The sequence below is a fragment of the Peromyscus eremicus genome, chromosome 12 (genome assembly GCF_949786415.1).
Source record: "Peromyscus eremicus chromosome 12, PerEre_H2_v1, whole genome shotgun sequence".
NCBI lineage: Eukaryota > Metazoa > Chordata > Mammalia > Rodentia > Cricetidae > Peromyscus > Peromyscus eremicus.
The window spans coordinates 56,553,233-56,697,411 of record NC_081428.1 but is presented as its reverse complement, the minus strand read 5'-3'; the positions used below and the strand labels follow the sequence as shown (position 1 = coordinate 56,697,411).

General features: G+C 44.2%; 2 protein-coding genes and 1 non-coding gene across 4 annotated transcripts; all 3 read left to right on the top strand.

Annotated features, from left to right (window-relative positions):
- The first annotated feature begins 4,105 nt into the window (after positions 1-4,105).
- Positions 4,106-22,850, top strand: Lrrc58 (leucine rich repeat containing 58). Of its 2 annotated transcripts, none has more exons than XM_059277859.1 (4): positions 4,106-4,626; positions 17,271-17,399; positions 18,304-18,581; positions 19,543-19,902. In XM_059277859.1, exons 1-4 carry the CDS (start codon positions 4,142-4,144, stop codon positions 19,686-19,688), a joined length of 1,038 nt encoding a protein of 345 aa, XP_059133842.1. In that variant the 5' UTR covers positions 4,106-4,141; the 3' UTR covers positions 19,689-19,902. The 2 variants fall into 2 exon arrangements, with proteins under 2 accessions (XP_059133842.1, XP_059133841.1); XM_059277858.1 differs by lacking the exon at positions 19,543-19,902 and adding an exon at positions 21,145-22,850 and having other exon boundaries at positions 4,114-4,626.
- A 57,938-nt stretch (positions 22,851-80,788) lies between these two features.
- On the top strand, positions 80,789-143,755 carry Gpr156 (G protein-coupled receptor 156). Its single transcript, XM_059277492.1, has 9 exons — positions 80,789-81,016; positions 81,381-81,517; positions 116,247-116,376; positions 116,593-116,703; positions 123,499-123,624; positions 124,575-124,670; positions 127,400-127,636; positions 134,941-135,099; positions 140,689-143,755. The coding sequence occupies exons 1-9, from the start codon at positions 80,921-80,923 to the stop codon at positions 142,000-142,002; spliced, it is 2,406 nt and encodes an 801-aa protein (XP_059133475.1). The 5' UTR covers positions 80,789-80,920; the 3' UTR covers positions 142,003-143,755.
- Positions 117,567-117,728, top strand: LOC131922993 (U1 spliceosomal RNA). The gene has a single exon (XR_009382456.1). It is a non-coding gene; the product is annotated as a U1 spliceosomal RNA (small nuclear RNA).
- Positions 143,756-144,179: the final 424 nt, after the last annotated feature.

Below are 144,179 nucleotides of genomic sequence, written 5' to 3'. Positions count from 1 at the left end.
TGATTTTTTTTTTAAGACTTGAACCACAGTGAGAGGAAGATGAAAGAACTTTAATCCATCCTGGGGGTATGTAGATAAGTCGAAGTGAAAAAGATTCTGCTGTGGAAATAGTTCAAAACCCCGTGTGCCCATCTGAGCATTTGACCTTCATCCGACAGGCAACAATAACCCTAGAACTCAGCAAGTCTTTGCACATACACACAGCTACACACTTCTGATTCTCTTCACTGGGGCACTGCTGTACAAATGACAAGTTTCCAGGCAGTCTACAGATGGGCTTGTCTGGCTCAGCACCCACCAGGCCTGTGGTCCTGAAGTATGGGCACATAGCAAAAGCACATCACCTTAAATTTTGTTTTTAGCTAAGTCGTCCACTCTGGCTATGTGCTTGACACCCACAAAATCTCCACCCTCACCAAATGCCCTATAACTCTAATAATCACAATATTTTTTGAAATGACACAAATGGGTAGATATCTTTTGAAATCCTGTCTACTCACTGTTTGAACAACCTTATCATTCTGAATAGGAAAAAAGCGCACACTAGACTAGGTTCAATGATTCAGTGTCGTAATTTAAAGGTCACGGACTTTGGAGTCACACAGACGTAATGCTAAATTTCAACTATGCTTGTCACTGTCTATGTCATAGAAGGCATTTACTCTTTATTTCTCAGTTTACATTTCATCCCCTTTAAAGTGAGGACAAAAGTTCCTTTTAATAAATTACATCAAACTTCCAAGTTGTTTGACATATAATTTATCTGATGTGGAAAATCAAATTAAATGTCAAGTTCTTGATAAGTGCAGATTTTTAGTAAATGTCAGTACTCTTTCAACTAAAAATATTTATAAATATACCGCTACTCAAAAGCTTAGGCACTGTGGGGGTTGGAGAGAGATTCATAAATGAAGACGTTCCTCTCAGGGACCTTTCAATCGAACCTAATCATTAAAAAAGAATCAACCGGGTAAGTCAGACACTAGTCCAATCAGTGAAAATTGTCTGAAAGAAATTACACCTGGGGGATGGAGAGATAACTCAGCGGTTTAGAGCTTTGGTTGCTCTTCCAAGGGACCCAGGTTCAGTTCCCAGCACCCACATGGCAGCTCACAACTGTCTGTGACTCCAGTTCCAAGTAACACCCTCACACGGACATTCATGCAAGTAAAACACCAATGAACACAAAATAAAAAAAAAGGTTTTAAAAAAATTACACCTGTAAAAATGGGTAGCCTAGCCAGGAATAGTGACAAACACCTTTAATCCCGGCATTTAGGAGGCAGAGGCAGGCAGATCTCTGTGAGTTCCAGGATAGCCAGGAGTGTTACACACAGGAACCCTAGACATCAAAACCCTGTCTTGAAAAAAAAAATACAAAACCCACAAAACAACAACAACAACAACCAAAGCAGGGAAGACTGGAGAGCATCGTGTAAAAGGAAATAAACCAGACTCAGAAAGACAAACATCCCATGTTTCCTCTCATACATGAATCTGTATTTTAAAATCAATCTCTCTATATATGTAGATAAGATACATATACAGATAAATGTGTGTGTGTGTGTGTGTGTGTGTGTGTGTGTGTGTGTCTTTGTGTGTATGGACAAGAGACTGAGTGGAGGGGAAGGGGAAGAGACATATTGCACACCCTCATATGCAGAACACGTGCATACATAACATGAAAGCAGAGGGATAGTTTGGAGGGAAGAAAGGGTTGGGGGGGGCAAGGGAAGGTGATGGTGGATTGAAGGAGCAAAATACAATGATATACAAGTATGAAAAGGTCGTGAAGAAACCCGTTACATAGCACATCTACATAAAAATTAATCATAAAAGAAATCATACTTGCAATGGAAGGGAGTTGAATACAGGAGGGTGCACACAAAAGAAATAAAGAGCTTTTCTCCGTGTGGGAGCCTGTTCTGATTGAAGAGCTATACCGTTTCCACTAAGATTTATAGTTTGCCTGGTATAGCTTCAAAAACACCATGTTCAACTTTTAGAAGATAGTTTCTGGCCAATGATGTTTACATTCATCCTAAATCCAACAAATAGAGCAATAGTCAAATATTTATTAAAATGGGTCATACCTCAGTTCTGCAAGCAGTATCCTTAAAATTTTGTCAGTTTGCACATTTCTTTGCTAAAGCTCCATTTTCTACCCTCTGTCCTCCACTGTTTATTTAAAAGAATTTAGTTTCTGTCCCATTCAAAACTTTCTACGTAGCTTCAACTTCTACTGTTGAGGTCATCTTTCCCCCATTACCTCATGTGTAATCTTAGCTCTTTTCCTGAATCACATTTTTTTTACATTTTACATTATTGCTGTTTGTTTGTTTTTTCAAGGATACACATTTTTAAAGCATGAAATTGCATTAAGTATTTTTGACGATTACAGTAGAGTTCCTTCTAGAATGTTAGTTTGACCTGAAATAAGGTCCATTTTAAAAAAGAAACTTTCACATCAGATGCTTGCAAGACACTTGGAGATTTTGTTTTCATTTTTTCAAGACAGAGTTTCTCTGTGTAGCCTTGGCTGTCCTGGAACTCACTCTGTAGACCAGGCTGTTCTTAGCGATCTGCCTGCCTCTGCTTCCTGAGTGCTGGGATTAAAGACGTGGCACAAAATTTATTTTTTAATACAGTCTCTCCATGTTATCCTGGCAGTTCTGAAAGTATGTAGACCAGGCTGGCCTCATACTCAGAGAGATCCTCCTGCCTCCTAATGCCCAGCACAGACTTTAAAAAAAAAAAAAAAAAAAAAAAAAAAAAAAATCCACCCATAGATTGTTAAACTGACAAACTATATCCTACGACAACTCAATCATAAAAGCTTCACTGTGAAGAAGCATGAAGTCTCTCACCTACATGACTGATGACAAGCTCTTTTTTTTTCTTTTTAGGAGGAAAGCAATTTAATGCCATTGGTTTTTCTTGTATTTAAGCTCAGTAAGAAACAAAACTAAGTATTTTTCTTATTTCCATTAAAATTACAAAGTGTAATTTCAGAAAAGATTGAAATTGGGATAAGGATGAAAAATGCATGATCCGGAATTACTAAATCGGAGCCTGAGTCAAGAGTTTCCCAGTTAAATTCTGGTTCTCACTTGCAGTGGACTCTGAGTGCTTTCTCAGAGAGCTCAATGTAAACTAGCTCGAATCAAGAGACCACCTCAATCCAGTTCCCAGACTCATTCCCAGCCACAAGAACAGACCAAAGCCCACGCGAGAGATTCTGTAATTGAAGTGGGTAAAGATCTTATTCGACACGTATTTCTTTTACAATGCTGGTTTAAAAGGCAAAAAAAACAAAAACAAAAAACAAAAACGAAAAAATTCCTGAAGGGCAAGTAGGGAAGGTCTGAAGCATGTTTTCCAGATGGGGCAATTGCAATCAAGCTAATTTCTGATTTGGGCCTTAGCTTCGAAGAGGGCTGGCTTTTGTTCCCTGGCTGGCCTGGGACTCGCTATGCAGGACGGGCTGGCCTCGAACTCAATACACCCGAGTTATACATTTCAGTCTAGGGACCAGAGGCGTGCGCCACCAGGCCGGTTCTCCCGCAGACGTTAAATTCTTGGGTTCCGTCCCTGTCATGGCTGCGTTCTCCCGATCCGGCCGATGTGGGGGCCTGGTCTCTAGCGAGAACAAAGGAGGCGGCGCCCCGTGACGCACAGGCCCTCCTAGGGCGGGCCCGTCAGGCCCCGGAGCTGTTTACTCAGGCGGCCAAGGCCGCGGGGCCGCCCGACTATAAAGGACGCGCAGCGCGCACGCTCCAGAGCGCAACGGGCTTCCGCTCGCCCGGCATCCGGAGCTCCACGAGGCCGAGCCCGTCCCGGGAGCCAGGACGGCTCCCTCCGACGGGAGCCGGGAAGGCTCGGAAGACCTCGGCTCGCTCCCAGCGGACGCCGCGCCGCACCGCACGCCACGTGAGCCGGAGCCCGCCCCCCCGAGCGGCGCGCGCACCCGGCTCTGGGCATCGCGTGACTCGGGGCCCGGCGCGCGGGGCGGGGTGAGCGGCCGGCCGCCCCCGGGCCGCGCGCCACTTCCGACGCCGCGCTCGCTTGGAGGTTCCGGGGCGCGCCGCGGCGTCCGCTGGCGGAGGCGGCGGCGGCGGCGGCGGCCTGGGATTCGGGCGGGATGGAGGAGGCCGCCATCGGAGATGCCGAACTCAACTGGTCCCGCCTCAGCGTGTCGGCCGAGGCGCTGGAGTCGGAACTGGAGGCGCGCGCGGAGGAGCGGCGGGGCTCGCGGGAGGCGCTGCTGCGCCTGCTGCTGCCTTACAACCGGCTGACGTCGCTGCCGCGGGCGCTGGGCAGCGGCTTCCCGCACCTCCAGCTCCTGGACGTCAGCGGGAACGCGCTCACGGCGCTGGGGCCCGAGCTGCTGACGCTGAGCGGCCTGCGCACGCTGCTGGCCAGGAACAACCGACTCGGCGGCCCGGGCTCGCTGCCCAAGGGCCTGGCCCAGTCGCCGCTCTGCCGCAGCCTCCAGGTGCTCAACCTCAGCGGCAACTGCTTCCAGGAGGTGCCCCCCTCGCTGCTGGAGCTGCGAGCGCTGCAGACCCTCAGCCTGGGCGGCAACCAGCTGCAGAGCATCCCCGCCGAGATCGAGAACTTGCAGAGGTGAGAGGCTGCGGGACGGGGTGGGGTGAGGGGGAGAGCAGGGCGGTGGCCGGAGCTCCGTGGCACCAAAGGACTGCACGACCATCGCCAGTGGTTAGCGTACGACTAAGGTGGAGTGGATCATGGCGTTTGCATTGGGTTTGGCCTGCGCAGATTTTCGAAGCAGTTTCGCTGCATTCTTTTTGTCGTGTCGTGTCCCGTCCCCCCCCCCCCCACACACACACACACCACAGTGAGCTCTGAAATTCATGGTGTAGATCAGGCTGGCCTCGAACTCACAGAGATCTCTACCTGCCTCTACCCCCCAAGTTCTGAGATTAAAGGTGTGCGCCTCGAAATCCGGCTTCGCCTTATTTCTTGAGTCTAGAGAAGCGAAGTGGACACCCATTAACGGAGGTGGTCCATTTCTTACTGGAAAGCCTTCCATGACATTCCATGCCTTTGCATCAAAGTGGGCCCTTTAACGTGACGTGGGAAGTGCTCTGACCTACTCCCTTGTTTTTCTATTTCCAGCTCCCTCTTCTCTCCTGCGTTACTCGGAGTACCATTTGTGGAGTTAATGAGCTTTTGCACTTCCCCCACCGTGTAGAAAAGGCAGCTTGTCACTCGCTAAATATGGATCGGATTGGGTGGGCGCAAAGCCTCTTCACAGGGGAAGACCCTGGGGAACTTATTCACACTTCAAAATCTTATCTTGGGAGTTGGGTCTGTGATTTCCCCCTCCCCCTCTTTCTTTCTTTTTCTTGGTTTTTCGAGACAGAGTTTCACTGTGTAGCCCTGGCTGTCCTGGAACTCGCTCTAGACCAGGCTGGCCTCGAACTCAGAGATCTCCCTGCCTCTGCCTGCGATTAAAACATGGGCCGCCACCACCTAGCTTGTGACCCCTTTCTTTACTGTCCCCTGGACAATTAACAGCCAAACGACTTTCTCTCTGTCTCACTCACACCATTGTATTTCTTTTATTGACTAATTTCTTCTTTACAGGGATTGTCTATCTCACCTAGTAGGTTATTCAACAATGTAGAATTATGTAGTAAGGAGCTACAGAAAAGGTATTGAAAGTTCCCTAGGGTGCCCTTCAGGGGAGTTGGAAGTAAAACAGCAACTACGAAGAATCTTCCATTTGTTAATTTGTTAAATATTTTCAGCACTTTTATTGGATAAGTCAGGATAAAAGAATGTGGAGCAGGAAAGAACCTTTGAGTTAACAGGGAAAACATTGACCTGGGAATAAAAATTAACATCTCAGCCTTAGGCAGGCCACCCACTGTGTCCCTTCATTTGCTCCTTGATAGATGTTTACAGTGTGTCCATTTCTTAGGTTCTGGGGAGACTTGGTAAGCATGTCCTGCCTGCGTGGATCTAACAAATTATATTGGCAAAGGGTAAAGATGCTAAAGATTTATAGATTTCCTTATTAAATTACAGTGCGTAGAAATAAATCCTGGGATGTGAGAGCACCTTGAGGCAGAATAACAGGGATTTGACCTAGTTTGGTCCTGGAATAAGTGCTATTTGAGTCAGGCTTTGGAAGGAAGTAACAGTGAAGATTAATTAGTGTGAGCCATCGGGATTAATCCAAGTAAAGAGTGCATGCATGTGAAAGCCAGAAGCAAGGAGGAGAGTAATTGCCAACTGCTGAACGATGAGCATTGTACTAGAAAGGGACAGATAAAAACTGGGGCCACTCAGGCTGCATTACAGCTTGAAGGCTTCCCCAGAGTGTGAGTTGCATTCTGAGTGCACACGTGTCTTGTCCCTGTGGAGTGGGGAGAGGCTGAAGAGATGAGGGAATTTTGAGGCTGCTGAGGAGGTCATTGTGGTAGAACAGAAATGATGGTAGTCTACAACAGGAGTCCTAGGGAAAGATAGGGTGTAGGGCAGTTAAGGAGAGACTTAGGTTAATTTGACAGGCTTTAATTGTGATATTATGTAATTCAGGCTTTTCATTTCAATTCCAGCCTATTAAGAGGAACCCAGGGAGAGTATTATCTCCACATGGAAAAAGAAGTAGGCAAAATTCCATGTATGGAAAACTTCAAACTATGCAGTGCCGTGGGTGGGCCCTGTCATAGGCCCTCTAACGTTCTGTGAGTCTAAGATGAGGTTCTCTGTTTTCAGAGGAAGAAGCAAAGGCTCAGAGAGGCCAAGTCTTAAGATCACAAACCGTGAAGTAGTGGAACTGGGTTGGACTCCTGAGGTCTCTGATAGCGAATCCATAGGTTTCCCACAGTGGCTGGCCAGCCAGCCCTGAGTCTCTAGCTTCCGTTGTGTTGGCATGTGTGATCCAGAGGACTGGTTCAGGTCACTCACACCTGGTTGACCTGATCTTCTGGCCTGCCAGCTGCTACTCAAGGTGGTCAGTTAGTCATTAGGGCTTTGACTTGATAAATTGTGGGATTTTTGTTGTTCAGTCTTGTGCTCTATTTCTCTACTGATAGGAATCAGCAGAGGTTTAGAGAATGCATTCTAGTTGGATGTGGGCCAAAGGGTCATGCAGAATTGTTCTCCTAGAGAAAGAAAGAAGCAGCTTTGACCATGACCTAGTTCAGTTCCTTCTTTTCATGGATGAGGAAGCCGAGATTTCATGTGAATGAGTTGCTTGGAGCGAAATCCTGGCCACAGTGAGAGCTCAGTGGTTCAGTTCTCAGGACAGCTAACTATTCTGAAAGGCTGCAAAATGGAGTGGTGGTGTTACAGTCCCTTGAACCTGCGGGAGCTCTTGATGTTCCTCAGATCTGTCAGTTCTCTCCGTGGTAAATCTGGTGTGTCCTGTGTGCTGTGGTATGCAGCCCTGCTCCTCTCCTCCCTTCTGGTGCTGAGGGGAGACCACATGACCCTCCGCATGCTGGGCAAGAGACGCTTCTTGAGCCAAGTCGAATATTTTGGCACATGAAGAAGATTCTGTCCTTTTAAAGAACAGTTAAGAAGAATAATTTTTAAAAATTACACAGAGCATGTGATCCACAACCCCCCCCCCCTTTCTCTACCTGTCACCATTCCAGGAAGGAGTAACAGATCTTGGCTTACGTGCCATCGGCCTCTCAGGTTTTCCTGGGTCTTAAATGTGTCTTCATTCTGCTTCTTGGTTTCTCCCTTAGTGACAAAATTTTGAAACTTAAAAAAAAAGTTTCTGTAAGATGACTTTAAAAAGCAAGTAAATGGGTGCTGGAAGTCTTGTTTGTTTATTTTATGACTGACTTCATTCCCCTGGAATATATCAGGCCATTATAAGAATACAAATTCTGTTCGTTAAAGATGAGCTTCTTCAGAAAACAAGTGTAAGGTTTTGGCGTTGGGTAGGTGGGCTCGTTTTCATTTACAGTGCTGAAAAGGTGGGAGTGGTTCACACTTGGACGGTCCTTCTTCTAATGAACTTCGGCTTCATTCCTCTCGAGCTTGAGTTCTTACTCCCTGAGCACCGAACTGAGTACATGGTTTGTATGGCATCCTGGATGCTATTTGGAGACTGAGCCAAGGGAGTTTCGTGGGTCCCTTTCCCATCTTTTTAAAAAAGCAGTGTCCTCTTTTTTAGTGACCTTTTCTTGGTGTCTGTTTAATGTGGTTTTCAAAGATAAAGATATGAGGATTGTGACAGAAGAAAAGCTAAAAATAACCCCTGGAATGTTAAAGCAGTGGTTATCCTAGGAATGAGGTAACTCGCCAAGTAGGAAAATGTGCTAAAATTGAAGCAAAACACTTTCCCCAGTTAAAACCTTACACTGAATTTGTGGGTGTCAGATTCCCTGTGCTGATCTCCTTTAATTTCATACCATGTATTTTGATGATAGACACACACACACAAACACACACACACACACACACACACACACACACACACACACACCCCTAGGTTCAATACTACCTACCCACCCAATTTCAAGTTTCTCTCTCTTTTTGTTTTGTTTTTTGATGGTTTTGTTTTGTTTTGTTTTGTTTTTCATTTAAACCCAAGTTCCCTGTTCATGTTACCCTGCTACTCTAGGTTGTGGGGCCTGTCCTGGAGTGTAGTTGGCCTACTGGAGGTTACACCATTAAAGAAAACTGACCCTTTCCCTCCCAGCGGCCATCGAATGTCTAAGTAATTCCTCAGCTACCGGTGGGTGTGGTGATATTTTATTTGTATGTTAATAAATAAAGTTTGCCTGGAGATCAGAGGACATAGCCAGCCATAAACAAAAGTCAGGCAGTGGTAGCACACGCCCTTAATCCAATCACATGGCAGGCAGCTGTCTCTGTCATTTTTGGAAGTTGCTTACAATGCTCTTCCTGTTTACTTAGGTAATATTGTATCTTTCTGAGGTCTTTGATGTAGTTGAAGACTAGAGAGTTACAATTTTCCTTGGTTATGATAAAAGATAAATTAGATATGAAACGTTAGACTCACAAATATAGGATAGATAAAATATTTTCTTTAATTTTACAAAATACAAATAGACTAGATATTATAACTGTAATTCTTGCTTGATAACTTTTTTGTTATATGTAATTTTAATAGGTTAAAGTTAAAACCTTCCTGTTGTTTAGACAGAAAGGGGAAGTGATGGGGGAATGTCTTTCTGTACACTGTGAATATGTATTTCTCTGATTGGTTGATAAATAAAGCCATTTGGCCTATGGCAAGGCAGCTTAGAGGCAGATGGGAAATTCAAAGGGAGAGACAGAAGGAAGGCTGGAAGAGACGCCAGCAAGCCACCCAAGGAGCAACATGTAATGGGACACAGGTAAAGCCACGGAACATGTGGTGATACATAGATGAATAGTTATGGGCTAATTTAAGATAAAAGAGCTAGCTAGCAAAAAGTTTGAGCCATGGCCATGCAGTTATAATTAATATAAGCCTCTGTGTGTTTACTTGGGGGACGTGAGTGGGAGAGATTTGTCCCGATTGCTGGCAGCCCGGAAAACTCCAGCTACAGGTGGGACTTTGTATCCGCATCCTCCACTCCATGCTGGGATTTGCATGCTGCCACAATTGCTGTGAGTTAGTATTTGCAACAGTCCTCTTGTGTCTAGAAAATACTGCTTCCTTGAAGTTATCCACCACTTCCGGCACTTAGAGCCTTTCCACCCCCTTTAAAGATCCCTGAGCCTTGGGGCTGTGGATGTGAAATGGATGTCCCATTTAGGGCTGAGCACTCCTCAGTCTCTGATTCTCTGCATGTTGACCAGTTGTGGGTCTCTTATTAGTTGCTGTCTACTTCAAGAAGAAGCGTCTCTGATGATGATTGAGAGATGCACTTTTCTGTGTATAGCAGTAAGTCATTAGGAGTTGTTATAATTGTTCTGTCCATTTAATAGAGTAGTAATAGTTGGTTCTGCCCTAGGGCCTATGACATACCTAACCATGGGGTTTTTTGCCCCATTAACAACCAGATATGGGTTCCATTTTATAGAAGAGTCCTTCCAGCCAGTCAGAAAGTGGTTGGCTGCTCCTGTAACGTTCATGCCACTACTGCACCAGTGGGCATGTCTCCCCAGGCCAGTTACTGTAGCTTGCAGGGGTCACAGCTGGGTGAGGTTGATGATTACTTTTCTCCTCTGGTATCGAACATAACACCTTCCAGCCAGCCAGTAGAGATGAAGCTCTGAGGTCAGTACCCATTTGATTTCTGCATGTTTTATGGTTCAGATATATACTGTCCTCAGCAATATGGTCTTACCATCAAGATCTGGAGGACAGTCAAAAGCAATGACAATAGCCTGTAATATTTAGGGGTCTCTAAGACACCATTGACCACAACTCAAAAAGAAGAAAACCATTCATGAGCACCTATTTCCCAGTATGTTCCAGTTGGGGTATTCTGGCTAGTTTTATGTCAACTTGATACAAGCTAGAATCATTTGGGAAGAGTGAATCTCAATTGAGAGAATACTCCCACAAGATTGCATTTTCTTAATTGATGATTGATGTAGGAGGGCCCAGCTCCCTGGGTAATGCCACTCCTGGGATAGTAATTCTGGATGAAAAGAAAAGAAAGCAAGCAGACTAAATTGGGTTCTTTGCTGTTTCTACTAACCCATAGCATTATTTTAATAAATGTTTTAATACCAGCCTACTAAAAAGAAAGAAAGAGGCCAGGTGGTGGTGCATGCCTTTAATCCCAGCACTCAGAAGGCAGAGGCAGGTAGATCTCTGAGTTCAAGGCCAGCTTGGTCTAAAGATGATTTCTAAGACAGCCAGGGCTACACAGAAAAACCCTGTCTTAAAAAGCCTAAAGAAAAGAAGGAAAGGAAGAAAAAGAAAAGAAAAGAGAAAGCAGGTGGAGCCAGCCATGAAGAGCAAGCCAGTGAGCAGCATCCCTCCATGGCTCTGCTTCAGTTCTTGTCTCCAAGTTCTTGCCCTGACTTGCTCAGTGATGGACTGTTACTTCTCTAAGTTACTTTTGATTATGTTTATCACAGCCATAGACACCCTACTTCAGATGGAAATTGGTGCCAGGATCATGGGTATTGCTGTGACAGACCTGACTTTGGTTTTTGGAGAATTGTGGAAGGACTTTGGGACTTTGAACTAGAAAACCCGTTGAATATTCAGGGCTTAGTGAGCTGTTTTAGAAACTAGGAAGATAAACCCGAGAGCAGTGCAGACAAGAGAGGCCTGGCTTGTGAAGTTGCAGAGGGAAGTTTGAGAGTCCCTTAAAAACTACATCAGAGCAATTGGATATTTTGAGTTGAAGGCCACTAAAGTGAAGCGTTTGCTGTGTTGGGACAATCAGTGCTGGTCAGCTGGAGTGAGAAATGAGTGACTAGGAAGAGATCATCTTCCTACGGTGTCACTGTGTGATGGTCCCCCTCCCTTTCTGTAGCTACTTTTGTATCTACTTGTTGAAGGTGATAGCATTTGAAGATCTATGACAACACAGGGATGTGACTGCAAGAAGCCTGGGTTGTTGTTGGTTTTGTTTTGTTTTGTTTTGTTTTTAATGTATGAATCTCGTTGTGTGTGTTTCTCTTTGTTTTCTAACTCTGTACATTTCTTTTTCACTTCAATTCAGTTTTTCTTTAACCAGCCATACAATATGGAGCTAATATATATCTCTAATTATATTTAGTGTATCTTTATTTTACTGAAGAAGCAAAAAGCATTTCCTATATATAACTGGCTAAAGGGACAGTAGGCACGGGGGTGCCCAGTGTGTTTTTCCAGTGAGTCATTCACTCTCATCAGAGAAAAGATACCTACTTCACTATCCCTAATAATTGAAAAGATGATAAACCATTCAGGGACAAACTCAGGGTTGGTATATTAGTATTCAACAAAAAGAAAGAAAGAAGGAAGGAAGGAAGGAGAAAGAATGAAAGAAAGAAAGAAAAGAAAGAAAAATTCATTCCATAAGTTTGTTGCCTTGTTTTCCTGTTTTCTGCATATGTCAACATGGGAAGTTGTTCTAATGGAATAGGTCAAGGCTGACAGATGTAAAAGCTTTTATATATATATATATATATATATATATATATATATATATAACTTATTTACTTTATGTGCATTGGTGTTTTGCCTACATGTATGTCTTTGTGAAGGTGTCGGGTCCCCGGAACTAGAGTTATAGATAGTCGTGAGTTGTTCTTTGGGTGTTGGCAATTGAACCCAGGTCCTCTGGAAGAGCAGCCAGTGCTCTTAACTGCTGAGCCATCTCTTCAGCCCCCAAGAACTTTTAAACACTACAATTGGCTTTAAATTCAGCAGTTGCCTTTCTAACTACAGAAAAGCATGTTTGGAACAGTTGTTTCCTTAGAAGCTTAGTTCTCATAAACCATTAAAAGATTGAAACTTTGGAGATTATATGAGTTTGAAAGTGAGAAATAATTCTGACAGTGTAAGTTTTGTATTCTGATCATGACCTGATTAGTGATATCTATGAGTTGCAAAAGAGAATTGATGAGTACATCATTTCAGAATCATGGGTCTGGTTATGTATTAGAATTTCAGATCCTTCTCTGGCAAAGTCATAGTAGCCACTGGTGGATGGCATCTATTTTGTGTGCATCAGTCCCCAGCCTACATGTAATCGCCAGAAACAGCCACCTCCTAATGACACCACTTAAGGATTAGGGTTTCAAACCTGGGAAGACAGCATTCAGTTCCTAACACTGCCCTAAGTAAATAGGACAGATTTATCTTTGCCCTGGAGCATGTTGCCATTTCACTGTTGAATCCTGTATTAAAAACTTGCAAGTTTGGTAAACTTTTCTCCCCCAAGTGTTCTTGTTAAAATAATTACTCTTCTAGGATAGTTTTGTTGTCTGAACTCCAAACACTGTTTTGTTGTTGTGTTTTGTTTTGAGACATAGTCTCACTATGTAGCCCTGGCTACCTGGGACTCACAGAGGTCTGCCTGCTGCTGCCCCGGTATGCTGGATTAAAGGCATGCGCCTCTGTGCTCTGCTCAGTACTCTGTTCTTTTCCAGTAGCTCTGCCATTGAAAAGTAGGGTTTTCTGAGAATCGGAGCATTCACTTAAGCCATACTTAGTAGACTCAAAGCCCCTGCCTAGGACTTTGTCCTTCATCAGTACTTAGACATTTACTGCTAGAAAAGTTGAGCCTTCGCACCAAAGTGGTTCTTTGTTTAGGTGGTTGGGTTGTTGTAGTATTTTCTCTACAGAGCAATCTTAGGAAGGAAAACTATAAACACTGCAGAATACCTATCTGCTTGACTTTTCCAAGCATTACAATATGTCTAGAGAGAAATGCAAGCTTGAAAAGCTTTAAATAATCAGAACTAGGGAAGAGTATACCATTGATACAGTTAAAAGACAACTTTGAATTCAGGTCAACTCTTAGAATCACCACATAGCAAATGAAGGCGAGCTATAAAAAGCAGATGGAATTTAATAGATGGGAGCGATTATACCTCAGAAAATATCTGATGGATGGCTACCAGTAAAGGACTTGAAGTGTGTTTCCTAATTCAGAGAAGGAATGGAAGAAACTTTTCAGTGGAACAGTTAAGGGGAGTTTTGAAATGGACATTTATGAAAAACACAATTAAAATTCTTGGGAAAAGTATACAGTAGCCTCCCAAATCTATTCATGATTTTCTTTACTGGCTTCCAGTTACAATCAACTGTGGCCCAGAAATATTACATGCAGAATTCTAGAAATAAACATTTCATAATTTTTAAGTTGCAGTTCATTCTGAGTATCATGTTGAAATCTCAAATTGCCCCATCCAAAACCTGAATGGGCCTTTGAAGGTAATACCCAGTCCCTGATTCCCGCCTTGCTCTCTGCAGCCTGGTCCACCTTATCTACCTTACCCACTCTGTATGCCTTCCTGCCTGGTAATTACTTAGTAGCTGCCTTGATGATGGTTTTTGCTTCACTGGAACAAAATTCCTGACACAAGCAGCTTGAGAAAGAACTGACTCACAGTTGCAGATAGTGTCAGCTCAGTTCACAGTGGAATGTGTGGCAGAGGTTGGCTATTACATGGTAAATGGCAAGAACCAGGGGAGGAGTCTAGCCTTCGGAGGTCTGCCACTAGTGACCCACTTCCATCAGCTAGGCCCCACCTGGCTCCCAAAGTTTCCAGAACTGACTGCTAGAATTGCAGCACCAGCTGGGAACCAAGCATTCACAGTGTGAACACGTAGTAGGAGCCACTACAGATGACCATAGGGCTGCTAGAGAGAAGGAAACAGGTCAGCCACCAAGGAACAGCAGTCATAGTGACTGTGAGAGGTACTGAGGCCAGATGTGGAAGGAGATTGGAGGACGTCTGCCAGCAAATAGAAGTAGCATATATGCTCAGAACAGTAGGGGAAATGAATGAAAGAAAGAAAAACTGCCAGTGAGAAAAGGCAGGACTGAAGGGAACAGTATCCTGAGATAGACCATTGTAGAACCTACACCCTAACATAGCAGCAATCAAGTTGTTCCCCGTGTGTACATGAGAGGACTTAAAAACACTAGTAAGTTAAAAGTGAAAAGATATTCCTGGCGGCAGTATCACTTCTCAACTGAATTACACTGGGTTTCAGTCATACACACTCATCCAGCTAATTGTGATTCTTCTAAACTAAGTGAGATGATGCAGCTAGCTTTCATGTAAAACCCATCCACCAGACTGGAGAGATGGCTCCATTTAGAGTGTCTTGGAAAGGTTGGAGTTAGATTCTCATCACCCAGGTCATGTGGCTCAGAACTGCCTGTAACTCCAGCTCCAGGGATCCAGTGACTTCTGACTTCTCTGAGAATTACATAAATATTAAAACCCACCCACCATACCTGGGATAAAATCCAAAGTCCTTGTGAGGCTTTGTGATCCGACCTTCCCAGATTACCTGTTGACTACCAAGCTCTGAGCACCTCATTTCCACCTCCGTCTGGTCTGCCCACACCAGCTGTGCCACAGCTTCACCTTGCATTGACCACCTTCCATCTGGGGCTCATAGCAGCTCACTCAGCTCTGCTCACACTTCAGAATCTCTTAAGGGAAAGCTTTCCTGGCCACCCATGTAGTCATGTAGTCATCTCCCATTACGACCTGATTGACTCCATTTTTCCTTGGAGTGTTATCTGCCCTAAGAGACTTGCCTCATCAAAAACTCAACCGATTGACAGTGTAGTCCCTGAAACAGTGCCTGGCACGTGGTAGGTGTTCATATTTGTTGACTGGGTATTTTATGTGCTCTATAATTCTGTGCCATCCTTAATAAGCATCCAGTAACTGGCCCTGATTTTTATGCTAAGAAGTGGTAGAATTGAATGAAATAAATGCTAACAGCTACAACAAAAGCTGGAAGCAGTATTGATAATCGGGGAGTGGATTTCAAAGCAAGATGGATTTAAAGGAACAGAGAAATACTTCGTATGAATTAAGTAACACTCTAACAGGAAGTTTGAGGAGTCAGAATCCTGGATGTTTGTGCCGTGTAGCTTTTGTGTATTGGGAGCAGAAGTGACAGACCTGAGGGGAACGTGGCCATGGTTCTGTGGGAGACTAGCTTCCAGTAAGAAGACAGATGACAGAACTTACCCTGTGAATTGCTCCTCTACAAAGTCAGCATGAATTCTTGTAATACATGTAAAACGAGCAAAAGGAGGTCACAGAGGAGCAAAGCTATGCAGAACACATACTTAACAGCCAAGCTCTCCACAAAGTTGTGGAAATTGTCTAACCCGTGAGAAAATGGGCAAATGGTACAAACAGGAACTGCTCTGAGGATACGCGAATGACCAGAAACGTAGAAAGACATACTAAATTTCACTAATTACAAAACTGCAGCTCTGTGGGTGGAAAGTGCAGAATAGTACCTTTTCACACCATCAAATCATTTTCAAAAAATTAAAGTGTGGCAAGGGGGTCTGGTTTGAGGTGATGGGATCGCCAAAGACGACTGATGAGCAGGCGGATCTGCGCGCTCTGGGCTCAGTGGAGGAAGACTCAGTCCACTCTGGCTTCCACACACATGCGTATTTGCACACACATACATGCAATAAATGAAATGCCCTCCAGATAATTCCTATTTTTGGATAACAGTGTGGTAGCCACTTTAGAGCTGTTGTTTTGTTATTTACTTGTTTTATTTGAAAGTCTTTGAAAGAATGATAGTTCTGAGCAGAATAGCAAAACCAATAGTAGTAGTGGGAAAGTTCCAGATACATTGTGTGTGTACATTCTGTTTATTTTTATGACTATTGTAAGCGCTGACTACCTCCTCCCTGCAAAAACCCTTTGGAGCCTTTCTGTAGTCACCAGAGAATGGTATTACATCTAAGATGTTATTTTTTTTAAGTAAACAGGATCACCTAGAACGTTTAACTTCATGCTAATGGTTGGTTTTACATAATTTTCTCAGATTGCCTCTGAAGAATGTACTTGTTTTATTAAGAGCAAAGAAAAAAAACATAGAAAGTTCATATATGGTTTTCTGCCCTTTTTGGGGGGTGGGCAGGACGATTGGTTTTCCCCTTGCCTGTTAGTGCTTACATCAAACACAAACATGCCAGCACGGAATCTCAGGCTGCCTGTAATCTGGCGTCTCCAGCCTTGTCTGGGTTCGTCAGGAAAAATTCTCTTCCTTTATTAACAGGTGTACCTGTTGAGTCTTTAAAGCCCCTCCTCTACCTGGAAATGTTCTCTTTTTTCTCTGTCTAAGGGCTAAGTGCATAGCTTTGCTGGATTCGCAGTACTCTGGGGAAGCTTTTCCAACGAGAGCTGCTGCGACCCTTCCTAGTCTTTGTCAGTCAGTGCCTCTTGCTTTGCTAGTTTAATCATACAGTGTCTTGTCTGGCAAGATTAGGTATAAGCTCCCTGGGGATTGCAGTCTCTTTGTGGAGACTGCCTAGCATAGTATTTCTCAACCTGTGGGTTGCCACCCCTTTAATCAAATGACCCTTTCACAGAGGTAGTGTAAGACCAATTGCATATCAGATATTTACATTACGATTGATAATAGCAAAATTACAGTTATGACTTATCAATGAAAATAATTTATGGTCGGGGGTCACCAAAACATAAGGTACTGTCTTAAGGGGCCGTAGCATTAGGAAGGTTGAGAACCACTGGCTAGCTTATAGCAATCCTGAGTAAGACATTTGGTGAATGAGTAGATGAAATGTGTCCATTTTAGTAGAGACAGTGAAGTATCTTTACCAACTTGTATTTATTTACTTTTTAAAAATTTGCTTTTGCAGTTTAGAATGTTTATACCTTGGAGGAAACTTCATTAAAGAAATCCCACCAGAATTAGCAAATCTACCTTCTCTGAATTACTTGGTGTTATGTGACAACAAAATCCAAAGTGTGCCTCCTCAGCTTTCACAGTAAGTAGTCTTGGCTTATAGACGCAGGCTTCTGTGGTTAGCAGTCACGATCAAGTCTGTTGAGCTGAGTAATTTTTAATTTTACTTTTAGGTGTTCTGGTTTATTTTAAGTGTATTTGCTCAGCTTGTGTGTGTGTGTGTGTGTGTGTGTGTGTGTGTGTGTGTGTGTGTGCGCGCGCGCGCGTACAGGTAGGTACAGGTATGCATGCTTGTGTGGAGACCAGAGAATGACCTGGATGCCATTCATTTCCTTGGAGGTGGGGGTCTGGAGTTCACCAGTTAGGCTAGACTTGTTGGCCAGAAGGCCCCCAGGAACCTACCTCTGGGATTACAAGTATGCACCACACCTGACAGATTGTGCTGGTGTTTTCACATTGACGCTGGGGATTGAACTCAGGTCCTTACTCAAGGCAGAGGCTTTACTGACTGACCCAGCCCCTCAGCTTTCTTCTTGTTTTTTTAAAAAAAAAGAGAGAGAGTAGTAATTTGGCATAGCTTTTCCTTGGGTCTTGTGGAATTTGGCAATGTGTATTTGATGTTAAGCACAGTCTTTTGTTTTCCTCTTTTACCTGTAAAATCTTTTTTAGGTTTGTAAGTGATAAAATATGCCCTCAAGTGTCTTTAAATCGATCATTTATCTCAGAATACTTTGTAAATGTTTTAAGTACTCTTAAGATCCCAGAGGGAAAGTCTGTGATAGAATTTACAAAACTGTATTCTGAGCTGGTTTAGATAAGTTTGCCTTCATTAACCTCAGTCCTAATTGTTCCTTCATATGGAAGCTCAGACCCTGTATATGCACACATAGCCGTGTTTGTGTCCATACAGAAATGTATGTGAACGTAACTTCTTAAGCGGTTTTACTTACTGGTTGCCTTCGGCTTCTGTGTTGTGTTGGATCCAGGTTGCATTCACTTCGTTCCCTCAGTCTCCACAATAACTTGCTGACATATCTTCCTCGAGAGATCCTCAACCTTATTCATCTGGAAGAGTTGAGTTTGCGAGGAAATCCATTGGTTGTTCGTTTTGTTAGAGATTTAACATATGATCCTCCAACTCTTCTGGAATTAGCTGCAAGGACCATTAAAATCCGAAGTATTTCTTACACTCCCTACGATCTTCCTGGGAATCTTCTTAGATACTTGGGTTCAGCCAGCAATTGCCCAAACCCAAAGTGTGGTGGTAAGTGAATCTCGTGTTGGTCTCTTCCCTCATTTAGCTGTTTTTAAACTTTGATGTTGGGTTGTTTAAATTAGCTAAAGCTTCTTTCACACAAAAGCGGTTACTAGGAAATAAGACATTTTTGTTGTGGATATCGCTCTATATAAATAAAGCACTGATTGGCCAGTGACCAGGCAGGAAGTATAGGCGGGACAAGGAGAGAGGAGAATTGAGGAAAGAGAGACCAGCTGGAGCCACTGCCAGGACAAGAAAGATGTAAAGTACCGGTAAGCCACGTGACAAAGTAAAGATTAATAAAAATGGGCTGAATATAAGAGTGAGAGCTAGACAATGATAGGCCTGAGCTAATGGCCAAGCAGTTTAAATAATGTAAGAGTCTATGTGCTTATTTTATAAGTGGGCTCCGGGACTGGCAGGACTTGGCCGTGGGAGCTGGAGAAAAATTCTCCAGCTACACATTTTAACCCCTGAGCCTCCTTCCTTCCTTAAAAATTATTTTCATACTAAAGTTGGCTTCAAACACAAGGAAAATACCCAGGAAATCTCATCCTGTCTTGGAACATTCTGTTGGAAGCAAGATGACAAAATGAAAGGAAACACAAAGAGCATAAATGGTTCTAATTTCTTCAAAGAGTTTTGGAATGTTTGGCCATCTTTCATGTTTATTTGAAGGTTCACTATTCATTGTATGAGATATAGTTAGGATATGCTTAAAGATGTGTGTGAGCAGACTGAGTGTGTGCCCGTTTATGGATATACAAAAGAACTTGATATTCTTTAAATCCATGGTTCAAGATTTGCATTTAGGACATTTGGAGACAAATACTACTTTTAAATAAGTCCATTTTTAATGAGTATAGAAAGGGACTAGTGTGAGGATGAGTGTAAATACCTAGAAAATGTTGCATAATGTTATCAAAGCCAGGTAAGATACTTCCCAGAAAGTGTCATCTTTTTACAGGTAAAAGAGGAAAACAAAAGTTACATTTCTCAAAGATTGTTGCAAGATTTAAAAAGACTGGATTTAAAAAGAAAAGCAGCAGGGCGGTGGTGGTGCATGCCTTTAATCCCAGTACTCGGGAGGCAGAGGCAAGCGGATCTCTGTGAGTTCGAGGCCAGCCTGGTCTGCAGAGTGAGTTCCAGGAAAGGCTCCAAAACTGCATAGAGAAACCTTGTCTGGAAAAACAAATATAAATAAATGAAAGAAAAAAAAAGAAAAACATTCTCTGAGCTGGTTTGGCCACCTCTGCTCAGAAGCAAGGGTTGCTGTCTTGGTGGGCCTCTGTTGTGAAGTGGCTTTGGCAATGGCAGGGGACTCTTGAAACTGTTATCTCTTGTAAGAGATAACAGTCACATCATTGCTTCCTGTGAAATCCAGTGTGCCCAGAATCCGTCCTCCTAGAATGGGCCGCTAAAGTACTCTCTTCTCTTCACTGGGTTTGTATGGACTTCTTTAGTAGTCTAAAGAGCTGTTTATCTTAGGAATGCCTTAAAAATTACAAGTGTAAATTTTCAGATAACATCGATAAATCAATAAAATAAAAATCAATCATTTTACATGCTTTCCTACCACCACCACCCCAGGTTCCTTACTGAAATGTAAGTTAAAAACCATCTCATTTATGAGACATTTTCTCTTTGTATAGTTTGAAAGCTTAGAGATGACTAGTATTACAGGAAGTTAACGTAGTTATGAGGATTTATTATAAACCTATTGAATGCATCTACTTTCTAAGTTGTTCAGAGTAGTAAACCATAAAGGGTTAGGGGAAATCCAGGCTTGGTGGCACATGCCTTTATCCGGTACTCAGAAGGCACAGGCAAGTGGAGCTCTGTGAGCTGGAGGCCATCCTGGTCTACACAGAGTTCCAGGCCAGCCAAGGCTACACAGTTAAGATCCTGCCTTTAAATAGTCAATAGATAAGTAAAAAGGTTATCGAGGGGATCTTATCGGTGGGGAGTTTTCCTTTCATTAGACCACATCACTTTGTTTTGGTCCATCGTGTGATAGAGAGTAATTGGGAAACTTAGGTTTGAAGTTTGAGATTTCTCTTTAAAGAGACAATGGGCACAGATCTTCATAGTTTGGTTATACTGCAGCCATAGGGATGGACTGGGATGTGTAAGGTATCGCTAAAGGACCAGCTAGAGTCTGGAGACACAGTGACCTTTGCTTTCCTCTCAGCTCTGCCTGTAGCTCTGCTTCACTGAAGGAGCATAGTTCAGGAGCACTGAATTAAGAACCAAGGAAGGGAATTACCAGTTTGAGTCTACCAAAGTGTATTTGACTTTGTTGTATGCGCTGACTGAGATCATCAGCTTAGTCCCAGATTTAGAGCCTGCATAAATGTAAGATGACAGTTTGTCTCCGTCAGTTTTGCTCCCAGTGGTGCACATGTGTTAATCCTAAGCGCTTGGGAGACAGGGAGGCAGAAGGAGCGGGAGGTCAAGCTTCTCCAGAAGGCTAGGAAGGGCTGGTTTGTTCTGTTCTGGTTTGTTTTTGTTTTAGAAAAAACTATGGCTCTTTGCTTTTACTGACTTCTTATCTTCTTCTTCTTTCTAGGTGTCTATTTTGACTGTTGTGTCAGACAGATTAAGTTTGTGGACTTCTGTGGGAAGTATCGCCTCCCCCTGATGCACTACTTGTGTTCTCCAGAATGTTCTTCCCCCTGTAGCTCTGCATCACACAGCTCCACATCCCAGAGTGAGTCCGACTCAGAAGATGAAGCCAGTGTTGCTGCACACAGGATGCAGAAAGTTCTTCTGGGTTGAGCGGCAGTGGGTCTGGAGAGATACTAAACACTACGCAAAGATATTGAAAAAGAAAATGGAGCTTGAAGTTGATTGGAAACCTTAGTGTTTTCATCTTGAATGTCTGTGTAGGAGTTGCAGTGATGTAAAAGGTTTTGCATTCCATCTATCTGTTCAGCAAGATTGAGTCCAGTTCCACGTTTAGACTCTTTGAGTGTAATTTGTTCTGAATGGCAGTTCACAATTGAGCTCAGCTGGTTGGTCACAATTTTCACTGAAATCTTTATGAAACACTAGCAGAATGGTACACCCTGAAGAGCAGTCATCATCAGCCTGGAGTGGTGTCACTTGGGGCAGTTGGGTTGACTAAGTAAGACTTGATGACAGTTATACTTCCAGAGTTGTCCTGGTTTGTGCTGAACACTCTGCCATGAGTAGACTGGGCCTTCCCCTGTGTCACCCCTGACTTGAGCCTTTCTGACCAACTAACTGGTACAGTAAGGACTGTCACTTTCCAGTGGACTGTCTAAACTTTAGCTCTTGTTTGGTGTGATTGTTACTAACCTTATGCAGTCTAGCTGGGATGTGTTACAGTGCCTTAATCCTAGCAAGGATGTGGAAGCTTATCCTAGAAATGACTTCAGAGCAGCCTACAGCCTGACACTATGCAAACAAAACACTTGGAACTGTGCTTTCTCAGACTAAACCCTATAGATTGTCCCTGAGTCCTGCAGGCCTGGGACTCGGGATGTAGAATGGGCTGGCCAGGAACTCTGAGATCCACTTGCCTCCACCTCCTGGTGCCGGCATTAAGGTGTTCATCACCACCTCCTTCCATGGCTATCTTAACTTCATTTTGTTAACTGTAGTGATCTTGTGTAAGCAAGGCTACAGTCAGGATCCATCTGTTCACCAAAAGATAGAATCATCGTTCTTGACAGAAAAATCTAGATGACAAGTAATCTGAGAAAAGCTGCTTTATAATAATGGACTAAATGAGGAAAAGTTGGACATGGTAGTGCACACCTCCACACTAGCACTTGGGAGGTAGAGGCAGAAGGTCAGGAGTTCAAAGTTAGCCTAGGCGCCATAGTGAAGTTGAGGCCAGCCTGGGCTGTATACATGAAAACTTGTCTCATAGTGGGGGTGGGTTAGGGTGGGGTGGATTTTAACTGTCAAATGTGTCGCCTTTGCTTGTATACTAAACCAAAACTTTCTCGGCATTTGAAAGACAAACTACAACTAGATAGCATGACAGTTGAAGGGAGTCTGAAGTAGAGCTCATTATGTTCATCCACAATAGACTAGTTCACAGAGTTGGGATAACCATTGAACATGGAGGAAGAGGTATCGAGAAAACAGAAAAGAAAACACTAATAAAATGTTGCATCCTTAAGGTGGAGGAGAATTGTAGTAACACAAATTATTGTCATTGGAAATTAACAAATTTTACTAACTAGTTGATTATGCAATAAAAGCTAATATTAAAACTCTAAATTGACATTAGAAAACCTTTAACTCTCACTACTGATGATTAAGTAAGCAACCTGTAATAGCATGAAGGCTGGTTGGTAAGTGCTAAAGGTAGTTTCAGATTGCATTAGGGTGTCTGGTGATCTCTTAAAGAGTGCTTTGTTAGAGGCCAACTGTGTGCTGAGAATGTTCGCATGTTAGGTTTCCTGTATATATCATTTTTATTTTAGTAGATTATTTTAGTAAACTATATTAGTAGATTATAGGGTAATTCAGGGTTTGTGTGTGTTTGTGTTACGTCATGAAACACGAGAGTTTCATGGCTGCAGTTGTGAAACGCTGCTATAGTGAGTCCCCTTACCTTTCCCTCGGAATAGTGTAGTAAGATTATTTTTTCTTTTTTGATTTAGAAATTTTCGTCCTGTGTTTATAGAAGTGATGTTTCTACTGCTAACATAATTGTATAATAGAAGTTACAAAGTTTATATTTTACCTAGTGAGCAACTGTAAGCTGTAGACTGCGAGATTAGGAAAGGCACAGATGCCTGGGCCGCTCCCAAGTGTCAAACTGTAAATGCTTTGTAAACTGTAAATTAGATAACTAGTTAAATAACATAGAATGTTTTCATGGAAAACATTCAAATTGATGGGACCACATTCTTCTGGTTTAAATACTTGTAATAATCATCTTGACCTAAGTATTAGCTTAAGTAGCCCTTTAGGAATTACTTGTTGTAAATAGCCTTGTAAATAGAGCATCTAACCATACATACCCTTTCCAGCCTTCTAGAAAGAAGGTATACTGTTTCATCTTTCATAAATGTAAATATTCCAGCCTGTGGTATATAGATATAGCCTATGGTGTTCTTTCAACAAAGTGTTTATTGTGGGTTTTTTATGTGTATAGTTAAACTCTGTGAACAGTATACCAGATCGGTGTGCAGCTGTCTTTTTGGCAGGGGTAGGGATTATAGGGATAGCTCCCAGGGCCTTGTGCATGCTGAGCAAGCTACAGTCCAAGCATAGCACGTATAGCTTTTAATGAAATCTTTCGTAGCTGTTTGACCCTTTTTGGTTTTCCTTTTTTACTCATCTTTGGCCTTATCCTTTACTGCCAGTGATTGCTAAAAATTTTTCTTCTTTCTTTTTCATACTTTTCCTTTTTTAAAAAACCAGTTATAGACATTCACTTGGTGAGATAGGAATTGGCCATCTAGAAATACGATCATCTTCTAAAGTCAGCAGAATGTATTTTAAGCAGTAGTCTGTCTCGCTAGTTATAAGCCCCATGTATATTCAGCTAATGAACTCTTAGAGTTTCAGAATCAGCAAGAACTAATTTTCATAATACAGCTGTTTTGTTTTCTAAGACAGGGCCTGGCTGTGTAGCCTAGGCTAGCCTTGAACTCACTATGTAGCCCAGTCTGGCCTGCTTGTAATGCTCTTGCTTCAGCTTCCCAGCTCAGTATTTTACATGGAAATGTGCCAAAGGTGCCTCTTGGCCTAAAAATCTCCATGTTAAAATTTTGTTGCCAATATTAAAAATAAACATACATTGTAAGTTGACTTCAAATACGAGATATTTGGGGGTGATACAAATAAAAATAAAAGGCAGCCCTCAATAGTGCAACACGGTACTGCAGCCACTGCAGTTCTAACAGACACTGGAAATACTGGGTTTAGATGAAGACTCGAGAAGAAGCTCTTTGCTAGAATGTAAAACAAATCTTGAAAAGCAGCAAAGGATAGGGAAAGAGAAGTCATAGGTACCAGGGAAATCCCTGAGCCAATAAAGCCCTCTAGAATAATAAGGAATTGTTTTAAAATTGACTTGCAAAGTGGCCTACTGCTGCCATCTAAAAACCTTATCACCAAGTTTATTACTGTTATTGTTATTATTCTATCAGTCCCTGCTGCTGGAGGCTGTTCCATTTGTTCCCAGTAAAGCAGAGCCAGCAAGCTATAGGCTTGTTTTCAGCCTTGCTCTTCCCAGAGTTGGAAAGTATTTCTTCATTGGTCTGGTTTATAATACAGCAGGTAGCCTTGGTGAATGTTTACCTTTTTGGGGTGTGTGTGTGTGGTTTTTGTTTTTGTTTGTTTGTTTGTTTTAGTGCAAATCAAGTACTTAGTAGTGGCTATTTACATAAAAAACCATGTGAGTTTCCATGTAAGTGCTTATAGATACAACTTTACTAGTAAAAGTATAAATGTAAAATTATTTAGCTGCGTTTAGTTTTGAAGTGCCTAATTTTTACCTAAATGACTTGCCTTTCATCTGAAAGTAGAGATTTTATTATAAATATTGCTCTCCATTTAGTCCAAAATACTGAGTTTTTGAGTTAGACTAGGCATGTAGCCCCAGTGAAGGGTACTGTGTAGGCTTTAGGCAGTGTGACATGTAGCACATAGTTCTGTTCCGTTGCTTAGAAAAGTGTTTGGTTAGCCTTCACTGTCTGTATATTAAGCACTTAATGTTATATAACATTAGTTCAGTAGCATGCAGTTTGATATTTTCATCATAGTGTGATCTTTTTGGTAGTATAGTGGGTAGCAATATCCTTTGTGGTCGGAAAGTAAGTGCCTTAAGTCTTCCATTTAACCCGAACCATGGGAAAGAACGTATGTTATATGGTAAATTGTCGGTGATGGCTGTGTGATCTTCTGCATTGACTTGAAGAGAAAAACTGATCCTGAGGGATTCCTTTGCCCACAACAGGGCCCACTGTGTGTGTAGGGAATCTTAATCATACTGTGCCAGGAGATCAGAACCCTCTGGAACCAAGGATCAAGCACCACCACCACCACCCTGTCCCCAGTAGAAAGGTGTACCTTTTATATAGTATTTTATTTAAATGTATATGCTCCCACAAAGGACAGTAGAAGTTCCACTGCTGTCATATTTATATCATCTTAGGAAAATATTGTCGCTGAGGTTTAGCATGTTTTATCACCAGTTTTCCTATAGACCGAAGTGGGGATAGTTTAATATGTCTAAGTGCCACCATTCTTACTATATTTTTCTTGATTGATATTTACTAAGGATTGGATTCAGAAGCATTCCACTAACTCAAAGTTGAACACATAGAAGGTGGTTTTGATGGGTGCTGCTAGGCTTTTATTTAGCATCAGTCAGCCTCAGTCATTGGTATACTATTCAGTCTCGTGTGTATCATGTATGTATAAAATCTAGTAGCTTAGTGAAGGTTATTAACATGCAGAGAACTGTCTGCATTCACTAGAACATACTTTATTCTTTTGACCATGAATAAATTGAATAAAGTTGTATTATTAAAAACTTAAGCTGGGGAAAGAAACTAGGAGGAGGTTGGCATTGCTGTTATTGGAACCATAACTAGTTTTTGTGTACAGGGATGGTTGAGGCCCTGTTCTCACAGTTCACATGCTCAGCACTGGTGTTCCTGAGAAACAGTGTTGACCCAGTAGTCACTTTCTCACAGTCATAGCAGACTTAATGTTGAGGTTTGTTGCATTTTGAGCCCACTTGGTGTTCGTTAGAAACAGAACATAATGGGAAAGACTTTCTGCATAACCATCCTTAGCTTTTCATAAAGTTGGGGGCTTTAAATACCAACAAAAGATGCTGAAAAGATGTTACTTTGGTCAAATTATTATGTATGTTCTGACTTCTTTAATTTTCAGTACCTAAAGTCTCATGTATTAGAAATATATGTATAAGTATACACATAATTAAAATGTAACTCAGAAATATGAATTAATAATGGAGTTCGTTTTCTGGAAAAGATAGTCCTATTGTATCAAATTTATGTTACCTTATAATGACTAATATTTTAAAAAGAATGTTTAAACTATTTAAATTCTTGTGCCTCCTCCAAAGGACATGAAAAAATATGATCTTAGATTAACTTTATATACCTTCTTCATGAATTTTGCCTTAAACATTGTGCCTCATTTTATTAAATTGTGTTATTAGACTCCAATTCTGGTTTTTGTGACAGCATTTTATTCTAAACAAACATTTATTTTAAAGAAAACGTTATAATGCCTGTATTTGGTGTATCACTGCTTATCTGTTCATTGAATTTATTGAATACACAACTCCAAAAATTAAGTGTGTATTAGCATTTATTGTGTGTGCTGGATACAAGAGAAAATAGAGTTAGAGCCTGTTCCTCTATGAGAGTTGCTTCTTCCCACCCCAGCCTGTGGGTACAGGCTCTAACCATCTTGCCACCAAGGTCAGTCTCCATTTGTTTATTCCAGAATCCAACACTGATACAGTCTGAACTTTAGGGTCCCACATTTCATAATATCCTTTTCTTTCTTTCTTTTTTTTTTTTGGTTTTGGGGGACAGGATTTCTCTGTGTTGTTTTGGTACCTGTCCTGGATCTCGCTCTGTAGACAAGGCTGGCCTTGAACTCACAGAGGTCCACCTGGCTCTGCCTCCGGAGTGCTGGGATTAAAGGCGTGCACCACTGCTGCCCAGCTTTCATAATATTGTTCTTAAGAGCACCTGGTGTTTCTAAATTCCAGAAGTGGAAGAGTGTTTTGGTTGGCTGTGAGCTGGGTAAACAGTGGCTGGAAGAACATTTACAAACCAGCCAATGCTTCACATCTGTTGAACTGGAGAAACTGCATCTCTGGTTACTATCTAGAAAAACCTCCTTACAAAAACAGGCCTAGGAATGGAAAGGGAAGAAAAAACTTGTCATTCTGGTCTCTTACCTTTCCTGGATAAAACTTCCACTCCTTAGAGCTAGTGGTAGGAGGACATCATCCACCTAATTCTGTAAGCATCAGATGGCCAAAGTGTTCAAGGGTATGTCAGGTTACATATGTCCCATCCACAACAATCACTTCAGGAGTGAGCTGGAAGTGAAGTGTGTTCATCTGAGGATCAAGACACCTGTCTTAGGGTTTCTATTGCTGTAAAGAGACATCATGACCACAGCAACTCTTATAAAGGAAAACATTAAATTGGGGGGCTGGCTTACAGTTGCAGAGTTTTAATCTATTATCATGGTGGGACATGGTGCCATATAGGCAGGCATGGTGCTGGAGAAGGAGCTGAGAGTTCTACATCTTGATCCACAGGTAGCAGGAGACGGTACCACACTGGGCATGGCTTGAGCATATGAGAGCTTGAAGCCCACCCCCCACCATAGTGGCACACTTCCTCCAACAAGGCAACACCTCCTAATAGTACCCCTCCCTATAGGCCAAGCATTCAAACACATGAGTATGGGTGCCATACCTATTTAGACGACCACAAGACTTTTTTAGTTCTTGACAGTTTCTCATACACTATATTATGCATGCTAATTATTCTCATCTACTCTGTTTTGATTCCCTCTCTGGCTAGCTCCATCTTTCCTACCAATCTTTCTCACATTCCTTTGAGAATTCCACTGAGTTTAACTAGGGCTGTCTGTGACATGTAAACATGCTGTGTGTTGGGGCATGGTGGGCTCAGCAGTAGGTGCACAACTGAAAACAAATCTTATCAGTAACAACTAGTTCAGCTGTAAGTAGGGCCCCATGCACATTGACAGGGCCAGCCTTGGCTCATAGTCAGTAGTAGCTGCTGCTGTGAGTTTATGATTGCAACGGTTGTGTCATGCCTACAGGATGGCACTTCACGGCCCTTCTACCTATCTTCCTGCTCCCACATTATCCCCACCACCTCTTCTGCAATCTTCCCTGAGCCTTAGGAGATTATAAATGTTTAGGGTTAGATGCCCAATCATCACTTGTTCTGAACATTTTTGACAGCCATTAGTCTGCATTGAGCCCTCTTCACTGCAAAGAGGATTCTCTGATTAAAGCTGAGAGTCTTTGTCTATGGTATAAACATTTAGAAGGTGGTTTGGTGGTATGCCAATTTAGTCAACCATAGTTAAGTCCTAGTCCCATCTTCCCCTGCCCCCACATACCTTGGGCCTATGACCGGCCCAGGCATGAATTGTTGACTAGTGATGGGTTTCACTCCTATGCAGCAGGCCTCAAATCCAATCTGGGACGTCGATTGCGCCCATAACAGTCATGCCACTATTGCTCGGGTGGCACATGTTGCCTGGAAGATTATTTTTGTAGCTGGTAGGAATCAATCGCAGCTGATTAAGACTATTTCTCCCAGCTTCTTGCTTTGCACATTCCTATTCTTTGAAAGCTAGACATGAGGGAGGAAGTTTCCAGCTCAGTTCCAGTTTGTTTTCTATCTTGCAACCAAAGTATGTGATGTCTTAACAGTAGAATTGTTTTTGTTTTGAGACAAAAGTATCACTGTATAGCCCTGGCTGGTCTGGAACTTGCTATGTAGACCAGGCTGACCTTGAAGTCACAGGCAATAGTCGTATCTTAATTCTAGGTGAACAAGAGAACTGAGAAGAACCTATATTGTTTGAGAAGCTTCCTGGTCAAATCCTACAGAGGTATCCCACACCTGGCACTGGGGATTGTGTTTAGTAACCCATTGCTTCTAGGCCTTGCATTATCAAGCTGTGCATGGTATCTCTCTTCAGTCTCTTGTAGTGTTTAACTGGGTTACCAGATGATAAGTACCCATATGGCTTCTTCATACAGTCTTAGTTCTTGTTAAATTTCCTGTGGGAGTCTGCCCGCATCCAGCCCCAACCCGTCAAAGGGTTCTTGCGGGGGAGAATAGAGGAATGATGTAGCTAGAGTTTTCCTGCCTGGCCCACAGTCAGGACAAATCTCTCTCATCTGCCAGTCCCACAGCCGCTCAGACCCGACCAAGTAAACACAGAGACTTATATTGCTTACAAACTGTATGGCCGTGGCAGGCTTCTTGCTAACTGTTCTTACAGCTTAAATTAATCCATTTCCATTAATCTATACCCTGCCACATGGCTCGTGGCTTACCAGCATCTTCACATGCTGTTTGTCATCATGGCGGCTGGCAGTGTCTCTGACTGAGCCTTCCACTTCCCAGCTTTATTCTCCTCCTTGTCCCGCCTATACTTCCTGCCTGGCCACTGGCCAATCAGTGATTTATTTATTGACCAATCAGCAACACACTTGACATACAGACCATCCCACAGCAGAATGAGGAAATGATAGCTAGAAAGATAGAGATGATAAGAAAGACAGAGACACAGGATAGCTAATGAGGAAATGATAGAAAGAGGTGATAAGAAAGACAGAGACACAGGATAGCTTCACGAGTGCCCTAGGTCAATACCTAGTTGCCTCAAAGTTTATTCCAAAGGGCTTTTTATACAATGCCAAGGGGAGAGGCAAAAATCCTCCCCTTTTCAAGATCAAAGCACAACATACAGCAAAGTGTAGACCCTTCAAAACACCTGATAACTACGCCCATGGCCAAATATCCCATTATGCAGCCCTGCTGGGTAAAACAAGCTCAGATTCTCTGACCTTCAGTAATTTGGGCCCCCACAATTTTCCCTTTCCATTCCCTCATCTCAACTTTCCCAAGACTCCCTGGGACTGACCTTAAGCTTCTGGACTCGCAGGTAAATGCTGTGGGATGTTCTGTATGGCAAATGTGTTGCTGATTAGTCAATAATAAAACACTGATTGGCCATTGGCTAGGCAGGAAGTGTAGGTGGGTACAAGGAGGAGAATAAAGCTGGGAAGTGGAAGGCTCAGTCAGAGAGACACTGCCAGCCGCCACGATGAGAAACAGCATGTGAAGATGCCGGTAAGCCACGAGCCATGTGGCAAGGTATAGATTAATGGAAATGGATTAATTTAAGCTATAAGAACAGTTAGCAAGAAGCCTGCCACGGCCATACAGTTTGTAAGCAATATAAGTCTCTGTGTTTACTTGGTCGGGTCTGAGTGGCTGTGGGACTGGCAGGTGAGAGAGATTTGTCCTGACTGTGAGCCAGGCAGGAAAACTTAAGCTACAGGTAAACACAGTTTCCACTGTAGAGTACTGCTTCATTTTGTATGCAGTGGTAGGAGATTAGCATTGGAACTGCATTCTAATTGGGCTACAGTATGGAAGTGATTGCTGTCTACACTATCTCTCAATGTAATCATGACTTGAAATTTGATGGGAGACCTTGGAGAAGAGGAAACATGGATAACTACATAGACATTAAGAGCCTGCCTTATTTAATCTACCTGACACTAAGCTAATACTAGAAACCAATGAAAAGAATTGACATGTAGTTAAAATAGAGATCTACTAAACACCAGCTTTATGAAAAGAGAATTCAGCTGTTTACATTCTTAAATCAATTGTAACTGATCAAAAGCCCAGGCTTCCTCTACAGTGCCCCTATCTGTAGCTGGAGTTATCTCCAGTTCCACCCAGGCTTGCAGCTGCTCAGACACAGACACGCAGAGACTTATATTACTTATAAACTGTATGGCCATGGCAGGCTTCTTGCTATCTGTTTTTATATCTTAAATTAACCCATTTCTATAAATCTATACCTTGCCATGTAGCTCGTTGTAGAAGTAACCAACCGTCTTATTAAATGAGAAACACAGAGCCAATACAGAGATAAAAGCCAAGAGGTCAGAGCAATAGCTAAGAGCTAAAAACCTTACCCTTCACTATCGTGGTGGTCCTACCTCTCCGAAAAAGAGACCTACTTCCTGTTTGTCTGTCTTTATAAAGACTTTCTGTTCTGCCTTCTCATTGGTTGTAAACCCAACCACATGACCGCCTCGTCACTGCCTGTCTGTACAGACCTCCAGGTCTTCTATGGTTGGTATTGAGATTAAAGGCATGTGTCTCCAATGCTGGATGTATCCTTGAACACGCAGAGATCTACCTAGCTCTGCCTACCAAGTGCTGGGATTAAAGGTGTGCACCACCACCGCCCAGCTTCTGTGATGGCTTGCTATTAGTTCTGACCCCCGGGCAACTTTATTAACATACAAATAAAATCACATTTCAGTACAAATAAAATATCACCATAGCTTGTGGCTTACCGGTATCATACATCTTGCTTTTCATGGTGGCGGTGGCTGGCAGCGTCTCCTAACTCAGCCTTCCACCTCCCAGAATTCTCTCTCTCTATCCCACCTATACAATACTTCCTGCCTGGCTAATGGCCAATCAGCATTTTATTTATCAACCAATCAGAGCAACAGATTCACAGCATACAAAGCAACATTTTACTATGTTAAGGTTAAAACCTTCCTTTTTGAAAAAAAAAAAAAAGAAAATGTTCAGAAGTGCTGTGGATATCGCTCTGTATGCTATGAAGGTGTTGCTCTGATTTGATTGATAAATAAAATGCTGATTGGCCAGTAACCAGGCAGGAAGTATAGTATAGGTGGGATAAGCAGAGAGGAGAATTCTGGGAAGAGGAAGGCTGAGTCAGGAGACACCAGCCCACCATCGAGAGAGCAGCATGTAACAGGCACACAGGTAAAGCCATGGAACACATGGCAACATATAGATTAACAGAAATGGGCTGAGTTTAAGTGTAAGAGCTAGTCAGTGGTAGGCCTGAGCTAATGGCCGAGCAGTTTTAAATAATATTGGTCTGTGTGTGTTTATTTGGGTCTGAGTGGGTGAGAGAGATTTGTCTTGACTGCGGGCCCTGGTGGGACTGGAGAAATCTCCAGCTACACCTATCCCTGGATGGTATTCTACTGGGAAGATGAAAATAGATTGCTTTGAGCAGACAGCCGACAGAGAACAGATCAAACCTCAAACCCCTAAGTGTTGCTCTATGAGGAAATCTGAACTAGTAACTTCCAGATTGCCCATCTAAGCAGGCTAGTTTTCCATCCTTTTCTCAGAGAGAAAAAGTGTTTCCCCCTGGGCAGCTGTTCTTACTTGGGTGTTTAATAAAATTACAGGGGGAAGTGTGAAAATAGGAGAATGCAGGACCTCATTCCTGGAACAATTTAATCCTGATCCCTGATGGTGGTAGATTTGGGTCCCTTTAGTTATACACATTCTCTGTAAGTGGTGTGGTTGCCTACCAAGGATAACAGGTAATGCTTTTGTAAAATTCCCCTTATGACAACTTGAGGTTAAAGGTATTTCTTAAGAGATAATGTAAGTTGGACCAAAGCGATGAAGTGATTTGCCTAAGTTCCCCTAGATAGTTACAGAGCTGGCACTAGAATCCATCTATCAAAAAATACATTAGGGACTGAAAAGATTGCTGTTGGTTGTTTTTGCTCTTTTAGAGGGCCTGCCACCCAGCTTCCAAATAAATCACACATGGAGGCTTATTCTTAGTTATAAATGACTGGCCTTAGCTTGGCTTGTTTCTTGTCTGCTGTTCTTAACTTTGTTAGCCTGTCTACCTTTTGCCTCTGGGCTTTTTCCTTTTCTTACTTCTGTATGTCTTACTTTCACTCTTACTCCATGGTTGGCTGTGTAGCTGAATGGCTGGCACCTTGAGTCCTCCTCTTCTCCAAGTTCTCTTGTTCCTTCTTTATTCCCAGATTTCTCCTTCTATTTATTCTGTCTGCCAGCCCTTCCTATCCTTTCTCCTGCCTGGCTATTGGCCATTCAGTTCTTTATTAAACCATCAGGTGTTTTAGACAAGCACAGTAACACAGCTTCACAGAGTTAAACAAATACAGCATAAACAAAAGTAACACACCTTAAAATAATATTCCCCAATAGAGATGACTCAGCAGTTAAGAATGTCCGAGGTTCTTCCACAGGACCTGAATTCAGTTCCCAGTACCCACCTCAGGCAGCTTCTGGCCTCTGAGACACCTGAATTCATGTGCACATACCCACACACAAGCCCCCACACCCATACACATAATTAAAAATCAGGCTAGAGAGATGGCTTGGTGATTAAAAGCACTTGCTACTCTTACAGAGGAGCCAGGTTCAGTTCCCAGCACCTACATGGTGGCTCACAACCATCTGTAACTCTAGTTCCAGGGGATCTGACAACCTCTTCTGGCCTCTGCGGGCACTGCATGCATATGTACATACATACATGCAAGCAAAACACTCATACAAATAAATCTTTTTAAAAACTTTAAAATTGGATGCCTTTTTTAGGCACTGGTTGCTAATCTAAATGTTAGCAGTCACTTGTCAGTCACTTGTTTTTTCTGAACCGAAAATGTTTTGAGGTTGTAAAGATCATATTCAAGTGGGATGGCCATACTGAAACCTGCAACTAACAGTAAGCAAACAGATTGATTGGTCAGAAACTTTCAAGAAACAGTTGTTGGTTTAAATGTTCAGGTTCTAGCCACAAGATAGGTGACCTTTCCTCGTATGAGAAAAACATTGTCAAATCATCCACTGGTTTTGATGACTGCAGTTTAAAAAAAAAAAATTACATAGCTAATTTAAAGCCATAAAATAGTAGGAAATATATCTGCCTAGTGGACATTGTAGTTAACCCATAATCACAGATTTCCATGACAGGACACAGTAAGAAAAGTTCAACTAAAAATTTATGCCTGGTTTTGCCTTCATTTCTTTTAGGCTCTATGAGGTTATATGATTCTTTTACTGTTTAAATCAGAACAATAATATCCTCTTAAGACTTGGCACAAATAGGTGTTGAAGAGCTGGCTCAATGATTAAGAGCATTTGCTGCTCTTACACAGGACCCGGGTTTGGTTCCCAGCACCCAGATGGTGGCTCACAACCATCTGTAATTATAGTTCCAGAAGGTCCTACTCCCTCTTCTGGCCTCCATGAGAACCAGGCACACATGTGGTGCACATACATGCATGCAAACACTCATACACATAAAATAAAAAATGTAATATATATATTAAGACAAGGTTTCACTGTGTAGCTCTGGCTGTCCTGGAACTCACTCTGTAGTCCAGGCTGGCCTCGAACTCAGAGGTCCACCTGCCTCTGCCTCCTGAGTGCTGGGATTAAAGGCATGTGCCACTAAGCCTAGCTATAAGCTATATTCTTAATGGTCTTATTTTAAAAAGATTTCTGTGGATATTTGGAAGGTTTAAATGGAAAAGAAAAGTTGTGTGTGATGTCATGGGAACTTTATAAAAAAGAAAATATTCTTAAATGTTATTACTGATATGTATTTTCCCTTCATATAAAGACCAAATTTAAAATGTTGGTTTGGTAGTTTTAAAAGCTGAAGTCAATAAGTCTGTAAAATTAGTCTGAACTTCTTAGAAAATAAGCTTACTTTTACAGCTATCAAGCTTCTACAATTTTAGAATTTTTTGTTGCTCATTTGAAAAACCTTTGTAACCTTAACGATGACACTTGAGGTTCTTCCTAACTTTTAGAGTCTACAGTTACCCTTGTGCAAATGCTCCTTCCCATTTTTTTTTTGTGGCTTTTAAATATTTGTAAATTCTTCTTTCACCTCACGAAGCCCCTGTTAGTCACCCCTATTTAGGTCTTTTAATTCTCCCCCTAAACCAATGCACATGAAGCCAGGGGCCTAGTCAACTGGCTAATGACAATGGTACCCTCTTCTATAATTAAAATTCCACCCCTTTATGTCACTTCCAAGGAGTCTGTGTAATAGATGGCAGATGGCAGAGAGAGGCTTTGAAACAAATAATCTTTTTTTTTTTTTTATTTCTGCATCCCATAAAAGAAAGGCATGTGGTAATTGACCAATGGCTTGGAGTGAACCCTATGGTTTTGGGGTGCCAGTAGCATAATTATAATATATATTAGATAGATACATTTTTTTTATTCTGGTGTGCAATAGAAATTTCTCTCCAATTCTAAGCAATCACAGAATAAATGAAAGATTCACCAGTGAGGGCCTGAAGATGTTAGTATTCACGTAGGCACTGGACAACCCAGCCATCAGGAAGAGCACCTATGTTTGAACAGCTCAGACACTGTTTCTTCAGGGAGTCTCAGATTGCTTGTTTCCTAAGGTTCTTCTGATGGGTGCTGGCCAGATTAAATACGTCAGCAAGAGTGCAATGAATAGTCTATGTACCCACTTGTCTACATGTCAGTTGACAGAGCCAGAAATCATCGGAAGAAACCCCAGCTGAGGGTTTGCCTAGATTAGGCTGCTCTATGGGTACGTCTGTGAGGAATTATCTTGTTTATTAATTGATGGAGGAGGGCCCAGCCCATTGTGAGTGGCCCCCTTTCTCGAGCTGGTGGTCCCGTGGTTGACTGAGCATGAGCCAAGGAGTAGGCCAGCGAGTAGTGGTCTTCCATGGTTTCTACATCAAGTTTCTCCCTGAGTTTCCGCCCTGAATTCCCTCAATGGCAGATTTGACCTGGAAGCAAAAGCCAAATAAACCCTTCCCCACAGCTACCGAGTTGCTGTTTCGGCCAGCCTGTCTTATCACAACCACAGAATGAAACTGCCACACCTCAGTGACTTTCTCATCACTGTGAACCTGGCACACACAGGGATGGCAGTTCCCAGAGCTCCTGTATTGTATCTGTACACCTGCTAAGAGGAGAAAATGAACAGCAGCACTATATATATACACACATATATATGATATACATCCATGTGTATGTATATACATCCATAGGTATATATACATACATGAGTCATAGGTCCAGCTGCAATGACTGAATGACAAACTACGACTGGGAAGAGAAGCTCTTGACCGAAGTTTTCAACCTCACACTGAGTAGTCAGACTAATGTAGACAGAGAGGTTGGCGTCCAGGAGGAGGACAAAGGGGCCAACTGGTTTCCAGACCCCATTGGTGAACTGTTTTCATAATTGACTCTATGTGCACATGAATCATAATCTTACCACAAAGAGAGGATTCTTTCACTCATTCTTTGGTATCGTTAGGAACTCTCAGGCCAGATCATCTCTTTAGGTACTATTTACAAAGCAATTAAATTGGGCTCAGTAGGTATATTTAGACAAGCCCAAAATCTTATGTAGGGGTGTGTGTGTGTGTGTGTGTGTGTGTATGCACACGCACGTGCACACATACACGAATTCTATGCACATAGATACATGTGCACACCCAAAGATGGAAACGTAATTCCTGAACACAGAAAGAGAAATGTGTGTGACACTTTCATTCAACAAGTCTCAGAAGGATATAAATGATGGTGCGGGAGCCCTTATGTGACCTTATGTGTTAAAAGATAGCTTTTCCATTTTCTCCCTTGAGAGGTATAGGAACAAAGCCATCCTGGAACAAAGGCCAAGTGGTTGATCTGACATAAAACCATTAAATCCAGAAATCCAGACCCCGTTGGTGTACATCCTCATAAATCTGGGCACTTAGGAAATTGAGGGCATGTCAGAGGGGGCACTAATTTAACAGAGGAGACTCTAATTTAAGAAATCTTTTGGAGTTCAGAACCAATCATCAAAAGAGCAACATCACAGAAGATCTCTTGGCATGCTATCCTACCTGCTTTTTCCCCTTCTCATTGTCTTCCTATTCTTCCTTTGACATTCTGATAAGAATGCACAAGTCTGCCAGGCAGTGGTGGTGCACACCTTTAATCCCAGCACTCGGGAGGCAGAGGCAGGCAGATCTCTGTGAGTTTGAGGCCAGCTTGGGCTACAGAGTGAGTTCCAGGAAAGGCACAAAGCTACACAGAGAAACCCTGTCTCAAAAAACAAACAAACAAACAAACAAACAAATGCACAAGTCTCCCAACTACATGTGAAGGAAATGCTGTGTCTTAACTTCCAAGGCTGAGCAGCAGTCAGTAACTAGAATCCTAGGAAAATGGTAACTGGAGCACAGTCCCTTCCAACTAGGGATGCCCATCTTCAGTCAGTGGCCACCAGGCCTCTAAGTGTAGGAATGAAAATGAGGCTGTGGGTTCTTCAGGAGTCTCAGAATAGAGAAAACAGGTCAAAATGCTTGCCCCTCCCCTACCGCTGGAAATCCTCAGAGAAAGAAAAAACTACTAAACCCAAGAAATAGAGGTACATAGATAAAAAGACAGATCGTGGGTGTATACGCACACACAAAAAAGAACACAAAGGCTAAATGTATAAGGCCAAAACTGTAAGACACACAAGAAGAAGTAGATAAGATCATTATACCCAGAGACTCCGAAATGCTGGTTTCAGAACTGGACAAACCTTGAGCACATGTTATGTTCAGCATGGCATGATAAAAGAATTGAATACCATGATATAATGGGTGCCTATGTGTAAATATGCCATCTCTCAAACGAACAAAAAAAATGAAAACAAGATATTTTGATATCCATAGACTACTTACAAAACTCAGATATATTTAATAATGAATAAGTCCTTGAAGTGATCAAGCTATAACCCAGCATTCAGAAGGCAGAGGAGGAAGGATCGTGAGTTCAAGGCCAGCCTGGGCTACATGGTGAGAACCTGCCTGAAAAATAAAACAAAACAAAAACATTCTTAACAAATTCTCACAGCTACATTCTCTGTCTGGATCCCAAAGATCTTGTGACTCCTAAGGATAAAGTTGATGTTAACCTCCACATGAGTATGTTGCTTTTCTGGATCCCAAAGTGGCAAGAAGGATTGGACAGTGCATAGTACACTGTCTCCTCCCTCCTCCCTCCTTCCTCTTCTCTCCTCCCTCCTCCCTCTTCTATCCTCTCTTCTCCATCCTCTGAGAGGAGTGCAAAGACTAACAAGCAGGTATCTTTCTCCCTGCTTCAGAGGAGAATTTGGGCACAGTTTGTCCTCCCACAAAAAGCTTGGAGAATGGATAACACATTCCCTTCCTCCAGATCTTCGACTACAGCTGGGAACATACACTTCACAAAAACTCCAATCCCCGAACCCGCTGAGCCTACAAAGGAAATAACACTGTATCTAAAGGGACAAGAAGACCAGATTTGCCTGTAACCCAGGGTTCAGAAGGCAGAAGTTGGAGTGTTTTAAGTTTAAGATCCTGGACTATATAATATGACTCTGTCTCAAAACCAAAGAGGACTGTCCAGATAACTCAGAGGTAAAGGCACTTGCTACAATGTTTGATGACCTGAGTTTGATACTGGGAACCCAAAGGGTAGAAAGAGAGAACCAACTTCCACAAGTTCTGACCTCCACAAGTGCACAGTGGTGCATGTACCCACACACACAAATAAATAAACAGACGTAGAGTGATTTTTTTTTTAAAGACTGAGAGCGGATTTTTGTACTTGATTTTATACCTAAATGAAAGAAAAGATCAATCGCTACTGAGATACAAATTAATGAATCAAAGGATCAAATAAGAAAATATTTCAAAGCACAGAGCAAAGATTAGATTGGAGGATAGCCTAAGGGGTGTAGTGGGTTGTTTTTGGGGATCTAGATAGGCAAAAAAGGTTCAGATGAAGGAAATGAAACAAACGTGCAATGGAGAAAATTTCTTAGACCTAGAAATCCCAGACACTGTGCTCAGGGAATTACATTCTAGACTGTAAACACACACCCTAGCAAGTTCCTGATGATAAAACCTGAAACTCTTTGTGTTGGGGTAAGGTGAGGGGAATCTGAGGACTGGTAAGATGTCTCCCCAGTTAAGAGCACTTAATGTTCTTGCAAAGAACCAGAGTTTGTTTCCTACCATACAAGCAGCAAAGCACCATCCTTCAGCTCTAGAAGATATGACTCCCTCTTCTGGCCTCCTCAGGTACTGCATGCAGGTGGTACACATACATGCAGGCAAGATACCACCAATTAGTAAAAGTTATTACAAATATTAATAAAATATTATTAATAAAATAAATAAATAAATAAAATATTAATTATGTATACAGTGTTCTATTTGCATGTATCCCTGCAGGCCAGAAGAGGGCACCAGATCTCGTTACAGATGGTTGTGAGCCACTCAGGACCTCTGGAAGAACAGCCAGTGTTCTTAACCTCTGAGCCATCTCTCCAGCCCCAATAAATAAATCTTATTAAAAAACAAACAGGATCTGATTTCTGGATAGTGCAATAATATCCACAGACTTCTGTTAAAAAAGGACTCCAACTCATGAAATCCTTGACCAGTCAAAACTCCACTCAGATATAAGGGTGAAAGAAATCTACTTAGAGATTGGCCAGAAGTTGGAGGCTAACCCCTGTGTTTTCCCACCTGAAGAAAATGTTTCAGAGGGGACTTAACCAACCAACAGATAAACCATAACAGAGCTAGAAAAATGATAAAGAAGGGAGGAGACGGTAGTGAGCAATGGAAATTAAAATAGAGGTACATAGATAAAAAGACAGATCGTGGATGTATATGCACACACAAAAAAGAACACAAGGGCTAAATATATAAGGCCAAAACTGTAAGACACACAAGAAGAAGTAGATAAGATCATTATACCCAGAGACTCTGATATGCTGATTTCAGAATTGGGCAAACCTTAAGCACATGTTACGTACGACATGGCATGATAAAAGCATTGAATACCATGATATAATGGGTGCCTATGTGTAAATATGCCATCTCTCAAACGAACAAAAAAAAAATGAAAACAAGATATTTTGGTATCCATAGAATACTTACAGAAGTCAGATATGGACTGGAGAGATGGCTCAGCGGTTAAGAGCACTGGCTGTTCTTCCCGAGGTCCTGAGTTCAATTCCCAGGAACCACATGGTGGCTCCCAACCATCTGTAATCAGATCTGGCGCCCTCTTCTGTCAGGGAGGCCGAACACTGTATACATAATAAATAAATCTTTTAAAAAAAAAAGTCAGATATATTTAATAGTGGTTAAATCCTTGAAGTGATCAGGCTATAACCCAATGTTCAGAAGGCACAGGAGGAAGGATCATGAGTTCAAGGCCAGCCTGTGCTATGTAGTGAGAACCTGTCTGAAAAACAAAACAAAAACATCCTTGACAAATTCTCACAGCTACATTCTCGGGTCCTGTTACTTTATTTATGATGATGAGTCTGTCACCCAAGGCTCTCTGCTTTTCTCTGCACCACTGGGAAATGTCCTTAGACATGGTTTCTGGTCTCACTCAAATAAAGTTGGAATGAGATAATATAGAAATTACCAAAATTGGGGCTAGATGGCTCAGCCATTAAGCACTCATACTGTATTTCTCTCACAGAGGACCAGAGTTTGGTTCCCAGCATGCAGGCTGGACAGCTCACAAACACCTGTAACTCCAAAGCCAGAGGATCTGGTGGCCTCTGGGGGAACTGGCACTGATAGGCACCTACCCACACACAGAAATGCATACATACACAAAGTTATGATTTTAAAATGATCAAAATCATGTGAAGAGGAAAAAATCCAAAGTATAATAGTACTTGTCATCAATCAGAAAGAAAATATTTTTTACCAAAATCCAAAGGTCACAGTGAAAACTGTACTTGAAAGATAAAAATGTGTGCCATAAATGTTTTCAATGTTAAATAAGAGAAAATAAAATACAGTTTGTTTTTCATAAATAAATTAAAAAACAACAAAGAATGGAAAGCAAAGCAAGTGATTATACCAGAAAAGAAGAAACTATGTGTGGACACAAGATTCTCATTGTACAAAGGGATACACAGATTTGTTCAGGACGAGACTGAGTGAAAGTGATCCTTGAACCACAGAGAGAAGTGATTAAAACTGTAAGGATTCTATGCCAACAAACTGGAATTTTGAAGACAGTGGGTAATTTCCTAGTGAACATGCAAATTATCAAAGTGATACCAGAAAAAGAAAGATTAGCCAATCAATTATAGAAAAGCTTGGAATGGTACTTTCAGATCCTGCTCGGGGACAATCCCAGGGTTCCATGTGCTCGTAGCTGAGTATCAGTGGCCAATTGCTAATTCTGATGTTGTTGTAAACAGTCAAGGTTGCTGCAGAATAATCCTTCTGTGCACTATGTGAATATCTGTCGCTATGATTGGCTTAATAAACAAGCTGACTGGCCAATAGCTGAACGGGATAAAGTTAGGTGGGAAAGCCAAACTGAGAAGGGTGGGATGAGAAGGGTAGAGTCAAGGGAGTCACCATTCAGATGCTGAACAAGTCAAACACACAAAATGGGGCAGAGGTAAAAGCCACAAGCCTCGAGGCAGCACATAAATTAACAGAAATGGGCTAAATTGTAAAAGCTAGTTAGTAACAAGCCTGCGCTATTGGCTGAACATTTATAATTAATATTAAGTCTCCAAGTCAGTTATTTGGGAAGCAGCTGCTGGTTATTTGGGAGCAGGTGGTTGGGACAAGAAAACTCTGCCTATACAAGGTTTAGAAGAAAATTGAAATAGAATTCTCTTTGGTCCCTTTTGTGGTTTAATATCAAAACTGTATGGTTTTATTTCATGTAAAAGGAAATGCCAAGGACTGTAAAACTCACTTCATTTAATGTTCTAGTGCAAAAGCACTTAGGATTTTTGTTTTAAATTTAATAAAAGCACTGCTTTGTGTCTATTTTTAAAGTTTCAAAGAATAATGAACATGAGAGAAACAGAGATAAGAGGCTGGGGGGAAAGTCTTTGTCCTCAACACCACTCTGTCCTGATTATTTTTCAGGTCTCTGATGCTGTCAATGACATCCTCTATAATGTCATCCTCCATACTATCAAAATACAGGCAATATGACTTTTTCCGAAAGAGAGGTCTGTTTCTGGGATTCTTTTCCCAATGACTGTTTTCCCCTTGGGAAGTTTTAATTTACAGTGGCTTTCTTGTTTTTGCAAAAGTCATTGGAACAGCAGTTTGTCATTGGAACATTTCAGACCTGTCCAGAAGAGGCCATGAGCATCATGTCATGACCTGGGCCAAGCCAATGGCAGCTTTTCCGCTGTGTTCTGATTTCAGAGATATTAAAACACAGAAACATACATCACAGTATCAGTGAATACAATAGCATGCAAAGAGAATACTGCAGGCTAGTCTCACTTGTAGAATATAGGCATGAATATTCTAGAAACAGTATTAGCAATCAGACATAATAGATAGAAGAATTGCCAACACCAGACCCAAAATTATGATCACTAGTTGAGCAATCAATAAGGAGAGAGGTGGCGGGGGGGGGGTGGGGTGGTGGTGGTGGTGGTGGTGTTTGAGCTATGAATATTGAGATAATTTAAAATTTATCATCACCATTATTGAAAAACAGTGCTGGAGATGTAAGTTATAGTCTTGGTCCAGTCACGTACCATCTGTGTGCTCTGGAGTATGCAACCCCCTCCCTGGTTTTCATTGTCTTCATGGGAAAGTAGGGCAGACCTGGGTCCTTTCAGTGAACAGTCTAAGAGCCTGTGCATCTAGGACTACTTCTGAGCCACAAGAATCCAGCCCAGACTTTACCTCGGTTCAGTACAAGTCAAGCCCTTGGTTACTCAGGAAGAAAACTGGTCACACTGCCCAATAAATCTTCCTGCTCTTTAATTTCACACAACAGTGCAGAGTCTAATTCCAACTCAAATGGGGAATTTAAAATGACTAAGTTCTCCTTCTCGACCTACTCCAGGCAAATATGCATGTCCTGGCTCCTTTCTGGGTGCCCATAAAAGCCAAGGTTAACCTCAATTGCCTTGGTGAGAGGCACAGACACAGGCACTGAGCTTGTTTTGAATGCCACCTCAGAGCTGCTCACACACCCAGCCATTCTCTCCTCCTGCAAATATTTTTAATTAACGTGAGTTTACATATGCTTATTTACTTACTTTCTAATTATAGAAAAATAGACACAACAGAAATTTAACATTTTAACTTTATTTCTTTTTCTTTTTCTTTTTTGTTTTGTTTTTGAGACAAGGGTTCTCAGTGTAACAGCCTGGACTGTCCAGGAACTTGCTCTGTAGACTCAGAGAGATCCACCTGCCTGTCTCCCAAGTGCTGGGATTAAAGGCATACGCCACTATGCCTGGTTCCTCTAAAGGAGTTTTAATCACATAGTTCAGTAACATTAAGTACGCCCACAGTACATTGTTGTGCAAACCCCTTATTTACATTTTACATTTACATTTATTTAAAAAATAAATAAATTGGACGGAGGTTGAGAAGATGGCTCTCAGCAGTTAAAAATGCTTACTGCTCTTTCAGAAACCCGGGTTTGGTTCCTAGAACCCACATGGCAGCTCACAACTGCTTGTAATTCAGTTTCAAGGAGTTCGGACCCCCGCTTTTCTTCTCTGCAGGCTTCTGCTCTCATGTGGTACACGTAAACTCATTGTAGGCTCACACACATACAGGGTAAACAAACAAACAAATAAATAAATCTTTTAAATGAATAAGCAACCAAAGGCCAGGGATGTAACTCAGTTAGCAGAGGCTTGCACGGAGATCCAGGTTTGATCCCCGGCATTACATGAACACAGCCTGGTGGTTCTTGCATATAATCCCAGCACTGGGAAGGTTGAAGACAACCTGGGATACATGCGATCCTGTAAATAGAAGGAGAGACAGCGACTGAAGGGAAGTGTTAGAGGAGCGTAGGTGGGCAGGGAAAGCCTAAAAAACTACTTCGATAACCTAAGAAGAAATGGAGGAATTTTTAAGGGGCAAGGTTTATTGAACTCGGGGTCTCTCCCCAAGAGCCTAATCGGTGCTGTCCTGTGATGGACAGCCAAGACAGCAATGGTCATAGTCAGAAGAATGTTTTAATGAAACTCAGGAATGTTCACATATGTCGGCCATAGGCCTGAGGGTCTTTCATTTTGTGGTTGAAAAAGAACAACAAAACAATCATATCTGGGCCGGCAGGAGGCAATGGAGACCAAATGAGATATGATGAAAGTTATATAACCATGAAGGATCTGGATGTGGCTGATAATCTGACCACTTTACTCGACATTAGACATTAAATCTCAAAGCACTTAAATCCTAGAGCTGAAAAAAATTAATAAAGTTATATATATATATATATATATATATATATATATATATATATAATGGACAATTGACTAAGGACCCATTAGTTAATGAAATAGGGCAAGCTGTAAATATCAAGAAATTTAAAGGAAACTCAAGAGAGACCAAAATAGATGATTTTTTTTTAAAAGGAAAACTGGAAACGGAGTTTCTCAGGACTATCTTAGGTTGTGCAGAAGAACCATCATTCACACCACACGTGTTTAGGATTCAGTCCAGTAGAGTCCTCAGCCGAGATGAATGGAGACCTGACTGTAGCTTAAGTTTTCCTGCCTGGCCCACAGTCAGGACAAATCTCTTTCACCTGCCAGTCCCACAGCCTCTCAGACCCGACCAAGTAAACACAGAGACTTATGTTGCTTTCAAACTGTATGGCCGTGGCAGGCTTCTTGCTAACTGTTCTTACAGCTTAAATTAATCCATTTCCTTTAATCTATATCTTGCCACATGGCTCGTGGCTTACCAGCATCTTCACAAGCTGTTTCTCATCGTGGCGGCTGGCAGTGTCTCTCTGACTCAGCCTTCCACTTCCCAGCTTTATTCTCCTCCTTGCCCCGCCTATACTTCCTGCCTAGCCAACGGCCAATCAGTGTTTTATTGATTAATTAGCAACACATTTGCCATACATCCCACAGCACTTCCCCCTTTTTTTTTTTTTTTTCAAAAAGGAAGGTTTTAACCTTAACAAAGTAAAATTACATATAATTTGGGAATTTGGGTGTAGCTTCTCTTACTACTTCCTGCTGGAAGGGGGCGCTGTATCTTATTCGGAAACAAAGAAAATTTTAGAATTATGGAATAGTCCATGAGGCTGTATCGTCTGAGCCAGATGCCTTCAAACCATTCTGGATGTTGGATCATCTGGGCCATGGTGTCATCAGAGACCTTCAGGGGGTCTTGGCTGGTCAAACCTGATGTATCTTAATCTGGAACAATTCCATAGCCTTTGGCTTTCTGTGGGAACAAAAGCAGAGACTCCTTTCCAAAGCAACATATCCTTATATCCAAATTTTGAAGTCAAGGTACCTTTAAAATATACATTTTGGCATAACTCAACAGCTTTTACAATCAAATGTTTTTCTGCAGTTAAAAATCCCAAAGACAACACAATCCAGATTCTCTGTGTAATAGTCATCTTCACATGGCTTATTTTTTATATTAATTTTACTGTCTCTTTAAAGACTTTATTTTTTAAAACTATGTATTTTTTTCTATAACTGTATATATCACCTTTTTTGTCTTTTTCAAGCCTACGTATCTTTTACACACATTGTAAACTATTACATCTGAATCTGTCTTATTGTGAATCTATTGCTTTAAGCTGCAGCAGCTGTGGCTGCTGGCTCCGCCCACAGCTTCTCAACATGGCTACGTTTACCACCAGCTCTGGGAGCTATCATGGGTCTATGCTTTTATCCAAGCAGCATGTAGTCCAGAAACTTCTTTTTTTGTTTTATACTAGCAATGTCTAAATCCACCATGCAGCTTAATGTGCCACTTGCAGAGGCCTCATTTCCGCCCTACTGCAGATCAAGCACACGCGCTAGGAACCCGCCAATAGCTCAAACCAGCAGCTGCCGCTCATTTGAGAGAGACAATTAGGAAGCTCTTTTTAGCTCCGTTTTAGAATCTTTTTTCAGGTTTTAGGTGGAAACTCTTGCCACCACGTTGGACGCCATTTGTAGCTTAAGTCTTCCTGCCTGGCCCACAGTCAGGATATATCTCTTTCACCTGCCAGTCCCACAGCCTCTCAGACCCGACCAAGTAAACACAGAGACTTATGTTGCTTTCAAACTGTATGGCCGTGGCAGGCTTCTTGCTAACTGTTCTTACAGCTTAAACTAATCCATTTCCTTTAATCTATACCTTGCCACATGGCTCGTGGCTTACCGGCATCTTCACAAGCTGTTTCTCATTGTGGCGGCTGGCAGTGTCTCTCTGACTCAGCCTTCCACTTCCCAGCTTTATTCTCCTCCTTGCCCCGCCTATACTTCCTGCCTAGCCAACGGCCAATCAGTGTTTTATTGATTAATTAGCAACACATTTGCCATACATCCCACAGCACCTGACCTTGTACTAGACCTGGCCCAGCCTGCTTCGGAACCTCATAGACTCAGTTGCCCAATTTTGCTGGAACTCTTTGTCCTCCCTTAGATGTTAGAGACGTTCCTCAAAGGAAATCATTTTGGTCCTCGCTGATCCAACCCTGACAAACTTCCACGCATACTACAGGCACCCTTGCATGCTCAGGTAGGGTAAAGGACACGGGACAAGTCTCAGCAATGTGTTAATTTGTTGTGGAGTCTGGCTCCAGGCCAAAACCCTGTTATGTGACCTTGGAAAGCGGACTGTGGGCTTTGCTTGGTGGTCTGGTGGAAAAGCTGCAGTCACACACCACACTTGAAGCGCTGACAGTTCCTTGCAACTTGAGCTGAAGTCAAGGATTTGCCACCCTCTCCCCTCAGCAGCCAGCCACGCCCATGCATGTTTTATCTTCAAAGCTCAAGCACTGACCCTTAGGAGACCTTTTCTAGGAGTTGGCTGATACATTTCCCCCGGCACTTCCTCTTTATTGAAAGCCCTGCGGAAGCACGTTCTGTACTTTGCCCAGTTCCTTTCCACTCCTAGCCCCTTTCCTGCCCTCTTAGTCCCGGGTAGAACACGCAGGAGCCTTTCTTAAAGGCCCCTCAACAGTGAGAGGGTTGCTTCCACTTAAACTGCACGCACCAGAAAAGTTTCCTTAACGAACTAAATGCCCAGCAATGAGGCTTGTGGAAATAAGATTTTGTGCACCTAAGACAAAACTATGCAGATCTTTAAAACGATGGGTATAAATGAAAGATTATTTATCAGCAGCAGCTCTAAGTAGCACGAACTCCATTGTGTACATTCAAAAAGTACAGCAGACAGAATAGACGGCAGAAGGGACCTCTGGGAGCTAGGATGGTATAACTGTGATGATTTTGCCTATCTGTGTTTCTTGGTCAAGGACAATGATGTATTATTTCTGTAATAAAGAGACAACAGAAGTTATCGTTTTTTATATTCATACTCCTTAAACAAGTGCTTGTGTTTCTGGGAGTTCCCATCTGAGCTTAAGCACACATACAAAGACTAAGCTACAATATTGCTAAATGGTTTGTAATAGTGAATATTTAGATGCAGTTCAATTTCTAGAGCTTGAGAAAATAACTTCTAATATAGGCATAGATTATAATATTGGCAGCTAAACTGAGTATTTACAATCTGGAAAGACTTTCACAATATATTAAGTAATAGGTTTAAAGTGTCGAGTTATATAACAGTGTATTTTCTTACCCTTTGACCTAGTCATTCCAGTTCTGAGAAATACTAGCACAGAAAAACAAGTGTAAATATTGTGTCATGTCAGGAAAGTATTAGAAGCTGCCCAGATTTTATCAATGGAGAATGCTGAAACAAATAATGGCATAGTCACATAATGGAGTGCCAGTGACCATTAAAAAGAATGAAATCTTTATGGACAAACATAGAAAGTGTGACTTAAGTATGTACAAAATGTCATCTATATATGTAATTATACGTATTTTATGTATGTATGTCATGCACAGAAATGTAATTATATATGTGTATATATGTCATACATAGAAATGCAATTTTATAGATGATGTATGGATATGTGTGTGTGTGTGTGTGTGTGTGTGTGTGTGTGTGTGTGTGTGTGGTGGGATTAAACTTAGAGCCTCACTTAAACTGGGGGGAGAGTGATATTTTCTTAAAAACATTAAGACTAAGTAATTTCTTCTCATTTTTTTTTTCCTAAGAAGAGCTAGGATAACCACCAAGCTTCCCAGCCTCAGAGGACTGGCTGGATTTAGACTCTGGACATCTAGCTTGGAGGAGTGTGGGAGTCCTGTTAAGACTCTGCCTCTGGATCAGGACAGGGGAGGAAGAAATTTAAGGGAGGTAGGAAACAGAAAACAATGGAATACATATCCTAGGAAAGAAGAATTGGGAACTCACTGGAGCAAGAATGGGAACCAGCTGGAGAGGAGAGGGGAGCGCAGTAAGGGAGAGGTACGAAGAAGGAAATAGAAGGATGTATATGTATAAAGACGCTGTGATGAAGCCCATCACCTCAAATGCTAGCCTAGAGGGCAAGAGCATATACTGCTCTTGGAGAGGACCCAAGTTTGATTCCCAGAACCCATGTCAGGTGACTCACAACCACCTGTAACTCAAGTAGCAGGGATCCTATGCCTCTGGCCTCCACATGCATCTGCAAACACAGGTCCATGTGCACACACACATGCATACACACACACACACACACACACTGAAAAATAATAAAAATAAATCATAATTAAAAACAAAGCAGTGAGCCATGGTGCATAAAACACTGGGTGACAAAAACAGGTTGGAGATGGTGCAGGTTAGCCTTCGCCACAGACCTAGACATACCTGGGAAGAGGGGAACTCAGCTGAGAAACTGTATCCATCAGACTGACCTGTAGGCAAGTCTGTGAGAGCAGATTTTTCTTATTGTTTCTTTTTAATTATTTTATTGTACATGTATGGATGTTTTGTGTGATAATCTGTCTGTGCATCACATGTGTACCCTGTCCACGGAGGCAATGGATCCTCTGGAACTGGAATTACACATACTTGCAAGCTACCACGTAGGTGCTGGGAATCTAGCTCAAGCCATATGCAAGGAGAGCCCCACATTTTCTTGATCAGTGACTGATGTTGGAGGGCCCAGTCCACTGTGTGGAGTGCTAACCAGGACAGGTGGGCGTCCTGGGTTGTCTAAGGAAGCAAGCCAGTAAGCAGCATTGCTCCACGGCCTCTGCTTCAATTTCTGCCTCTAGGTTCCGGCCATGAATTTTCTCCTCTGACTTCTCTTTATGATGGACTGTAAGCTGTAAGGTGAAATAAATCCTTTCCTCCTCAAGTTGCTTTTGGTCATGGGGTTTCGTCACAGCAGTAAAAGGCAAATTAAGGGGCTGGAGACTGGAGAGATGGCTCAGCAGGTAAAAGGATTGGCTGTTCTTGCAGAGGAACCAAGTTTGGTGGCTCACAACCACCTGTAATTCCAAGTCCCAGGGGATCCAACACTCTCTTCTGGCCTACTTCGGTTCAGCATACACATTGTGCACAGACATACATGCAGGCAAAACACCTGTACACATAAAATAAAAATAAGTAAATCTTAAAAAGAAAAGAAAGCAAGCAAACCAAGATAGAGATTGCCTATTGTATTTTTTTTTTTTTTTTTTTGAGACAGGGTTTCTCTGTGTAGTCCTGGCTGTCTTGAAACTCACTCTGTAGCCCAGGCTGGCCTCAAACCCAGAGATCCACCTGCCTCTGCCTCCCGAGTGCTGGGATTAAAGGCGTGTGCCACCACCACCCAGCAACTTTTTTCTTCTTAATGTCATGTGTATTTCTGTTTCCCACAAGTCTTCTCCTGTGTATCTTGTTCCTACCTGTGGAACTCATGGTTGGGCAGGTGAGGCCTATAAGACAGGTCCCTGTTGAGAATCACAGTGGCGTTCCCTACCTCTGGCCTCAGGTGCAATCAAGCAAGCGTTGACAACAGAGGACTCTCACCTCTTTAAAAGGCTTGCTGGCAGCTCAAGGAGTCACCCAAGTGTTGCTTTAGGTGCGTGACTGTAACATGAAAAAGACAACCTAAGAAAACCTGCTAATTACTATGACTCAGTCACTGGTTCACACAAGACAGGCACCCACACACATAAGGACCAGGATCTCCCTACTCACTTTGTAGGAAGTTATTTGGTTTGCTCCCCGCAACAGTTCTAACTCACTGTGTTATTGGAATCCTGCAGGGCACTGGCCCCTCTGCCTTGAAGCTGCTCTCACTGTGGCTTGGCTCTTTCCTGGGGTAGATTCCTCCCATTGACATCACCGTTTAATTTTTTTAGGTACCACCCGGTGCACACAGGGTAAATTTTTTCACCTCTCTGAGCTTCTTTTCTTCATTTTTAAAATGAGGAGTTTGACCTGACTGGTGATATTTTATTTGTACTGAAATGTGATTTTATTAGTATGTTAATAAATAAAGTTGCCTGTGGGTCAGAGCTAATAGCAAGCCATAGCAGAAGTCTGGCAGTGGTAGCACACGCCTTTAATCCCGATCACATGACAGGCAGATCTCTGTGTGTTCAAGGATACAGGCAGCATGGAGACACACGCCTTTAATCTCAATACCAACCATATAAGATCTAGAGGTCGGTATATATGGGCAGTGAAGAGGAGGTCATGTGGTTGGGTTTACAACCAATGAGAAGGCAGAGTAGAAAGTCAATAAAAAGGACAAACACACAGGAAGTAGTTCTCTGGCTGAGGAGGACAGCAGCGGCAGTGAAGGGTAAGGTTTTTAGCTCTTAGCTTTTGCTCTGACCTCTTGGGCTTTTTAACTTTGCAATTGGCTCTGTGTTTCTTATTTAACAAGATGGTTACATCTGCAGACCTGGATGGTCTTTAACAGTTGTCCCAGTTTTGAGGTTCTACACTTGCATGTTGAGTCAGTTGTAGAGGAGAGCATTCACATTTTTCCTTCCCCTAGTAGTTTTTAGGTCTGAGTGGGAAGCCCTCTGCCTTGCATTTCTATTCAGCATCACTGACCTTTAACCATTAGTCTCCACTGTCTCTACTCTTGTGGGCCACAAGAATATATTATAGAGATTCAGCTGTTTATTAAAGGTATGCTTTGACCAACCAAGGGTTCGTCAAATGGGAAGCCATTTATCATGGAATATTTGGTGTTATACAGCTTTAATATTCAGCTGCGCCTTGCTATGAATTTCTTGTGGGTCCATATAGTACTAGACCATTTGGCAAACAGTTCAGTTTTTCAGACCTGCTGAACCTCTAGGTAACTAACTCCCCTGCTGAGCCTAGGAGACAAGCAGGCTGTAGATGCATAGCTTTGTTTCTTGCAAATGAAGTTCAGACTATCCCCTTCCTTCAGGCCTAGGGGCGTGGCAGAGAGATTAACTGAGGGCAATAGTGCTTTTTTGCATGACCAGGTGCAGTAAGGACTGGAGCGAATTTCCAGAGGCAGACACAGAACCGTGTTGCCAGAGAGAAGAGAAGAAGACAGAGATTTGGTAGAGGGTAAACCTCTCTTGTAGAGTTTTCTGAGAGCCTGTAGTAAGGAGCTAAGAAGGATAGATGGGTGACAAAGGAACAGAGGATGAAGATCAGCTCAAAAGCATAGGAGCTTACTAAAACTATGAGGACAGGAAAACTGGTCACAGAGAGGAGCGGAATGTGAGGACAGAGCTGAAGCTGTAGAGATAGAATTTTGTCAGAGAGGAATAAAGTTCACAGACAAAAGAGCTTGGTGTATCTAGATCCTTTCTCTGTCGTTGGTAGCATCCTTCCTGGACCCCTGGGAAGGAAATTAAGAGTCTGGACTCTTCATTTCAGTCCAAACAGGCAGCTTGCCTTGGGCATCCCCGTCTCTCTGCCATGCTCAGGGGTCTTCTTCTTTGGGGCAATTTCAAGGTGAAACTCCTAAGACTTAGTTTTCATTCTAATGAGAAACAAAATGAAAAGGGAATCCGGAGGAGAATCCAAACTAGAAGTTACAGTTTCAGGAGAAGGGATGGGATGGGAAGAGGCTCCACTTAGTCAAGCTACAGCGGCTGATTGGTAGTCTATCGATATAAACTCAGGTAACAATAGTGCCTCAACTTATATGAAAACATTACATCTACCAGTTGGACACAGGGGTGCCTTTCCTTCAATTCCCCACCCAGCTTAAGAAGGCTCACTAATGATATTTTATCTTCAGAGTGTTTCTACTGAAATGTGCGTACGTCTACTGTTGGCCTGTCTTCAAGGTCCTGTCAGCCATCTTGCAGTTAGTAATTCATCTTGCTGTGGAAGTTGTTCCAACTTCGGAAACACTTCACAAGTTAGTTATCTTCAAAAAAACGGCCCCCAAGTGTCAAGACCTAAATTTCAAAAATCTCTCTGATGATGCAAATGAAGAATTCAATTCAACGTTGTTGGAGGAAACAAATTGTTAACATGGAGTATTCAATAAAAAACAATATTAGGGATTGACAAGATGGCTCCGTGGGTAAAAACACATGCTGTTGAACCCGATGATCTCAGTTTGATCTCTGGAACCCATGTCGTGGAAGGAGAAAATTGACTCCCATAAGTTGTCCTCTGACCCCCAGAGGTTATGCTGTATTTTGTATAAGTGTACACATGTACAGGCACACACACAAAGAAGTAAATAAATAATTTAATCTTCTTCTTAAAAGTGACAATGAAATCTGGGACTATAGCTCAATTAATATAGTGCTCACCTGGCATGCATGAGGTCCTGGGTTCAATCCCTAGTACCGCATATACACTTCTGTAACCCTGGCACCCAGGAGACACAAACAGGAACATCAGAAAAATTAAAAAATGACACCGAGATTCCATCTCACCCCACTCAGAATGGCTGCCATCAAAAAAACACACAGGATGGGTCAGTGGATAAGACACTTGCAGCTTGCATGTGAGGACTGGAGTTGGTTGGGGGGTCCCCATCCCAAGGCAAGCTGACTAGTTAGACAGGAAATCAGCAAATGTGGGTTCAGTGAGAGACCCTGCCTGAATAAATAAGGTGGTGAGAGATTGAGGAAACCACTCCGTGTCAACCCCGGTCTCCATGTGCATGTGCACTTGCTCACACAAGTGTTCCTATACATGTGAGTATGCATCTAAACATGGATACACACCAAACACACGTAAGAGAGGTGGGGAAGGGAGAGGGAGAGAGAGAGAGGAAGTAGCTGGATGAGGATATAGAGACAAGCAGATCTGCCTTATGATCCAGCTGTACCATTTTTGTAGATATTCAAAGAAGTCAAACTCAGCATGCAGAAGCAGTGACTGCACACCCATGTTAATTGCAGCACTATTGATAAAAGCCGCATTGTAGTATTGGCCTGGGTACCCATCAATGAATGAATGGATCAAGAAAATGTAGTGTATATGTATGGTAGAGTAATGATCAGTCATAAAGGATAATGAAGGGCTGGAGAGATGGCTCCATGGTTACAAGCATTCTGCTCTTGCAAAGGCCCAGAGTTCAGTTCCCACACCACACTGGGCAGCTCATAATCACCTGTAACTCCAGCTCCAGAGGGTCCATGCTGTCTTCTGGCCTCTACCTCCGTGGGCACCCATATACACATGCACATATACACATGGATAAAAGTGATGAATCCGTTTTTAAAAGAATAGTGGAATTATGTCATTTATAGTAAAATGGGTAGAGCTGGAGATCATCCTGCTTAGCAAAATAAGTCAGGCTCTAGGTTGAGTATATGGGTTGACAGAATGCTTGCAGGAAATGTGGGTTCAGTTCCCAGCCACCCTCATGGTGGCTCACAACTGTCTGTAACTCCAGTTCTAGGATATGCAATTTCCTCTTCTGAACTTGGTGGGCACCAGGCATGCATCTGGTACACATGCATACATGCAGGCAAGCACACATTAAATAAAAATAAATCCTGTTTTAAAAAAAGATTGTAATCACATGTTTGGGAGGCTAAAGCAGGAGCACTGCCATAGGTTTGAGGCTGGCCTGAGATATGTGCCACATGAGACTGTTATAGGAAATTACACATAATCTATATTTCATATATATACATACACACACACACATATATATGGAGAGAGAGAGAGAGAGAGAGAGAGAGAGAGAGAGAGAGAGAGAGAGAGAGAGAGAAATTTAAACTTGTTCTTTTTGGTTTTTGAGACAGGGTTTCTATCCTGGAACTCACTCTGTAGACCAGGCTGACCACAAACTCAAAGACTCGCCTGCTTCTGCCTCCCAAGTTCTGGGATTAAAGGCGTGCACCACCATCGCCAGGCTGAAATGCAAACCTTTTTAAATAAAATAAAATAAAAACATATGTGCCCAGTGCCTTGGGGGGAAGAAGATGAGACAGAAGCATACTTTGCCTTGTACACTCTGGCAGTTACTCATCTCACGGATCTGAATGATAAGATCTGGAAGAATGATGTTGATGGACAAGGCATTTGATTCAGACATTGAAGGGTCGGGGGCAATTCAACCGGTAAAGATTGTGGATGAGGAAAGAGAGAGAGCAAAAGAAACAGATGCTTTGACAGCCCAGGGTGTGTTCTGCAGTTGACGACGCTTGATAGAAGTGGACAGAGGTTTGGAAAGCCAACCGGCTCTCCAACTGTGTTAAAATCGCAGGGCAGAGTTACAGCACGGGTAGGCGGGTGGTTTGCTTGTTTTGTCATGAAAGTGACATTCTTAAGTCTGTGTTGATGGTGAGGAGACCCCGAGGCAGGTTAGGAGACCTGTTAGGAAACTATTAAAATGATTCAGCCCAGGGTAATTAAAACTTAACAAGGGCGGCAGTGTGGGAATGCGGAGGAGAAGAGAATGGCCAGAAACATTTCTGAAGTAAATGTGGTAGATCCAGGTGGGAGATGAAAATTAGGAACTGAGGAGCTGCGAGATAGCTTAATGGGAAAAGGACAGAGGAATGGGAAAGTGGACCAAGCTGGAAGGAGTCCACGGCTACGTTTAGAGGGATTCCGGGGTAAGGTAAAGGCCACGGAGAGCAAAGGGGAAATCTTTAATGTGGAACCACAGATTCAAGATCCAGCTTTAGATTCTGAAGTGAGCATTGGCGGAGAAAGTCCCGGAAACGCGTGTGTGAATGCGTGCGCATGCGTGAAGACACGTGGCGATCAGAAATTGATGGCCGTGTCTTCCTCAGTTGTCCTCCTAGTTTTGAGACAGGCACTCCCAGTGAACCTGAAGTTTAACCAGTTTAGATTGGCTGTCCAGGAAACCCCAGAGATTCGCCTGTCTCTGCGCCCCTGCGCTCCCCTCCCCCCCAGCCTTGGGATTACAGTCCCAGGGATTTTTATATGTGGGTGGGTGTTGGAACTGGTTCAGGTCCTCATGTTTGCAGAGCAAATGCTTTACCAACTGAGGCATTGCTCCAGCTCCCCCACACCCCCACACCCCGCCACAGCCTTTTAAATCAAGTAACCCCAAAGGTGGAGAATCAAAGGGACCTCCGCATCCCCTCAATGACAGCATCTAGCTGTGCAGAACATGCAGAACAGAAAATCACATTTTGCTCGTTTTCTTGAATAAGACGTTTGCTTCATTTCTTTCCTCTTTAATAAAATATTTCCCCGTGACAAGAAGGCTTTGGGTGACATAGCGGGGGTTCGGGGTGTGTAAAACTATTAAACCCAACCTTCCCTATCACGTGATCTGAACCCTGCAGCCCTACTAAGTTCTCCTTCCTCTCCTGTCCCTAAAGCATGTGATAAAAAAAAATGTGTATGTGATAAAAAAAAATGTGGCGTTTGGGGCCTGAGATGTGGCTCCCTGGATGAGTGAGTTCTACAATCATCGCCATCATCCTGTACACGGACACTTAGGTCTGCGCGTTTAGAAGAAAGTAAATGAAGATATGAAGTTTAAAGTAGCTACCCAGGGCCCAGCTCATGCTCTCTCCCCACCTGGGCCCATGCCGGGTTTTCCTATTACACGCAACATTCTTGTCTTTCTGATTCTAAAGTAAACATAAACTCAATGCAAAGAATCAAAGAGCGCAGAAATAAAAAAGAAGGATAAGGAAAAAGAAAAAAAGAGAGGAGGGGGAAAAAAAAGGGGGGGAGGAAAGGAGAGAAGAAGGAAGCGGGGAATGCAAGTGGCCAGTTTGGGACCTGAGTCTGAGGAACCAGGCGCAGGACCTGCTCCCCCCAGGCCTGAGCATCCTTTGCCTGCAGGGCTCCCCGGGCCAGCAATCCCCTATCCCCCCATCCCACCCCGTGCTCTCTGAGCTCGCTGCGAGGAGCTGCTGGGGGAGGATGAGGGGAAGGGGGACTCTCAACCGCGCCGATGGGCATGGAGGTCCGAGGAGTGGAGGATGCGGGAACAGGGGGCGCGGGAGTGGAGCGGCCTGCAGCGGAGAGCAGAGTCGGGTCCTGGCGCCGGGTGGCGCCAGAGGAGGGACTGCGGGCAGGCAGGGGAGGAGGCGACCCGCAGGGCACCGCGCACACCGCACAGCCGCCGCTCCCGCTGTCTGCGTGGCGATGGGCGCGGCCGGCGTCCCTCCCGCCGCCGTCCAGCCCCGAGAACCCACCGGAGACCTGGAGACCACGCGCGTCCCACCCACAGCAGCGGGCTCGGCGCTTCTCAGCGGCCGGGGACCCCGCGAGGTGAGCAGTGCGCCCCTGAGGACCCCACGCCCGAGATTTTGTAGGAGCTCCCGGTGGACGCCGTGTGTCCACAAAACACGGGGCACCCGAATTCTACAGTAAGAAGTGGAGAGGGCAGGGGCACTCTCTTCTCTTTAAAACCTGGGCAGGGTGTTCAGGAATGATTTAAGAAATGCAAAAAAAAAAAAAAAAAAAAAAAAAGTTAGGGAAGAACGCTCGGACGGACGCATTAGGGATGCTGATGGCAGTTTGGGAGGAAAAAAAAAAAGAGAGAGGAGAGTGTTGTAACTGGGTGTGAACAGAGTGTGACTTCTCTGTTTTGTTGAATAAGCGGCAAACTACTGAAAAACGAGATCTCAGAACTATTTCCCACAGTCTGGAGATTTCCAAGCGTGACCCCAAATCTACCCTGCAGGTGCAAGCTCACCCCGAGGGCAGGGTGGCAAGCCGATGTTCCCCCGCCCCGGCTCTGAAGTCTGAGAAGAAAAGTTTTACTACACTGTGTGCGTTCTGTAGGATGGCTTTGTTCCTGGGCACCAGAGGAGTGCCCTAGGCGCCCCAGCATCCTTGGATCTGGTCGGCGCTTAGAAAGCTAGGCACCACCACATGCTACTTTCTTAACTTTGCTGTAAACTGTTAACATTTCAAGAGTAAAACTGTGGGGGGAGAATGGCGTGGCTGCTCTTACTCATGTGCGGGTTTTTCTGGATGCACGCATAAGGAATAGGCAAATTGTGTCCTGACCCTATAATAAATTGACTTTTCCATTGTAGTCTTTAAACAAGGGTTCAGAGGGTGACGTTAAGTGTATGTATACTTAGGTGAAAAGAAAAGGTTTTCTGGTGGGAGTTTAAAACTCTCATTTGTTGGTGTGTTAATTAGGCAGCCGGGCGGTAAAAAAACAAAAACAAAAAAAACAAAAAAACAAAAAACACCTTTTCTCCACCAATAGCTGGATTCTCCCAGCAGCTGGAATACCAGCCAGGCTTCCCAGTTTGTAGATGGTTTTGTTTTTGTTTTTTTACTGCCGCCGAAAGAACAAATGGGTGTATACAGATAAGTGAAAGGGATTCTCTTGTCTAGGGGCTTCAGACACTTGGAGTCTGGGGCATAAAGTGCTTTGGCAAGCTTAGCTTGAATTAGGGCTCTCTCAGAAAGAGTGGAGGGGCTCCCATTTTGTCTGTCCTCAGGACCACCTACTGTACCTGGCATATTGTCTTTCTTTCTCTGTCTCTTGCCTCCAACTTTTAGCTTCTCTCTGTTCCCTGATGGCCGGAGGCAGAGTGGTGGTAGCCTGGGGATAGAGATGCCCTGGTCCAGGGAAAACAGAAATGTCTCCCAGCAGAGACAAGGAGGGTAAATAGGAGCAAGCAGATTCCTGCCTAGAGTGGAAGGATGATCAAAGGAACAGAGTCACCTACAAAGAAGAGGCCTTGGACACATTGTTCCTTGATGAGGGCTCCTATGTTCCACTTGCTCCCTATTTGTCTATAAAGGTATTTGAAAGTTGTATTGGAGGAAAATGAGACCTCTGAGAAGTACCCCCTCTCCTCAGATTCACCTTTAAAAAACAATTTGTGTGTGTGTCTGTGCACATGTGTGCACGAGTGTGTGTCTTTGTGTGTCTGTGAGTGTGTGTGTGTGTCTGTGTGTGCAGGCACATGCAGTCAGAGGATGCCTCAGGTGTGGGTTCTGGTTTCCATCTTGTTTGAGACAGGGTCTTTGTATTTGTGTGTTAGCTGTGTGCACCAGGCTAGCTGGCCAGAATCCGAGGATTCTCCCGTCTCTGCTTCTCACCTTCTGGTAAGAGGGCTGGGACCACAGACCTGAATGCACAACATCTGAGTGTTCTGGAGATCCAAACACTTTCACAGCAAGCACTTTACCCACAGAATGCATGTCTCATGTTTCGTTTCAAGCCTTCAATGTTTTCAGGGAATAGCCTGGGGCAGAGGCGAGAGGGAGGAATGGCCATGGGCCCTGTAATCCACAGAAGTGGAGAAATGCAGGCTGACTTGAGCAGAGAAACTGGACTTGATAGTTAAACAGAAAACAGACTGAGCCCTTATTTTACAGAAAGGATTGAGAACTATTGGTGTTTAGTTTCTAATGAATTTCCTAAAGGATGCTGATGATGAATGCAAATCCCTCACTTTTTTCTATCAACATTTTATTACGAGAAATTTTAAATTCGCCAAGAAGTTATTTACCTTTCTTTTTATAAACTTTAATTATCTTATTTTTAAAAGCTTATTTGTTTTCATTTTGTGCACTTGAGTGACTTTGCCTGCATGTGTTCTGTGCACCACATGCATGCAGTGCCCATGGAGAACAGAAGGGGCATCAGATCCCCCTGGAACAGGAGTTACAGGTGGTTGCCAGCCACCATGTGGGTGCTAAAAATGGACACGGGTAATTAGGAAGAGAGCCAGTTCTCTGAACCGAGATCCATCTTTCCAGCCCTTTTAATTATCTTAAAACATAAAAAAAAAAAAGCGTGGGACCCAGTATGTGATCCAGGCCTAGACAAAGGTTAAATCAGAAACTGATCAAGAGAAAAACGTTAGGAAGATATTTTTTGATAAAAAATATTAATTATATTATATGAATTGTGTTCTTCTTAATCCTCCATAACAGACAACAGATCTCTTGATTTTGGAGCTTGCTCTCTCTCTCTCTCTTTCTCTCTCTCTCTTTCTCTCTCTCTCTCTCTCTCTCTCTCTCTCTCTCTCTCTCTCTCTCTCTCTTTTTCTCTCTACCCCCCCCCAAATTTAAGGTAGCACACGTGGTAAATACAAGACAAGGGGAGAAAGGCAGACTGACACTATTTTTTTACTCATTCATTCATTCATTCATTCATTCATTGCAACAGCGTCTCACTATGTAGTCCAAGCTGGCCTCTAATTTCCAATCCTCCTGCCTCAGCCCTCAATACAGAGATTACAAATGTCTGATTCCTAAAGACATCACTTGGATTTATCACTCCCCCATGTAAAACCCTCCAATAGCTTCAACTTGCACTTAAATAAAATCCAGTCATCGTCAGAGGTGATCACACACAGCCCTATGTGACGGGATCTGCTTGGCCTCACCTGGTCACATCTGTTGCCTGCAATCCTCCATGGTTTTCACTGTCTTGCGCTCACCTCCCTCTTATCTTTGTGACCTTAGTGAGAAGGTCCCTGGCATTTGTCACTTTCTGATGCTGTATGGCTGCCTCTGTCAATTGGGCAGATCCTCCACTGGAAACCCCCATTAAGGGCAAGAGATTTTTGTTGTTGTTTGACTTATGGTTATGGTCCTAGTTGGCAAATGATAAGCAATTAACATATACTGTTGAATTAATTAGGTAATTAATGACACACATTCTCCCACCAGGCTTGGGAAACCAAGTTAAAAACAAAACAAAACTTGGTAAAATACTAGAAGTCAGGCAATCAATATTTTATAGTCAAATGATCTGGAGACCAGTGAACTCCTTTATCTTCAGGGTATTTCCCAGCTTTGGCTGCTGAAAGTCGGGTCAGTTTTGACCACACAGCCCAAGCAAAATACATAAATTCCCTCGTGCCTCTTTCTAGTCACCCCCACCTTCTAGAAGCCACTGATCCTCCTACTTGGTGTTAATGGCTCCTGCATGTCACGTAAATGCATTTGCATGGCATATCCTCTTTGTCTGGGTCATGTACATGCATTTCATGGCGTATCCTCTTTGTCTGGCTTTGTTTTGCAGCAGCCTCTGTGAGATTCATTGTGTTGAGTGTATCAATAGGCCATTTCTTTTTATGTCAAGGTGGTATCCGTTGTATAAATATTACTGTTATGTTTATTCATGCTCCTATTGATGGGCATTCAAGTTGTTTCCGGTTTGGGGCTATGATGATGCTTATAGATTCTGCCTCACTTTAGTTCTAAGTATTTCACTTGAAATAGAAAATCCTGTGTCCTCATGTGGAGAGAGGTATGGTAAGGTGACAGGGGCTCATGACAGGCAGTGTGGAGCCCATCTGTAGACATTACTGCTGTGGAGTATTCCGGAGGATAGCGCTTGGAAAATGAGCACCCATGCAAATGAGGAAAGCCCTCGGGTGTTCCTTAAATGTATTTTAGGTCCTTAAAAGAAACTGTGTGACGTGCCTCCTACTCTCACTGTTCTATTCCCCTCCCCCACTCTCAGCTTCCAAGTCCCAGGACAAGTTGACTCTAATCAGCCCTGAACATTATGCTACTGAGGTGTTAAAACATTCATGAGAAAGAGTCTTGTTCAGAACCTGATAAAATATTTATGTGTTTCCATGGGCCATTGGTTTCCATCTAGATTTCTCAAGGTGTTTTTCTGAGCTGTTTGTCATACTCATGAGCTATACAGACAGACAATACAGCCTCAGATGATGCCGTGTTCCTGAAGCCAATATTAGAGCACCCTGCTTTCTGGGGACGGAGATAAGAAGCCCACAGAAAACTATTAGCTTCCAGTGTGTTCACATCAAGTATGTACTGTTGAAATGGTGTAAGGAGAGAAGGGCTTGTTAATGAGGAACACTCCCAGATGTGATCTCGAGGGAACAGTGAAGAGAACATGCTAGGGTGAAGAAGGATTCATCAAAGTGGGATGCTTACATTTCAAATGGGAGGCTTAGTTCCTCTGATTCTGTCATGGACAGAGCCTACACAAGCTAACTATGCCCAGTGCTACAATGAAATTATGACTTCCTGCCATGACAGGCTATGGCCAGGGGTGGAGTCTCTGTAGGATTTCCATGAGAGAAAAAAGTCAAAAGAAGAAATGACTTTGGGGTAGGGTTCTGAAGGATCGATGCCTCTCTGGCTGGCAGCTACAGTGTAGAAGGGGTTTCCCAGAGGCAAGTTTATAATTTGAATTAGAGTAAGATCAGGTATTATAATCAGGACCAAAGTGCTGGGATGGTTTGAGGAAGGTACAAAGAGGGTGAGGGGATGAGTGGCCAGGCTTTGTAACAGATAAAGCTAGCGCGTGGCACACACCTTACACCCCAGTACTCAAGAAGCAGAGGCAGGAGGATTTTTATGAGTTCAAGGCCAGCTTGGACTACATAGAGTTCCAGGACAGCCAAACTACATAGTGAGACTCTGTCTGAGATACATAGATAGATGGATGATAGATAGATAGATAGATAGATAGATAGATAGATAGATAGATAGATAGATAGACAGATGATAGAAAGGAAGAAAGAAAGAAGGAAAGATAGATAATAGATGATAGATAAATAGAAAGATAGATCGATAATAGATGATAGATAAATAGATAGAAAAATAGATAGATAGATAATAGATGATAGATGATAGATAAATGATAGATAGATAATAGATAGAAAGATAGGTAGATAGATAGATGATAGATAGATAGATAGATAGATAGATAGATAGATAGATAGATAGATAGATAGAGACAGATAGCTAAAGGCCAGTGCATTGATGGGACTTTAGTCTGTTTGTCATGGGTATCTATGTAACTTTTGGCCAGAGATTGGGTCAGATTTTGAGCTGTTCTTGGGATGTGTGTCCAACATAGGCAAAATCTTGAGATATGGTTATAAAAAGGACTTTCAGGCTATTCTACCATGTCCTGTCCAGTCTAGAGAAAGGCTTGGTGCAATGTAATCTAACAGAGGTAACAACAGGAGGTTAGGATGACTTAATATATTCCCAGACATGACCCGAGCAGGTCTCGGTGCCCACCTACTGCCCCTAACAAAACTCAAATGCCCCAAGTCAAACAGGATTTAGAGGCTGCATGCTGATTCTCTGCTGTATCATAACTCCTTTACTTCAGTGGGGGCAACTGAAGTCTAAGCACCCCTTCATCTAGCATAATTTAGCTGGGGGCTAGTAAGTGTGGTGATCTGAATGAAAATGGCCCCGTAGGCTCATAGGGAACGGCACTATGAGGAGATGTTGCCTTGTTGAAGTAGGTGTGACCTTACTGGAGGAAGTGTGTCACTAGGGGTGGGCTTTGAGATCTCAGATGCTCAAGCCAGACCTAGTGTGTCTCTTCCTGCTGCCTGCCAATCTGGATATAGAACTCTCGGCTCCTCCAGTACCATGTCTGCCTGTGCCTCCATGCTTCCCGCCATGACGACAATGGACCAAACTTCTGAACTGTAAGCCAGCTCCAATTAAACACTTTCCTTTATGAGAGTTGCCGTAGTCCTGGCATCTCTTCACAGCAGCAAAGTCCTAAGACAAAAGCAACTAAAGGCTAAGCAATGGGGGCTGCCAAACCATCACCCCAGCCCACCAGACTGGGACGGTAGGGACAGTCAGTAATGTGGAACTGAAGTCATGTACATGATGGCCCATGGACAAGGCTGCCAGCCACCTTCCGTATGTGTTTTCCCTTCAGGCTGCAGGTTCCTATCAGTTAGGATCTTTGGGCACACAGCCGTTGGTTCACAAGACAGGTTGGTTCAGAAGCCCCTGCAGATACCAACATCTCCAGATGCTCACATCTGTCATATGAAACTATATAATATTGGCATATAGCCTATACACATCCTCTTGTATACTTCTGGATTATTTATGATACCTATTACAATGTAAATGCTGTGTAAACAATTCTATATTTGATTGTTTAGGGAATGATGACAAGAAAGAATGTCTATGCAGGGGGTTGGGGATTTAGCTCAGTGGTAGAGTGCTTGCATAGGAAATGCAAGGCCCTGGGTTCAGTCCTCAGCTCTGGGGGTCGGGGGGAAAGAATGTCTGTGCACAGACACAATTTTCCTTACCCCAGGATTTTCAGTGTGTGCTCGATAGAGTCCACAGATGCAGAACCCGCAGATAGAGAAGGCTGGCTGTATGTGGATTAGCCAGAAGCTCTGGAATGGGGGACATTTCTTGGAGTGGGGATGGGAAATGGCATGAGAAGGTCTCCGACAGAAATTTCCATTCAGGCCGGTTGGAATTCCTCCCTTGCCGTGATGGGATGGCAGGGTTCCAGAATGACACTGGGCACACCTGCCCAAGTGTGCACTAGGCTTCCCGTGGCCGCCCACCTCTGTTGGAACATCAGGCTGTCCATGGGCACCGCCAGCATCTGCCATGATCCCTGGGGGTGACTGGAAAGACCTTGAGAGAAAGCAAAAGTGGCCATCTTAGCTAGGAAATGCTGTGGGCCTGATCGTGTGACCTGGGCTGAAGGCATGGCAAGGACTTGAAAAGGTCGGACTAGCAAGATGCTGGATTAGTAAAACTTTTCTTGGAGGCAAGGCATGCTGGCCCAGGCTTTTAATCCTTGCGCTGGGGACGCTGACCAATCTCTGTGAGTTTGAGGCTAATCTGGTGTACACAGTGAGTTCAGGCCAGCCAGGGATACTTAGTGAGACCTTGACTTTTTTTTTTAAAAAAAAAAAAAAGGAAGAAGAAGCCAATTAAGGGGACTGGAGAGAATGTTAAGATGGCTGCTCTTCCAGAGGATCACAGCTGGGTTTCCAGCACCCACGTGGGGGCTCTCTACTATCTGTAACTCCAGTTTCTGGGTACCCAGCACCCTCCTCTGACCTCCACGGTCTCTTGGCAGGCATAAGGTGCATATACATACATGCAGACAAAACACTCCTGCACATAAAATATAAATGAATAAAAATTTAAAAGAGAAATAGGAGAAACCGCGAGGTATGGGTTGTGCTGGGGAGGACTGTAGAAGGGAAGGGGGTGTTGGGAGACAAGTGAGTTAATTCTTCAGATTTTCAGCTTAAAAGTGGTTTTGAGTTCCATATATCTAACACACACACACACACACACACACACACACACACACACACACACATGAGCCAAAGATCCTGAAAATGTCCATTAAATGAGACCAAGTTGCAAAACCAGAGCCAGGTCATCTCTGCGGGGGCCATTGCCTTGACCAGTGCCATTTTGGAGGTGACAACCAGAAGGCCCTCAGGTGTTTGTCACTGCTGCTCAGAGTATCTTCCACCAAAACAGTAACAGGCCACTTCAAGCCTGAGCAGGCACGTGTCTCCGCAGCCTCGTGTGAATTCCTGCAGAGGCTGGGCTGGCTCTGTGCGTCTCATCTCCGGAGGACCCAAGCAGGGCCAGCAAAGGCTGTCAGCAGTTGGAGCCGTGGTATTTTCGCAGACAAAGCCTAGGCTACTCTCATCCATGCCTCTGCCGGCTGCACACGGGCTCTGGCAGCCCCTGAGAGGGAGGCTCGGTAGCTGAAGCATTGGAGTAGATACGATGATCATCTCACAACCACTCCGATTGTCCAGTGGCACCGCCACTGTATGGGCTTTTTAATTGGCTTCTGGTGAGTGACACCAGGCAAGTCCTCTCTCCAGAAGTTTCTATCTGGCTTTGTCCACTAGGATCAATTAACAACCCGCCCCACTGAGCTCTGGGGGCTGGTCTTACTTGTAATTATAAAATTTCAGGTCCTTTAAAATGTTTAACTATGTTGAATTTTTAAATTACAAAATTGATACTCACACCATACAATAAGTCTAGTATGAATGTGGTATATGAGAAAATGTTATTGAACCGAAACTTTCCCTGTTCTCCTCATTTTGGGGAAGGTGTCAGACGTCCAGTATGAATGTTTTTTCACTCCAGTTCATCCCAAACCAGTTCTTATGGAGTTACTTTTGATTTTATATGTAAACAGAATAATAACATACCAGTTACTATGCTGTTTCATTTTATGTATCATATTATGTACATTATTTTAGATTAACACATATAAATAATCAATTTATATTAGTAGAAAAATTTTGTAATTTCTCCATTGTTAGCTGTTCAAGTTTTCCTTCAGTTTGTTTTCTACACAACAAACTATGCTATAATCACTATTCTATGTTGACCCATACACTTCAAGGGGTTTTTTGTTGTTGTTGTTTATTTATTTATATTTATTTAGCAGGGCTAAAGGTTGAACCCAGGGCCTTATGCATGCCATGCAGTGCTCTACCACAGAGCGATGTCTCTACTCCCCATACACTCTGATTTCCGTTTCTGTTGGAGAGACTGCACAGACTGGCATTTCTGGGCCAAAGGGAACACACACAAGTGTAACCCTCAGGGTGGATGTGGGGATCTCCTTCCTCCTTTTGTCTTTCTCCTCCTACCTTCCAGCAGGAAGGCCTGTGTGTGTCAGCAGGAGCACCTCCAGGGAGACTCTGAGCCAAGCATGGATTATACCCGCTCAGCGGGTAGGGAGTCTGCAAAGCCTTGGCTTCATTGAATCTCTCTTGGCTGTTGCTTGGCCAGACTGTTTATAATTCCCCTCGCTCATTTATTCCATGCTGTGAATAGAATTACACACGGCCTTCATCTGGGGAGAGGGTGTGTGAGGGGCAGTGTGCTGGGGAGGACCAAATCTTCCATAAAGTGTCCCTTGCTCTCCCACCAAGCCTTATCTGCCGTGTTCGCTGTGTCCTTTCTTCAATGGCTTCATTGAGAAAGGTCCTTCCACTCCTGTCTCGGTCTTCTTCCATTTTAAGGATTTGGGGGAGCTTTATAAGCATATAGCCAATCAGCTGTAACTGATTATTTAACAGGAGGATAATTACATGCGAAGGTAGGGGTCTTGGAGCTTAAGGATCGGCGCCAAGCAACAGATGGGAGCACTCTTAAACAAATGATTTTTGTGAATCCTGGAGTTAGGAACGAGCTTTTCAATAGTACTTGGCTTTCACGTTCAGTTTTGCTCTGGCTGGGCTTCGAAATTCAGTCTATTGGGCTAGGGAGAAGCAGGATTCCCCACCACACCAGAGATGGCTAAAACAACGGGGGCCATTGAGGGAGGCAATACAAGCGAGCGAATTCCAGCTAACCAGCCAGAGGGCAAGGTTTTTAAATCCTCAGCTGAAGGCGGCTGTGTGAACATGGGCCGGTGAGCTAGAAGACACGGTGTGGGAATTTGTGATCCTAACCCTTATCCGATGGGATTCTGCACTGAAAATGCCAACATTCTCGAATTAAGACCTTTTCCAGGCAGTTTCCTGGGGAAACTTCTCTAGGCTGCTACAGAAAAAACGGCTTCTGTACGCTGCTTTTTGGGCTTAGCAGCTTCAGAGTGCATTTCGAATCCCAGATTGAACACTAAAACAAGAGAAACAGAATAAAAATAATTACAACTAATTTCTAAGGAGAAATGTTTAAAGTTAGTTTGCATATATATATATGCATATACACACATATATTTATGCATATATATACCTGCAAATGAACATTAGCTTTTCACATGTGCACATACCCACACACACATGTATTTTATATAAACCTTTATGTATTTTATATAAACCTTTACTTTTTAAATATGTACTTGATGATAATGATAATTAAATTTGTATATGTGTGTGTCTTTTATAACTTAAGGATTCTATTATGTATCTTTTCTTTCTTTCTTTCTTTCTTTCTTTCTTTCTTTCTTTCTTTCTTTCTTTTCTTTATGGAAAGGGTTCCTTTATGTAGCTTTGGCTGTCCTGGATCTCGCTCTGCCAACCAGGCTGGCCTCAAACACACAGAGATCCGCCTGCCTCTGCCTCCTGGGTGCTGGGATTAAAGGCCTGTGTACCACAACCACCTGGCTCTATTAAGTATCTTAATTAATGTAGTTAATAGTAAGAATAGTCATGTTATATAGTACTAGTATTTGTACTCATTGGGTAAATGTTGCCTTTACTTTGAAATTACATTTCTTTGTACATTTCTTTGCTCACACACATGCCACAGTGTGCATGTGAAAGTCAGAAGGACAACTTGAAGGACATGGTTATCTCCTTCTACCACACAGGACCCAGGAATCGAACTCAAGACATCAGACTTAGCAACAGGTGCCCTTACCCATTGAGCCATCTCACCAGCCTGTACATGTTCTTTGAACTGTTTGATCTTGTCGATAACAGCAACAACAAAGTAAGGTTAAAGATCTTTCCAGCATTCAGTATCTGCTTCCGGTAGTCACAAGCTAACTGGCAGTAGACTGTAGTTCCCATGGAGAAAAATCTACAAAAGCTATATTAAAAAAACAAAAACAACTATTCATAGCCATAGAAGACATACTAACGCAGCTAAGAACTCAAGTGCTAAGAAGCCCCCAAAAGGAGAGAAACTCATTAAATACCTCACATTCCAAACAGTCTTTTCCCTTGGGCCACTTTAATAATAAACAATAAAGTATCGGCCTGGAGTCTCAGAAGAATATGTGCAGTCTAATAGGACTGAGAAGAAAGGACAGACATGTGACCTGGGCACAGGAGACCACAGTCACGAAAGAAACGAGGCACAGAGAGATCGGCCTAGTGGTCTATGAACACTTCCCTTCGGCCCTTTACCCACTTGTAAGTAGCACAGACCAAGAGAGTTTTTGAAAAATCCAGCAGGGGAAAGCGCTTTTGTAAACGCTGGGGGACTGGAGCAATTATTCAGTGGTCAGGAGTGTTGCTCTTTCCAAGAACGAGGATTCAATTCCTAGCACTCACGTCAGGCGGCCCACAAGCACCTGCAACTCCAGCTCCAGAGGGATCAGGTGCACACATGTGCACATACCCACCCCACACACACACATGCAGACACATAATAAAAATAAGCCTTAAAAAGTAAAAAGCTCGAAAGATAACCAGAACTACTTATATATTTTTTTTATTTTAAAATGCTTTAAAAAATTTTAAGTATGTGGCTGTTTTGACTGCATGTGTGTCTATGCACCACATTGATGCAGTACCCACTGTGGCCAGAAGAGGGCGCCAGACCCTCTGGAACTGAAATTATAGATGTTTGTTAGCCAGCATGTCGGTGCTGGGAATTGATTTCAGGTCCCCTGTAAGAGCAGCCAGTGCTCTTAATTGCTGAGCTATCTCTCCAGCCCTCCTACTTGAATAAAAGTTGGGGTTCAGATCCTACCTAGATGGAAAAGCCTGAAAAGCACTCTAACTTTTTTCTGGGGTTCCTGAAGGATTATGACTGCAAAGTTGGGAAGACAGAAGAGGTCTCGTACAAGATGAAACCCCAATCAGCCAGTCATTGACTGGATCAGAGGCATCTGTTCTTACTTCGGCCCCTGGCAGATGCCATTTCCATTTTCTTTTGGGGAAAGAAAATGACCTAGGGTATCTACGTGCTTAATAACGATTTATGAGATTCAGTGAAATAAAACAACAGGCACACCATGACGGAGCTTCCATAATACAGTACAAGAAGGATAGCTCAGACTCTTTGCCATCGAGTCTAGGGAGACAGGCGACTAGGGTTCCCAGGAAAGAATACTGGAGAAGAGAAGACATCAGAGAGTCTCTCAGGACACGCCTCGGGCCTAATGGTGTGGTAAACAAGACAACAAAAATAATCACGGATGACAATATAATAAACCATCTTGACACCATTGATCTTTATGTGACCCATTCCCACAACAGGAAAATACACATTCTTTTTGTCTCAGCTACTTTTGTGTTGCCTGACAAAACACCATGACCAAGGCTGCTTATAAAAAGAAGGGATTTAATTTGGGGCTCACAACCCCAGAAGGTTAGAATTCCCCACCCTTATGGCAGCAGGCAGGCAGGCAGGCATGGTGCTGGGAGAGTGGCTGAAAGCGAGCTTACCTCTGATTTACAGGCAGGAAGCAGAGGGAGACTGGGCCTGGGCTGGGCTGTTGAAACCTCAAACCCCATTCCCAGTGACACATCTGCTCCAACAAGGCCACACCTCCTGACCCTGCCCATGAAGTTCCATACTGGAGATCAAGTGTTCAGATATGGCCTATGGAGGCCATTCTCATCGAAACTACCACACTTTTTAAGTAAAATGGAACATATATCAAGACAGACCATATGCTGCATTATATCACACCACAAAGACTCAGTAAATTTAAAGAGATTGAAGTTATTCAGAACACGTTCTTGAACATGGTAGAATTGAGAAGTCAGTAACAGAAATCTACAAACATCTGATAACAAAATAACATGCTTCAGAATGACTTATGAGTCAAAGAATTAATCAAGGGCTGGGGAGGTTGCTTGGTGGGGACAGTGTCTACCACACGAGAACCTGGCTGCAGGCACACAGGAAAGCCAGTCATGATGGTGTGCATCTGTAACCCTTGCTCTGGGGTAAGGTGTGCTGGAAGGGTCCTGGAGCTTGCTAGCCAAGCAGTCTAGCCAGCCAGCCAGTAAGTTCTGGGTTTACTGTAGTTCAAAAAAAGAAGGTGAAGGCTAGTAGAGGAAGATACTAGATCTGACCCTCACCCTCCACATACACTTGGATACATACGCACATGCATGTACACAGACTACATACACACCACAATTGCATGAGCACAAACTAGCTGGGTATGATGGCGCCCACCTTTAATCCCAGCACTCAGGAGGCAGAAGCAGGTGGGGCTCTGTGAGTTCAAGGACAGCCTAGTCTACACAATGAGTTCCAGGCCTGCCAGGTCTACACAGTGAGACCCTGTCTCAAAACAAAACAAAACAACAACAAAAAAAAAATATGTAACTAAAAAGTGGACAAATAAAACAAGAATAAATCAAAAGAGAAACTATTTGCCCTGAGTGAATGTGGAAAATCACATAGCAAGCCAGCGTCGAGCAGGAAATGTTGAAGAGAGGAGTCCCACCAGGCAGGCAAGGTATAAACCAGTAGTCTCAGAACCCAGAAGGGCGAGGCAGGAAGACTGCGGTGAGGTTTAAGACATCCTGGGCTGGGGCCTGGAGAGATGGCTCAGAGGTTAAGAGCACTAACTGCTCTTCCAGAGCTCCTGAGTTCAATTCCCAGCACCCACATGGTGGCTCACAGCCATCTGCAATGAGATCTGGCGCCCTCTTCTGTGTACATAATAAATAAATAAATCTTTAAAAAAAAAAAAAGGCATCCTGGGCTACATAGTGAGCTTCAAGCTAGCCTGAACTACTGAGGAAGACCCTGTCTGAAAAAGTAAATTATCAAACAATAACAAAAAGAAAGCTTTGCTGGGCGGTGGTGGCACATGCCTTTAATCCCAGCATTTGGGAGGCAGAGGCAGGTGGATTTTTGTGAGTTCGAGGCCAGCCTGGTCTAGAGAGCGAGATCCAGGAAAGGTGCAAAGCTACAAAGAGAAACCCTGTCTCAGAAAAAAAAAAGAAAGAAAGAAAAGTAAAGAAAAGAAAAGAAAGAAAAGACTTTAAATCAATACCTTCAGCCTTCATCTTAATCAACTAAAAGGAAATGAAATTCAAAGCAAGCAAAAGAAAAGGGACAGTAAATGTTGACAATTGACAGAACGGACTCAGGAAGTAGAAGAAATGGATGGAAGCCACGCCCCTTAAGAAGATCAGTAACATCGGTAAGCCATTAGACTGATCAGGGAGAAAAAGAGAAGGTGCGATTTACTTAAGAACGGGAAAAGTGTCCAGAGTGATTTTTTTAATTAAATTAAAGCACAGGCCCTTAATCGTGCTTCCTTCCCAGCACTCAGGAAGAAGAGGCAGGCGGATCTCTGAGTTGGAGGCCAGCCTGGTCTACAGGATGAGTTCCAGGACAGCAGTGCTACACAGAGAAACCTTGTCTTGAAATTCATAAGAGAGAGAGAGAGAGAGAGAGAGAGAGAGAGAGAGAGAGAGAGAGAGAGAGAGATATCATCACTACAGATTCTACCTTCTCCAGGAAAGAGTTCATAATCTCCTTAAGTATGACTGAGATCATTTAAGAATCACGACTTGGATGATGAAAAGATTGAGTGTTTTTTTTTCTTTTATTGAGAATAGATTTTTTTTCATACAATGTTTTTTGATTACGATTTCCCTTCCCCAAACTCCTCCCAATTCTTCTCCATCTCCTCTTCTATCCAGATATTCACACCCTTTCTGTCTATCACTAGCAAATAAGCAGGCATCTAAAGAATAATAAGAAAAGAAAAGAAAAACAGGTCAGAACAGGATGAAACAAACAGAAGAAAAAGAGCCAAAGAAAATGCACACGAGAAACACACGTAGGTGCAAAGACACACATTCGCACACATGGGAATCCCATTAAAATACAAAACCAGAAGCCATGACACACACACAAAGGACCTGGAAGGTGAAAGACATGCCCTGACACAACACTTTGAGACAGGGAACCTCCAAAGATGCGATTCTGTGTTCGCCATCTACTGCTGGACACGGGACACGGGGCCTGCCCTCAAGTGTGGTTTGTTTTCTCAGTGAATCTCATTTGCAAATAGTGATCAGTCAGAGATGCTTCTGGGTTAGAGATGGGGGTGCTCCCACTTCTCTCAGCACTAGGACCCCATCTGGTGCAGACCTGTGTGAGCCCTGTGCATGCTGTCACAGTCCCTGTGAGTTCACACGTGTGTCAGCTGTTCTGTGTGCCTGTGTCCTTGGTGACCTCCTTCCTTTCTCGATCTTTTTTTTCTTTTTCCTTCTTTCTTTCTTTTTCTTTTTTTTCTTTTTTTCTTTTCTTTTTTTTTTTTTTTTTTTTTTTTTTTTGGTTTTTCGAGACAGGGTTTCTCTGTGTAGCTTTGCACCTTTCCTGGAACTCACTCTGTAGCCCAGGCTGGCCTCAAACTCACAGAGATCTGCCTGCCTCTGCCTCCCTGAGTGCTGGGATTAAAGGCATGTGCCACCACCACCACACCACCTGGCTGTCTAATTTCTTAATCATACTTCCCTGAAATCGATTTTGGAGAATAACGCCAGTGGCTTGACGCATGTCTGTGTGCCTGGGCTTTGTCAGAATAGCCTGCAGGAAGTTCTACCAGCGGTTTGTGCACTTCAAACTCTGATGGTATCCTGTACTTCCTATGCTGAGCTATGGTCCTCATCGAATGATTTCCCAGGCAATAGCAGCCATCATCACTTAGAACGAGTTAGCTGCAAGGCCGGACAGGACAACACAGCAAGAAGCAAAGGGGGGAAGCAGGGGTGGGGGAGAGGAGCAGAAAGAAGGGGAGGAAGAGGAGAAATCCCCAAGTTCTCGCTAGGTTTAGTATAGTTGGTTAAGGAAGTGGCTACAGAGTGACTGGTGTGTTGATAGTTTACATTTTTCCATCTTTCTTCTAAAAGAGCCCAAACGGCTCCCACCCAAGGGATGTGGATTAGACAGCAACGCTGAACTAGTATAGGGAGATCTAGTGTCCATTTCAATCTGGAACTCACAGACAGCGTGAGAGCTCACTTACACAGATTCATACCCGAGGGCTTGCAGGATGAGCCCCTGGATCCCAAAGTCTTTGGCGCTCACATTCCTTTGTGTAGTAGAACATCCAGCCCCTTGAACAAAGTGACCATCACCCAGCTGTGTGGCATCCTCACGATGGCATCCTTTAGCCCGGGGCTCAGGGTCACTGTGCTCTGTTGGCATAGGGACTTAATGCGAGGGACGAGGGTCTCTCTGCTGCAGCAGGTAAAACCTGGCACTGTCCAAAACCCAAGTCCAAAGCTGTCAACTCACCATTCTCTCTGGTCTCCGCTGCCAGAAACTTGATTGTTAAGGCACCTGACTGCCCCGCTGAGAAATGGCATCAGATACCTCACAGAAGTTTTCGTTGAAAGGGGGCAGCCAAGTGTCACTCACCCTTGGCCCTTAATAGTTTTCAAGTGAGAATTTTATTGCATATTAATGAGCACTAATTGATATTTGTTGACTCATTTTTATGGGAACCAGGCACATATAATTTACATAATAGTAGCTAAGTGCCACTAGTGTGACTCTGAAAGCTTAGTTTCATATGATTTTTTTTTTCAATTATCAAATCCCAGTCTGTGGGATATTAAGGGGTCTCCAGGATCCAAGTATGAGGCAGCAGAGATTCACAGGCCGGTTCTGTGGTTGTTCCAGCATGCACCTGAGAGTCAGCAACACACTTCAGGGTAGGTCTCTGAAATCAGGAGATGTGCCCAAGTAAGGCAAGCAGTATTCCAGCTCATGAATTGTTGTGGAATATTACTTTAACTAGGCAAAGATGTGTTACATTTGTTTAATTATGTAAAGTTGTGTTGCATTTGTTTAATTATGTAAAGATGTGCTGCATTTGTTTAATTATGTAAAAATGTGTTGCTGTTTCACCTTGCCTGCCTAAAGCACCCGATTGGTCAATTAAAAAGCTGAATGGCCAATAGTTAGGCAGGAGAGGGATAGGTGGGGCTGATGGGCAGAGAGAATAAAGAGGGAAGAGAGAATGAGAGAAGAGAACAAGGGAAAAAGAGAGGAAGATGTCCAGGGCCAGCTAGACAAACATGGAAGAGGCAGGAATGGTCGGACATACAGAATAAAAGAAAGGTAAAAAGCCCTGAGGCAAAAGGTAGATGAAGAGAAACAGGTCAAATTAGGTTATAAGAGCTAGCAAGAAATGTGCCTAAGCTAAAGCTGAACATTCATCGCTAATGATAAGTCTCTGTGTCGGGATTTGGGAGCTGGTTGGTGGCCCAAAAGAAAGCCTGCTACAGTGAATCTTTGGGTCATGTCAGCAAGTAGGTATCGCTTTCCTACTGTGCGTGACAGGCACTGTGGTAGATGCTTGAGTAGTACTGTGTTGGCTTGTTCCTGGTGCATCCCTACCTCTTAGCAGGTAACATAAATTGATGTTCATTGAATTAAACAATATGATCTCTGCTCTTGTGGTCTGTAATTTATTATTCTTACAAAAGCTGATTTTTTAAAATTATTTAATTTTATTTTATGTGCATAGGTATGAGGGTGTCAGATCCCCTGGAACCGGAGTTACAGACAGTTGTGAGCTGCCATGTGGGTGCTGGGAATTGAACCTGGGTCCTCTGGAAGAGCAACCAGTGCTCTTAACCACTGAGTCATCTCTCCAGCCCCACAAAAGCTGATTTGAAATATGGAAATTTAGAGAGACAATGTGGATGGGTGGATAACCTTGGTTATGTGTACCCTCGTGTTCTATATAGATGACCCTTCTAGATGATGGAAATGAAAGAAGTTGACAGTTATTGAAGATACAGTAGGTATCAGTTGCCTTTGCATATGTATCATATGTGATATGATTTAATCACCAACAATCCCATGAAGCGCATATTCCTGTTTCATTGAGCAGGCAGCTAAGAACCGAAGAAGTCCTGGCCTGAGACACTACTATTAGAGCATTATGAAGCTGGAGCTTAAATTAAAACCAGGCTATGTCTATTACGGTGCCACTTATTATATCCCAGCATAGGAAAAGGGAAGCCAAACTCCACATACTGGATGGAAGACTAAGTGGGCCCAGGGACACTACAGCATTCTCCTCATTTAGAATGTATAAAAATCCTACTGCTTACGGGACTAGAGAGATGACTCAGAAGGTACAAATACTTGATTCTCTTGCAGAGGACCAGGGTTCAGTTCCGAATACTCACATGACAGCTCACAATGGTCTGGAACTCCAGGACTTGGGCATCTGATGCTCTCTTCTGGCCTCTGTGGATACTTTACTGGAACTTTTGGGAAGCCAAGCCAGCATCCAGTCCGCATACTGGCAGCAACAGCATCTTAGAGAGACAGAGAATGCATCATCATGGAGATCTGTGAGCATCCACACCCTCATTTCCTAGCTCTGGAGCTCCATCATGATTCAATTTGTTTGTTATGCTTTTTGTATGGTGCTGGGAATCAAACCCAGATCCCAGAACATACTAGACAAGTCTCTTACTTGAACTGAGTTCCCAGGCCTGGCACGATTCCATTTTATTGTTAGTTAGGCAGGAGCCTACTCAACCAAAAGTGAGAATATCATCCAAGGTGATTGTGTTTGAGAAATAAAAATATATGTGACTTGAATGTAAAGGACAATTCAACACTTGCATATTTGTAGTACATATATACTTAGAGGCATAACTTTAATAAAACCTTTCCCCCCATTGTTGTGATATTTTTCCTGGGGAGACTATTTCTGTTCACTCCAGAAAGAGAGGGCAATAACTGATCAAGTTAATACATCCATCTCAGTCCAGTGTGGTGAACCAATGAGCCTATCAGTTTACTTACAGAACAGTGAAGGGATACCTTGAGCTTGGTGACTTGGGCAGCTGAAGCAAAGCCCAACCCAGCATGGGTGGCAAGTCGTGAAACCTGCATCCCAACCTGCAGGTGACCAAATGTTTGCTGCCTATACGATCTTAGGGACAGGCCTTCTGAGTCTTCCCTCTAGTGAGTCTTGTAAGTTTCTTGAGCCTCCTAATTCTTCTAAGTTTCTTGTGAGTTTCACGATCCCGTGAGTATCCCTCTCCCTCCATGTTTTAATCTGGAGGAAACAGCCACACAATTAAATCTACCTTGTTCACCCCTCTGGATTCCTTTGCTTGGGTCCACATTTGTATCTGGTATCATTTTACTTTGGCACCAAGACTCTCCTCTGGCATTTCTTTTTTTTTAATATATTTTTATTAATTCTTAGAATTTCATACAGGCATACAAAGTATCTTGATAAGATTCACCTTCATTCCTCCCCCCAACTCCTGCCAGATCCACCCCAACTCCAACTTTACAGGACACTTTATGTACATACACATACACATAGATATATGAGAGATAGAAAGATAGATAGATAAATAGATAGACAGATAGATAGAAAGAAAGAAAGATGCATGGATAGATAGATAGATAGATAGATAGATAGATAGATAGATAGATAGATGATAGGTGGATAGATAGATGATAGATAGATAGATAGATAGATAGATAGAAAGATAGATGGCTAGATGATAGAAAGACAGATGGATAGACAGATGATAGATAGATAAATAGAAAGATAAATAGAAAGATAGATGGATAGATAGATAGATGAATAGATAGATAGATAGATAGATAGATAGATAGATAGATAGATAGATGGATGGATGGATGGATGGATGGATGGATGGATAGATAGATAGATAGATAGATAGATAGATAGATAGATAGATAGATAGATAGATAGATAGACAGAGATACAGATTCAGATATATCCCACTGAATCCCATACATGGGCATGGGACAATCTACTGGAGCAAGGTCCATCTACCAGGGCCACACCTTTGAAAAAATAAACCAACTAACTCTCTGTCCTCTAGAAGCCATCGACTGCTTACAGTACCTCGTTCTCCTATTTTCTCGGCCTGAAATTTCTTAATAAGATTGTTATTTCTTTCTAATTGCTTTCTACCCTCTCCACTTGGACCACAAGTTCCACGTGTATTGGAGCACTCACTAACATGCCACAATCCCTGTGCCCATTTTTATTAACCTTTTTTTCTTCTATACTTCATCTTTGATACTTTCCCCTGCCGAGACTTTAAGTTAACCAGTATTTCTTTCTAACGTGTTTAATCAAGGGTATTTTGTTTCAGATGTTCTATTTTTATCCAAGGGAGTTCTGTTCAGCTCTTCTTTGTGTCTTTGTTTCCTGGGCCTTTACTGTCTCTTCTGGTAGCTACGTAGAACAGTTGTTTTAAGGTCTGTATGTGCCAGCTCTATCATTTCTGTTACCTGTTTCCATTGAACTATATTTTAAAGTGTTTACATTTGTGAGTCGGATTTGTTTTGAATCTTTAAATGCTTGGCATGTTTATTGGATGTTGTGTGTGTGTGTGTACAAGATCATGTATATGTGCACATGTATATATAGACATATGTGTGCATACACATGGAGAGGTCAGAGGTCGAAGCAGCTTGTCTCTTTCAATTGCCATTTACTTTACTTTTTGAGACAGGGTCTCCCCTTACCCCTTACGCTCACCAATGCAGCTAGCCTGGCTGGATCTTCTGTCTCCATCTCCCCAGTGCTGGGATTCCAAGTGTACACTGTCATGTTTGGCTTTTTTAAAAAAACATGGGTGCTGGGGATTTAACTCATGTGTTTATGCTTGTCAGGAAGCATTTTACAGCTGAGCCATGTCTCCAGCTCCTGGATGATAGACATTTCTAATTTATGTTGTTAACTGTTAGATCCTGTTGTGTTGCTGAAAAAGAATTGGGTTGTGTTCTTGAAAGGCCTGAATACTCTACAAGTTGCTCTGGTCCTTTGTAGGCACGCTTGGTTTTGTTTTGTTTTTGTTTTTTTCTGAAACACTGTTAGGACAGGCCGAGAGCACCCTTTGGACTTGGGTTAATTTAGTTCAAGCGCTACGATGTGACTTTCCGGAGGACGCTATTCAGTGTTCTGTATGTTCTGAGTCTCTTCTCCGGCGGCTGGGAACACCGTGGAACACCGAGTACTCAGCTCTCGGGCCTGCACAGCTGCTGCTTGCCAATAGTTACTTCTCCGGCTTTAAGAAGTGATCTCTCACTTGGGCAAAGGTCCCTGAAAGCCTGAGGCTCCCTGCGGACTCCCTACGCACTTTCTCTCTCCTCTCTGTACTTTCTCTTCTCCATTACTCTGTCTTCCAATTTCAGCCACCTCACCACCCCTAACTCCCACCTTTTCCTCCCCCCCCCCCCTTTATCTCAGCAAGACATCTTGTTTCTGTTTGGATTACTTCTTCAGCTTGCTGCCCCAGCCCAGAATCTGCCTTCAGGCAGAATGTCTCTTAGGAGCCAAAGTCCTATGATCTGTTGCCCAATGTCTGAAAAAAAAAAAAAATTGCTTCATACATTTTGTCTGGTTTTTAAATTGGTTTTTATGTCTGGGTTTTAAGTTTTTAAATTGGTCGTGTGACCAGTTTTTCAATGAGCAGAAATAAATAGGATTATTTATGATAAAAAATAAATAAATAAGTTAATAAATAGGATATAAGACCGTTGAAAGCCCCATAAAACCCCGTCGTGGGAAAGAACTCTGTAGTGACTGATAAATGAACTGTAAGCACATGGCCTTGAGTCTGCTGCTGGGTGTAACATTAACATAGTTTCCCCATGGGGACTTTACGTATAGGGATGTGGGGGTGGATTTGCTTTAGGAAGGGTGTGGCAGACTTCACACCTTGAGCCGTGGGTTCTGACTCTGTTCTCATGGTCTGATGCCTCTCCCCAGTGAGTCAACACTATAACCTTCCAGCAGCTCTCTTTTCAATGGCCAAGCCCTCCACTGTTCAGAACGTGGACCTAGGAGTTTGCTAACACGGAGATGTACCTGTGATTGGTTCATTTGTGGATTTCTGTGACTAAGTGCCATCTTTGGGATTGCATGCCTGCCCATAGGGCAATTTAACACTGTCCTGCGTAAGGTTCCTGAACTGGAGATTCATGGACCAAAGGAAGGGCTCCTTGAGACTTAGTTCCCAAAGCTTTACTTCTCAGGGTTTCCTCCAGTATGTGCTGCATCACGTGTCTTTACCAGGGGGTTCTCAATTTGGCACATGCTGGGGACAGTTGGCAATGACTGGAGACATTTGTGGTTGTTGAAATTGGGAGGGGAGTGCCAAGCATGCCACTAAACATCCTATATTCATAAAGTGGTCCAGACAACAAAGAATTACCAAGCCGGAAATATGTCTTTGGCTTACCAATACGATGGAAAAGACAATGTAAGGCACATTTCCTCCAGACTATCATCGTGTAATCTGCTCTGTGATTTGTGACATTGCTCAGTAGGGGATGTCTGAAAAAAAGAAAGAGCCTTTTTAGTGGGAATTCCAGCAAAACTAGGATATGAATAGCCATGCCTTGTTTGTTTCATAAATTTTATATCCAGTCATCTGCCTAGACCACACAAGAATTCAGATGCTAATGGGAGACAGTGGACTTCACTTTCCTCATGAGTGCCCTGTCATGAAGCTGGTAAATAATTCAGGAACATAGTAGAGGCCAGTGACCGGGAGACACCTGGTGCTATATTGTCCGTGTCTAAGCACACAGACTCCAAAGATGACACTCCGCACCTGTCACCATTGTTCTGCCTTAATCATGGGCCTAGTGTTCAGTGACTATTGGTGAGTAGCAATTAATATTTGTCCCAGTCTTCCTCCAGAAAAGCACAAAGCAGAAATGGCATCCTCTTAAGTCCCCTCCATTAACGCCAGATCTTTTCTCTCTCTCAAAGGATGGATTGGCTTTTAAATGGAAGGACAAGATGCAGGCATGTCCAATCTGTGACCCATGAACCGCATATACCACCCCCTTCCTTCCCACCCCTCCTACTTCCTCATCTACGTTTCTAGCCAGGCTCACCTGGCTCGGCATCCCAAGTCCTGAGATTCCAGATGTCTGGCTTCACTTCTTTCCAGATCTCAATATTCATATTACAAATACCTTCGGAGAGAAGTGACGCCTTCTCGGTCCGTTTCTCAGCCCCTCTCCCTAGAGCCCGACTAGCCCGGTGCACTTCGGCGATTCTGACAATTTAAAAACCAGTACGAGCTCAGGGCAACTCAGCTGTCTGGGCACAGATGTCTCTTCCACGCCCTGAGAGACAGGAGAAAATGGCTACAAGGTAATTGGTGTAGAGAGATAACATGGGGTACTCAGCCCAGAATCGCCTAGGATCAAACAGAGCTTGCGCCTGGAGCTACGTGGAAAGATCTTAGGACACGGATTTTGCGGAGGGAAAGGGGGAAGATGTGCCCTTGTAAATCAAAAGTAAAGTTTTTCGAGATCTTGGCCATTAAAAGGCTCTGGAGAGGTAGTGGTGGTGGTGGTGCACGCCTTTAATCCCAGCACTCGGGAGGCAGAGGCAGGAGGATCTCTGTGAGTTCGAGGCCAGCCTGATCTACAGAGCAAGTTCCGGGAAAGGCGCAAAGCTACACAGAGAAACCCTGTCTCGAAAAACAAAAACAAAAAAAGACTCTGGAGAGTGAAGAGATTTTTACCTAGAAATTCTTAAATGTACTTACTTTATCTCTGTTTCTAAAGTATTCATTACGATGAGTTTTAAATATATTTATTAAAATATTTCCTATTTTTAAATGTTGTGATATTTATAACTACACATGATAGAACATAAGCGCGTATAGTTAAGATAGTAAAAATATTTTAAACCTGTGTGTGCGTGCTTGTTAGCTGGTCTGACTGATTCCTCCAGGGCCCGGTTTGACTGCCCTCTGGTGGTGAACCGGAACCCACACGTTGTAGGTCCTGAGATGCCCACTCTTGACCACGTGGTACTCGCTGGCGGCAAGGGTCCCGCTGAAGAGTGTCTGGTGTTCAAACACGACTGATGAAGGAGCCTAATGAAACAACCCTTCACTTCCACCCAGATCCCCTTTTCACCCTGGATCTGGAGTCTGGAGGCAGCTCTGAGATGGGGCCCCTGAAGGGAAGACTTGGGTCGTGTCTGCATCCTTGCCAGGGAGTAGCCAAGACTGCGTAGGCGCCCACAGAGGGAGCATGTGGTGACATGGATCCGGAAATCAGCTGCTCTGAATTTTGTGACAGTTTTCCCGGCCAGGAGCTGGATCGGAGACCCCTTCATGATCTTTGCAAGACAACCATTGTAAGTGAGCAGCGGAGGGCATCAGTGCTCCTCACATACACGGTGGTGGGCATGGGGGTGGGGGTGGTGGGGATGGGGGTGGGGGTGGTGGAAGAGGAAGAGGAAGCGCCCTTGTTGGACGAGCATCACTCAGCTTTGATGCTGTCTATGGAGCCTTTACTCTTGTTTTGTTTTTCGAGACAGGGTTTCTCTATGTAGCCCTGTCCGGCCTGGAACTCACTCTGTAAACCAGGGTGGCCTCGAACTCACAGAGATCCACTTGTCTCTGCCGCCCAAGTGCTGGGATTAAAGGTGTGCGCCACCAAGCCCGGCAGATCCTTCATTCTTAACAGCGTCTTTTTTTTTTTTAAAATTCTACCTCCAGACTGATTCGCAGCCCAGCAGCGCAGACGTCTCTCCCCTGTCTCCCGCCCTCTTGGGTATTGTTTGGACTTTCCTCAGCTGTGGACTGCTTCTGGTGCTCTTCTTTCTCGCTTTCACAATTCGCTGCAGGAGGAACAGGTAAGCAGCCTCCTGCCTAGAGTCCCCACCTCCTGTAACCAGAACCGGGAAACCCAGAGTGCTAACATCGCCTTGGCTCCGTGAGCAGCTTAGCCAGCGTCCATCAATGCAAAGCCTGGGATCACAGGGACCCTGTGTCTCATGCTCCCCACAGTGCCTCTGCATTTACAACAGATTGACACATAACGGGTGCTCAGTAAGTGTGTTTGGTGGTCTTGGAGGGAAGACCAGTCCAAGTGGTGTATGCTGTCAAGAAAGTGACCAGGGAAAGTATGTGCACTGGGGTTAGAGAACTACAAGGTTTCTGTAACCTCAGCTAGTACCAGGTCAGCAAATTATACAAGGATAGCATTGTCTCACACGTGATTCGCTCCCAGTAAACCAGTAGTTGAAAGCATTCAGGGACAAGTTTTGTCAGTGGAAACAAGAAACCTTGGGCTAGAGAGACAACTTGGCTGGTAGAGTGTCTACCCAGCATTCACACAGCCCTGGGTTCAGTCTCCAGCATCACATTCAACCAAGTGTGGTGATACATGCCTGTAATCTCAGAACTCGGGAGGGGAGATAGGAAGATTAGGAATTCAAGGTCATTGTCTTAGTTAGAGTTTTACTGCTGTGAAGAGACACCATGACTACGGCAACTCTTATAAAGGAAAATATTTTTACTACAACTCTTACAAAAGAAAACATTTCATTGGGGGTGGCTTATCGTGTCAGAGATCTAGTCCATTATGTGGAGGGTGACATGGTGGCATGCAGGCAGACATGCTGGAGAAGGAGCTGAGAGTTCTACATCTTGATTCATAGTCAGCAGAAGGAGACTGGGTACCAGACTGAGCATCGCTTGAGCATATAAGACCTCTAAGCCTGCCCCAACAGTGGCACACTTTGTCCAACAAGGCCACACCTACTCCAACAAGGCCCCACCTCCTAAAAGTGCCACTCCCTATGAGCCAAGCATTCAAATACATGAGTCTATGGGGGCTATTGCTATGAAAACCACCACAGTCATCCTTGGCTATAGCAAGTTTGAGGTAGGCTCTGCCTTCTCAGCCAGTGAGATGGCTCAGTGGGTATGGGAGCTTGCTGCCAAGTTTGATGACCTCAGTTTGATCCCTGAGACTCCACATAGTAGAGAGAACTAGTTGTTACAAGTTAAGCCGGGCGGTGGTGGCGCACGCCTTTAATCCCAGCACTCGGGAGGCAGAGGCAGGCGGATCTCTGTGAGTTCGAGGCCAGCCTGGGCTACCAAGTGAGTTCCAGGAGAGGCGCAAAGCTACACAGAGAAACCCTGTCTCGAAAAACCAAAAAAAAAAAAAAAAAAAAAACTAGTTGTTACAAGTTGTCCTCTCTCTGTCTCTCTCTCTCTGTCTGTCTCTGTCTCTCCCTCTCCCTCTCCCTCTCCCTCACGCACGCACATACACACATGCATACACACATTCTAAAAAGTAGAATAAAATTTAAACCTCGCATCCCCAACAAGGAGAAAGCTTTAACTTGAGAATACCATGTGGTATGCTCCCTTAGTACAAGTTGTGGCCAGTTCAATGGCTTCAGGAGCCGTGTCTTCCCTACCCACAAAGTTGAAGGAGAAGAAGAGGACATAAGGGAGATATTTGCCTATGTTAAAAACAAACAAATCTCTCGATTGTTGCAGAATGCACCGGGTCTAGAATCCATTTTAAATTTTAGTGACAATGTTGCCTATTAAGGATAAATGCCATAGAACCTACATCTTGAGATTTAAGGCTACAAAAGTAAGCTGTGATTCTGGATACAAAGCATCATGAATATTTACTGAGGGTTAGTGCTTTAATTGAGAGAATTAGTATTTTGTTAAGATTTGCTACGAAGTTAAATGTAGTTTGAGTGTTATGCTTTCAAGGACAACCTAGTGTTTTTCTTCTGGTCAAGGTCCATAATTTTTATATGTAATTTTTCACAATGCGGGATTTATCAAACATTGGGTGTAAAGATGGCTCAAAGGTTAAGAGCTCTGGTTGCTCTTCCAGATGACCCAGTTTTGATTCCAAGCACCTATATGACAGGTCACATCCTGATGTAACACCAGTTCCAGAGGACCCAATGCCTCTGCAGGTACCAATCACACATATAGTACACAGACATGTCTGCAGGCAAAGCACCCATACACATAAAATTAAATTAAAATTTAAAAGCTTTATCAAATATTTGTACATACTATTAAAACAGAAACACCTGCTGGGTATGGTGGTGCATGCCTTTAATCCCAGCACTTGGGAGCCAGAGGTAGGCAGACTTCTGTGAGTTCAAGGCCAGCCTGGTCTACAGAGTGAGTTCCAGGGCAGCCGGGGCTGTGCAGGGAAGCACTGTCTCAAAAACACAAAACCCAGAAGCACCTATGAGCAGCGCTGAAATAGAAACACCCATATTTCTGTCATGTCGCTAAAGATCTTCTGCCTGTCTTATTCGCAATGGGAACATGACTTGGCATAATGAGTGAGATCATAAGAAGTCCTGCAGATCAAATTACAGTGCATGGTGAAGTAGCTTAGGAGACCCGGCAGGGAAGATGAAAGAACCCATTTCCAAGGGTGCCGTACTGAACAGGAAACTTTGTTCAAAGGAGCAACATCAAGGTCAGGTGATCCGCTTTATTTCAGTTGAGGGTGTGTGTGTGTGTGTGTGTGTGTGTGTGTGTGTGTGTGTGTTCATGTGATTGCACATGAATGTCAGAGGAAGAAAAGTATATTACAGAAACAAAAATACTATAATAATGATTAAATTTAGTCATAGATATTGCATTTATTTTAAAATAAAGTTAACATAGCCCACAACATAAAATCAGCAAAGATCTAGGAAACTTGACCTAACTGGTACTTGTCTAACCTTCCACCCAACAACAGCAGACTCCCTCACATTCTTTACAAGGACACACAGGACATTTACCAGACCTGGAAAGACTCTAGGCCCTAGACAAAGCTGTACTGAATTTACACTGGGCGTGGTGACTCATACTGGCAACCTCAGCACTCAGGAGGCGGAGCCAGGGGGGAGGGCAAGTGTGAGGCTAGCCTGGGCCATATAGCAAGTTCTGGAATAGCTTAGACCCTGTCTGAAAAATAAAACAAATGAAAAAGAAAGAAGGAAGGAAGGAAGGAAAGAAAGAAAACTTAAAAGAATTCAAGTCATACAGAGTATGTCAACTGAATACATTGGAATTAAATTGAACTCAGAAAATCCTAAAATACACAGAATCTACTTAGAACATTACAATAAAACCATCCTCAAAGAAGGAATCAAAAGGAAAAGTAAAATGAAAAATACCTTGAATTGAATAAAAAACAAACATGTATCAAAGCTGGCTAACGGTCTTTAGTACTTTGGGTACTCATCTCTTTATCAGACATGAAGAAAGGCCCCAAATCGCAATCTCTCCTTCACCCCCACACGAAAATAGACCAGAGAACAAATGAACCTAAAGCAAATAGTGGAAAGGAAATGATAAAGATCAGTAGAAACTGATAAAATAGAAAAACAAATCAACAACCAAAGCTGCTTCTTTATAAATGTCAGTGACACTGACCAAGTTCTGGTCAGACTGACTGGGGGGAAACATTAAAGATGCAGTTAGCCAGCTGGGTGATGGTGGCGCACGCCTTTAATCCCAGCACTCGGGAGGCAGAGGCAGGTGGATCTCTGTGAGTTCAAGGCCAGCCTGGTCTATAAAGTAAGTTCCAGGAAAGGCGCAAAACTACACAGAGAAACCTTGTCTCAAAAAAACCAAAAAAAAAAAAAAAAAAAAAAAAAAAAAGATGCAGTTAGCCAAGTGAGGGATGGAAGAATAGACACCCTACACTGTGTCAGGCTGATAAGTACTCCAGAGGACTCTCCATTGAGTTCCAGCTCCAGGGAGTCTCACTCTCTGAAATCTCTTTGAGTGTGGACTAGACTGATTGACTTGTTTACTAATGAGATGCCATTGCTGTTGTTGGGGTATAAAATGATACCTTCCATTTCAGATCTTATTCTTCATTTGATTGCTCTAGACTGCTTTGTTGTAGGCTGACCTACAGTGAGACCCTTATGAGAAGGAACTCTCTGGGACTCACTCTATTAGTCATGGTTTTCTAGAGAAACATAACTGGTATATACATATATGGAATTTATTAAGTCAAAATGTTTATAAAGAATAAGACCATAAGAAGCACTGTGGAGTCGGGTGGTGGTGGCGCACGCCTTTAATCCCAGCACTCGGGAGGCAGAGGCAGGCGGATCTCTGTGAGTTCGAGGCCAGCCTGGGCTACCAAGTGAGTTCCAGGAGAGGCGCAAAGCTACACAGAGAAACCCTGTCTCGAAAAACCAAAAAAAAAAAAAAAAAAAAAGAAGCACTGTGGACCAAAATCTATTGTACAGGGAAGTAGCTTTTGAGGTAAGAAAGGAAAGATAAAATTGCCCATTTTCAAAGATGCTTTATTGAACAATAAAATTTATTCAAAGGAGCAACATTACAGTCAGATGATCCAGCCTGGCATGGCCGTTAATCCCAGCACTCAAGAGGCAGAGGCAGATCTCTGAGTTCAAGCCTAGTCTGAGTTCCTGAGTTCCAGGAAAGCTGAGGCTACACAGGGAAACCCCATCTCAAACAGACAAACAAACAAAAATAAATAAACAAACAAATAAACAAATAAATAAACAACAACAAAAATCATGATCCACTTCATTTCAGTTCTGAGGTCATGTGTGTGTGTGTGTGTGTGTGTGTGTCTGTCTGTGTCTGTGTGTCTGTGTCTGTGTGTGTCTGTGTGTGTCTGTGTCTGTGTGTTTGTATGTCCTGTTATATCTGGGAAACACTGTTTCCCTGAAGTCATCTACTACTTCTGGCTTTTACAACCTTTCCAATCCCTCTTCCTCATAGATTCCCCTGAGCCTTGAGGAGAGGAGTGTGATATAGACATCCCATTTAAGGCTGAGCACTCTCCACTCTCTTGTTTTCTGTATGTTGACCAGTTGTGGATCTCTGTATTAATTGCCATCTGTAAGAGGAAGCTTCTCTGATGAAGGCTGAGTGATATATTGACCTATGGGTACAGCAATAAGTTGTCAGGAGTCATTTTATTGTGTAGTTGGAAGTTTTTCTGTGTCACGCCTGGTCTGCAGCCACTCAGACCCAAATAAACACACAGAAGCTTATATTAACTAAAACTGCTTGGCCATTAGCTCAGGCTAACTACTGATTAGCTCTTACACTTAAACTCAGCCCATTTCTGTTCATCTATATGTTGTCACATTTTCTGTAGCTTTACCTGTGTGCCATTACATGCTGCTCCCTGGACGGCAGGCTGGTGTCTCCTGACTCAGCTTTCCTCTTCCCAGAATTCTCCTTGTTTGCTTATCCTGTCTATACTTCCTGCCTGGCTACTGGCGAATCAGCGTTTTATTAAACCAATGTACAAAAGCATTATCCCACAGCATTATTTCTATGTTGATTTAACAGAATAATAGTAGTAGATTTTCCTCTTAGGCCCACAACCTATCATCTATCCAGATGAAAAACTGCCTCATCAGCAGTTTCAGGAATGGGTTCTGTCTTAGTTAGTGTTTCTATTGCTGAGATGAAACACCACGACCAAAAAGCAAGTTGAGGAAAGTGTTTACTTGGCTTACCATTCAACATTGCTGTTCATCACTGAAGGATGTCAGGACAGCAACTCAAACAGGGTAATCCCGGAGGCAGGAGCTGATACAGAGGCCATGGAGAGGAGTTACTTACTGGCTTGCTTCCCCTGGCTTACTCAGCCCACCTTCTTATATTCCAGGACCAGCAGCCCAGGAATGGCGCCACCCACCATGGGCTGGGCCCTCCCCCACTGATCACTAAATGAGAACATGCCTTACAGCTGGATCTCATGGAGGCATTTCCTCAGCTGAGGCTGGTGACTTCCTCTGATGACTCTAGCTTGTGTCAAGTTGACACACAAAAGCCGTCCAGTACAGGTTCCATCTCATGAAGTGGGCTCAAATCCATTTTTTCCCTGTAAAGTGGCTGGTTACTCTCATAGCGTCTATACCACTATTTCACCAATAAGCATATCTTGTCAGGAAGATCAATATTGTAACTCACAGCGTTCATAGTTAGGTGAGCTGGATAATTATTTTTCTCCTCTTGTAGCATGCATAACACCTCCCAGAATTATGAAAAGTAGCCAGCAAGAATAAAACTTCCAGCTGAGTACCAGTTAGATTTTTCCATATTCAATGACTCAAGTATGTGATGTCTTCAGCACTAGGGTCTTAAAAGGTATCTACTTATTTAAAACAAAAAACAAAAAACACTAAGCTGGGTAGTGGTAGCGCACACCTTTAATCCAAGCACTCAGAAGGCAGAGGCAAGTGGATTTCTGGGAGTTTGAGGCCAGCCTGGTCTACAAAGTGACTTCCAGGACAGCCTGGACTACACAGAGAAACTCTGTCTCAAACAAAACAAAACAAAAAAAACCAAAAACAAACCCTAAGATGTCTTTACTCTCAGCTAATCTGATTATATAGCAAATCCAAAGGAATTTATTTTTAAAACAAAGCACCTTCCCACCAAAACAAAAAACAAACAAACAAACAAAAAACCTATTACAAACCAACAAATGAGCAAGTTTGTAGGGTGTGAGACCAATGCACGAAACTGAAGTGTATGTCAATAGACTAACAACAGACCGTTGAAAAGTGAAGTTAAAAGCAATGCTATTTATAACATCAAGAGGATTGTGAGACCTTGTCTTAGAAAAGGAAAGGAAAGGAAAGGAAAGGAAAGGAAAGGAAAGGAAAGGAAAGGAAAGGAAAGGAAAGGAAAGGAAACGAAAGGAAAGGAAAGGAAAGGAAAGGAGAAGGGAGTGGGAAGAGAGAAGGGAGGGAAGGAGAGATTGTGGATAAATCTAATGATGTAGCATACCTAATACTCTGAAAACTGTGACATACTAGAGAATTAGAAAAACTGAGTAAGTGGAAAGATGCTGTGTTCAGTACTGTAGAAATATCATTTCTCTAACTGATCTGTAGAACAGCCCAATCACAGTTACACCCTACCCCCATTATATATCCACAAGCTGATCCCAAAATTCATACCTGTTCATAGTGGCTCCCGCCAGGCAGAGCTGTGGCTGTCTCCTCCCACCCAGGCCGAGGGGCTCAGGGTAGGCCTGTCCAAAGGTTTTATAATTCCAGTTACACAAAATTCTAGAAAACTAATCCGTTGCTAACAGAAAGGTCAACAGTTGACTGTAAGTGGATGAGGTTAGCAAAAGGAGACAGGAAAGAGGAATTATAGAAAATTATGTAAGAAACTTAAACAGCTGTGAATGATTGTCGTGACACAGACATAAGGAAGTTTGTATTGGGGCTGCAGATGTGACTCAGTGATTAAAAGTACTGGCTGCTCTTCTAGAGACTCAGCTTCCATTCCCAGCACCCACCTTCTTGGAATTCCAGCCCCAGGGGATCTGACGCCTTCTTCTGGCCTCCATAGGCACAGCACATCCTCCATAGGCACAGCACATACGGTGCACAGACATATATATGTTCAGGCAAACACTCATACACATAAAGTCAAAGTAAATGTTATATAAACATTCTTATGTTTCTGGGAAAGCTCTCATGGGAAATAAAGTATATAGGTATATTTTTGTTTTTGTTTTTGAGACAGAGTTTCTATGTATAATAGCCCTGGCTGTCCTGGAGCTCACTCTATAGGTCAGGCTGGCCTCGAACTCAGAAATCTGCCTGCCCCTGCCTCCTAAAGTACTGGGATTAAAGTTGTGCACCCCCACACACATACAGGTATGTTTTTCTAAAGGGCTTGCTAAGTTATCTTAAAATCATCTGATAACTTTACTAGATATTAATAACTGATATAGAAAAAATATTTCCCTTAGATTATTCATGAACTTATTAATAAGAATATTCCTTTACTAATATTCTTATTAAACTGTACAACTTAAGTTGAAATTGTTAAATATTTCAGGCCCAATAGGAAGCTCTCCTGGTATCTATCTCCTCTGACATGCACAAAACAGGACTCATACTCTACAATCTACACTAAGCTAACCTTGTTCAATAAGGCCTTTTATTCTGAGGTCTTATTTCACTATTAATTGAGATGATAGTTAAAGATTGTAGATTGATATCTTGTTGTATCTCAAAGATGACACTGGAATTCCCATCATAGTATTCAGTAAAATGTTGCTGTCTGAGAAATATGAGTCATAATTATTGTGTAGAATGTGGATTTTTACTCTGCTTGCAAACTAACAAGTTAACCTGTTACTGTTTCATGGACGTGAGCCAAAGCAGTCAACACTCATGACCGAAACAGTAAGCAGCTTCTAGTTAGACTGATTGGCTCCCAGGACAATGACGGACCTGTGGACACAGTCCAAATCCCAAGAGCACGAAGAAGGGCCCGTGGAGGAAGCTTGAATAGCCAGTGAGTTACCTGTCAAGAAGAGGGGCGCTGGGTCTAGGGGATTCGCTGCCTTTACAGTGAGTTACAAGCTTGGAGTGTGTGAGTGAGTGAGAAAGGGAGGGAGGGAGGGAGGGAGGGAGAGAGAGAGAGAGAGAGAGAGAGAGAGAGAGAGAGAGAGAGGAGGGAAGGAGGAAGGAAGGGAAATTGAGATCTACATTATCTTTCAAGGTTGTTCATGTATTATGTGATCAACCCTGAGAAGGGTATAGATAAAGAACAGGCAGGCACTTGTGTCTTGGAGGACCCAGCAAGAATATCCAGAGCTGTTCCTGGGCCCATGGTAGCTTTGCATCCAACTCAGAATCGTGCCAGTCAGCTACCTAGACCGAAAGTGTCTTTTCCTGTGCCCTCTTCACTCCTGGACATGGTCCTCCCCAGGTAGGATCCTCACCCGGGTCCCCTGACTGCTTCCAGCAGAGCTGAGTCTCATGCTCTAGTGTGCGTGCTGTGTTTACCTGCCCTGCTTCCAGAAGATCCACGCCATGGTTCTCAAGCACCACCTTGTCCCCTTGTCGGACTCTGCCTCCCTGGGTTTCACGTCACTGGTCCTCATCACAAAAGTTCTTAGGGTCTCCATGCTTTCTCAAGCAGGCTTCGACTCACATTCTTTCTGTTTCTGAGAGTGTTACATCATCATCTGAGTGAGGCTGATCTTATTACAGTCAATAGGAAATGTTTAGTGAGCTGAATACTTTGTACCCAGGATACTGTGTAAAATGTGATTTATAGGTTTCCGAGACCTTGAACTGTATCTGTCTCCGGGGTAGGGAAACATGAGCAAGTCGAGGTACATTCTGTTTTTGAAAAAAAAAATAATAATAATAACTTTCCAGCAGAAGTGGGGCTAGCTGGGGAGGGAAAGGACCAGCAGGAAGGGCTGGGGACTGGGGAAGGGTCAACAAAGAAGGTAAGAAAATACCATCATGAAATCCATCCCCTTGTATACGGATTTTTAAGAAGTTCATTTTAAAATCTGGTTTGAAACCTAATGCCTTGCTGCTGAGTAGGATCTGTGCTGTCTCCACATCGATTATTCCAGGCCTGTCATCTTTGCGGGTTGATTCATTGGCGCTGAAGGCAAGGTCAAGGGAAGGACAGGCAAGCAGTACCAATCACTTTGGGCTGAGGGAAAGCTTGCACACCGGCATGCTGGGATCGTGGCTATAATCTTTGACACCGTGATAGCTAACCAGGACAGAAGAAGAGGAAGCAGTCCCTCCTAGAACAGACACTGACCGGGTTGCCCAAGTCAGGACGATGTTGCAGGGTCTGGGGCTGGATGAAGCAGAAGGGCCAGGGACAGATCCTGAAAGGCGCTACCATCACAAGAAGCTAATGCCGGGCGGTGGTGGCTCACACCTTTAATCTCAGCACTCGGGAGGCAGAGGCAGGCAGATCTCTGTGAGTTCGAGGCCAGCCTGGGCTACAGAGTGAGTTCCAGGAAAGGTGCAAAGCTACACAGATAAACCCTGTCTCAAAACAAAAACAAACACAAACAAACAAGAAGCTGACATTCACAGGAGGAAAATATTATTTGGACTGTTGTTTCCAAAAGATTGGGCAGCGAGCTGAGAGTAGATGTCGTATCATGAGGTCAGATGCCACGGGCGTGTGGGAACAGGGCAGGAACAGAGATGCAAAGTGAAAGTAAGGTGGTGGGTGGGGAAGGTCTTTCTTGGGTCCTGCCTGTGGAATAGAGTATGGATGGGAGTGTGTGGAGGTGAATGAGGCAATAGAGTTAAGACATAATAGTAGTCTCGGCACAGAGCTTTGATGCTCTTTAGTCACCTGGCAGACAGGCTTAGATGGATCTTAAGCCTAGATGAACTGCTCACACTTTCCTTCATACATCTGTGTATGTGAATTTATATAACTAGCCAGGCATAGTGGCACAAGCCTTAGGAATCAGAAGCTGGAGGATCACCAGTTCAAGACCAGCCTGGGTTACATAGTAAAATTCCTGTCTGAGAAACCAAAAATAAATAAACAAGTAACTAAAATAAAAATAGATAGACACATGGGCTGGCAAGATAATTAAGTGGCAAAGGCACTTGCCACCAAGCCTGACCACCTAAATTTAATCCCAGGGGCCCATAAGGTGAAAGGAGAGAACTGTCTCCCAGAGTTGTCCTCTGACCTCCACATGCATGCCATGGCACACCTGCACATGCCCACATACACACAACACACTAGATAGATAGATCGATAGACCGATAGATCAACAGATAGATCGATAGTTCAATAGATAGATGGATGGATGGATGGATGGATGGATGGATGATGAATGATGGATGGATGGATGGATGGATGGATGGATGGACGGACGAACGGACAGACAGACAGACAGATAGATAGATAGATAGATAGATAGATAGATAGATAGATAGACAGACAGATAAGCCAACAGCTGAACACATTGTCACTGTCCTACAGCTGGTGGTGGATGGCATTTACTGAGTTGGGAGAAGGCAGTTCTAACTCCTTTACCAAATATTGAGATCCTTGAACTTTTAAAAAAATTAAAGCCTTGTTTTTATCTCCTTGGTGTTTTGCCTGTAGCTGTGTGTGTGCACCGTGAGGGCATGCAGCGCCCTCAGAGGCCAGAAAAGGACACCACATCCCCTAACACTGGAGTGACAGGCAGATGTGAGTTGCCGTGTAGATGCTGGGAATCGAACCCTGGCCCAGTACTCTTAACCACCGAGCTGTCTCTCCAGCTCCTGTTCTTGGATTTTGAATATTTATTTATTAGTGGTCCTGAGGGTAGAACCCAGGGCCTTGTTCATGCCAGACATTTCATCTACCATTGGCCACCCCCCAGCTCCTGACTGTTTTCCTCTCTGCTCCCCATTGTACCCAGATTATGTTGTTTCCCAGGGGAACACTTTAGCTGGCCTGGAAGAAAACGGAGCACAAGGATAAGGATAAGCTCTTGGAAGACAGACAAGTCCTTTCCCCTCCTTAACAGTTTCAAGTCCACACGGACAGCGCATAGTGAAGCAGCTGCTCTCCACCGTGGCCTTTCTCCTAGGGCTCCCTCCCTCCCCAGTCCCCGGGTATGACACACAGGTCCCTAGCCCTTCTCCTAGGGCTCCCTCCCTCCCCGGGCCCCCGGGCATGTCACACAGGTCCCCAGCCCTTCTCCTAGGACTCACTCCCTCCCCAGTCCCCGGGCATGACTTGGAAAGGCCCAGATCCCCAACCCTTCTGGCTGCGGATCTTCCTACCCATCCTCACAGTCCTGTTATCCCACAGAAATGGATCTGTCCTTGGTGCACTATTGGCCATGGTGGGCTGTGCTTTTAGAGGGCCTTCGTGCCATCATGTTCTTACACAGCTGGCTGTGGGTTCAAGGCCAGATTCATGTACATACAGTTCTGGGTCAACTGGGACTAGATACAGACTGTCTTTATAAATACACACACACACACACACACACACACACACTCTAAATTGTCAAGCAGTGTGCTAGATACTATCTAGGTCCTGGGGGTCATATTAAAGGACAAACTAGGCAAAAAAAAAATCATCTCCTTCATAGAATTTGTTTTCTCCAAGTATGAGGAATCAGAAAATAAAACGTAAGCACATGGATTGTAGTGAACAGGGAAACTGAATGGGAGCACTCAGGGTGGCCATGCTCGTTTAGACAGTGTGGCCAGGGAAGGCCTCCCTGAGAAGGGAACACTTGAAAATGGACTAGATGGGCTTAAGAAACAAGCCCTGAGGAAAGACAAACACAGACAGAGGAGACAGGAAGCGCAGAGGCCCTGAGTGTTTGAAGAAAAAGAGGGAGACCCGTATGGCTGGAGCAGATTAAATGAGGCAAGATAGGGGAGGGTGAGGTCAGGGAATCAATAGGGCAAGATCCATGGGCGCTTCGTAGGTTGACGTAATTAATGTCTTTGGCTCATCCTCTGGCTGTTACAGGCAGCCACGGTAGGATTTGGAGCTGAGACATAACATCACTTGACTTCCATGGGGTAGAAGTCTAGCTGCTGTTTTATGACTAGAGTATTAACATTTAATGGAGTTGAGCAGAACTGCCTTAAATAAAACCATCTCTCCACGTGCCTTAATCCAGGCACCTAAATGGTAAAGCTCAGAAATTCCTGGGAGTATTTGGAGGAGTGCCTCTTGGCTGCTCATTCTGCTCGCGGCTGGTAAGTGGGCACTGACCCCACTAGCTTGGGTTGGGGTTCCCTGGCAGAGCATGTCCACATCCAGTCTTCCTCTGCTCTGTGCTCTTGGTCGCCGGAGGGTTGGTGGCACACGAAAGAGGCTCTTGAGGGACAAGGCCCTTAGTCTAGGCTAAGAGAAACTTGGTACTGAGAGGCACGTGTTGCACGAATTTTAAATGGTCTTATAATAAAAACCCAGAGCCCGATATCACGGTGAAAGCTGAAAGATCAGAGAAGCAGAGCAGGCCACAGCTACCACCTCTTACCTCACCAACTCCTCAGCCTGACAGAGCCTCTGCAAGAGAGTGAATGAATTCCTGTCTCCTCCCGCCTTATATTCCTTTCTCTGCCCAGCCATATCACTTCCTGTCTCAACCTTCCTAGTGCTGGAATTAAAGGTGTGTGTGCCACCACTGCCTGGCTGTTTCTCTTTTAGGCTGGGTTAATCTCGTGTAGCCCAGCATGGCCTTAAATTTACAGAGATCCACATGGATCTGTCTCTGCCTCCAGAGTGCTAGGATTAAATGTGTGTACCACTACTGCCTGAGCTCTATGGCTAACTCTGTGGCTAGCTCTGTCTTCTGGTCTTCAGGCAAGCTTTATTTCTTAGATTACAAATATATCACAACAGGGATGAATACTTAACGCCAACGGTATTGTTCTTTTTAAATTTTATTTTTATTATTTGAGTGTATGTGTGTGTGAATGCACATAATTGAAGTGGCCATAGGTGGGTGCCAAACACCTCTAGAGCTAGAGTTACAGACTGCTGTGAGCCACCTGATGTGAGCACTAGGAAATGAACTCATGTCCTCTGTAAATGCAGTATGTGCTCCTGACCTCTAAACCATCTCTCCAGCCCCTCTAATGGAACTATTCTGTAGGGGCCACAGGATAAAAACTGAAGGAACAAAAGAAAGCAGATTCCAATATTGCTGAATAAAGATAGACAAAGAAGGGGCTGTTTATATTCAAACAGAATATAAAAGCTATTATTCGTGAAGGGAAAGACTATTCAATTTCTCTACATTAAAAATAAAAGGCTGGGTGTGGTGGTGCACGTCTTTAATCCCAATACTCGGGAAGCAGAGGCAGGAGGACTTCTGTGAGTTTGAGGCCAGCCTGCTCCCATAGTGAGCTCCAGGATAGCCAGGAGTACATAAATAGATCTTGTCTCAAAATAGATGAGAGAGAGAGAGAGAGAGAGAGAGAGAGAGAGAGAGAGAGAGAGAGAGAGACTAAAATTTTCTGTTAAAGATACTACTATAAGAATAGGCAGCCAAGCTATAGAGTGAGATAATGTATTCACAACATGTGTATCAGGAAAGTTCTTATCCAGAATGAAGAACTATAAATCAATAAGAAAAAAAAAATTTTTTTCTTGTATTGAAGATAGACACTTTTCTCATGCAATATAACCTGATTATATTTTCCCCTCCCTCTATTCCTCCCAGTTCCTCCCCACCTCCCCTCCCCTCCAAAACCACTCCCTTTCTGTCTCTCATTAGAAAAGAACAGACTTCTAAGAAATAACAACCAAACATGGCAAAATAAAGCATATTGAGATGAAGGATTTTTTTTTAATGGAGAAAAGGTATGCAGTGATACTTCACCAACAATCCAACTAGCCAATAAATGAATAATGGTCAATCCGAGACATGCAAATTGAAGTCACAGTGGAGAGCCTACATGCTTACTTAAGAGAGGACAAAATTAAGTTTGGAGAAGCTGAAGAGCTATAGGAATTCTGACGCATTGTTATGGAAGTATAGTTGCTTAACTAGAGAGATGACCCTCTGAGAAATGTCTCATGATGTGAGGTATTGTGTGAATGTCATAACACATTCCACACACCTAGACAGCATAGCCTCCTACAGACCTAGGCTATAGAAACCACTGCTATATGCAGACTATATGCATGTGGTGTCTGAGTGTATATATAAATGCATTCACTTTGCGAAACTGTTCAGCAATACCTATAAACCTTGAACATATTCATGCCCTGTCTGTCTGAAGTCCCAGGAAAACTGCACATATAACTACCAAAATACGTTTACTGGAATATTCTTAGTGGTACTATTTATAGCAAACCTATTTCAGACCGCTTTGTGTTGCTTTAACAGAATATCTAAGGCTGAGTTATGTATAAAGAAAAGAGTTTTATTTGGCTCGTGATTCTGGTAGCTGGAAGACCCAAACAGGATGGTGCTACTATTGGGTAAGAAGCCCTAGCTGTATCACAACATGACAGAAGAACAGAGAACTAAAAATACAGAAAAAAGGCCAATTACGTGGGGGTGGGTCATCTTGATTTGTAACAGCTGACTTTCAGGCTAACCTAGTCTCACAAGAATAAACCTTTCGCCACGAGGTGGTCATTAATCCCTTCCATGGTGGTGCTTACATGACCCAAATCACCCGTTCATGTCCCATCATCTCGAAACAGTGTTGCACTGGGAACCACACCCCAACATCAGTTTGGGTGGGAACAGACGATATTCACACCATAGCAGAACTGTCAAGAAACCGGAAGCAGCTCAAATGTTCATCAACAATTTTAATGTCGCAATACCTTCAGATATATCCTATAAATTGATGCTACACAATAATGACAGTGATCTACAATTATCTGCCACAGTACTGACAATATTGTTGACCAAACACAGAGATTACACCTGATGCGATTCCTCTTGCATGAGAAGCACAAAGACAGACAAGCGAGCCTGTCAGAAGTCCGGACAGTTTTTACCCTAGGTCAGGAGAGAGAGAAAGGGAGCAGCATGGTGACCAGCAGAGCAAGGGACAGGTGTCTGAAGTGTAAGTAGACTTCCTTCTCGGGCTGTGCGCTGGGTGCAGAGGTGTGTCTGGTGTGGATTTTTGAATTGTGTATTTATACATATGAATTTATCTTTATTTGTTTCTGTTTTCTTTTGGATTTGTGTTTGGCTTTTATTTGGTTTTGCTATGTAGCCCTGGATAGCCTGGTGTTTCTTGTGCAGCCCAATCTGGGCCCAAATTCATGGTAATCTTCCTGCTTTAGCCTCTTAGAGTGCTGGGATTATAGGCATGCATCACCTTCATGCCTGACTACGTATATTTTTCTTTGATGTGTTTTTAAAAGTGTCATTGGGTTTTTGTTTTGTTTTTGTTTTTGTCACAAAATGAAAACCTCCAAAAGTGATATGTGTCGGTTTGTTATAAGAAACAAAAATTCTGCTGGGCGGCAGTGGCACACACCTTTAATCCCAGCACCCGGGAGGCAGAGCCAGGCGGATCTCTGTGAGTTCGAGGCCAGCCTAGTCTGCAGAGCGAGATCCAAGACAGGCACCAAAACTACATGGAGAAACCCTGTCTTGAAAAAAAACAAACAAACAAACAAAACCCAAAAATTCTTAAATATCATTTTTCTGGGAAAATATTCTTACTTATGTCTCTATTATGTATATTGAAGGACATAATGATGAGTTATAGTGTAAATGTGAGGTGAACTATGTAAGACTCCTTTATATGCCACTGATTTAAAAAAAAGAAGGAGGAGAACTTGGGCCAGCAAGATAGTTTAACAGATAAAGGTGCTCCCTGGCAACCCTGACAATTTGAATTTGATTCCCAGAACCTACATGATGGAAGGAGAGAGCCAAATCTTCAGTTTTTCTTCGACCACTAACATGTAGCCTGGCTTATGCTCACACACACACACACACACACACACACACACACACACACACACACCAAATAAATGTAAAAAAAAAGAAAGAAAAAGAAAAAACTTGTTTATTAAAAGACTCTTAATTAAATGGCACAAAAGTACACACAATAAAAGAAAACCAAGTTCAGGATCACCAAAGTTGAAACTTCTGTGCCCCAGGGGATGGAGGGGCAGCGCAGTTTAAGAGCATGTACTGCTCTTGCAAAGGACCAGGGTTCAGTTCTCAGCACCCACATCAGGTGGCTCATAATTGCCTGTAGCTCCGGCTTCAGGAGATCCAACACCTCACACAGACATAATGCAGGCAGAACACCAATGCACATAAAATAAAAATAAATCATAAAAAAGAAAGTTTTTTTAAAAGATTTATTTATTTATTGTGTATATAGTATTCTGTCTGCGTATATACCTGCAGGCCAGAAGAGGGTGCCAGATCTCATTACAGATGACTGTGATCCACCATGTGGTTGCTGGGATTGAACTCAGGACCTCTGGAAGAACAGTCAGTGCTCTTAACTGCTGAGCCATCTGTCCAGCCCCCAAGAAAGTGTTTTAAAATGATATCTCAAAAAAAGGATTTATATCTAGATATTTGAAGGAATGCTTACAACTCAATAGTAAAAGACAAACCAAAATAAAATGAATATAAACTAGACCTGCCCATTGTCAGCAGACCTGAGTAGGACATAATCTCACTCTCATAATGAAGAGTGAAAGCTGGTAGAACCATCTTGGAAAGCAGTATAAAGTGGGCCGGGCATCTGAATAGATGTATCTCTGAAAAGATATATAAAAACTCAGCAGGTGCTTCCTTCAGTAGGAAGAGGAAAGCAGATCCAACCGGATTGTATACCACTTTCCACCCCCTGGGATGACTGCAATTAAAAAGTGAACAAGTGTTTTTGAGGCTGTGGAGGAATTATAACACTCACACACTATGGGTGGGAATGTAAAACAGTTGAGCTGTTATGGACGTCGTTTGAGAATTCCCCCAAATACTGAGTGAGCAACAGTTAAATTCCTAGGTCTATCTAAGCAAATGAAAACATATGCCCACATCAAAACATAAACGGATGTCCATGATATTATTTATAATAGCTCCAAAGTGGAAACAGCTAACCCAGGTGTCAGCTTTAAAAGCCAGTCATGCACTGTGTGATTCCCCTTCATAAAACAGTTCAAAGTCAGAACTAACTGAATTATAGTGCTAAAAGTCAGTGCAGCGCTTTGCCTTTGAAGAGAGGGAAGGTAACAACTATGATGTGGCTGTAATGTTCTCGATTTGGACTTGGCTTAATGGTCACCTAGATGTTCTCTTCGTGGTAGTTCACGGGCCTATACATTTATAATCTGTGTACGTAAAAAAAAAAATAATAGCTTTCCTTGTCCACAGTCATTACAAAGGCAAACTGTCAGAAATGTGTAAGTGTAGGAGTCACGGACAGGAAGTAGCTACGCCTTCAGGGGACTATGGGACGTAGGGACCAAGAGTTAACTTCTAAGCATCCACTTTACATAATTCTAGATGTCATGAGCGCCATGCTCCCCCAAATTCATATGTGGAAGCCCTGAGTCCTAATGTGACTGTATTTGAAGATAGTTTTTAAGGTTAAATGATGTTAGGTTAGGTCACAGCACTAGCCCCTCAGAGCTGGTGTCCTGAGAGTGTTCTTACAGAAGTGCCTGGTAGTGCGGAAGAGCAGGCAGCTGTCACAGGATGGAAGGGACCTCGCATTACAAAAGAGCCTTGGCCAACTCATGACCTTGGACTTCGAGTCTCCTGGATATGAGAAATAAAATCCTGTTGTTTAATTCGTCAGGTCTGTGGACTTTGTCACGGCAGTCTGCACAGAATGGTACAGCAGATATTGTCACGTATTCAACAGCCCTACCTCTGATCAAATACTGTATCGAGATTTATTCACAAATTCCCTGTTCTCTTTGCTTTTGTAAATGTAACTGAATATCCAGATTTTACTTGATTGGGGGTACTAACTAGATTTGAAAATAGTCTAACATTAATCTACACCTGATTCCCTTCCTGTGCGGTCTTCGCTACCCACGAGTCCAGGAGCTTGCTTTTACCTCTGTAATTCACCAGAGAGTAAATATGTTTTCAAGTATTTTGATTTGCAATTCTCAATACAATGGCAAGCGGATCTCTCTCTCTCTCTCTCTCTCTCTCTCTCTCTCTCTCTCTCTCTCTCTCTCTCACTCTGTGTGTGTGTGTGTGTGTGTGTGTCTGTCTGTCTGTCTGTCTGTGGTGGGAGGGGGTGGGATCGCTGTGCTAATCTATGCACAGTGACCTTTGTTTCTATCTGGCTGAGCAGATGTAGGAATTAATCCTTGTCACTCCTGGATGGCTCGGCTGCAGCTGTCCCCCACTGCCTCTCTCGCCCCGGAGAGATTTATTAGTGTGTTTTGTCTGTTGGAAAACACATCCAAGCACAAAAGAACTAGCAAATTGCAGTCACTTATCTGTAAGTATGGATTTCTAGAAACACATTTTTTTCTACACATCTTTAAATAGACACCCTGAGCCTTTAAAAGAAATAGGAGGAGGAAAAGAAAGAGAAGGTGGCAATACCAACTGGCCGTGCTGTTTCTGGGACACCAGGATGATTCTTTCCTTTCTGAACTTTCACTTTGGATGTGGCATGGCCTCCAGCCTAGGCCCTCCCCCAGAACCTGGGAACACCTGGCTTCTGGGCCCATGAAAATTAATGGCCTGGTTTACTTAGCACTAAATTTCATTTTATAGCAAGACCATCTCCAACCTTCATACCATAGCCACCACCTCCTGTGGGCCCTAGACACTCCTGCTGTGAACTGTTCCCACAGCGCCTGAGATCGGCCCCTGGTGATCCCGACACAGGCCTGGATGGACATTAAGCAGCTATGACCCTTTACGTGTTGGAACTTGGCCCCCAAACCCAGTGTGGCTTTGTGGGTCTGGGCTTTTGTCTGTTTTCAATCAGGTACCCCACCAGCCACCAAATCAGGTCAGCATGCCGTGGGGTAAAGGCTAAAGGGAGTAGACCAATGCCTGTCAAAAATCTGTTCTTTCCTTTCTGATGGCCCATGGCCCTGCTCAGAGTCTTAGACCTGGGAAGATGTCCCAGCCAGCCTGGGCCTGACTGGCCCCACCCTTCCCTCGTTGGGCACTGTGAGGGTTTTCTGCCTGATAGACTGACTCACACTCACAGTCTGCCCTTTTGTGGACTCTGTCCATACTTTTCTTCCCCAGAATGTCTCCTGTACACACCCTTATGTATTCAGTCCTTCACTCACCCCTGCCTGACGTTTCAAGTTTTTGGCATCTGTCTGTGGGTCTACCAGACTCCTGAATCTAAACTCTTCTCATTTAAATTCTTTGGCTAGTGTTTGTCAATGCTGACAGTATTTCTATCTGGAAGTGACAACACGCATCTTTGTATGAGAACGCAGATAAACATCAGCCTTCCCGGTTAGAGCCAGCTCCCAGAGCAAGAGACATAAACACCTATTAGTGGTAGCTCATTTTGGACAGAGTCTATTATGGAAATATTGCTTTAAAATTATATATATGTATGTATATGTATATATATGTATATGTATATATATGTATATATATATATATATATATATATATATAGAGAGAGAGAGAGAGAGAGAGAGCCTGTACTCTCTCTTGGATGATAATGATCATTCTAAAATTTACTATATTTCACAGGTTAAAAATTATAGCTAGAAATGAAATATATTATAAAAATTATAAATAGAAAAATATTGTAGGAAAAGCAAGCATTTTGTCTATAATATCCTAAATTTACATATCTGAGCCTTTTCTTTTTGTTGCATGTACTTTTTTATCTATGTGTGTATGGTGATCATGAGCATGTACATGCTATCGTGGGCATGTGGCGGTCACAGGACAACTTTCAGGAGTTTGCTCTCTCCTTCCACCATGAATGTACCAGGGATCAAATGCAGGTTATCAGGCTAGTGACAATCATCTTTACTCACAGAGCCATCTCACTGGCCTCGTATCTGAACTCTCAAATGGCAGTTTATCTTTCAAGTGTTCTAGAAGTTCTGCCATACTCGCTCAGGATCTCTTTACACCTCGCTGGTCTTTTCCTTTCTCGGCTTCTGAGCAGTCTGTCCTCACTTACTAGGAGTCCTGTCTGTCACGTGTGTTTTCCTCCCACAGAACTTACTTTTCTCTTATCCTAAAAGTGGCTAATGTCAGATAGTCCACATTAATATACTCTGAGGACTTAGCCTAGGCATCAGGCAAAACTAGGTGGCTCCCTTCCTTTCTGTCCTGACGCCTAGGCTAAGGTGGGAAAAACAGTAAAACAGAAATGTGCTTAGAAGGGCGTCATCCTCAACGAACCGTTGAGTAGGAACCTCCCGGAGCTGCGAGATGACGGTTGGAATGCACGGGCTCTTTTGGTGTCTTTGGATATGGGACTCACACACCATACATCAACCCTGTCTTTCAAAAGTTGCCGGTCGAATCCCGCAGTTGGGAAGCCATCATCAGACAATAAGTTTAGTGTTCGAGAATCACTAATCCCAGAACATTTCATTTTCCCAGTACTCTGTGCAGGCTTGCAGTTTCCCTCCATTTTCTCCTTCCCCAAGCCCCCGGAAACCAATTAGTCTTTCTATATCTGTGGGTTTATCTATTCCAGACACTTCATGTAAATGGATTCCTAGATTGATGACTGACTTCTTCTATTCAGCTTAATATTAGCATGTTTATTAAGTATATCCATGCGGTAGTATCAATCAGCATTTCATTCCTTTTTGTGGCTGAGTAATATCCCATCATATGGGGCTGGAGAGATGGCTCAGAGGTTAAGAGCACCAACTGCTCTTCCAGAGGTCCTGAGTTCAATTCCCAGCAACTACATGGTGGCTCACAACCATCTGTAATGAGATCTGGTGCCCTCTTCTGGCCTGTAGGCATACATGCAGACAGAACACTGTATATATAATAAATAAATAAATCTTTAAAAAAAATAAAATAAAATAAAAATATCCCATTATATGGATACCACACATTTTGTTTATTCATTCATCAGTTAATAGATACTTGGTTTTTCCTGCTTTGGGGCTGTTAGTAAATAAAATGATGCTCTGAAAATTCACATACAAGTCCTTGTGTGAGCATACGTTTTGCATGCCATGAAACAGAGTTTCATGGTAACCGTTTAATCTATGTTTAAAACTGTTGATCGAAATGGCTACACCATTTTACAGTCTCACCAGCAACCTATGGGGTCTCCTACTTCTCCACATCCTCACCTATGTCCATATGCATTTCCTGGTCAATTCCAGACATTCCAACAGATAGAAAGTGTTGCCTCATTATGGTTTTCATGTCCATTTCTGTATGACCAATGATGCTGAGAGTTTTTCCATATACTTATTCATCATTTCTGTATCTTCGCTGGAGAAATGCCTATCCAAATCTTTTGATAATTCTAAAAAAAAAATTATTACTTTAGGAATGTATTTAAATTAGTGGATGTCAAACTTGGTTTGTGTTAAACTCTCCTACGAAGCTTTAAAAAAAATCTTCATGCTGGGGTCTGGAGGGATGACTCAGAGGTTAAAAGCACTTGTTGCTCTTGTAGGGGGCCAGGTTCAGTTCCCAGCACTGACAAGGTGGCTCATAGATGTTGGTAACTCCAGTTCCAGAGAACCCAGCGCCCTCTTCTGGCCTCCACGGGCACTGCATGCTCATGGTACACATATATACATTCAGGTAGAACACTTATATATATAAGTGCATCTTTTAAAAGATGATGCTTAGGCTTGGCTCCAAGTTAAATCAGAATACCAAGCAGACATTTAAAAAAAACTTTCCAGGTGGTTAAAGTTTTTGACAACCATTGCTATAGAATAGCTGAGCAAGCTCATGATACTGGCACAGAAACATTAACAACATAGAAACATAGACATTATGCAAGTCATTTTAAATCAGACTCAAATATAAGTCATAAAGTGGCTGATGGGGCCAAAAGGCTGTGATTAGCTATTTAATAAGGGGGGGGGGTTTAAGGTATTAGAATGAACGCCGCTGTAACAGGAAGTTACAACCCACCTACAGCTAGAGAAAATGACCTAGCTGTGATTCTGATCTAGGAGATACTCCCATGAGGTGACCACGTGTGCATACGGATTAAAGTAAATGTGAGTGACATGACACAATTAAATCCGTGAGCCCAGAAAACTTATCTCAATAGCTGATGTTCACTAAGGGGAAAAAAAATGTTCCCTAGGAAAAACTGAAAGGTGTCTTTGAAAGTCACAGGACAAATGGAGACTATTTTTAAAGACGTGACTGGAAGCGTAGAAAAAGAGCAAGTAAGAGATTTTCAGAAATCTAAGCCCACGAAGATGTGATGGTCACAGTGGTTACCCTTGGAGGGAAATGACATCTCTCAAAGCATGTCAGAAACAGAGGCAAGCAGGAGGCTCACGGAGTATGTCAGGTTAGGAACAGGGTGTCGGGCATATGTGTTAGACAAAAGAAGTACTTTTGAAGAGAGTTAAAGACACATAAAGGGATTATTTTAAACTCTATTAAAAAAAGGAAGCTTGAATGACGTGGCCGCTTCTGCTGCTCTATGGGGACCCAGGGCCTGTTCCACATACAAAAGATGATCAGCCGAACTAATTTCACATCTCTGAGTGTGTTGAGAAGGACATCAGAGCTGTTATCACACCCAAACTGCCTCCTAAAGGGACCCGGTGGCAGTTATCAAGTATGTTTCTGGGTTTTTCAGATTCCTGTTTAGGCAGCCAAAATAAACACAGGTTAGCGTCCAGAAGGCTTCCAGGAGAGCATCTTCTCTTGATGGTTCCTCTCGCTGAAGCTCTGGCCCCCAGCCACCCCTTCTTATCACCAAGCCTCTTAAAAGAGCACCCTCATCAGCCACCTCCATCCATGCATCTGAAGTTCGTTCTTCAACCCATCCCTCCGACTCCACCGAAAGGCCATCATAAAGTCTGACTCCTTGCTCGGGTCACTGAATCAGCGGCTGCTTCTTAGCCACAGTCCTCTTCAGCTCTTAAAGATGTGCTGACACTGTTAACCATCTCCCCTTTCTTCCTTTCCTTCTTTTCTTCTTTTGACTTTTGTTTGTAGACAGGACCTCTCTAGGTAGCTCAGGATTGTCCCGGGACTCATGATCCTCCTGCTCTTGCCTCCCAAATGCCAAGATCACAAGCATGTGCCACTGTGCCTGGCTCCATTCTCCTTCCTGAACATTCTCTAGCCCTAATTTCTGCCATTTATAAAGTCCAGTTCTAGGGGGCTGGATAGATGGCATGGTGGTTAACAGTGCTCTTGCAGAGGACCCAAGCTTAGTGCCCAGCACCCACCCCAGGCAGTTCACAGCCACTTTTAACTCCAGCTCCAGGGGATCCAATAGCCTCTTCTGGTCTCTGCAGACAATACACTCATACACACACACACACACACACACACACACACACACACACACACACACACAATTAAAAATAAAAACAAATTTTTAAAAATCCAGTTTTACCTCTGTGCTTATCAGTTGCTTCCAGTAGTTCTAGAATTCCATCTACCCACTTAATGTTGATGTCACCCTGGGTTCCAGTCTTGACTTACTTCGTACCCTGCGCCTTTTATTCGGGCTTGACGTCTCCTCTTTAGTATCCTCAGCCATGGCTTCCTCTGATCCCAGTCTGACTTCATAGTTGCCGTAAGGGTTTTTCCACAGTTAGTCTAGATTCATTGGCTAAAAGCAGACTCTAGTCACTGGTCTTACTCTCCCCTTGACCACGTAATTTCCATCTTGTTTATTAATAGTGCCATGCATCCATACCCACTCTACTGTCTCCCATGCATGCAAATACTCACCAAGTCTCAGCTATATAACTTCTGCAATGTCTCTCAAATCTATCTCTTATTATCCAGCTCCGTTGTTCAAGTATAATCTTAATTTGTTTTTTTAAAGATTTGTTTATTTATTTTATGTGCATTGATGTTTTGCCTGCTTGTATATCTGTGTGAGGCTGTCAGATCTCCTGGAACTGGAGTTACAGACAGTTGTGAGCTGCCATATGGGTGGGAATTGAACCTGGGTCCTCTGGAAGAGCAGCCTGTGCTCTTAACTGCTGAGCCATCTCTCCAGCCTCATTAATTTGTTTTTATTGGGATGGTTGTTATGGCCCCCTAGTAGGTCTTCCTCATTGTTTAAGCTTCTGATCTTTTGTCAATATAACTTAAGAAACACAGCATGGTTTTCTAACACAGACTTGGGCTTGCCTACACAACTCCTTAGGTGAGCATTTAAGGTTTATGGGGGTTTTGTTTTCGAGATAGGGTCTCACTATGTAGACCAGGCTGTCCTGGAACTGTTTGCCTCTGTCTCCTGAGTGCTGGGACGAAAGGCATGGGCCACCATGCCTGACTTGCACTTAAATCTTTATGTTTTGTTTGTAATATACAGTCCCCACATTTTCCCTTAGGCCGTGCTCCAGCAGGTCCTGTGTGCATTGATCACCTGCCTGTGGCAGTTCCGTTCTTGTTTTATGACTCATTTGTCACCAGAAAAACACTCCTTCATCCCTTAAAACCAACTCTTGTCTCTTAACATGAGGCTCCTGGGCCAGACTTAGCAGAATCACCCAGAAACTTGCCTGAAATACAGTCCTAGAGTCTACTTAATCCAAAACTCTTGGGGGTGATGAGGACCAGCGGTCTGTGTTTTGACAAGCTCTCCCGTGATTCTGGTCATATTAGGATTTAAGAACCACTGCTGTAAGACCCAATTCCTTTATCAATCTCCATGTCCTTTGAACAACCCTTACTTTATTGCAGAATTAGATGTACTTATTCACTTACCCATTTCCTCTGCTAAAGTCTGAGTCAAGTACTACTTTATTGTACTCAACATCTACCGTCATGCCCAGCACTAAGAAGGAGATTGATAAGGATTGAGTACATTAGGAACTAGGGAGATAGCCCGGGCAGTAAGTGCTTGCTGGGAAGCCTGACAAGCCCTCAGTTCAGTCCCCAGCACCCACAGAAACATGTCCGATGCAGTGACAAGCACTTAGATTCCAGCACTGGGGAGGCAGTGGGGATCCCCAGAGCTCACTGGGCAGTTAGTCTAGTCAAATCCATGAGTTCCAGGAAAATAAGATACTCTCTCTCAAAGGGTATGGTGAGAAGGGGCTGGAGAGCTGGCTCACAGGTTAAGATCACATCCAGTTCCAGGGAATCTGACATCCTCTTCTGGGCTCCATGGGTGCCCCTCAACACAGACACGTGTGTGTGTGTGTGTGTGTGTGTGTGTGTGTGTGTGTGTGTAAACAAAAATAAATATTAAAGCCAGGCAGTGGTGGTGTGCGCCTTTAATCCCAGCACTCGGGAGGCAGAGCCAGGCGGATCTCTGTGAGTTCGAGGCCAGCCTGGTCTACAGAGAGAGATCCAGGACAGGCACCGAAACTACACAGAGAAACCCTGTCTTGAAAAGCCAATAAATAAAAATAAATAAATAAATATTAAACTCTAAGGTGACAAGTCACTGAGGAGGACGCTGATGTCAACTTCTACATGCACACTTATATGAACCATACATACATAGATAAAATTAATCATAAAAATTCAGCATACTGAAATATACCTTCTTCCCTACAAGATATATTCATGGTAATCAAATGGAATCTAAGGCTTCTACTCATTTTTTAAAAGATTTATTCTTCTTTTTCTTTAATCAATGGGTGTCTTGCCTGCATGTCTGTGTACCACATGCATATAGTACTCTCAGAGACCTGGAGTAACTGTTGTGAGCTGCCATGTGGGTACTGGGACTGGAACCCAGGTCCTCTGGAAGGGCACTCAGGGCTCTTAACCACTGGGCTATCTCTTCAGCACCCCAAGGCTTCTACTCTTAAAGGCTGATACATCACACACACACACACACACACACACACACACACACACACACACACACCAATACTAAATGTTAGCAAAAGTGTGGGAAAACTAAGTCTTGCATGCATCACTGCATGACAATTTAGTAATTTCTTGGAAAATTAAACACATACTGTGTGGTTCAGCCATTGGATTACTGGGTACTTACTCTAGGGAAATGAAAACATATGTTTACACAAAAACTTATGCCTAAATATTTATAGTAGCTTCATTTGTGGCACTCAAAAACTGGAGACGTTGACAATGAACTGTCTGAAAAGGAAATCAAGAAAACAATCTCATTTATAAAGTGTCAAAAAGTCAATGAAACAAAAACTTGGGATCTTGAGAGGAGACTTGGGAACTAAAGCCCTCGCTACACACATTTGAAGACCCGAGTTTGACTCTCCAGAACCGACTAAAGCTGGGCATGGTAGTCCTTGTAGCTGTAATTCCAGGGTTCTTTTTTTGTTTGTTTTTTTGAGACAGAGTCTCTCTGTGTAGTTTTGGTGCCTGTCCTGGATCTCACTCTGTAGACCAGGTTGGCCTTGAACTCACAGAGATCCACCTGGCTCTGCTTTCTGAATCTGGGATTAAAGGCGTGCGCCACCACCGCCAGGCTAATTCTAGGGTTCTTAAGGTAGAAAGTAGAGACATGAGAACCCCCAGTGGCCCATGGCTCAGCTAGCCTGGTGTCCAAGGCAGCCAACAACCAAGAGATCCTGACTCAAACAAGGTGGAGGGAGAAGATGGATGCTTGAGGCTGTCCTCTGACCTCCAAGCATGTACCCACACCCATAGACATGAACATGCACACACACACACACACACACACACACACACACACACACAGATACACTCATCACACACACACACACACACACACACACACACACACACACACACACGGTTGTTCCTTTTTCATCAGATTATAGGAAAGAATATGTAATTCCTGGCTGTCATTGTGCGGAGCCAACCCTGCCGAACTATTGCTGGGGCCATGGCTTAGAGATACCAGACAATGGCGGAAACCCAAGAACCCAAAGCCAGCTGCAGCGGGAATTCAGACTGGATTCCAGCCAGTGGGTAAAATCAGGAGGCATGCTGGGAAATCAGCCAAGGTCCTCGGTCTGAGCCAGCCCTGGGATCTGAAGACACAGGCGAGTCCCCGTGAAGAGCACCGAAGGCTGTGTGTGCCACAGAGTGGTTCCTCTGTGTCTGCGCTTGCTGACACTGACAGGCAAAAATGGGGTCTCTGGGGAGGCAGCTGAAAACTCACGGCCTGCTAACACTACGACAGGATGTTAGCACCCAGGGTCAGAAAGGCCTCTGAGAAAGGTGCATTAATCAGGGAGGTGTCAACAGGGTTCTGGGCAACTGTGACCGATTTGGGGAAGTGAAAGGATGCTAGAGGAAACCAGAGTCAGAGAGTGTGGGTCACTCGTGCCCGCATTGACCCCAACGGAAAGCCACATGCCAGTCTTTTCATGGTAAAACAAGAGTCAGGGCAGGGTGTGAGCCTCAGGGCCCTGGGACTCCCGTCCTGCCCTGGACAACTGATGGGGACAAGGCAACAGGGAGCAAACAAGTCTTCCTTCATGGCTCTCTTACTTCTCATTTTTCTAAGGCCTGAACCCCTAATACGCATCTAAATCTAATGATTCGAATTAATTTAACAGGCCGGGCGGTGGTGGCACATGCCTCAATCCCAGCACTATAAAGGCAGAAGCAGGTGGATCTCTGAGTTCGGGGCCAGCCTGGTCTAGCGAGTGAGTTCCAGGATAGCCAGGACTACACAGAGAAACCCTGTCTTAAAAAAAAAAGAAAGAAAGAAGGAAGGAAGGAAGGAAGGAAGGAAGGAAGGAAGGAAGGAAGGAAGGAAGGAAGAAAGAGAAAGAAAGAAAGAAAGAAAGAAAGAAAGAAAGAAAGAAAGAAAGAAAGAAAGAAAGAAAGAAAGGAATTAATTTAACAGACATTTAATAAGGTATCACTAAGAGAGAGCCCCCTAGAAGGTGCTCATAGGCACAAAGGTAGGGCAAACTCAGTCCCAGGGTCATGAATCCCCAGATTCTGGACTGATGGAGAACCATTCTTGCATGGATTCATGGATTCAGCACTCCTCCCAGATTCCCAGACACACCCTGGCCCAACATTCTCCTAACATAATAAACCTGAAGACTGAAAAGAGGCAAACGAGGGAGCAGAGATGGATTCGTAGCCACCTGGGGCTGGCGCCCTGTGATTGGATGCTTCAGATGGTCAATTGTGTTTGTGCTTTTTGTCCTACTTAGAGCCAGGGTGTCTGCTCTGGCTTTTTTTGGAAGTGCTATAAGAGTCTTGCTAGAAATCGCTGGTGGCCTTTCCTACAGCTGCGGTGGGAGGGAGAGCGGAAGTGGAAATTGCAGCCTGAACGATCACAACCCGTGTGGAATTGGAACCCTCAGGTCGGAAAGCTTGAGGAAAAGGGGATTTTCTTCTGTGCGTCTGTTGTCCACTCTTGCTGTTTAAAAGCACATTTAGAATATTTTACAGTTGTATGAGACGTGGAAATATACATTTGGGAGTTAATTTTAAAAATAAAAATCGATACCAAATGTTACCATAATACTCCTACATAAAGCAGACTTCCTTTATAAGGATGCTCTTGTGGCTTTTGCTTTCTCCTCACTAGGAGTGTGTCTTCAATGTGCCGTTCACTACTGTCCCACACTTGAGCCGGCACCATGAGGAAATGGGCATTGGCTCTGAAGTGGAAATCTAAATTTCCATATTTCAGCTTTTAAAACAGATGCAAGGATGCCGTTTTGAATTGATACTCAGTTATGTTTGTAGCCCAGGAGAGCTATGAATTCTGAAATATATGTACTGTAAATCTATATGCATTTTGATATATTAAATTTATATAGCATATATATATATTCTACTGGCTACAGGTAAAGGCACTTGTCACCAAGCCAGACTCTCTGAGTTTGATCCCCAAGACCCACACAGTAGAAGGAGAAAACCAACTTGTGTGAGTTGTCCTCTGAACTCTATGTGCATGCCATAGTACTCAGGTGCCAACACACACATAAATAAACGTAATTTGAATTTTTAAATCTGTATATTCTCATATGTGTGTGTTAAATAGCCCTGGATACTGAGAAAAGAACTGTTAGTGTTAAATGCAACTTGTATTCTCTTTTAAAGGAGGAGTAAGAAAAGTATCCTTGTAGTGAAAAGGTTAAAAACACAAGGAAGTAGCCTCCTGAGCTGAGGGCAGAGGTTCTATCTTTTTTTTTTTTTTTTTTTTTTTTTGGTTTTTCAAGACGAGGTTTCTCTGTGTAGTTTTGGTGGCTGTCCTAGATCTTGCTCTGTAGACCAGGCTGGCCTCGAACTCTCTGCCCAGCTCTGCCTCCTGAGCGCTGGGATCCACCTGGCTTAATTTTTTTTTTTTTTTTTTTTTTTTTTTTTGTGCCATCTCCATTTTCTTAACGCTGTGATAGGTTCCTATTCAGGAATTAATGTTTGACACAAAATGACCCTCAATGAGAGGATAAGCAAAGCACTGAGGCCATCGGCTAAAGGAGAATCTGGGGCCAGGATATTCGACAAGTTTCCTTTCATACCTAATAAGCAAAGCTTTTATTTGGATGATCAGTTGATCAGGCTGCAAAATCCACCACATCTCTGGAAACCAGGTCAGTCTGCTCTTACGGGCTAAGGAAGTGAGGCAGAAATGCACGTGACTGGCTTGCTGATAAGCCAGCCGCAGGGGAAAGGTGCTGTAGCTAGCATGATGTGAAAAGGGAAGAGCTGGGAGGGACCTTGGGTCTCATCCGCTCTCACCAACCACGTAGCTGTTCTGTAGCCTCTGCATCCAGTCCCTTACAGCGTCAGTAACTGTTGGCCCAAAATGGCAGGTTGGTGGGTTGGAAATTTTGCTCTCTCCAGGTTAAAACAAAGCTGTACAAGCACCGAGCTTGCTTTGAAAAGCAAGGGAGCTTAGAGAGGCCAGGCCCACCCAGCACTTGGGGCTTCAAGATATAAAAGAAGCCATGCTTCTATGCCCAGCTGCAAGCAGTAAGGTGGTCCAAGATCTGCAGCTTTTCTGAAATCCGGGAGAGCAATGCATGCTGTTCACTTCTGTCTCTAATGTCAGCTGAGAGTTGGGAACCTTCACTGTCATAAAGATGAGGTCTGCTGTCACGTTGCTGGGCCCTCGGGGGCCCTCCTGACCACATGACCCAGGAGATGCGTTAAACAAAGGCATTTCCTGGGAGAATTCTCCAGGAAGGATTTGGCCAATGGAAAGGAACCTTCCGAGGAGCCTGATCTCATTGGAGACGAGTGAACATACGTGTGTACATGCATATGTGAATGAATGAATACTCCCACAGATGTTGTGGTTTCCTAGAAACCGAGAGGGGGGCGGAGGACACATGGCCTCACAAACACCCTGTTAGGATCTCTCGTTTATTTTCAGGCTTCGTTCAGCAGGGTGCTGGGAGGGAAGCCCAGGAGAGGCTCACCCACACAAGGTTTGTCAGTGAGGACTTATTACGCTCAAAACCCATGGTCTGCAGAAACCCAGAGCAATCGGAACCCCAAAATAACTCTGGTCTTTGTATGTGCAGTAACACCAGGGAAGTCCTCAGCCATTCCATGAAAGTCCAGAGAGACACCCGGAAGTCACTTCTGTTACCCAGCATGTGCCCCCCCCCCTGTCTAACACATGGACATTAAGCCAGCTCACGCTCCCCTCTGACTTCTGACTTCCAGTGACTGGAGCACTTTGGCTCTGTCTACAGGGGCTTGTAGTCCCCTTGGAGGAGGAAGTTCCAGGATAGGAGCTGGGAGAGCAGCTAGGAGGCCACTGCAGGGGAGGCTTTGATCAGTTGGTGGCAGCAGAGGTATCAAGAAGGAGCTGGGTTCCAGTTGCGTTTCCAGACGAGAACCACTGAGATGTGGAGACAGATTGGATGTGGGAGGTAAGCAGGAGTCAGCAATGACTCCAGGGTTTTTACCCACGCAAACACAAGGATGAAGTGCTCCTGCTGACCTGGAGAAGGTTGGTGGAGGGACAGCTTATGAGACAAGACAAGGAGTTCAAATCTCAATGGACTGTAGTTTAAAAATTAAGAGAGAAAGAAAGTGCCAGGTGTGGTGGGGCACACCTTTGATCCTAAGACAAGGCAGAGGCAGGTGGATCTCTGTGAGTTCAGTACCAGTCTGGAACACATAGCAAGTTCCAGAACAGTCAGGGATACACAGTGAGACCCTATCTCATTGGGGGTGGGGGAGGAGTATGTTTAAAATTGCTGAAAGTAGAACTATTTCAAATGATAAGGACAAAGGAGTCAGAGACCCTGAAGCAAAATTAAATGAAATCATTATGATGAAAGGATTTAGAGCTTAGGAAGTTGAAAGGTGACATTGAGCTCTTTGGATGGTCCTCCATGAAGGCCCAGGAGGGATGAGGCGTCAGGGTGATGCGGACGTGAAACACTAATGGTCAGAGGTCACACTAGCATTAGTGTGAGGTGTGTAGACTTTGAATTGATCAATTCAAACCTTAGAAATGGGCAAAACAGCAAACAGATCAGATCTGCGGCACCATACCAGATCCTATAATAAAACTGGAGTTTTGCATGCCATAGATTTATTATCTCTTTGTAACATAGTATAGATCAAAATCGGTGGACTAAATGAGAAACTCAACAAATTCTCGGGATTGAAATCTTTTTTTGTTTCACTGCAGAGCTGTGGATGACTCCTCTATTTATTTTTAGGTGTGATGGAACTCAATAACAGGAACCAGAGAGATGGCTCAGAGGTTAAGAGCATGCATTACTTACTGCAGTTCCAGAGGCCCCAGGTTCAACTCCCAGCACACACATGGTTCACAACCATCTGTAACTCCAGTTCCAGGGGATCTAATGCCTGCTCCTGTCTTCTGAGGGCACCAGACATGCAGCTGATGCACAGACACCCATTCACATTAAATTAAACAGAACAAAATGACCGAATGCTAGCCTTTACATCAACTTGTGAGGCATCTTATAAAGTACACCCTGTGATGCCCTAAGGGAACTTTCCTTCTAGTCTAGCCATAGCTTGCCAGGCTATGCCCCCCAGCCCTTCCCAACCCTGAACCATGTTTCCAAATTCAGTAACTCAAAGTCCCCTAGCTCAGAGGGTAGTGTTTGAGCTGATGAATGTCACAGGCATCTGAGTCTGCTAGACTTCAGGAGAGACGACAGTGCAGGATTAAACAAGTTCTACAGATGCTTATTTCCATGTCCTGAGATTTCACTGGAGAATAGAAAACTTGAGAGAGCCCTTGCCTCACATTTCCAATCAATAAACGAAAAGGAAGAGGAAAAAAAATGAGATTGTTATATAATTCTTAACCCCCACCCCCACCTCGTCTCAGACTGCTAGTCACCTAGTCTAGACTTTTAACGTGAGTCTTGCTGTTATAATTAAGTATTTAATATTTAAATCTCCTGGCTTTGTGAAATCTGCATGTTTGTAGGTGAGTGAAAGTGTTCAGCTTCGTAGACTTCATCATTTAGTTCAACAGATAACTAAAATGACATGGTGGCTGAATACCTCCCAACGCAGAAAGACAGTCCCCAGATGAGTCATTCACCTGCTGAATTGGAGCTGATTGACATTTAAGTGGCTTCGCAGGTGTTCCTTCAGCCAAACAAAACAGGTTAATCATCTCCTATTCATTTTTTTTTTATGAGATATCCTCAGTAAAACTTCTCAAGGAAAATACCAAAAAAATACACGTCTGAGTCCATGGCATATGTATCTGAACGATGGGTTTACATCAGTGCTTGAGACAGGAACACTAGAGAATGCCCGTTTAAGCAAAAATAACTAGACTGGTGGGTTCCTCTCCACCAAATCAGAAAGGGGGAGAATTCCAAATCAGGATTCCTGCAATACTGGAGTGTGCAAATGAGACCAAATTAGGGTGTTCAAATAAAGTAGGTGCAGAGCAGAGGAGGGCAGCAAAGCCACCCATCAGTGAGGCAGACAAAACAGATGTTCGGCTGTGAGGTCCTGCCATGAGGAAGTCACCATGATGCTCATGGCTTTTGTCCAGGAGTTTGTGAGAGGCATGGAAAAGGGTCTCAAATCCTGCTCTTACAGAAGCTCAGACATCAGTGATCCCCGAAATAAGCCTGATTTCCCCCTTAGATGAACTGATTTGCACGCTGAACCTCTGCTAGTGCCCAGAGTTTGTCTGGGACCCCAGTTAGCCACATTCCCTGGGCAGTTAGCCAGCTGCCCACTGACTTCATTTTGCCCACTCCCTTAATCCCCTGCCTTGGATCTCTGCTTCCTCTTTTTTCAGTCAAGTAAGAAAAGCAAAGCAATGTGTATGTCTAATAATTGGTGTATATGAAGCACCTCAAACCTCTTTCCAACTTGTAGTCTCCCTTACAGCTCAATTCTGTGAGCCCCACGCTGTCTCCCTGTGTACCTGATGCTAGTCGACGGCATACACTGACCTGTCCTTTAGAAGCCTTTAGGACTTCACTGGCAAGGTTCTCATCCTTCTCTGGTGTCCTCTGTGTGCCGGGGGCCAGGCTTCCTTTAAAACTCTGAGTTATGTAAGCAACAGATGCAAGAATTTCAGATTAAAAAAAAAAAAAAGCCAGTAGGGCTGCAGAGGTGGCTCAGTAGTTAGGAACCCTTGTTGCTCCTGCAGAGGACCAGGGTTCAGTTTCCAGCACTTACATCATCAGCTCACAACTGTCCGGAGCTCCAGTTCTGAGGAATCAGGCACCTTTCTTTGTTCTCTATGGGCGTGAGGCACACACATGACACACATATGTACATGTAGAGAAACGTGCATAAACATAAAATACAATTTTTAAGTCTTGTTTGTTTGTTTGTTTGTTTTGAGGCAGGATTTCTCTGTGTAGCCCTGGCTGTCCTGAAACTCGCTTTGTGGACCAGGCTGACTTCGAACTCACAGAGATCTTCCTGTTTCTGCCTCCCAAGTGCTGGGATTAAAGGCGTCCGCCACCACGCTCAGCATAAATTTCTTTTTTAATTAGACATGTTGACACATGCCTGCAATCCCAGCACAGGGGTGGTAGAGGCAGGAGGGTCAGGAGCTCAAGGGCATCATAGCAAATTTAAGGCCAGCCTGGGCTACATTATGTCCTATCTTAATATATATATTTATACATATACATATACATAAAACAAAACAGGACTTGGTTTAAATGAATGTAAATAAACCGTAGGTTTTTTGGAGGGCACACAGTGGCTCTTCCCAGTGACTGGGGCTGCAGTGGAGGTCATCCTGGGAAGAAGTATTGCTCTGGCATGTCTTGGACTCCAGTGCAATGGGTCATAGCTATACCACTCTTGCTATTTCCACCTAGGATTGTGAAGATGTCCAGCCCCAATCTGAACATTGTGACCTTACTGGGCAGTTGTCTGACTTACAGTAGTGCTTACCTTTTTGGGATTCAAGATACTTTTGTGGGGAATTCAGTGGAAGCACTCATTCAGGTAGGTGACATTTTGAAACTTTGTTTCAGACACCGTGTTGAACTTTGATAATGGTTCATGCTCATGGCTCTTCCTGTGAGTGGCAGTTATGTGTCTGTGTTATGGGCATATTCAGTGAGGCCCGCTTTCCACCCCACGTCCTCCGTGGGCCTGAGACACTGAAGATCGATGAAGGTTCCGCTTGTGACTCTTTCTCCTGTCCTCTTCCACCCTCAGACGAGACTGTCCATGCTGTGCATTGGGACGTCCCTCGTGTTTGGCCCTATTCTGGGCAAGAGCTGGCGACTCTACAAGGTGTTTACCCAGAGGGTCCCGGACAAGAGAGTGGTAAGTTGGCAGCCGGTCCACAAGGCTGGGTTGCAGCAGGAGCTCCACGGTGGCTCGGAGCTGGGGGAAGTCAGTGCAAATCTCTGGGATGACGATGACGGTAGGATGGCTGGAATTCTTGCTCCGTAGTTCCATCCTTGAGTCACGTGGCTCCCTCCGTAAAGCCCCACCCAGACTTCTAGGACTGCGAGTGAGTGCTGCCGGGAACATGGGCTGCTTGAAGTCCACCCACCCCAGGCTCCATGGGAACCTGTGAGCTGGCCAATACTGGCACAGTGGGAGCGAAAACAAGATGCCCAGAGAGGCGGGCTCTTGGCACAGACCGGAACTGCAAGCGAAAGAGTGAATGTAGAGAAACTATTGCAAGAAGCAGAATGGTTCCTTTCCCTAGAGCGGGTCTTTTCCATGCAGGCCATTCCCTGCACTGAGATGGGCATAGCTAAGGCAGTGAGCGAGAAAAGGGCCTCAGCGAGCAGAATTAACTGCGGAAGCCATGCAGCAGCCAGGTCACCCACATGTCCCTGGCATCCAGCATTTATTATAACCATACTCTAACGTTTTATCAGATTCCCTGATATGACTGTCCAGACCTCAAAGCCAGACCGTGGGCTCCTTCGGCTGGAGACTCCCCAGACCTCATATATAATTCTGTCAGACTACTTCTGTGTAATTATGGGATTTTCAAACCAAACATTATTGAATCACGGTGACTACTTAGCAAAAGTTGTAACCACACAGATGCAGAAAGTTGGTTAAATGGAGAGAATTCATCCCTCTTGATACCTTTTCCAAAAATAGCTTTTTTTTTTTTTTTTTGAGGCAGAATTGACAGACAAGAAACACAATATTGAAAGTGTGACATGAAGCTTACCTGGTGGGGGGCACCATGATCGGGAAGGTGGTTTTCCCAGAGAGAGGCTCACCCTTTGCTCTTGGGGTGTGCTGACGCCTGAGATGTCCGCACACACAGGAAACTCGACTGTGTAATTTGCGGTAGTGAGGGACTGTATTAGCCCTCTCTCTTGAATAAAACATGTAATATTGCCGGGCAGTGGTGGCGCACACCTTTAATCCCAGCACTTGGGAGGCAGAGGCAGGCAGATCTCTACAAAGCGAGATCCAGGACAAGCACCAAAACTACACAGAGAAACCCTGTCTTGAAAAACCAAATATATATCTTAATCCATAAAACATGTGATCTAGCAAACTCTACCATCCCCAGATGTTCAACATCCTCTACCCATTGTTACATTTGTTACATTGTTACATTGGCCCTCCCTAAACGGAGGACACCAGTGTTTTGCATTCTGGCATTAAAGATTAGTTTTCACTTTCCAGAGTTTCACATAAATGGAATCATGGGCTGGAGAGCTATCTCAGCAGTTAACGGAGTTGGGTTCCCAGCACCCATGTCAGGCATGCGCACATTTCTGCACACAGGTGCACACATGCACATAATTTAAAACTAAAATTTTAGATTTTAAATCTTTAAAAAAAACAAGTTTTAGACATTTATTTTATTTTATGTGTAGGAGTGTTTTGCCTGCACATATGTATGCATACCATGTGTGTGCCTGTGACTGAGGAGGTACAAAGAGAGCATCGGATGCCCCAGAACTGGAGTTACACATGGCTGTGAGCCGCCACATGTGTGCTGGGAACCAAATCCGGATTCTTTGCAAAAGCAGCTAGTGCTCTTAACCACTGAGCTATCTCTCCAGCTCCTAAAAACAAAACATTGAAAAAAAAATTAAGGTCATCCTTAGCCACATAGTGAGGACATATGAGACTCTATATCAAATAAATAAACAAGTAAGTAAATAAATTGAAAGACCCTAACCCTTCAGGCTTACACCCCCAAGCCCCAGGAAATGAGGAACTAAAAAGCTAGTTCCAAGGGCAGACTGACTCAGCCATTACTCAACTACCTCCCTGCCACAATGTAACAATATAAAGAGATTTCTATTAAGAGATGCGCTCAACTGTGACTGGAATAATTGCAAGTGTTCCAGGAAGGACCACTGTAACCTTTGTGTAAAATTCACTCCCACCCTGATACCCCCCTTGAGATTTCGGGAAGAATGTGCATGCGGACCTGACTGTACCCACTCTATGATCACTCTGTGATCAGACCATGATCTTATGAAATTAGCCTCTAGACATAAATCAATCGAAACGAAATTGTATGGGAATTGTAATCTTGTGGCTTTTGTGGGTTTTTCCTTTAAAAGTACCTATGTGGCTGCAGTAAGATGCAGTAAGACTCTTGCCCTTAGGACAGAAGAAGCCCGTCTGTACAGTCGCTTCAATAAACCTCGTGCTGTTTGCAGCAACTGGACCAGAGTCTGGGTTTTTGGGGCGCCCACTTGAGAAGGTAGAACCCTAGATTTTGGGGTCTATCAAAATGAAAATAAAATTTTGCTCCTGGTGACTGTTCAGTGGGAATAATGTCTACTGTGAACTATGCAGTGGATAATCTTGTTTAGTTTGGTTTATTTTATTCATGTAATTATTTTGAATATAACTACTCATCCCTGCTGCTGTGTACATCAATTGTTTATCCATTTACACGTTGATGGAGTTTGGGTTGTTTCCAGTTTGAAACTAATACAGATAAAGATGGTGTGAACATTTGTGTACACACCTTTGCATAGATAAAAACTTCCCTTTCTCCACATCTCTCTCCACCACCACCCCCCCACACACACACAAAGCCGGGTGGTGGTGGCCCATGCCTTTAATCCCAGCACTCGGGAGGCAGAGCCAGGCGGATCTCTGTGAGTTCGAGGCCAGCCTGGGCTACCAAGTGAGTTCCAGAAAAGGCACAAAGCTACACAGAAAAATCCTGTCTCGAAAAACCAAACCAAACCAAAACAAAACAAAAAAACAACAACAAGCAAAATTTCCCTTTCTCTTTGCTCAAAACCTGAGCCTAGAATGGTCTGCTCATATGGTAAGTGTGTATTTAACTTTGTTTTGTATGTTTTTGCTTTTGAGGCAAGGTCTTACTGTGTAGCTTGCCTGGGACTCACCATGTGTTGCCAGGTTGGCCTTGACTTCATAGATCTGCCTGCCTCTGCTTCCTGAGTACTGGAATTACAGATGTGTGCCCCCACATCCAGTGCTAACTTACTCTTTGTGGATCATGCTTTAGAGGTTAAATATAAGAAATATTTGCTTGATTCATGGCACCAAAATGTTCCCTCCTGGATTTACTTCTAGAAATATTAGAGGTTTTATGTGTGTGAGAGAGACAGAGACAGAGATAGACAGAGACAGAGACAGAGAGACAGAGGGGTACACTTACCAGCATATGTATGGTCCTCTCCTTTCACCATGTGGGATCTGAGGATCAGCTCAGGCCAACAGGCTTGTTGGCAAGCGGTTTGACCTGCTGAGCCCTCTAACTAGATCTCAAACAAGTTTTTAAGTTGGTTTGCCAATCTGCATAAAATCATGTTGGGATTATGACTGAAAATGAAATTAAATCTAAGATCAAACTATTGAGAATTGATTACTTGACCATGTTGGTTTTTAACCCATGGCTATTGTACATTTCTCCACTTCTTTAGGTTTTTATTCATTTACCTCAGCAATATTGTGTATTTCTCAAGTATAGATCTTTCACATATTTTACCAGATTTATTACTCTTGGTTATACATTGCATGTTTTATTGTTTTGTAAACTATACTTTTTCATTGATTTTTGCCCAGATACAGACAGATAGGTGGGCTTTGGTGCTGATCTTGTACGTTTCAACCTTGCTAAGTCACATAATAGTTCTAGCAGCTTTGTCTTCTGAGACGGTCTCACAATATAGTCCAGGTTGACCTATGTATTCTAGGCTGGCCTCGGAGCCTGGTGTTCCTTCTGTCTCTGCTTCCGAAATGCTGGATTACCGTCGTTCTAGCATATGCAGATTTTCTAGCAACTTTTTAATAGACTCCATTAGATTCTCTGTATTGATGTCATATCACCTGTGAATAAAGAGCTCTTTTCTGATAGAATCTGTAAAAAAAAAAAATTGTACAACTTCAAATTGAGGTGACGAGCAAAATATCCTTCAATTATTGTTGTTTTATATAAATATGTGTGTCTGTGCACCATGTGCATGCAGTGCCCAAGGAGGCCAGAAGAGGGCATTAGATCCCCTGGAACTGGAGTGACAGATGCTTGTGAGCATTGGATGCTGGGAATTGAACCTCTGCCGGTGCTCTGGAGGGATGAGCCCTCTTTCCAGCCTCCTTCAATTAGTCTTGACTTATCTGGAAGGCATTCCCAATCCCCGCTAAGCATGGATTGAGTGTGTGGCTTATGCCAGTCGTCCTAGCACTTGGCAGCAATTTGGTGAGTTTGGAGTCAGCCAGAACAAGACCCTGTTTCAAAAACAAAACCACAAAAAAACAAACAAACAAACAAACAAAAAAACTATTATGTACATGTATGAAAATGTCATAATGAGTTGTATTATCATGTATAATTAATGTATACTAGTAAAAACATTTTAAAGAACAAACAAACCATGGATGTTGGTTGCAGTTTCATAGGTCATTCTTCTAGTTGTGGAAGGTTCTTTTTTCTCCCAAGTTCCTGAGAATTTTTATCAATATTGGTGTTGGGTTTTGTCTAACAAGTTTCCATGTCTATGGAAATTATCATATTATTTTCTTGTTTGGTCTGCTCATATGGTGGATTGTGTGAAAGGATTGTAGGATGCCCAAACAAACGTGCCTTCCTGGGATAAATTCAAGTGGGTCATGCTGTGTTAAACTCTTTGTATTTGGTAGAATTCCTCTTTATGGAAATTTTGTTTGGATTTGTGCACTTACTCTTTTAGTGAATATTGCTTTGTAGTTTTCTTTTTCTGTAGTACATTTGTTTACCTAGTTTGGGTATTGGGGTAATCCTGGCCCTGTAAAAGGAGTTGGGAACTATTCCTTCCTCTTCAGTTTCTAGAGTACTTTGTATATGATAGTAAAATTATTACATACTCCTCACTGTCGTGGGATAATCTCCATGTAATAATGTACTTCCATTTCTCCCCATCCCAATCTTCATGTATTGCTTCCATTTTTACCTGTGCTACAAGCCCCACTCATAATAATAATCGTTTTATTAAACAATTACCTTTTAAAGGTATTTAGCAGACTAGATCATATGTTTTTCTATGTAGTTGACATTTCCAGTGCTCTTAATTTCCTGTACATCTTTGCTTGTTTGTTTTTTGAGAGGAAGTCTCACTATGTAGTCCTAATTGGCCTGCCACTCACAGAGATCCACCTGCCTCTGCCTCCCACGTGCTGCAATTAGAGAAGTGTGTAAGCACACTCAGCCTTACCTCCTCATTTTCATTTGGGATCATTCCCCTTTGATCTGAAGGATTGAAAACATTCTCATGTGAGTGGAGAAGTGTTAAGCTCTTTCAACTTCATTGGGCTGAAAATGTCTTTATTTTGACTGTGTTTCCATACGCTATATTGCCATTTGTTTGCTGTGTGGTGTTGGGGATGGAGTGCAGAGCCTTGCTCACTCTAGTCAGTGGACCTACCACTGGCTGTATCCCAACCTTTGGATGTTTCTTTTTTGTTCCTGTACTTAGATGGAGATGCCCCTCTCCTGATGTCTTCTTGCTTGGCCTTACATGGTGAGGTCTGACACTGTCTTGATCAAAAAGTGCATCTTTTTCCCTGATTGCTAGCAGAGGTTTCTCTTGTGAACAATTTGATCAAGCAAAGTTTAACTTGCTCTTGCAAACATTCTAACTGGATCACGTCTTTCCTTTGGTGGTTGTCAAGAATGTAGATGGACCACACCCATCATCCTGTACAAAATTCAACTCCAAATGGATCAAGGACCTCACCGTAAGACCAAATCCCCTGAGCCTGGTAGAAAAGAAAGTGGGAACACGCTTGACCTCATTGGCACAGGAAAGGCTTTCTGAGCAGGACAATGATAGCATGGGCATTAAGACCAACAATTAATAAATGGGACTCCATGAAGCTGAAAAGCTTTGGTACAGAAAGGACACTGTCATTTGGACACAGCAGAAGCCTGCAGAATGGCAAACTCTTTACCAATTGATAGTTATCTAGAGTATATAAAGAATTTTTTAAAAATGAATATCAAAACATCTTTTATTATACATCTTTCATTAAATTGTCATAATCAATTTAAGACTTATTGTCATAAAAAGAACATTCTGTTCATACTAGTCAAATTGTTGAGAAAATATTAATAATTCCTCCATCTATCAATCCCATCTCCGAGTTCTGGCAAAGTCTGGCACTAAAACCTCCACATTTCTCTATGTGTTCATAGAGAAACATCTAGAAATAAAAGCGAACTTCCTTTATAAGACCCCTGGAAACCTTTGCCAGAAAAGTTAGACTATCAAAACATTAAACAAGCTGAGTGGTGGAGGCACACACCTTTAGTCCCAGCACTTGGGGGGCAGAGGCAGGTAGAGCTCTGTGAGTTCAAGGCTAGCCTGGTCTACATAGTAAGTTCCAGGACAGCCAGGGCTACACAGAGCAACCCTGTCTTGAAAAACAAAACAACGAAACGTTAAACAAATGGAAATGGTTAATGGTACCAATAACAATAGCTGAATAGACTTACAGGGAAGGCATTCAGTCTTGCAGTCCTCATCCTGAATTGGGTTAGTGGTGGTGGTAGTGATGGCTGCATTTGAGGCTCCCACAGAGTGCTGTGCTCAGAGCACAGGGCACACTCCAGCACCTATGTTAAACACAGCCAGCAAGCGAGGAGCCATTTTGACCTTGACTCCTTTGCAGATTATCAAAGACCTGCAGTTGCTGGGCTTGGTAGCAGCCCTGGTGGTGGCTGATGCAATCCTGCTTGTGACCTGGGTGCTGACTGATCCCATCCGGTGCCTCCAGATCCTTGGTGTCAGCATGAAGGTGAGGGCCTGTCCCTAGGCAATCTAATTCCTGACTTGGGCTGGCTTCTGTGAAGGTCATCATCTCAACAGGAGCACTGAGCAGCTGTCCTGCAAAGAAGTCAGGAGCAGTGTCCACCCTGAGCACCCTGTCCTCTGTCTGCAGGGTGTGCTACCACCCACAATGCTCCTTGTGCCCCCGATCTTCTCGTGGGAGTCCTCCCAGATGTCAGTGCACGGGGAATCTGCCTGTCAGGTCTCTGGGCTTGCACAGTCACTGATGAGAACTTTCAGCTCTAGGGAGTTGCCTTCCCCTCCCTGTCGAGGGATAAAGGTAACGTTTTGAGGTTGTCTTTGTAATCATTGGACTTCGGTTCAAATCACAGCCTGCATCAGCCATGCCCCTGGCGGAAGGCTACATAACCTCTCTAAGTCTCCTTTCTAGACAGAGGGGTGAGGAGGAGGTAACAATACTGCCTTTTTCCCTGGGCTCAGGTGAAGATGAGGAGAAATAACTCAGGTAAAGGGGCTGAGGAATACGGTGGAATCAGCATCGAAGGGGTCAGTGAATAAGGAGTTGGCTGTCTGAGAATGATAGTCCATGATGTGAAATACTTCTGTAATTTTGCTGAGGTGATGTTTGAAGTCACTGTGGTAGCAAAGCATGTGCCCTTGAGTAAGTCCCAAAGTGGCCCAGCATCTCTAGCCATCCCGTCCCTGCCCCCCCGCCGTCCCCCTGTCGCCCCTCCCCAGTCCCCGTGTCCCCTCCCCCTCCCACGTGCCTTTCTTTCCCTTCCTATCTGCTTAGGTTCTAACAGAACTTAAATTTTTCTACATTTTTTCCGTTTTTTACACACTAAGAGGAGAAATTCTATGCTACGGAGGAGTTCACACTCCAGAAAGTTCACAGAGCTCTGCTGTGTGGTCCCAGGAATTCGAATGCCCTTGGTTCTGACCCTGTGTCCCTCACAGGTGACAGGGAGAGATGTGTCCTGCTCTTTGACCAACACACACTTCTGTGCTTCACAGTACTCCGATGTCTGGATTGCTCTGATTCTGGGATGTAAGGTTGGTAACCACATCTCCACAGGTTACAGTCCATCTCCAACAAAATGGATTTGGGAAGAGAATTAGGGAATTGATGAGATTTATTCATGGGTAGTGATGACAGAGAATGATGAGCTCACAGCCAACCTGGACTCATGCGGAAGTCCCAAAGCTGTGAACCATTTATTTCTCCACTGTTTACATTTGGAGGGGCACTTTTATAACTCCTCATATGCCTTCATTCAGTCTACCGACAAATCATTGGGAATTCCATTTCTCTCATATTATGATCGGTTTTTCTGTTGTGTGGGGGTAGGGGGGGTGTAGGGCTCTAGAGGAGGGGTTTCTGGGAGAGGAGTTTTGTTTGTTTGTTGGTTGATGGTCTTGCTATGTAACCCTCATTGGCTGTGTAAGTCAGACTGGCCTTGAACTCATAATGTGAGCCATTGTAACTGGTTTAGAAGTTTGTTTTTTAAGAATCCAGGAGGCAAACAGCCATCTCGTTTGTGTCCTGGAAATGGTTAGGAACCTCTGAATGCTACAGAATGACACTGAACTAGCTGAAGTCCTGGCCCCTTCCTAGCTGAACCCCAACCTTACCTAACCTCCCAGAGCCATAACCCCCAAGACTGGGGACAATGATGACAGCCCCTTTGGAGTGCTCTCAGCTGTTTAGAATTCACACACGAGAATTTCCAGCCACCCCTGCCCTTAGCCAGGGCTCCAGAATGTTCCATCTTGTTACTCTGGTTCTTCCTCTGGTCCTGGACAGTTCTGAAGCACTCGGGTCATCTCCGTTCTTGGATCCCCTCCACTTCACCTCTCCACCCCAACCCTGTCTTCGTGTATCACCTCCATGGCCTTCTGCACATTCCCATCACACTCCTCACTACCCCAGTGTTCTATAAGATATGGAGAAAGAGTAACTGCCTGAGCCAAGCCCATGTGGGCCCCTGCCAGCAAGGAGCTCCTGGGGAGGGCTAGCCCCATCCCCAGGCTTGCTGACTAATGGTAGATGACAGTCAAGGATCAGGTGCGGCACCCTCAAATAGTAGCCATAGGTACAGTGGCTTTGACTCACACCTATTTCCCTTTTTAGCAAGAATATTAATGGAATTAAGCCATTTTATTAAGATCACATCTAACATTTCAGAATCACAGAGTTCATTTTAGTCACCTTCGGTAAGATGAATAATGATGCATCTCTGAACGCCACTCAATGGCATCAGTTACCCAGGAGTCAGGCTCCACTGGTCCCTTACTTCTGTCCATCTACTCAGTGAAGATCTGACGGGGACTGGGTTTGGCCCTGTACCCCCATTGGGACACTGGGTGTCAGGAGTACCCCTGCCACACTGATTCCTTCCCCTCTAGTAGAGCCAAAGCTTCTACCACTTAGAGCCATGCCTGCAGGTGGAGTGGGCCAGGTCATGTGACCTCAGAGTCAACAGGACACCTGGCCTGACTTTCCTTGGCTCAGCCTCATCTCATACCCGATGGCATCTACACATTCCAGTTACGAACAGGGCATGGCTTGCTCTCCTCTCCTCTCCCTGCCAGCCAAACCCTCCACTCTGCTATGGCTGCCCTCATGTAGTGATTGCTATTGGTTTTTTGAGTCAGAGTCTCACCGCATGGCCCAATTGTCCTGAAAACTCACGGCAATCCTCCTGCCTCAGCCTCACCGGTGCAGGGATGCCTGGTCACCCATCATGCAGGGCTGTGAATGTCCTTGGTAGCAATGGTTTGTACTTTGAGCAAGTCAGAAAGACTAGTGCGTGCAGAAAATGGACACCGAGTGTTGCCAGTGAAAGCTTTGACATCCGGATGTGCGCAGCTGCCTCTGGGGGAAAGCAGCACTGTTGGGTACCATGCCATTTTCTCCCCAGGACTAACAAGAACCGGGAGGACAGGTTCATGTTTGTGAAGAGAGGGAAAGAGCTGGGCCCCAGTTCCTTGTTGGTAGAGGCGGGGCGAGGGCGGGGGCGGGGTGGGGTGGGGGATGTCCCAAAGCAGTTCAGATACATCGCCTGCTGCCTGTGCCTCCCCTCACTCTTGCTGGGGTCCTTCTCCTCTTTTTCCATCTTTCATCTCCCGAGGACCCCCACTGCACAGAGCCCCGGGCAGCCTATGGAGTTCCTTTGTGTCGAACAGAAAACAGCGTTCTTCCCGGCCGAGGCAGTCCTGCAGGTGCAGGGCCTGGCAAGCAGATGGTGCCTTTGAGCTCCCTGGGAAAACAAATAATAATCCTCCTCCCCCTGGCACTGCCCTGCTGCCGTAGCACAGGGCTGGACATGCAGACCACAGGTCCCTTTCAGTTCCCATGTGCCACTCAGCCTCACTTACTGCCAAGCCATAATGGATAGGTAGCATGCCTCCTACACACACACACACACACACACACACACACACACACACACACCAGCAGGAGCTGGCTCTCCTCTCTTCCTAGCGCCCACTGCCCTGTCTGTGGGACACCCATCCACCTACCTAAGTCTCTGTGCCTTCTCCCAGAAGGATGTTGTATTATCTGATGACTTGTTTGCCCATCTCCGATCAACTCATTCTCAGTGAAGGACAGAAGTAGCATTCAGAACCCAGAGGGAGAAGGACTCATCTCCTGGTTTCCTGTGTCGCATCTTAGTGGAAGCTCACAGCCCAGCGTTACCGATGAGGACCCTGGCCCCCAACCCTGCCACTCTGACCTGTGGTCCCCTTCTCTGTGTCTCTGGTCCCTGCTCCTCCTGCAGGGGCTGCTGCTGCTGTATGGCGCTTACCTGGCTGGCCTGACCAACCATGTCAGCTCTCCTCCAGTGAACCAGTCCTTGACCATCATGGTCGGAGTCAACCTCCTGTTACTCACCGCCGGGCTCGTTTTCGTGCTCACCAGATACTTGCACTCCTGGCCCAATCTAGTCTTTGGATTCACATCTGGAGGGATCTTCGTTTGCACAACCACCGTGAACTGCTGCGTGTTCCTCCCCCAGGTATGCTCCGAGTGCTCTTCGGGGTTCTTCACGGGGCATGACGGGTCCTTTTACTTTCCCTGAAATTATGCTGGTCAGAAGAAAGGCTATCTCTGTACCTCCCCAATGCTTACAAGACAGCTCTGCTCCCCAGTCAGGCCAAAAAGGGCTACCAGTGGCAGGACCTGTTCCTTGAGGTGACCTCACCCCTGCTTCCCACCCAGCTCCCACTCTGCTCTACTCAACGCCTCTTCAGTTCTTGAGGTTTTTTTTTTTTTTTTTTCCCAAGAGAGAATACTTTTTTTGGGGGGGTCTCATTATGTAGCTCTGAAACTTACTCTGTAACCCAGGCTAACCTCAAAGAAATATCTTTTTCTTTCTAATTTGGGATTGCAGGTTCATAGAGAAATTTCTGCTTAGAATTTCATGAAGTGGAATGGTTTTCCTAGCCAGGTGTGGTGGTGCACCCCTGTAATCCCAATGCCTGGGAGAGGCAGGCAAGTTATGTCATCCTCAACTACACAGTGAAAATTTCCCTTTTTATTGGAGGGAAACAGAGTCTTTACAAAAGGGAGAGATTAGCCAGGCCGTGGTGACACATGCCTTTAATCCCAGCACTCAGGAAGCAGAGGCAGGAGTATCTCTGTGAGTTCAAGGCCAGCCTGGTCTACAGAGCAAGTTCCAAGGCAGCCAGGGTTAAACAGAGAAACCCTGTCTCAGCACACACACACACACACACACACACACACACACACACACACACACAGAGTTAGATAGATAGATAGATAGAGAGAGAGAGAGAGAGAGAGAGAGAGAGAGAGATTAAAATGTATTTCCTGTTACAGAGGTTAAGAATAAAATCAAATAAATAAAGGAGGATGCTAGAAGCAGAAAAAACATCTTGGCAAGGAGAGAAGAGGTGGATAAATGCTTAACCCCAGGAGGAAAACTGATGGCTACAGGCCTCCTCCTCCATCACATTAACGACCTAGCCACTGGATGCTTTCTTTTTCCCTCTGGCTCTTCCTTTCTTCCCCCTGAGACTGGCGCCCCCGTGCTGAATCCCTTCCCCAGGAGAAACCACTGGCTCATCCCACAGTTGACTGTCAAGGTTACAGTCAACTTAGAGGCAGCACGGCTTGACACATTAGGCTCTTCCGACTCCTTCCTGCTTGCTAATTCTCAACCAAACATTCAAGCAAATAAACAAATTGGGGGTGGGGTGGGGGGGGATCATCTACATGAGCGGCTATGGCTGGGTGCAGCGTTTGTGCTGTAAACTGGAGGGAATTTGCAACATCTTAATGTTGTAAGAACTGGGCTGGAGAAGGCCATTAAGAGTGGAGGCTCATTGTCTGGGTCCCTCCTCCCTGGGAGATGCCGAGCTGAGGAGAAACTTTGGGGTAGCCTAGGCTTTTATGTCACTCCTTTCCTTTCTTGCCTATGAAAGAACTAAGCATTGGCTTTGTCAGCCTCCTGTATAGCTGGAGATATCCCCGGAACACCGTTTGAAACGCTAGAGGTTTCCTGGAAGGCTTCTGAGAAACGCTGTGCTGTCCTTGGAGGGGGTGGTGGTGGTGACACTGTTGGCATAATATCCCTTTTATCTTCTTTCTGCCTTGAAAATATATAATGTCTGGTGTGAAGGCAGTCAGGATGTGATCAATAAAATATATTTATTACACTAGGAGACTGTAGCTCCTTCCTTGTAAGGGTATACACTCAGGAGAGGTTGTTTGTTTGTTTGTTTGTTTGTTTGTTTGTTTGTTTAGAAACTGGGTTTCTCTTTGTAGCCCTGGCTGCCCTGGAACTCTCTGTGTAGACCAGGCTGGCCTTGATCTCACAAGAGATCCACCTGCCTCTGCCTCCTGAGAGCCAGGATTAAAAGGTGTAGGCCAGGGGCTGGAGAGATGGCTCAGAGGTTAAGAGCACTGGCTCTTCTTCCAGAGGTCCTCAGTTCAATTCCCAGCAACCACATGGTGGCTCACAACCATCTATAGTGAGATCTGGCTCCCTCTTCTGGAGTGCAGGCATACATGCAGGCAGAACACTGTATATATATATATAAAAAAAAAAAAAAAAAAAAAAAAAAAGGTGGGCCACCCCAACCTGGCAAAAGGATTCTTAAGGAGAACCCACGGACACAAAGGAGAACACATATCTGAAGGTTTGGCGATGATGCCTTCTTCTACAGTTGAAAAGGTTCCAAGATACTTATTTTGCTTGGTCAACAGGATTCCAAGGACATTGCCTCATTTCAACAAAAGCAAACCACAAAGTCAGGAATCTAGTCTTAGATAATGAAATATTGAATAAGGATGAAAAATGATGCTAAGTTGAAATGAAGCATTGAATAGGCAATTTAGACACTACAAAATATTGAGCTAACAATCTAAGGAAGCGAAAGACAGATAAATATAAGTGACTAAATAAAAAAATATAAAGAATAGGTCTATCTAGGGGCAGAGTTCATAGTGATAGAGAGGAGGGAGAGAGAAGAAAGGAGGGAGGGAGGGAGGGAGGAAGGATGGACACCACCCAGGAACTCGGAAGTCAAGGCTTTCGGATTTGAGCAACACGCCCTCTGAAGATGGAGGGGATCCACACCTCCCTGGATGGTCTCAGCTGGTGTTTCTGCTCCACTCTCATTTTTTTTTTTTTTTTCATTTTTTTTTTTTTTTTTGGTTTTTCGAGACAGGGTTTCTCTGTGTAGCTTTGCGCCTTTCCTGGGACTCACTTGGTAGTCCAGGCTGGCCTCGAACTCACAGAGATCCGCCTGGCTCTGCCTCCCGAGTGCTGGAATTAAAGGCGTGCGCCACCACCGCCCGGCCTGCTCCACTCTCTTACCCCTGCGTCCCCGAGCCTCAGCTGCAGGATTTGACTGCTCCACTCTCTTACCCCTGCGTCCCCGAGCCTCAGCTGCAGGATTTTTTGCTTCCTCTGGCCTTTGAATCCTCTGCAGCTGTGATGGACAGATGAACTTCTGTCTCCCCGAATTTACCTACAGTTGCTAACTGTGCCGGAGTGCGGAGGAGTGGGGAGGGGAGCTGCCACTGAGTCCCGGAATGTGGTGGGTGGGCGACCCCTCCCCTCCTCACCCCTTTTTCTCCTTCCTCCTGGTTTTCTTGGCCTTCCTTTCTCTCTACTTCTCGTCTTCTGTTTCTCTCTCTCTCTTTGTTTCTGTCTCTCTCTCTCTCTCTCCTTCTCCCTCCCCCTCCCCCTCCCCCCCTCGAGCCTTTTCCTCTTGAACTGACCGTGATATGAGACTAAACTACATTTTATAGTATTTTAGTCTTAGGGCCTAAGTCATGTTCCAACCAGAGAAAAATGATTTGTCCTCTGAGCTCAGAGATGTTTAGTGGAAGCACGTCTTCCCCTTGTGGGGCTAGCGCTGTGTCCCCAGGGCCGTGAGACAGCTGCGCACATTCGGGAAGGTGTCCCAGGGGGAGTCAGGGGAGGGAGGTGAGTCCTGGGCTAGCCAGAGCCTTCAGAGCTGCTGTGACCCGGAAGGGTCTCTAGGCGGCGCTGGAGAGCAGGGTGCAGCCACTTGTAGGCCAGGGAACCAAGAAGCTTGTACAAGGCTCTCAGGAAATGCCTGGGTGTATCTGCTGCCAAGCGCTGAGGTCATCGCCAGCCAGCCACCAGCCAACAGCCCCTGCTTTTGTGACCCGAGTGTGACCCATCCCCCTACCCTTCCATGCCATTCTGAAAAGCAAAATTCCGAGGACGTTTTTCTCTTCCAGTCCGGCATCCATGACACACTTAGGATTTGTCCCCTTTACCTTGTGCCCACAAGCCTGGAGAACTGTAAAGAAAACCATCCTTCATTTATTCAGGTATCCTCTGGTCACATATTAACTGGCAGGGACAGGCAGTGATGCACAGGGCCCTTCCCCTCTTTAAGTCTGGAGGGAAGCAGACATAACAGGAATTAAAATACGCGTGCTGAATATATTTTGGAAGCTGCCCCAGATTTGGCGCGCTCGGCACCTTCACCGCAAATGGGCGTTGGAGGTCAGTCTTGAGACAAACGCCGCAAGCCGATGGAGAGAAATAAGACGGAAAATGAGAATTCCCAAGAGTGGGAAGAGCTCCAAAGAAGGAATAGCCAGACTTTACTCTTTTCATTTTGTTATATTTTAAAACCACTTTTATTTGTGTGTATGCATGGACACACGTGTGCGTATGTGTATGCCGTGGTGCACGGATGGAGGGAGGTCAGAAGTCAGCTTGCAGGAGGAACTGGTTCTCTCCTTTCATGATGGGGTTTCCTGGGATTGAACCCCGGTCGCCAGGCCTAGAGGCAAGCACCCTTACCCGCTGTGCCGTCTTGCTGGCCCACTCTTAGCAATTTTTAAATTAATTTTATTTTTTTATTAATTTTTATGTGCCTGCATGTATATCTTTGCGCGGTGTGTGCTCTTGGTGCCCACAGAGGCCAAAAGAGGACACCAGATCCCCTGGAACTGGAGTTACAGACAGTTGTGAGCCAGCATGTGGGTGCTGGGAACAGAACTGGGGGCCTCTAGAAGGGCAGCCAGTGCTTTTAACTGCTGAGCCACCTCTCCAGCCTCTCTGCTACTTTTGAAATAGAAATAAGGTGAGAAGTCAGAGACCAGAGAGGCAGTTCTGTGGGCTTCTAGAAGCACGGTGTGGCCTGATGCCACACGGATTCCCACTGGTTCTAGTGTCCTGTGGCTACTGTAATAATCGCCAACAGCTTTAAACAAAACAAATGCATTGTCTTCGTCTCAATTAGGGTTTTTATTGCTGTGAAGAGACACCATGACCACGGCAATGCTTGTCAAGAAAACATTTCATTGGGCTGGTTTGCTTATAGTTTCAGAGGTTCAGTCCATTATCATCATGATGGAGAGCATGGCAGCAGGCAGGCAGATGTGGTGCTGGAGCTGAGAGTCCTATATCTTGACTCAGAGGCAATAGGAAGTCGACTGTCACACTGAGTGAAGCTTAAGAAAGAGACCTCGCCGGGCGGTGGTGGCGCACGCCTTTAATCCCAGCACTTGGGAGGCAGAGCCAGGTGGATCTCTGTGAGTTCGAGGCCAGCTTGGGCTACCAAGTGAGTTCCAGGAAAGGCGCAAAGCTACACAGAGAAACCCTGTCTCGAAAAAAAAAAAAAAAAAAAAAAAAAAAAAAAAGAAAGAGACCTCAAAGCCCACCCCCACTGTGACACTTCCTCCAACAAGGCCACACCTCCTAATAGTACCACTCCCTCTGGGGGCCATTTTCTTTCAAACCACCATGCTGTGAATATCGCTGTATACGCTGTGAATGTGTTGCTCTGATTTGGTTGATAAATAAAATGCTGATTGGCCAGTAGCCAGGCAGGAAGTATAGTATAGGTGGGATAAGCAAAGAGGAGAATTCTGGAAACAGGAAGGCAGAGTCAGGAGTCACCAGCCAGACACATGGGAAGCAAGATGTAAAAGTACCGGTAAGCCACAAGCCACGTGGCAACTTATAGATTAATAAAAACAGGTTAATTTAAGATATAAGAACTAGATAGCAAGAAGCCTGCCATGGCCATACTGTTTATAAGTAATATAAGTCTCTGTGTGTTTACTTGGGTCTGAGCAGCTGTGGGCCTGGGCAGGACTGGAGAAAACTCCAGCTACACCACCACAGTCTTGCAGTTCTGTAGGGCAGATATCTGAAATGGGTCTTATTTGACTATAACCAAAGTATCCATAGATCTGCATTTCTTTTTCTTCAGACAAGGAGAGAACCTATTTCTTGGCTTTTCCAGCTTCTAGAGGCTTCTTGCCTTCTTTAGTTTATGTTCATCCCTCCCCTTTCTGACCCACCAGGGGGGCACCTTCATGGCCATCCCTCCCTCTCTCTCTTTACTCTCATCTTCTTCTCTGGCTCTCCTCCTCCTCCTCCTCCTCCTCCTCCTCCTCCTCCTCCTCCTCGTCCTCGTCCTCCTCCTACTCCTCGTCCTCCTCCTCCTCCTTCTCCTCCTCCTTTTCCTCCCCCCCTCCTCCTCCTCCTTCTCCTCCTCTCTTATATGGACTCTTGTAATGACAATGAGCCTACCTGAATAATCCAGAAAAATCCTTCCATCCCCAAACCTTAACATCACCATTACAACATTCTATTTACCATCTTAGATAACAGTCAACCAGTTCCAAGGACTCAGAGACAAGAGATGTGAGGAGCCATAACATATCCTGTAGCTTCCTCATCACCCAGAGGCCAGAAACAAAAATTTTCAGGTCCTTTGGAGGAAGCTGATCCTTGAGGATTGATTATGGATATCCTAGAAAATATAAAGAGTCAGTTCTTGAGGACCAGGATCTTCAGAAAGAAGGAACTAAAAGGGATTGGAGGGCTCTGGTCAAAGGGTACCTTGGCTCCACCAGCTTAGGGGAGATGAACCCAAGGCTAGATGTGGCTTTATGCCTGGGTTGAGCTGGTCCTTGACGGCTGTGCGGATATGGCTCCAGTAGGGGTAGTAACACTGGAGGGTAAGAGGTCTCTGCCTCTACTGCTGGGGTCCCCTGTCCTTCACATCTTTAGTACTCCCTAGATAGACACAGCGTCCCAGCAATTCTGCAGCAGACTCCTGTCTAAGAATACTCTAGGTCACATCTGTCACTATGGAAGTTGGCCAGCCCATGCCCCCACCAAGTTTGGACCCCCCAACATTCTGTCTCTTCATCGGTTACATGAGAATCCAAGGTGTGACGGTCCTGGTTATAGCTGTCAAAAGTGATGTGTGACCTTGGAAAAGTCACGTTCCTCCTACCCACTTTCCCTGTTGGAAAATACGACCGTGTGTCAGACTTGACATTCTGTTGCTTTTATTGAGACCTGTTGGTTTTTATTTGCTCTTTGGTCATTCATTTGGGTTAGAAAGCCTCCAACAATGAACTGGGCTCCCAATCGCTGGAAATACATCACTCCTCAACCACTGAAAAATGACTAACAATAACGACATGCGACTAGAAACAGCTTCATAGACACATTATTGTTTAGTCGGCTCCCAACCAAGAGCCTTAGGACACTGCCCTAGACATGTCTTTGCTCTGATTTCCTTTGACACCTTGACAACAGAGAGACTGTTCTGTATCATGTTCTGTCTTATTCTCGGGCACTTTTAAAGCACGAAACCTTAACATCCTCCATGTTTTCTGTCATTACTCCCTATGAGCACTGCAGAGCAAATGGCATTTTAAGGAGTAAATAGCTCGTGCATATGTGTATTGGTGACAGTGTCGTCCCTTGGTATTTATGAGAAAGAGCAAGGGAAGTATTTCTGGGTGTGTAATTAAATAAATAACATGTGTTCTTTTGACTAACAGCTGAAGCAATGGAAGGCTTTTGAAGGGGAAAACCAAACAATCAGAAGAATGGCCAAATATTTCAGCACCCCTAGCAAAAGCTTCCACAGCCAGGTTGATGAGGACCAGAACTGCCACTTGAGGGACGAGAAGAGCTGCATGGAGAGGCTCCTTACAGAAGTAAGCCCCATCTTGCCTAGCAGGCTTCCTGTGAGGAACTCCAGCCCTGTGGGAGCAATTCCACATGCCCTCATGGTCCCGCATGCCCTCATGGCCCCTCATGTCCTCATGGCCCATGCATGTCTTCACGGCCCCACATGTTCTCATTGCCAACATTCTCTGTCCCAGTCATTCTTCTCATTTCCCCAAGAGCAAACAAAACCTCACCATCACCCCGTGACCCTCATCCATCTCACTCATGCAATAGACAGGTGTAGACTGAGTCATTGTGCTACAGGTTGATGAACAAGACCAACTTGGTTCCTGACCTTATGGAGTTTGCAGTCAAGTGAACAAATGGATATTGATGTAGTAAACATTTCATCATAAACTGTGATAGGAGAGACTGGAGATGAAATGCAATCGAAAGAATGCTCATCTAGCATGTACAAAGCCCTGACGTTCATCCCGTAACTACTAAACCGGGTGTGGTGGCATCTGCCTACAGTTCCAGCACTCAAAAAGTGAAGGCAAGAGAAGTTCAAGGTCATCCTCAGATTACCTAGGGAGTTCAAGGTCACTCTGGGCTACAGGAGACTCTAGCTCTGAAACCAGAAAAAGAAAAATTTGAAATTGTGATGAGAGTCAGGAAAGAAGCGATCAGGATTATAAATGAAAATAGTGGGTTGGGGAGGGAGGTAAAGGAACACAGCAGAACAGTCAGAAAGGACTCTGAACGAAGGCTAATGATGAAGAACAATTGGCTAGGTAACGAGTAAAAAAAGGGAAAAAAAATCCGTGCAGAGGGAACAACATTGGAAAGCCCCTGAGCTCTAGTAGACATTAGGATCCCTGTGAACATTCTTTACATACAGCCATGCCATTGTGTCCAAGATCTGATGGGGCCTCTCTGTGACACCTCAACCTTCTCGTTGTCCAGCATTTCCAGATGTGTCTACAGGTGTGGGTGGGGGTGAATGAGAGTCTCTGAATGTCACCACAGCATCAAGGCAGCTTGGGTGCCCAAGCCCTTCTTTATTCTCTACTTGAACCAGAATTGGCCCCTCTCCCAGACAATCATAACGTGGGCTTGAAAAACCTGAGGACTGTGCCTCATAAGAAAGCAGCACAGGGCCCAGGCGAATGAATTAGTAAGGATTTTGACACAAATTAAATCAAATATATATATATGCATATGCGTTTGTGCTATTAGGGAAACCAAACCTGTTTCTTGATAGAGGGACTATGTCATGTCCTGAACATGAACAGCCCTATGAGAGGACAGTGTGGGAGAAACCTTACATGCACCCTGATGATGGGCCAAGCCTGGCCAGCATCCCTGGGCCCTGCTTCTCTGGACTCCCACAATATATCCTCACTCTGGGTCTTCTTTATCCATCAGAGAAACCTCTCCTTTTCCTCACCATTTATTAAACATTCTGGACATTATTTCAAAGGCAGATTTCTCTCCACCTGGCAGGGCAGTAGCCCCACCTCTGGTGTTCTGTACAGTCTTTAAAGAAATGTTTCCCCTGATAAACAGAAGGCCTGAAACTTGGCTAGACCCAGCAGCATGGTTTTCGTTTACAATCAGCTAACCCTGGAACAGCCAAATGGACTGGAACGGACTCTTTAGCCGTATGGTAATTTTTTGAGCAGCTTATTGTACTTCTGCCATGCTCCCCTGTTTCCCACGCAGTGTGGAAAGAAACCCCGGAGTCTGCAGGGCAAGAGCCCTTAGCAGGCACAAGAGCACAAACAGCAAAAAGCTGCTTCTGTCGCACTGGCTATGCCTGAGCATCCTCCGTAGAACGGGCCTGAGAGCCAGCAGCCAGTCCTGGAGACCGGAGGTGGGCAGCCAAGGGATGGTTTGCTCAACATCCTGGGTGCCAGCCCTGCCCCGTCCTTACATTTCCAGCCAGGGTTTGGGCTGAGCTCACTGGACCCCCTTCACAGTTCCCATGATCTGACAGCACAGCTTCCCATTTGTGTCTTGTTTTTTTTTTTTTTCTTGTTTGTTTTTGAGACAGTGTCCATGTAACCCAGGTTGCCATCAAACTATGATCCTCCTGCCTCAGTCCCCCAAGTACTAGGACCATAGGCATGCACCATCCCAACCAGCTCTTCTCATTCTTGCCCTCACACCACATCTCATGTGTGCATGAGAACAGTGGACAGTCTGTCCCCTCGTACTGACGACCTTCCCTTCCATGCTCTGCCATGGAGGAAGCTGTCATCTCCTTTTCTTCGTGGTACTAGAGAAGTGAGACGTGGACATTTTGCTTTCCGCCATGGGCCAAAATAATGATTTAAGAATTCATTTTAAAGCTGCTGCCACAAGGGGTCAGATTTTGGACTCGCTGCGGCAGGACCTCACATCATGCCTCTGATTAACATGGAGGCACCGTGAAAACCGAGTCTAGCTTCCCTTTGTGGAAGAAGAGAAATTGACTGTTTACACTGATGTTTCTAAATCTGTAGCCAGCCGGCTTCAGGCGTTTGGTTAGCTTGGAGGAGGGTATTCTTCCCAGCTGGAGGTTCACAAGAGTTTCCTATACTCAAAGCCATTTGCAGACAAGGGCATAAGGAAAGTTTCACCCCTAGAGTGTGGTCATCAGCTATGGCTTCTTCCTGCCTGCTGAGGCTGGCATGAGGACATGGAGGTGGGTTTCAGGAATGGGTGCTGAGGGGGGAAGAAGGGGACCAAGTTCCTACTGAGCAGCCACCATGGTTACCTTGTGAGGTCCTGTGAGCCATCTGACACATCCCAGGAGCACAAGGAGCCTGAGTGTTCCCCTCTCACTCCTGGGCTCCGTTCTGGGTGATCTCCACTCACCAACCACAGGAGGAGGAGGGAGACCTGGAGGATGGGAAGTCCCCTGAAAGTCCCTTCCACCTGCTTCCCCAGTCTCTCCCTGGGCTTGGACCCTCTTCTGGTGGAAAGGAAGCTGACTAAGCCATCAGGAAAACAGGAGAGCCAGCACCACTAAATACCACCTCCTGGTTTTGCCCAGGGACAGGGGCCTTACAGGGCCACTGCAAGTTTATTGAAAAGGTTTTGCTCAATGCACTGCCCCCTTAAGTGGTCATTTCTGATCAGGTGTGGTGGCACATGCCTGTAATCTTAATGCTTGGGAATCAAAGCAAGAGGATTGCCATGAATCTGAAGCCAGCTTGGGCTACAAAGTGAGTTTAGACCAGCTGGGATACCCTGTCTCAAAACCAAAAAGAGGGGTTGGGGATTTAGCTCTGGGTTCGGTCCTCAGCTCTGGGAAAAACAAAAAAACAAAAAGAATTGTTTCTGGCCAGCTTTTCCATGTAATTGGATAGGCAAGCCTAGGCTCAGTCCGTGGACAGGCTGGGTTATTTATTATTGTAAGACAAAGTCCATTCTTTTGTTTCCAGGGCATGATAAAAGGGTGTCCCAGCACTGGTCTTCGGCTCCTAAACAGGAAGGCAGCCACAAGGGCAGCATTGTGTCATCCAGACAGATCTTGCTGGAACCCAATGCTTGCCGTACTATATTCCCCACAGTCCAGTTCATCCACCCCAGTCCATCCACTCCTCGTGAGACTGTTCTCACTGCCCCTCTGCCTTGAGCATAGAACTCTCCAACGAATGTGGTCTGAGCTAGAACAGCTCACTGCTACGGTCCACAAAGGCAAGGGTGCAGGTATGCCCGGACACCCACCACCAGCTCACACCCATATCTACTTCCTGCCTCACAGCTTGCAGTTAGGACAGGCACATTTCTGCAACTGTCACCTGTCTGCCTTCTGGGGCACAGCCTGCTTATTCACTAACATCTGCACAGGGGGACAGTATCTTAATGGCAGGACTGCCCTGGCCTCCTCCTTCACCTTCTGCACTGTGTTCTAGAGCTACTTAATCAAGCTCTCTGCTTTAAGCTTCTATGATAATTCTCTTCTTATATTATCACATATCCATCTGGAAATTAATGGGACTCATTGTGATATTTCTGGGCACGCATACAAGTATGCCTTGATCATAGCCATCCACACCCTCTCCTCCACCTTACTTCTCTCCCCATTCCACCCCACTTCCTCCTTAGTTCCTAATAGCCTATTTTCTACTTTTAGGTCATTGTTGTTTTTGTATCTACACATGAGGAAAAAAAACCATGAAATATTTGACTGGGTCTGGCTTATTTCACTTAACACGATGCCCCCAAAGTTCCACCCATTTTTCTGCAAATGACAGGGTTTCATTCTTCTTCATAGTTGAATAATACTCTATTGATATATATATATATTGTATTTTCTTTGTTAAATCTTCTGTTGATGGGTACCTCAGCTGGTTCTAGTCTTTGTGTTTTACAGATAGTGCTGTAACAAACATGGATAGGAGGATAACTCTTTATCCGGATTTCATTTCCTTTGGATATCTATCTACTCAGGACTGGGATGGCTGGGTCATATACTTTTAGTTTTTTAAAAAATCTCCATCTAGACTTCCAAAGTGGCTGTACTAATTTCATTCCCACCAACACTATATAATGGTACTGTGCTCTCTACATCCTCGCCAGCATTTTTAATCATAGACATCCTAACTGAATAAGGTTATTTCTCTTTTGACTTTTGTATTCCCCTTATGGATAAATATGTTGAGTATCTTTTCATCTATTTATTGACCACTGTATTTCTTCTTTTGATAAATACCTATTTAGATCATCCATCCATTTTAAAATTGGACTCCTTGAATCCTTATTGTTGAGTTTTTTTAGTTCTTTATGTATTCTGCATACTGACCCTCTGTAGATGAGTTGATGGCAAACGTCTTCTCTGGTTCTGTTGGTCATCGCATTGTTGTGTTGATTGTTTTCTGTGCTGTTCAGTAGACTTTTACCTGATGTAATCCCACCTGTCATTCTTGCTCTTATTTCACGTCAAACTACAATAATGTTGATGCACACCCTTCTTTAAGAGCCCTTGATAGCCAGTTGGTCACTTAGGCCTGTCACACCAGGAGACCCTGCCACTTCCAAGGAAGTATTGAAACCAACTTGCAATTCTCATTGGCTCACTTAGCTCCGGTATGAACAGTTGTCCCAGGAATGTCTGCCTATCTCCCTATCCTTCCCATTTTCCAGGCTGTTTTACAAGAGACAAAACGTTTGTTTTCTCGTTTGTCATCCTAGAGTTGGGCTTCAGATTCATCTGTGGTTAGCACAAGGGTGAGAAACCAGAGCTGAACAATCCCAAACACTGTTCAGCCTGGCGTCCTACAGAGTAACCTGCTCCCCTTGGGGCTGGGGAAAATGAGACCATGGTGCAGCTACCAGCAAGCCTTGAGGCTAGGGCCCTCTATCCTCACAGACAGCAGTACATAGTCAGGGGCTGGGAAGGGAGCCCATAGTAACAATACCTCTTACAGTCCTTTCCTGGGTACCACATATCCATCACTGTGCTGAACACTTGGCATGCATCATTTCACCCAGTGTAAGTCCCACCTCCAAGCTTAGGGCCACCAACCAGTCCACTGGAAGAACTGGGATTTAAGCAGGGTCTCCAATGTCACATTTTCCACCATGGAAGGCCTTTAGAAGCCAGCATCTTTTGTTGATGTGATGGTCTCGCTTTTATTCCACAGAAAAACGCAGTGATTGAAAGCCTGCAAGAACAAGTCAACAACGCCAAGGAGAAGCTAGTGAAGCTGATGTCTTCCGAGTGCACCTATGACTCCCCAGAGTGGGCTGTCCCAGCTGCAGCCTCTGCCCAGGGACTGGCTGATCAGGGACCTTCAGAACACCCTGCTGCCTCTGAGAATGCTATTAGCCCAGCAGCCGCTGAGGACTCCCTACCCGCCTCAGTGGCCTCCCAGCACAAGCAGAGCCCTGGGGCATCTAGAAGGGACACCAGTCCCTCCCCAGACCAAAAGGACAACGTGACTTTGAAACAGTTTTGTGATCATGCGGACATGGGTTGCAGCCGGAAGCCACAGGCTGAACAATGTGAGGATCCAGAAAGAGGAGACCAGGGACCCATGGCCCCCAGGCAGAGCCTCATGGCAGATGGAGTGGGCTGTGAATCCCATAGGCCCAAGCAGCGGAACTCAGAGGAACTCCCAGAGAGGCTACCTCGGGTCAGTTCAGTGGTCAGGGAGAAGCTTCAGGAAGTCCTCCAAGAGCTGGACCTGGGCGCCGAGGTTCCCCTTACGCCACTACCTTGTTCCCAGCAGCTTTGGAAGAGCACCACTTCCCGCAGCCCCCGGAAGCTGTCCCCATCTAAACTGGGTTTCAGCCCATACGTGGTGAGGAGGCGACGGGCCGCCCAGCGGGCTCGCTCCCACTTCCCTGGCTCCGTGGCCCTCAATACGGGGCATCAGGCAAATAGGACGGCTGTCTCTGATGCACAAAGTGGGCTGGTTGTGCAGAGCCGGGACAGCCCCACGCTGGACCACCAAAATGCAAGGTCCAAGATACCAAGGTCCTCTTCCGTAAAACCGTCACCGCTCCCAGATCCTCATCGGAGACGGAGTGCCCTGGCGGGTAGCAAACGATGCCAGTCTGAGCCTCAGGGGGCCGATAAAGGCGATGTAAACATTCCTGGCCAACCTTCTGCTTCTGCTCCGGCACAAAGTCTCGCTGCTGCCCCATGCCTACCCTCTTCCCCAGGTCTGCCCAGGCAGCGTCAGCCTCGACCCCTTGTGTCCCCTGGCTGTCCTTCCTCTTCTTCTGGCTGCTACAACCTTGACAGTGAGTCCAGCAGCTCAGATGAGTTTTTCTGCCGCTGCCACCGGCCCTACTGTGAAATCTGCTTCCAGAGCTCTTTGGACTCCAGTGACAGTGATACATCAGACAGCGACCTTGAGCAAGCTCCGGGACTAGCCTCCTGGGAAAAGTTGTGGGCCCGCTCCAAGCCTGTGGTGAACTTCAAAGATGACTTGAAGCCCACCCTAGTGTGAGAAACCGCGAGGTGGGGCTGGCCACAGAGCTCAGTCTGGGTCCGGCAGAAACAGGGATCATGGGAAGAGAGCCAGAGCTCCGTCTTTGAGGACCAGATCAGCACCACGCCTTGACCAGCCTCGACTCTGTTTCTGCTGTTTCATTCTTCCGTTGAGGACTTCTTGGTCTTTGAACGGAAGGGCATTGCCCATCCGGCTACTACCTCAGCATTACTGTGAGGAGCTCTGGTGAGGGACCGAGGTGCTAAATGAGCAGACAGAGTTGTCCATTCAGCTCCGCCTGTATTCTGTGAAAGTCTGAATGTATACCAAGTGGCTGGGTAGCTGGATGGACAGAAAGATGGGGAGGTGGGTGGGAGAATTCTGCAGAACCACTGTGACTCATCAAACTAGCCTTTCAGTGAACAGGCCTGCCAGGTAGATAAGTCTACACCTTTATCCCGCCAACTCATAGGAAGGGTGACTTGCTTTCTGCTGAAGGCGGTAAGCGGCACTCTTCCGGGGTCCCAGCTTCCGGTTCAAGTCAGTCCAGCACTTCCTACTCCATTTCTTCTTGTCCACCCGCCATCATGGTACCCGCTCACTATGATCCCCAACACAGTTTCCTACCATGTGCTCACAGGCTTCTCGGGTTGCTTTCCTGGGTTCAGTAGTCCCTGGACCCTGTCCCCTGCTCTCTGCCAGTAACACAGTGTTCTACTTGAGCACATTACAGTCTGGCTTGGGAGACTTACTGGTCAAGAAGTACCTTTAGTACAAATGAGGTTACATGACCACCAAAGATACATAAACCTAGAAACAAAATGGAGAAATAGAAAAGAAGAAATGAAGGACCCACACCTTTAATCCCAGCACTCAGGAGGCAGAGGCAGGAGGATCTCTGTGAGTTTGAGGCCAACCTGGTCTGCAGAATGAGTTCTGAGACAACCAGGGCTGTGTAGAGAGACCCTGCCTAAAAAAAAAATAAAATAAAATAAAAAAGGAAGAAAGAAAAGAAGGCAACAGGTTGTGAAAATTTCACCTGAGTGTGGCTTGGTACTTGCAATACCAAATTTTAGTAGTTCCTAATGGTAATCCTTTAAAATAGACGCTCTTATTTCTGCAGCTAGGGACCATTGGGCTTGGAGAAATCAACACTATCATGCTGGAAAGTGACTAGTGGAGAATTTGCACACAGTGCTGATGGCTGATGGGTTTCCCCAGGGACGCATGTCTCTATTCCTTCTTCTGGAAGTGGCAGGCAAGATTTAGGAGAAAGCTGAACAAGGCAGAGTGAGTTTCCAAGATGTGCTCACCCTGCAGTCTCAGAGGACAAAACCAGGTTCTTCACTCCCTCTTCCCACTTCTGGGGCACAGCTGCAGTTCCAGATCCATGGAGCTGGTAAAGAGTGAGTTCCAGGAACCCACCTGCCACTGATGCTTCAGGAAAGGCAAGTGGGTCCACTTCGATGGTTGCTTAACCCGTCAGCTACAGCCTGTGCTGCCGTACTGCGTCTGCGCCTGCGTCTGCATGTGTGTGTGGGTTGTATGAAGGAGCTGGGGTTTGGTGGGGCGGCATTGGACACTAAACATCTCACAGATGTATCTCGGACTCTCAGGGCCTGCCGACACCTCATGAGCCCCCGGGTGCTTAGCCACGGAGGCCCTGCTGGCAGGACCACATCTTCCGCTGTCTACTGTTCAGTACCGATTCCATAATTTATTCTGTGTAGAGGGTTGAAGTTTCCGTGTGTGTTGTTTGTATGACGACCAAGTGGACCTTAATAAAAGAGAAATGGCCCTCGCAATAAGTCTCTTCTAAAGTTGTAGTCTTGCATTGAGGAGGAGGAGCCTGGGGAAGACGAAGCCACTGGAAGGAGGTAAAGCACAGAACTGCCGTTGGGCTCTGACAGGTCCGTGTACAATTTTTTGCAAACTTCCATTTGTAATAGACTCTCTGATGATATCTCTGTATCCCCAAAACATTCCCTTTAGTGGGTGGAGGAAACCGTGAAGACCCCCCAGAGACTACTCCCAACTGGTGGGGTCTCTGGCTAGGCTTCCCCTTACCTCCCCTCCTCCCAATATGCTACCACTAGCAGCCCTCTGTTCCTTATGCTGGGCCTGAGGATTCACAACCAAGCACCCTAACCTTCTCATTCTGCTTCTAGACCCCCAATCCCACAAGTCCAGCCTTT

What these genes read in the sequence shown, in the direction of transcription:
- Lrrc58 (XM_059277858.1), top strand. Translation starts at nt 4,142, where the DNA reads ATGGAGGAGGCCGCCATCGGAGATGCCGAACTCAACTGGTCCCGCCTC. An exon ending in GAGATCGAGAACTTGCAGAG is followed by an intron (nt 4,627 to 17,270) that starts GTGAGAGGCTGC and finishes TTGCTTTTGCAG; the next exon opens with TTTAGAATGTTTATACCTTG. An exon ending in CCCAAACCCAAAGTGTGGTG is followed by an intron (nt 18,582 to 21,144) that starts GTAAGTGAATCT and finishes TCTTCTTTCTAG; the next exon opens with GTGTCTATTTTGACTGTTGT.
- Gpr156 (XM_059277492.1), top strand. Translation starts at nt 80,921, where the DNA reads ATGGATCCGGAAATCAGCTGCTCTGAATTTTGTGACAGTTTTCCCGGC. An exon ending in ATTCGCTGCAGGAGGAACAG is followed by an intron (nt 81,518 to 116,246) that starts GTAAGCAGCCTC and finishes ATTTCCACCTAG; the next exon opens with GATTGTGAAGATGTCCAGCC. An exon ending in TGGAGAGGCTCCTTACAGAA is followed by an intron (nt 135,100 to 140,688) that starts GTAAGCCCCATC and finishes TTTATTCCACAG; the next exon opens with AAAAACGCAGTGATTGAAAG.